This window comes from Saccostrea cucullata, unplaced genomic scaffold, assembly GCF_032062105.1.
Source record: "Saccostrea cucullata isolate Sc308-1 unplaced genomic scaffold, CSIRO_AGI_Scuc_v1 ctg538, whole genome shotgun sequence".
NCBI classification, from domain to species: Eukaryota; Metazoa; Mollusca; class Bivalvia; order Ostreida; family Ostreidae; genus Saccostrea; species Saccostrea cuccullata.
The window spans coordinates 4,911-129,251 of record NW_026926756.1 but is presented as its reverse complement, the minus strand read 5'-3'; the positions used below and the strand labels follow the sequence as shown (position 1 = coordinate 129,251).

General features: G+C 32.7%; 4 protein-coding genes and 2 long non-coding RNA genes across 7 annotated transcripts; 3 read left to right on the top strand and 3 right to left on the bottom strand.

Annotated features, from left to right (window-relative positions):
• Positions 1-1,273: 1,273 nt before the first annotated feature.
• Positions 1,274-7,455, bottom strand: LOC134272591 (uncharacterized). Of its 2 annotated transcripts, none has more exons than XR_009993235.1 (4): positions 6,801-7,455; positions 6,227-6,296; positions 4,720-4,865; positions 1,274-1,784 (listed from the first exon to the last, which is right to left on the bottom strand). It is a non-coding gene; the product is annotated as an uncharacterized LOC134272591 (long non-coding RNA). The 2 variants fall into 2 exon arrangements; XR_009993234.1 differs by having other exon boundaries at positions 7,188-7,455.
• Positions 7,456-23,093: 15,638 nt separating this feature from the next.
• Positions 23,094-23,715, top strand: LOC134272583 (uncharacterized). The gene is made up of 3 exons (XR_009993231.1): positions 23,094-23,184; positions 23,290-23,351; positions 23,584-23,715. It is a non-coding gene; the product is annotated as an uncharacterized LOC134272583 (long non-coding RNA).
• Positions 23,716-27,024: 3,309 nt separating this feature from the next.
• Positions 27,025-31,249, bottom strand: LOC134272582 (putative nuclease HARBI1). Its single transcript, XM_062754804.1, has 5 exons — positions 31,031-31,249; positions 29,455-29,557; positions 28,206-28,440; positions 27,674-27,922; positions 27,025-27,261 (listed from the first exon to the last, which is right to left on the bottom strand). Exons 1-5 carry the CDS (start codon positions 31,247-31,249, stop codon positions 27,045-27,047), a joined length of 1,023 nt encoding a protein of 340 aa, XP_062610788.1. The 3' UTR covers positions 27,025-27,044.
• A 14,207-nt stretch (positions 31,250-45,456) lies between these two features.
• Positions 45,457-51,663, top strand: LOC134272581 (multiple epidermal growth factor-like domains protein 10). The gene is made up of 4 exons (XM_062754803.1): positions 45,457-45,632; positions 50,265-50,323; positions 50,500-50,637; positions 51,522-51,663. Exons 1-4 carry the CDS (start codon positions 45,616-45,618, stop codon positions 51,578-51,580), a joined length of 273 nt encoding a protein of 90 aa, XP_062610787.1. The 5' UTR covers positions 45,457-45,615; the 3' UTR covers positions 51,581-51,663.
• Positions 51,664-77,086: 25,423 nt separating this feature from the next.
• Positions 77,087-81,073, top strand: LOC134272580 (uncharacterized). Its single transcript, XM_062754802.1, has 4 exons — positions 77,087-77,187; positions 77,288-77,346; positions 79,509-79,646; positions 80,559-81,073. The coding sequence occupies exons 1-4, from the start codon at positions 77,087-77,089 to the stop codon at positions 80,714-80,716; spliced, it is 456 nt and encodes a 151-aa protein (XP_062610786.1). The 3' UTR covers positions 80,717-81,073.
• A 2,024-nt stretch (positions 81,074-83,097) lies between these two features.
• Positions 83,098-119,375, bottom strand: LOC134272590 (uncharacterized). Its single transcript, XM_062754809.1, has 5 exons — positions 119,167-119,375; positions 114,246-114,362; positions 100,397-100,520; positions 85,858-86,003; positions 83,098-85,682 (listed from the first exon to the last, which is right to left on the bottom strand). Exons 1-5 carry the CDS (start codon positions 119,315-119,317, stop codon positions 85,669-85,671), a joined length of 552 nt encoding a protein of 183 aa, XP_062610793.1. The 5' UTR covers positions 119,318-119,375; the 3' UTR covers positions 83,098-85,668.
• Between the last annotated feature and the right edge of the window lie 4,966 nt (positions 119,376-124,341).

The window sequence follows — 124,341 nt, the reverse complement described above, 5'->3', positions numbered from 1 at the left end:
GAATCTACCCTCCTGATTCTAACAGCAGTTTTTATGTGAGATGAAAAACTATATGTAATCTTCCTGTATTGACCAGATTCATTATAATTTAGGGTGTGAAGTTTCTATAAACTGTATTTTTCGGGTCTTGAATCTCTCAAAATTTTGATTTATTTTTACATGATTCAAAAAAGTAAAACTCTCTTATTGGCAATCGTTTGTTTAAAACTACGCCCGGACTTGTTAATTTGAATAAAAGTTATATATTTTTCAATTAATTCTAAGATTATTGAAGGCATATAAGTATAAATATTTTAACAACTTACACTTTACATATAGTAAAAACGTAGTACGTTATATGTCAACCCAAATATTTCAGTGCTTTTTCAATTTATTTAAACGTTTAGTTCTAGAATTATAGTGTTCATTATTTATTCAAAAATTGAAAACCATGTCTTCTATAATAGCACACTATCCACGAAGCATACATGTACCCAGAGTTGTCTTTTTTTCTGAACATTTAAGAAGAGAATTACATTTTGATACTTGATAAAACATTTAAAAGAAATTCAAAAAAAAAAAAAAAAGAAAACAGATACTGGAAGCAAACTTATAGACCAATCAAACTTTAAAAAAAAAAGAATTAAAAATACTATCCTTTATGCCCATCTTCCTGATACTCGCACTAGAGGTTGCTCTGTTTGATGTAATATTACACTATATGATTCAAACACAACACCGTTTGAAGTTGAAAAAGGTCATTTATTACCAAATGACAATTTTGTAAAACTATTACAAAAATGAAAATGTAGTTTGAAAGATTTACATTTATAAACCTTGCAGTGATACCAATATCACTACATGCAACTTCCAAATAGAACAAAACATTACTGTATAAAATTTTTACATCAAAGGTGGGGTAAGGTAAAAATGCCTTACCTACTGAAAAAAGAAATATGGAAAATTATTGTCAAATTATTCACATCAATTAAGAACACTATAAATATTTAACTATTAGGGAGAGGTGGGAGGGCTGTTCAAAAATAAACTTGTATTTCCATACAAATATGGCGCTGCCTCTGATTGTACTCAATCTGATACTGACGCTGTTGCAAAAAACAAGACTGCTCAAAAGTATTAGAGTTATCTCGCTTGTCCCACTTTCAATACACAAGAAATGGGCATAAAATCATTTATGAACATAAATAGCATTTATGCCCATCTTCCTGATACTCGCACTAGAGGTTGCTCTGTTTGATGTAATATTACACTATCTGATTCAAACACAACACCGTTTGAAGTTGAAAAAGGTCATTTATTACCAAATGACAATTTTGTAAAACTATTACAAAAATGAAAATGTAGTTTGATAGATTTACATTTATAAACCTTGCAGTGATACCAATATCACTACATGCAACTTCCAAATAGATCAAAACATTACTGTATAAAATTTTTACATCAAAGGTGGGGTAAGGTAAAAATGCCACTTACTGCCAATGACAGGCAGATCTGAACTGTCATCAGCAGTAATCCCCACCCAACCCTAAGTGCGAGTCTTAATCTTATTACAATAGAAGTATCCCTAAAATTCATACAAACTGGATTCAAACAATGAAAAATAACACATTACCAACATACAAAGAAACTATGTCAACTCTTGTAAATCAATACCATATTATTATGCATTGTACACAAACTTTGTTAGATACATAATTACATCAAAACTTTACTACTTCTTGATACAACCAGATGCTCCTGTCATCATGGTTGAAAATGTTTTTTCTAAGCCAATGTCCTCTTTCCTGAAACGGATAATGTGTCAAACTTGTTCACATATTTTGACAATTGTCCAAACCCTCATATTCTCTATTACTAGTTTGATATTTATTTTACAATCAGATGCTCTTGTCACCATGATTGGGAATAATTTGTGACACCAGTAATTAACACACTTGATAGACATCAACAAAATAAATTACTCACTAGTTTAATATAGGAACTCAACTCAAAACAGATTTTAAATGTCATGAATTATAATCTGACCAGATGCTCTTGTCACCATGATCGGGTATCATTTTGTGACACCAGTAATTAAAACACTTGATTGCAATCAACCAAACAAGTTAACAAATTACTCACTAGTTTATAGGAACTCAACTCAGAGTAGATTTGAAATGTCATGAATTACAATCTGACCAGATGCTCTTGTCACCATGATCAGGATTTTTGTGACACCAGTAATTAAAACACTTGATTGCAATCAACCAAACAAGTTAACAAATTACTCACTATTTTATAGGAACTCAACTCAGAGTAGATTTGAAATGTCATGAATTACAATCTGACCAGATGCTCTTGTCACCATGATCAGGTATCATTTTGTGACACCAGTAATTAAAACACTTGATTGCAATCAACCAAACAAGTTAACAAATTACTCACTATTTTATAGGAACTCAACTCAGAGTAGATTTGAAATGTCATGAATTACAATCTGACCAGATGCTCTTGTCACCATGATCGGGTATCATTTTGTGACACCAGTAATTAAAACACTTGATTGCAATCAACCAAACAAGTTAACAAATTACTCACTATTTTATAGGAACTCAACTCAGAGTAGATTTGAAATGTCATGAATTACAATCTGACCAGATGCTCTTGTCACCATGGTCATAACTCATTACCTCAACCTCACATCGTGAGCAGTCAAAGGTTTACAAAGGGGATTCGAATGTACTTTTTGAAAGCGTCTGATGACCACCGCCCCATTGCTTTAATTTTTTGCTCTAGAACTCCATAGGAAAAAGCCGTTGTGGCTGCTCTGATTCTAAAGCTGTGACCTTTATATCATTTACAATCTACCCCACACAAATTTAATGACAAACATAACTGATCTGTACAATATTTCCGTGACACCGGTGACCCATCTATGAAAGTAAAAAGAGGACCAGAAGTTGGTTTTTATAATTGAAAATATGTCCATAGGGCCTGAACAGGACATATTGTGTTATCTTTGCTGTCATTTTTCACATGCAAAGTGTAAGATTGACCTTTACCATGTTGAAAGTTTTCATAGTCAACTCCAACCCTATTGGGCAGTCTGAAGTATTTTCTTAAAAAAAATGTACAGATTGTACTGTCCATAAATGACAATTTCTGTCTTTTGAAAATGTAAATTTACAGTGAAAATGCCACTAAATACACACAAGTACCTGTACAAAATATAAACTTGTAGTACATTGTAAAGAAGCTATCAGCTGTTTAAGAATGATTGGTGTTATAGGTAACCTAAGGTCCACTAAGCTTGTCTTTTTCTTGTAACCTTGTAATCATTTTTTCACTAAAAGTTGGGCCTTTCATATTCCTTATCTTATGTTGAATACTTAATGCTGAAACATAGGTTGCCAGTAACAATAAGCTATAAACAAAATGATATCTTAAGCTTCTGCTTTTGCTGGTACACCTTTAGTTGGCAAAGCAAAATGATGACACCAAACAATAATAATATTCAATTGCCCTTTTATAAGTATTATGAGTTGATGATGCTAATTCCTGATTTTAAAAAAAAAATTAATAATAATACATCGATTTTCTAACTGATCTGCCCAAAGTTGAACTGCAAGTACACTGGGAAATAACTCCTTTTATTGTAAAATGATAGGTTTTCCAGGTTTTAGGCCATATACCACTAAAATACTGATTTCGTAAATAACCACTGAAACCAATGTTACAATGTACTTGCATCCATATACAACTGTAATGAGTCAGAATTGTCCCATTGCTCTGACAAAAAGAGTGACTTGCCATTGAAATGCTCTAAAAACAAATCCCAAGCATTTAAATCCGCTAGAGCTTCCTTATTCAATTTCCTATGATGAAAAGGTTGAACTGAACAGGCGAAGTTTAACACACCTACATGTATTACAGACTGTAACTCTAGTAATATTATAGATTTTTTAGACTTGTGAATTTGTGAAGGTGTCTAGCTTTAGTTAACTTGTCTTGTGGTAAACATGACTCCATCAAAATAGAATCCAACTCAATACCCAAAAATATAAGCGAAGTGTATGGAAGGACAGTTTTTAACTCGTTAATTGGAATACCAATATCCTTGAACAAAAACATGAACTAGTCTCCCATGTAAGCCTAACTTGTTTTCGCAAACCCAATGTACTGCAGTACCGAATTCTTCAAATAACTGACAAGAAAAACTAAGTCACATAGGGAGAGTTTTGTAAAAATAGTATTTTATGTCTAAAGTAAAACCCAAAAATTCCCAATCTGAACAATGTATTGGAATGATTTTATATGCATTCTGAATATCCAATTTAAACAACCCACAATCTTTTCCATATATGCCTATTAAACCTACTGCATCTTCTACCTCCTGATATTGAACAGATTTTAATTTATTATAAATACCAGAAACCCAGAATTTAGACCTACTTTGGATTTACCCAAACTGATAGCCGATGCCTCACTATGGATTTCTGAATTTATTGTTTGCTTTTTGGGCTTGATTTCACACTCCCCTTCCAAGTTTTCTCTGATTTCAAAGACTTTATAATTATTCTATTTTTGATTCCTAACAAATTTCCAAATCAACTAATTCATTTCCCCAGATTTTGCTTTTTTATCTTAGAATCTCACAGAGACCCAATGGCCCAATGATACTGGGATTCTTAACCCCTACGTTAGGTGATAACTCCTTAGATGCTGTTTGTTAATTAGAACCTGAATTACTTGGTAAAATTGCCATCTTCTAATTGGCTTGAATGATTGTTGCTTGTTGGAGTGTCACTTGTGACTTCCTCTTGTTGTAAATTAACTGGCTTTGTAACCACCCCCATAGTCTGTAGGCCTATTACCGGTACTCATCTCTGTAAAAGGATGTTAGCATGTATGCCTAATTTATACAAATCATGTCAAGAATTCAACCTATCTATGACTGATAAAATTATCAGCTTTTGATAAATGTTGCAAAAATATTGTTGATTTACTAATCTAAATATTAGCCCATATCAGGCAATAGGATAAAATTACCCATTAGACCTGACTCTAGGGTAGTTCTTTATACAAATTATTGTTTATATCTTAAGGCGATTCCACCCTCACAATTTTATAGGTTCAAAGTATAAAAACTGCATTTATTTTCATTTAAGATGCAAAACATAAATACACAGAAGTGTATGTCAACATAACAAAAATTGCACATTTCTTACAAACAGTATTATGAAAAATAAGTAAAACTGGCTAAAATGCATAATTCTGATGCTGAGTGTTGCTAAATACTTCCTACTTAAAAGATACTTTTGAATTGTGAATATCAGATAAACTATTTTACAATATAGCAAATGCCAGACTGAAGAGACCCTAGAAGGAGTTCTTGCCCTTGTTAACAATTTAAAAAAAAAAAAAAAAAAAAAAAAAAAAAAAAAATTTTAAAAGGTATAATTGTTTAAATTTAGAAAATATGCATTTTTTAAAATTCTTTAACTTTACAATATTTATCATTACACTTATTGTAAAGCATTGTTCCAAGAGATATTGTTCTATTTAGGTATGAATTTAAATTAATTACAGTTTTTGCAAAAACCTATGGCATCATAAGAGGGTGGAATTACTTTTAAACAATCTGTATAATTAAAGTGCACTAGTGAAATAGAGCTACACAATGTATCAAGAAACCATTGCAATATCACTAATTAATTCACTATCCCTGGTGAAGCATTGCGATAGAATTATCGCATTTATAACTTGATAGAATTATCAAGATTCAGCACTGATCAAGACGTGATAAAATTATCACTAACTGCGATAGAATTATCGCATTTATAACTTGATAGAATTATCAAGATTCAGCACTGATCAAGACGTGATAAAATTATCACTAACTGCGATAGAATTATCGCATTTATGACTTGATAGAATTATCAAGATTCAGTACTATTGAAGACGTGATAAAATTATCACTAACTGCGATAGAATTATCCCATTTATAACTTGATAGAATTATCAAGATTCAGCACTGATCAAGACGTGATAAAATTATCACTTATTGTAAAGCATAGCAATAGAATTATCGCATTTGTAACTTGATAAAGTTATCAAGAATCAGTAGTACATTGAAATACCACTAATTGTTCAGTAATGTGCAAAATTACCACTCATACTTGAACATGTGGCAAATTATCACAGGCTCTTCTGCAACTCCTGCAGAAGAAAAAGTTTCCAGACTTACTGTTCTAAGTAAAAATAAATGCTTGATCACAAGGGTCCCTTGCTGTATTTCCCACTCTTGGACTGGCTCTCTACAATGCATCTAATATGTGATTAAATAAAAATCTGCTGAAAGTAAAACATTGTGTCATATATGCATAATAAGCTATATATACATGTATTGCCTGTTTCTGAATTTAAATTGCAAATTAACCATAATTGTTATATGGCTAAATGACATACAAACTATTTATCTAGCTATCGCTTGTACTATGTATCACAGCACCCCTGATTGCCCTGTAATATTTACATTGCCAAGATGGTTCATGTGTACACCGTCACATAAGTTATTCACTACAGAGTTCTTCAAGCCCTTTAACTTCCAGTACACAACCTGCCTTCTGTTTTTAACGTCTTCTTTTAAAAGTTGATTTGCAAAGACTATTTACTTATTATATAAAACAACTCGGCAATGTCAGGTGGAATATCTTGGTAACAACTGACACACATATATCTATAGTGTATTTAAATGATACCGGTTTAAAAACAAGTCACATCACACATGTCGCCATTATTTTTGACACAATTTCCCTTACCGAGTCCTCATCAGCCTGCGGCTGATCGATATCGTTTCCCGAAATATGTAAAATTAGCTTCTCTTTGAATCTCCTCTTCTAGCACTCTAATGTCCATACCATGCATACTACGGCCTATTCTGTCCCCACTAATCCCAATGACCGAAATCGCTACATTTTGTACATTAGATATAATTGTTAGCATGTTGTCTCTATTTCCTCGCATAATGATATAAGCGTCGAATGTGTGAGTCAAATATTAATATAGACATCTTGATGAAGGAAGAACGCAGTACAAAACAAAAATCGTTGGGACAACAAAGGTCACGAATGATGGAAAATCTGAACGCACGTAGGCCTTCCACGTGTGCCAGGACCGAATTTCAAGTCTCGTCTTTTAACACTTACAAATGTGCTGAATTCCTTGGAAATCCAAAAGATCACACCACCAGAAGTCCATTAAATGTATTAATTGTGCACTGGACACGCTGTAAGCCAACTTGCTTGTTCAAAAATAAACTTGTATTTCCATACAAATATGGCGCTGCCTCTGATTGTACTCAATCTGATACTGACGCTGTTGCAAAAAACAAGACTGCTCAAAAGTATTAGAGTTATCTCGCTTGTCCCACTTTCAATACACAAGAAATGGGCATAAAATCATTTATGAACATAAATAGCATTTAAGCATTAGAAAAAAACCTGAAAATAAAATCATATAGAAAAAATAAACCTTCTAATATGCAAACGTTAAAAATGGTTATAGATCTACATTTTTTAACACGACATGACAATTTTAATAAAAGGAATCACTATAAATGAGTTTTCTATCTATATATGAAATGGTTCTTACGGTTTGAAAACTTACTCTAGAGAGGGAGACATAGAGAGCGTCTGTATTTTAGTAGTGAACACGCACTGTGCATTTGGCAAAAAACAAGCTCAATGTTGTCAGACAGGTGTTTAATTCAAGGAATGAAAGCTGAACGTAAATGATATTTTATGCTAGTAAAATTATTTTAAGTTAAGTTTCATGTATTATATGTTAATTTGTAATTCCCCACTTTGTGCCTCATTATCTGTAAACCCGTGGGGACCCCCCGGTAATTTTATCCTTTTGAGATAAGAGAACTAGCATCATTATATCTACTGCTATTGTAAAGACAAGACGGCCAAACATCTGCTGTAATATTTTTTGGATTACCCAAACAGACTTTAACTGTACATTAGGCCACTTCAAACTCATATGTCTATGTTTTCATCGTAATTAATTTTTTGTGTATATTATATTGTTAGTCATATCATATGTAGGTCAAATAATGGAATTTTGAGCCAATTCATATGTATAAGGCCATATATCTTTCTAGAGACTTAATTCATGTTCATTTTAACCGAAAAAAACAAGCAATTATTCACTTATGAGTGTACATGACAAGAAAATGTTGAGATACTAAACTTTTGAAAATAAACTGGAAGCAGATCTTCCATGAAAACAGAACTATTATAATAAAAGAATTGATTAAAACAAATCGTATACTATCAGATATCTCCACCAATGTGCACTACATTAAAATGTTTTTTTTCACAAGTCATGTACTATCTTTGATTTTTTGACTCTCTCCTTTATTATGAAAATAATATTCTGTCCAAAAAACGACTATATCAATTCTTTTGGAACATATCTATGATTCCAAATGTTGTCCGAGGTATTATACTTTACGTACCAAACAATTCTGAAAAAAGAAATACATGTATCTACTTTTAATTTCCTCTATGTTTCGCGAATATGTAATATTTCTGAAAAACAAACAAACAAGCCAGATCTACATTTTTGGCCAATTATATGTTTATATTGGCCTCAATGACATCAGGATATAACTCTCATTTCCGTATTTGTTAAAGTAATGACATTTTGTTTTAACTAGATAACAAGACCCTGAAATTATAAAATGTACCTGCTACACAAAGGTCCATGAAATGTCATTAGAATTTTTGAATTAATGATTTTTATTCCCTTAAGACTGATAAAGCCCTGCAATATCAATCTATATATAAATATTCCACAGAATTAATTTTCATGCTAAGTATGCATGATAACATAATGAAGTCGCACATCAACAAAACTCTGTTGCTTCTAATACATATGTTTTCAATTACTGAATGAGTAAATTATCCATATTAAAATAATGTTTTCTACTAAGATCGTTAACTTGCATGTTAGCATATAGGATAGGATTAAAATAAATCATAATAAATTAAAATTTTTAAATACAAATCATTTGGATTTATTATTAAAATATTTCTACCAAATTTGGTAAGCATACGACGTGAAATAAAAAAAGATATGAGAGGAGTCCACAAACTTTTCGAACAACCCTCGTATATCTCGAAAGAGCTATTCAGGGAACAAGAACTTGCATGTGCAGCCAGACTTGAAGCTGAAGATACCTGTTCACAGTCATGTACTTTACATAAAATATAATTATTGTACGTTAAATTCTCCCCCTTATAACTACAAGTTATAAATTATAATTCAGTATAAACATACACATTTTTGAGGTATCAGTTTGCATTGCTATGCTATAATTCATTATCAACTACATACGTTCAAACAATCTTCATCTTCAACGTCTGGTCACATGCTGATTCACCGTCTGCTGCTACAGATATTTTACATCCTGTCGCTCCGATTTCTCGGTGACAAAAGAGACCCTTACAACTTTACTGCCGCCTAATGATTAAATATCTACAGCCAATATTTATAAGAAACAGACGCAGAGATACAAAATGAATATTTTTTATAAATAATTCAAGAAGCTTGTTTTAGTTTATAAAAAAGTACACTCTTAATTGTAAATAGCATCAATGAAGGATATGGAGAAAAGGAAAAGTTTTCAATATCAAAGTCCATTAAACAATACAAAATAGGAACAGAGCAAACAAATACCTCCAAAATTTCAGAGTAGGGATCAAATGCCATGGAGGAATGAGTATCCCCTGCCAACCAGTACACCTGCAGTGTGCTCTTTGACATGATCGTGAAATAACGGAAGAATCCGTCGTCAACACCCATTGATGAATTGTATTTACTGACAAGGACAATGTATCGACCATAGAAATTACGAAATGATGACTTTAAATGAGACTGCTGATATTCTAATTTGTTATTATTAATATGCAGGCAATGAAGGTATATTACTTTATAAGTAAGGAAAGTTGACGATAGAACAGTCATCACGTTAATCATAGTTCATGGAGGTTAGATTACCCTTAACGTCTTTTTCATGTAAAATATCCAAGTATGTTAGAGATGTGTCAGGATATAGAAATGGAAATTACCATTGTTAATTGACAATACTTCGTCGATATATGTAAATGTCGAGCTGAAGGCCACAACAAGTATTTTTTTTTCTTTTCACGCATAAGATGTAGCATAAATTCTGCTTCATGTAAACACAAAAATAAGTCTGCTAATAACGAAGCGTATTTGGTACCCATGGGAACCCCAAGAGTTTTTGGAAGACCTGGTTTCCAAAAACCAGAAAGATATTGCCAAAAATCTATTGGAATTCCCATGGGTACAAATTGCGCTCCGTTATTAGCAGACTTATTTTTATATTCATATGAAGCAGAATTTATGCAAACTCTTGTGCTTGAAAAGAAGAAAACACTTGCTGTGGCCTTCAACTCGACATTTAGATATATCGACGACGTATTGTCAATTAATAATGATATTCTCAATTCCAACGTCGATACGATATATCATGGTGAGCTTGAGATAAAAGATACCACAGAGTCCGACACTTCTACTTCACATTTGGATATTTTACTTGAAAAAGACACTAATTGTGATCTAACAACCAAACTACATGTATATGATAAACGTGATGACTTTAACTTTTCTATCGTCAACTTCCCTTACTTATGCAGCAATATACCTTCAACACTTGCATACGGAGTATATATATCTCAGTTGATTCGATACGCAAGAGCATGCTCTAAGTTTGAACAATTTCTTAAACGAGGTAAATTATTGACAAGCAAGTTGATGAAACAAGAATATCAGCAGTCTCGTTTAAAGTCATCATTTCGTAAGTTCTATGGTCGATACAATGACCTTGTCAGCAAATACAGTTTATCATTGAGTCAAATGCTGACTGACGTTGTTCATACCAATTGTTAGTCCATTATTTATACATTGAATTGACGACGGATTTTTTCCGTTACATGTATTTCCTGATCATGACAACGAGCACATGGCGGGTATGACTGGTCGGCAGGGGATGCTCACTCCTCCATGGCACCTGATCCCACCTCTGATGTTTCGGAGGTCCGTGTTTGCTCTGCTCTGATTTTGTATATCGTTTAATGGACTTTGAGATTGAATACTGTTCGTTATCTCCATAATATCCTTCTGTCAATCAGAACCTCAATCATTTTTTATATCATTTTAGAGTACTAAAAATGACATTTTAGAGTACTAAAATGAAATTTTAGAGTACTTATGTGTGCAATCAGAATGTGTTTTAACAAAATAGTTTTTGCAAAATGGCAAATAAACGATGACCAGGTAAGTAAAGAGCCTAAGTCAAAAGTACAGAATTTCAAAATAGGACAGTATTGCCTCTGGATGTACCTACAGACTATATATTTTTTCAAACCAACATTTTTTCTTCAATATCTCTTAAATATATGGATGAATTTCGTATGTTTTCGGACAATTATGATGAAATTGTGAATTTTAACATTTCGGAGTACTCATTAAAAATTGGTAAATATTTATCAATTAATGAGTAATTCACATAAATATGTACATGTATATTACAATATATTACAGATAGTATTTCGATATTTTGTTAATACATGTAAAAGATAACTTTGAAATCATAACATCAGGTACAATGTATAAGCTGAGGTACATTTACAAGTGAAAATAACAGCGTGCCCCTTAAGCGTTTTCTTATTGCAGTATACGTAAATAATTAGATACACTGTAACGTCTTATTTTTCACATTGAAAATGTTTAATGATGATAATTTTATCAATATTTACACACATTTTATGCATTTGATATTTTAATCAGTCTAAATAAAGCCAAGTCCAGGCACGTAGCAACATAAGGGGGTGGGGTGGTTAAATGTAAAAAGCACTTCATGTAATGATAAAACAACTTACATCATGATACATGTTTTGTATACAATATAATGACATACGTATCTACATAATATCGTGAAAGATTTATTTTTAAAGAAATCTCTTGGTCATATATGGTACTTTCTGACTTTTGGTCTTTACGAAGTCCAATTTTATTGAAAAAGCAGCTGTCAGTGATCTAAAAAAGCCTGGACTTTACTTTATCGTGGGGATCGGTGTATAAAATTGAAAAGTCGTAAGTGTTTAAGCTGTTGATTTTAATAAAATCTTGCAATTTCAAATTGTCTAAAAGTTATTTGGAATTTTTGAGCATACACATCTAATTAACACCACTTTTTGTATATATTGCTGCACAGTACTCTTGAAGTCTTTGCTTCACTACAGTCAATATCTTAGTGAGGAGTAAAAGAGAAGCTTGGTTGGACATTTATCTTTGTTTGTAATAATCCTTATGAAGTATAATATATATATATTGGTACACACTTTATTACAAATGCAGCCGCGATTGTATTTCGTCAGCAACAGGCTGTAAGCATAGGTGAATTTACTGTTTACTTATATGTGTACCGTGTAATATTATGTAAATTGAAAATAACGAACAGTTTTAAATCTCATAATAAAATGGACCTCTAGACAAAGGGGATCAGGTACCAATTAAGAATTAGCATCCCCTGTTGTTTATGAGAATGCATTTAATCTTAATTTTTGTTTCACATCCTATTCCTATAAAGTAAAAATCCAAACATGGTAGATAAGATATTTACAGTTTAGCATTTGAATAGAAATGTTCTATTATATTTCTAAAACATTTACCCGGTAAATGCAATTCTGACAATACGGTCCTTCTTTTCATATTTTGCCCAATGTCTGCCTTATTACACATGTAATCTACAACAAATTTCATAACAGAAATGAAGTTCTATTGCAGTTGAAAGATTTTGGCTCCTTGTATTAAGGACATGTTAAAATGATTTCCTTATGTCTTTATTTTCAATAGCATCAACATTAAGATTTTGCTTTAGATGTATAAGAACTACAGGACGCTTTTATGTAAACAGAGGTATTGTTTGTGTAAAAAATTAACCCGCCACCATCCCCATCTTATCCTCCTCATTACACTTAGTCTTATTTCATAGTTGTGTTTTATAATTGTGTTATATCTGCATGTACAAGTGGCAGCATGAGTCCATTTTGAGTTGAACATTCAATTACATTTGAATTATATAGGTCAGCATAATCTTGTTGTTTTTATACCTCAAATTTGATAAAATCCTTTGTGTAAATACCACCTTAAATTTGACATTGTTTTTGAAGAACTTTTCTATATGCCATGGCAAAATGTTTGTATATACCACCTTAATTTTTACATTGTTTTGATTTTTCATATCACAGGGAGATCCCCCTGCCTTTGTTGTATATATGTTACCTGGTGATTTCCCGTCTTCTAAATGTACATTCAGCAATGATAATCATGTCTTACTTAGACTTTATGGAGATCCCGCTGCCATTGTTATATTAGGTGCTCAATAAGTCTCTGTACGTTTGTCTAGGACCTCCCTAGTAGTTAAGGTAGTTTATTTGTAATTAGTTGTTATTTTCGTCATTAGTAAATGACAATATTCATCAAACAATGTCTAATAGTGTTTTAAGGAAGTAAAAATTAACAAAGCTGCAGGACCAAATGGGAACTGGTTTTCACGCATTCTTTATAATACAGGCATTTGTCTAGCATAAGATAAATGGAGGGCATAAACTAATTTATCAATATCTTATTCTGAGCGAAATGAATATTCTTGGGCATTTTTAAACTCCTGTTTTTCATATACAGTCCGGTGTCGAATTTCCTCTAACTTGGCGTAGTGTACACGCCTGCTAATCGATCAATTGCACAACCAGCAGTTGTGTATAACAATCAAAAGAGATCGATTTCCGGTTGTGCATTAGATGCGAATAATTCCAGTACACAGGTAGTAAATGGACCCGATTCAGGCAATAATTGATATTTTTATTAAAATATAAGAATGTGATTCCATGAGCAATTCATTTTTCTTTAATTTTACACTCTCATAAAATGCAGTGATTGTCGATTAGCGACGATTTTTGTTTTGAAGCAAAGGCTGGTAGAGCGAAAACGCTGATTGAAAATAGTATTCGCCGACTAAAATTCGTTTTAATCTCAACTAACCTTGAAAATTCAATGTCCACCATGAGTATGCTACAAGTGCATCCTATCCACCAAAATTGGGACTTCGATATGTGTATAATTTGACAAATATTTGTAGAAAATAACATTGCTGATGCATGCGATCATTCAGTTGTGAAAGAGATCTCGGGTTATGCATTAGATGAAGGATAAAAAGTTACGATAGTATTAAACAATCTCCATAATTCACCTCTTATACTATTTTATTTTTGGAAATTATAAAATTTTAAATATTGGTTCTAATATGAAGACGTTGCAGTGGCAGATCCAGCAATTTTTGAAAAAAAAAGGGGGGGGGGTTCCAGGTGTCCAACACTCATGCATATAGGCACTTCAAACCTGGCAACACTGAGTTTTCAACAGTTGTATGGGGGACTTTGACAAGCCAAAAACAAACAAACAAACAAACAAATAAAACAAAAACACAAACAAGCAAGCAGTAGATATACATGTAGCTATAATTCGCTGGGATCTTCCACTGGTTGCAAAGTGAAACCTTGCATAGGACGTGTTGGTTGTCCACCCAGGGCTGGGATTGTGACGGTACTCGGAGGAGCATATTAAACGAGGGAACTCTATTTATAGCGATCAGAAAGGACAGAGACATTGAACAACATGTACAGTGTATTTATTTTATTCGAAATATTTTTTTAATTCAAAGTACATGTATTTATTTTATTCAAAATATTAGACGTAATAAAAATAAATATATCCATGTTACATAACTCTCTCTCTCTCTGCAAAAATTAAGGGGGGAGTCCAACCCCAGGAACCACCTTCTAGATCCGCCAATGATATTCAGTCATTTTTGCAAGCACATTTAGACTTTTTCAGCAGCAGCGGCCGATCTCTTTTATAAGGAATGAAACGTTATTTTTCAATAATTCTGTAAACTAATCGATCTTAATTTTAAAAACTTGCTTTAAACTGAGCGTTTATTGTTGTTGTTTCAATTTCTTTGTCATTTCTAATTGGATAATTAATAATACATGGTTATTAGTACATGTATATAGAAAAAGTTTGTACAATAGGTACTCCCCACCCACGGAGTGTTCAAGATATGAAAGGAAATCGTCATGATTTTAATTTCCGGATAATAATGAAGTGGTAAAAGTTGCAAGGTAAATAAAAAGTTTTTCAACAACACTGTAGTAAAAATTGTTTTGAATGTGCTACAGATGTGACAACAAATATTTTTCTTACATTTTTTCCATCATACTACGCGCCTTGAGTAGCCTATTCTGCAGAAACCATGGGTATAATCACGTGTCAGTCAAAGATCCATGCTGGGTTTCAGCATGTGGTTCATCTTGAGAGGTCTACATCTTCATTCATACATTCTTATCATTCATCATATATTTTTTATTGATTCATTGATGACTCATTGATGCTTTTGAAATTAAGAAAGTACTAGTAATTTTTGAAATTATAAACTTTGCGGCCGATTTGATGCTTTGCATCAATTTTATTTGGAATGTTAATTAGTGGTATTTTTTATTGAACGATTATTTTGGTTTTTGACGATTTTTCCCCTATGGTATACATGATGAATAAATGTAATAAATATAATTTGTGAGAAAAAAGTGTCCAAAGTTCGGGGGTTGAATATCGGAGGGGGTGTGTCCTGTCCACAAGCACCTGCCATAATGTGGTGTTGTCATCTTGATCCTTTCCATCTCGATAACAAAATTCAGGATACCGAGATTCAAAACACCAGGAAATACTTACCCCAAGGCAAACACATATCATCGAGAGCCTGCCTCTTATTTTCTCACAGAAGCACTTTTTACTATAAAATATATGAAATGAAAGTATGAAAAATTCGGTCTTTCCCTCCACTTTTGTTGCAGTACTGTCAAATAAAGGTAAGGTATGTTTGAGTTAAACAATTTCGTACTGAAAGAAGTCGATATATATGCAGCCAATCAGCAATGTTATTTTCTACGAATATTTGTCAAATTATACACATATCGAAGTCCCAATTTTGGTGGATAGGATGCACTTGTAGCATATCATGGTGGACATTGAATTTTCAAGGTTAGTTGAGATTAAAACGAATTTTAGTCGGCGAATACTATTTTCAATCAGCGTTTTCGCTCTACCAGCCTTTGCTTCAAAACAAAAATCGTCGCTAATCGACAATCACTGCATTTTATGAGAGTGTAAAATTAAAGAAAAATGAATTGCTCATGGAATCACATTCTTATATTTTAATAAAAATATCAATTATTGCCTGAATTGGGTCCATTTACTACCTGTGTACTGGAATTATTCGCATCTAATGCACAACCGGAAATCGATCTCTTTTGATTGTTATACACAACTGCTGGTTGTGCAATTGATCGATTAGCAGTCGTGGTGTAGTAATCCTTGGCCTTCCGGTCAAGGAACTGTCATTCATGCTTTTGAAACGCATGTTCCTGAAACGTTGTTATGTAGTTCTTTTTGCATTTGAAGCTCTCCGTCTTAAAATCATTCAGACGTTAATTAACTGATTTGTCAAAGTTAAAGATGCCCTAAATGGTTTGGTACATACTTGTAACACCTGTTTACTCCCCCCTAAAATTTGAGAGTTGTATTTCTTTTGCGTGTCAGTATATATTTAGTGTCTTATATGATCGATATCCATGACTTTGTCCACGTATGTACGTATTGTCAAAAATTCTCAGCACAGAAAATAGGCGCATGGAGGAATGATTTCCGAAATTATGTATATGATTGTTGCCACCGTATATATATGGAAGGCGATGCCTACTTTTATTACCCTGTATTCTTACTTTTGTTTCCGGAATGAAGTACTTAGAGTGTACTTAAGACGACTCACAGTCGTCGTATAATAGGAGTAAGATTAAGAGGTCTCCTAAAATAGGGAAGTTTTGATTGCTCCGTTAAAGGCTTATATATGTCGTAATTTATTTTCATAAGATATGTCTTAGTCCTGAGACAGAGTCTTTGGAGCCAGTAATGCCTTTGTTATTTATTTTTTTTCCATGTACATGCGTGAAGATGTATTCCGTTTTTTTTTTTTTTCAAAACGTTTAGAATTTACGAGGTTGCTAAAGGAATTTGCAAATTTATTTTTTCTTTAAATTTCATTAACTATTATTTACTTTTATATCGGCATGCATTATCATTAATTTTTGGTTATATCAAAAAGAAATTTTACCTTGATATCTCTATCACATGTAATGATTTCTTCTATACATCAAAGAATCTGGGGGGATTAGGCGAGTCATATGTCCACACGGGTTTTGTAACTCTTTAAGTTCATACTCGTACGATTTACCTTAACATTTTTTGTGCAGCACTGTCCAAATGACAATATCTATATTTTTAAACCTTGCTGTTATGTTACAGTATTTTTAACTTGTGATGCTTTTCATACTGCGTGTTAATTGTTCTATCGAATATGTTTTCAGGGGTTGGGAGATGGTACTCCTTACCTTTCTCTTTTACTTTTTTTGCACACGGAACAGCCATACCGTGCTGGTATATCTATGCTTGTTTACATTTCAATTGTGCAATATAGTGTTGAATTGAATCCATTAAAATTTTATTTATCTTGATATCTTGTTTATTATAGGAAATATATTAATAGACCAAAATATTATTATTATATTATTTTTTCACTTTGTTTTAGTGAAAAAATATATTTATAAAATAGCCTAAACTTTGAAAAATCGTGATTCGAACTCTCGAGACAAATAACTGAGTGCTTCAACACCGCCGCTATGACCACTGATCCACGAAGTCGCATATACATTACCCTTTAAATAACAAACAGTTCTATATGTAAAGCAAACACACAATTGGACTGGAGTTTTTGAGAATATGTTCCGAAATTTAAGTAGGAATTTAAGTAGGAAAACTAACTTTTTTATATAGAGTGGGTCTTCGTACCATTTTTTAAAAATGGTGAGATATACATCATTCCACACCCTTTCAATATTTGTTTACCAAAAAATGGTACGAAGACCCACTCAATATAAAAAACACAGTTTTAACATTTAATTTCTATCATTTTCACGGTTACAAAAGCGTGTTACCATTTTGATGTGTTAATTACAATCAATGTCAAAGTCATTTGATTCAGGTTTTATCGAAACTGTATGCAGAGGATTATAAATAACCCTCAAACTTAACAAAAAGTATAATTTGTAAGAATTTTTAAATTCAATATTTTACTTGCCCTAGAGTAGGCATTTTACTCGTGTAATCCACTCAGATTCTTTTACGAAACAGCTGTTGGTGAAACAACGAGAACTTAAAACATAATTTACATGTATAAAATTTTTATTTTTGTTCAGAAATCATAATATGTCTACACTTCCTTTTTTTCCAGGTTAAATGAAATTTAAATTTAATAAGCAATCGAAGTACGAACACGATACTTTGAGTGAGATAATGTGGCACTGGTCTGAGAACGGTAAAGACAACAGACCAAAATTTTTACTCTCTACGGATCTCGCTGATATTATTAATTCTTAGAATTTATTATTTTTCTATTTTTGGGAAGTTGTCTCTTAATTGATCAAAATATATAAACACTGTTACAAATATTAATGTAACACTGTTTTGAGGAACAATTTTTCAAAAATTAATTTAATAATTTAAAGATTTTTTTAAAATTTTAATTTGTACGTATCTATATTTTTTTGGAGAGAGAGAGTTGAAGAGTAAATCTATAAAGAGTAACTTTCTTTGTGACTCTTTCCATTGAGAATGACATGTTTCTGTGGACACGTACACGTAACATGTATCTCTGTTTGATTTGGAGAGAGTCTTTTTATACAATGATACTAATAGCAACTTGTGATACATCTCAATCTGCAATTTCAGGTATTTCAACCCGAGAAGTAAAGGAGTGAAGGTCAACAGATAATATCGTATAAATATTATCTTATTAATGTAAAACCTCTAGATATTCTGGATTCTTCTGGATACATCCTTGACCTTATCATGCTATCGAGGAAATGTCATTATATCATCTGCACTACTCCTAAAAATTGTTTGTTAGATGTACTAAAAATCCATTGCAATGTTTGTAGGCCACATGTAACACAAAGAAAATCTATATACGAGGGTTGTCCCGTAAAATCGTGGACAAAACGTTTTTCTCGAAAAGTAATGGGCGCACTAAGCTGAAATTTTCAGTAAATATTTATTTGTCATATTTAAGTGTATCATAATGTTTTTGAAAATATATATACAAAAATAAAGATTTTATTCTGCTTGAAGGTGCACAGGGTACGGTCCTACGGCGCACGGTAAAAATAACAAGGTTGTATTAGAGAATATACAAGTATTACAATGTAATTCGTAATAAAAGTTTTCAATACATAAGATAAGGATGAAAATTATCCTAATTCGATTCCTTAATCAATTCTATCGTCTTTTTGAAAATTTCAAGGCATTTGGTTAAATTTTAGCTGTTTCCCGAGCATTCGAAATAGAAAAGTTGTATACACAATATACGAAAAATGGTGACGATTGATGACGTTACGGCGCACCGGAGAGCAGTTTGCTTTGATGTAATAATGGTGTAATGATGTAATAACGCTGTAAGGAACTTTAAATGAATACAGAAGAACGAAAATATGAAAAATATTACCAGATTTTAGTATACAAATAAAATGGACGTTTTCTTAGCGAAGTCTTCTTGATTGAGTCCCCAGATAGTACAAAACATGCGGACAGACTGCCATTGTAATAGTAAAAGACGCTGTTACTGTCGACCGTCGATATGAGATTCTCATTTAGTTGACTGATGGTGAGAATACTGTCCGTAACTTGATCATAAATATTCAGAAGATCGCATGAGTGTTCCACATTGGTTCCTTAACTGGTAATAAACACTCATGTATGTAAATCAATAAAATTTCTAAATTTAAGTGGGGCTAATCCAACTTTATTTTAGCAAACATGGAGCGTGACGCCGTTTTAGACACGTCGACGTTATCATCCGTGCGACGTAGGGCGCTACAGTACATAACATAAAATATCACAATTTTTTTTATTTGTGCATATATCTATTTGAAACTTGCTATGTATATTTATAAGTACTAAAAAGTAGTGAAACTTTCAGAACGCAGTGATGATTATTTTTCAAACTAGACAACTTGTCTACGATTTAACGGGACAACCCTCGTATTATGTTAAAACCAAACAATGAAATAAAAGAAAAAAAAATGAAAATAATTAGATGTATAGGATGAATATTTGTGTTCTGGCATTTGAAAGAAAAATATATTCAAAGGATAGTTATGAAAACTGCTTTGTTGGGAAATTCCCTGACAAAAAAATATTCATTTTGTACTTTAAACCAAATTCCATTTATTTCCTAAGATACAGCTCAACAAACTTTTTAATCTCACATCGTTTTTCGCACAAATTAAGGTCACGTTGTTATAATGTAATATTGTGTATTGAGATATCAAAATACATTTTAAATGTATTTGTTTTCATTATTTGAGTTTCATTTCATTTACCAAAACATAATTTATACAAATCAATTGCTAGAACTTTGATATATTCTTGGCTGAAAAATAACAACTATTTCCATTTGATTTTTTGTAGTTTCTTGCCAATTGCAGCTGACTTTTTGTCCGTTCTTTTGAAAGCAGTAGCTCTTTGCAGAAACATAGATACGGGCACAGTACAGCTACTGTAACTTGTGTTTTCTGTACATTCTGACTCTTTAGCACAGGGTGATAATAGTATTTTTCATCTGTTTTACTGCTTTGTATATTAATAAGGTTCGCATTTTTCAGAGTCATCTTCGAAAATCTAGAATCATGAAAAATTCACCCCACACCAAAATTTTAACGTTTCAAACGGTAAAAGCATAAGACTTTTCCTTTTCATAGAAAAAAAAAATACTATTAAATAAAAACAATACTTCATAATCCTACCCTGTAGTATGGTTTCTTTCTGCAATGTTATCTCTTTTCGGTACTACATTTCGACAAAACCCAGATGAGTATGGTAAATGAGCAAAGAATTTTAAAAAATACTCACCTTTAAGAAGAAATTTTGAAAATTTTCAACTGCATTGTATCAAAGAAAGCACGTTTTATATTATTTGTAAATAACCTATGGTAGAGGCCTATAGTAGAAAATTGTACCATTTATTGATAAATTCCCCTCTGAAACATCCACTTTGGAAACTTAAGATAATAATTTTAAAGGACATTTATACTTGACATTATATATGTACATGTAATATAACGTAGGGCCATGTCATCGTTCTGAGGTTCAAAAATAGTAATTTATATTATAAAAATGTGACCTTAATTTGTGCGAAAAACCATGTGAACTTTAAAAGTATTTGAAGACTATGTTATCAGAGGTATATAAATCGACGCAAAAATGCCATTTTCACCAGTTCGGTAGAGGGGAGGATGAACGCAATGTTCATAATTTCCGAAAAACAGTTTATGACAAATAGCTGAGTGGTAGAAGTAGTCACTATTTTTTTTTAGACCAATTGTAGTTATCCTTTATAAAAACTCCCCCCAAGAATATAAGTATTTATATAAAAAAAACCAAGAATATAAGTATATGAGCTATTAAATAGATTGTATTATTCTTTGCTATAGAAAAGTAAAACGCAGTAAACATGTACAGCATTTATACATTACAAAAATACCTTCACCGACGGGGCATCCCACTATGAAATCACATAAAGACTCGTGTCGTCCGTGTGGCGCAGTGGTAAGAGCGTCTGCTCTAGAGTCGCGAAGTAAGCAGTCAATCCTTACGTCGCGGGTTCGAATCCCACTGTGGGACGTGGAGATCGGATGAGACCGTATAAACCGTTGTTATTGTAAAAAAAAATGGCGGCTAAGAAACGGTTTACGTAGGTAGTTTAGTTAAATTTCTTGTTACCGTAACGATATTTCATGTTGATTGTTATTGGATTTAAACTTAATATTTTCATAATATGCACAAATAAATTTGTTTATATTGAAAAAGTCTTCAGCGGAATAAATTCGTTACACAGTCAGTTAGTGACCTACACTGTAGTACGGATTCATACAGGGTGTGAAATGGAAATCTGTATTGGGACTCGGCTTCGCCTTGCCCAATACGGATTTCCATTTCACACCCTGTATGAATCTGTATTAGGTCACTAACTGACATTGTAACTAATAATTCATGTATTTGTAGATGTGTTAAGCAGGTATATAACAAAAATGCAGACAATTCTGTATTTTATTTATATTATTAACACATTACTATTCTTTTGTTAGATATATTTTTAGAAATGTCTCTAAGAAGTAATGGTAATGTAAATGCATTGCTTCACTAAAGTAATGGTAATGTAACGCATACCGTAAGGAACTGGAGTCATGGTAATTGTAATTTTATGCCAAAGAAATCTTGAATGAATGGCAATGCACTGCATTACTCCACGATATTAGTCGGCCTAAGCCGGAATAAAAGAACAATATAACTTATAATATGATAAAATAAACTCTCTCTTATCCCTAGTCAAGTTTCAAAATTTTTTATTCAATACAGTATATATGTGTAATGGTATCCATGAACGATGCTGCTTATTTAGTCTTTTCGGACAAAAAATAATTTGCCATTTCATGAATTTTGTAGTACAAATCCAAACGCCTAACACTGAATATAATAGAGATGACCTATGCATTAAAGATATCTGTAATCATTTAAAATGAATACATTTTCTGTTTCTATAATTTTCGAATTATAACATCGTGTTGGTAAATGAAGAGTAAGAACGTTGTCTAGTGATGGCATATTTTATTTTCAATCTCATAACCTTGTTGATAATACATGTTTTCTAAATCTTACAGAGTAATTCAATGTCAAATAATTGTATATTAAATTAACATGTGAATTTCCTGAAAGCGGAAATGTGATCTGTATATCGGGAAAACCTAGTCATCACAACAGTTTGAAGCATTTGTATGCTGTTATTTATAAAAAAAAAATGCTTGGCTATGTTTGTACGAGCTTTCTTAATGTTTTGTTATTCCTTTCCATCGGGAACGTTGCTCAACGTCACTTTAAATGCAGGTACATGAGATGTGAATATACAGATATTTCTAAATACGTAAGTTCTTGAAATATTGAATAGTTTACATTGTAGTTTTCTGCTAACATTATTTTTCTTACAACCAGATTCTCCTATGGCCTTGATTGCTGTGATGGATATTACAGAACGTATAATAACTCCTGTACAGGTTGCAAATTAAATGTTTTTAGTCTTAGAAAAAAAAAACTTGGCTTCTTTTCAGGATACAAATGTTTTCATAAGCAGCGGAAAAATTGATAAGTTAATCTATTTTTTGCAAAGTTGCCATACTACAAAAATAACTATGCACTGTTTTTTTTCTATAAATGCACTACAGATTTCCCTATCTATTAATACTATTTATCCAAATGATATAATTGTCAAGCTAAAAATCGTAACAGCTTGTCCAAGTGGATTTCATGGGAAAAACTGCAGTACCATGTGTGTATTCCCTGCCTATGGAATGGCCTGTTTAGAAGAATGCAGATGTAACGAGTCTTTGTGTGATTTTATTTTTGGATGCCCCATTCGTGAAGGTAGCTTGATATTATTTGTTTTGAGGAATATTGTACCTCTTACAACGCATTTTCCAAGAACATTTGAACATATGCTCCACTCAAGAGTCAGTAGTAGAACGGGTATTATTCCTTATATATATGTTTACCTTTTCATTAATTTTAGAATAACACAAATAAAAAAGGATTGACACTGGTTATCATGCTAAATTTGTAAAATTTATTTGAACCAATTATTTTATTCATTTTAAAATCTACTAAATAAAAATTTATGTCATAACTGGCTACCTTATTCTCTATTATATTATGGAACACAAATACACTCGACAATGACTTTTTCAAGAGTACACAATCTTGCGTAATTACGCGAAAATTGACAAAAATTTCGTTGTAAAGTAGTTCACAGTTTAACTTTAGTCATACTGCTAAATTCATTCAGAATTTTTTCAGTACAATTTCGAGTTTTGAATTCAATACAACACTTGACCTTGTCCCTCGCTTAACTGCAAAAAATGTTACCGAAATCAGTAACAACCTTTCACTCTGGCACTTTTAAACCCCAGTCACATTTCCAAAAACGACCAACGGCCGACGGGTTTTGAAGCAAAAATGGGATCCTTCGGGTGACAGTCGTCAGTTCATCGGCCGTTGTCTTGCCCGATTTTGACCTCTTTTTTGTCGGACGACCAATTTTGTATCTAATGAATTTGTCCAAGTTATAATTTTTTATGCGTCGGTGGCCGATTCCTTCAATTGAAGTTATCCGTCGACCAACCTTCGATCATCGTCCGACTATCGGTGGTCAGTTTATTAAGTCGGTCGTCCGTGTTGGACAATAAGTGTGTTTAAAATTTCGGCCGACGCTTAAAATCAAACTGTAGCTCAGGAGCCCGTTTCACTAAAAGGCGTAAGATACGACCAAACTTCAGTTAGGCCTCGGGGCGTACGCCAAAATTTAGTCCGGCGTAAGTTGCGTTTCACTAAGAGGCGTACGCCTGGCCGTAAATACTAGTATCGGACTAAGTTAAGGCCAGACTTACGTCCTTGACAACGAGCTTATGCACATGCGCATACATATCATAAAGAGAGAGAGGAGAGAGAGAGAGAAAAATTTGTTCATTGAAAAGATATATGGAAAAGATCGCATATTCTTCTTTATTATTTATTGCAATATTTGTTTTGAGGTCTATAATAAAAACTTAAAAGCTTTGAAACATATTTAGATTGAAAATAAATCGTAGATTGAATTATGTTGAAAGGAATACACTCGCAACTGTGTTTTGTAGTGAAATAAAGAATTTAAGAAACCTCTCTCTCTCTCTCTCTCTCTCTCTCTCTCTCTCTCTCTCTCTCTCTCTCTGATCTGTCATGTTGATTTCCGTAGCGTTTTCTTGAATAATGTGAATTTCGTAACAAACAAACATGTAAATATCGATATTGTCGTCTGCAATATTCGCTATTGACTCTGCACAATCAAAATGTCTTCGGAGAGTAAAAAACGTAAGCCAAACTGGACTGATGATGAAATGAAAATTCTAACATCTTGTGTAATTGATAACAAAGATGTATTATTTGCAAAACTGTCGGCTTCAGTGACAAACGAGAAAAAGAAAGCTGTATGGGAAGACATCACAAAGCAGTAAGCATTTAGGTTTTTAAAATAACGATCAACAAAAATATAATATCATCTCCGATTTGATTACATACAATTTGTTCATGTCTACATGTTACATATAATGTATATTTATGATCAAAAACCTAACTAAATTGGCAAAAATAGGAATGTTATTTAGGTTTTGTGTATTTTTGTATATTTTTTTAATTTAACAAAAAATATACAAATGAAGGTAGACTGGGGATTCAAAAATATATTAAGTGTTAAAATTTTACTGCAGAATAAATTCTTCTTCTGCCTTGTGCAAGAGGGAAACAGAAGAAATAAAAAAAGAAATGGAAAGATGCAAGATCCATTGTGAAGAAGAAAGAAGCCAGTAGAAAATACCAGACGAAGAGAACGGGCGGAGGGCCTCCCCCGGAATCTGTATTCAAGGCATGGGAACTTGACGTATGTGTTTTCTAATATTTACCTAAAATTGATATAATACTATGTACTATGTATTTAAAAAAACCTTTCGATCGTTGCTAAGATGAGTTTCCGATACTGACATAATTATTTTTTCATTAATGTTTCGCACCGTTTATTATTTTGAAAAATTGGAAAATTAGGCAACAACTTTTTTTTGTTTTTATTGCTATATTTTGTCAATTATACCGGATGAACTTATCTCTGGGATTGACGGAGGGGTTGATACTGCCTTTGCCAGTAATTCTGAAACAAGTATGTATAAATAAATGGTACATGCAAGTACATTGTAAACATACGTTCACTACACCTCATAATGTTGCCTTCCCGACTTTTGCTTCATATACTACTATAGTATTTGATTTTCCGTGCTTTGTATATTTAGTGTTATTGTAGTATACAGTAGTTATAGTATAAAAAAATAGAAATATATGATATCTAAATACTAGTATTTCTTTGTAACAGATAACTCAGCCTCATCATGCACTGCAGTCCCATCGGAAATTTACGCTGGAATTCCATCCTTGATTGGTTTGTATAATTATACATATCATATAATATACTTATAAAATTTTATTCATAAAAATTATTATAATAGATAGTCAAAAATTTGATATGCATGTTCTTCACACGCGGAACACATAAGTGTGTAGATTTGAAATATTGATTTTTTTTTTCAAATTAAAAATTGTATGTTTGTACGCATGTGTATAGTAGAAGAAGTTGACGTTCCAGAAGAAGCTCCAAGTGTACATGTGCCCAGGCCTTCCACCGACAAATTCGTTGCTTCAACTCTGTATGGATCTAAACGTAAAGGTAAAAAAAAAACAATGCCAACGCTATGAAAATTAATGAAAAATGTATTAAACATTCCTTCAGTTTTAATTTTCGCGTAATTTTACGTTTGTTAAGAAAAAAAACCGTAGTGAACTGTTTCAACTTCATTCATGCACTTTTAACTATTCATTTTACACATATGATTTTATTTGATTTTCTTCTGTTTCAATTGACATTGTTCTGATTATAAAACTTTTCATTAAAAATAAAGACACGGCCAGCGACCCCGACGCTGAGTTTATGCTGAATTTGATAGGAGTGAAGGAGAGAAGAGCCATCGCAGAGGAGAGAAAAGCAGATGCCCTAGAGAGAATAGCGGCGGCATTTGAAAACAAATTTGGCTTTTAATAAATTTGAACACAAAATGATAAAGTAGTCATGTTCTTTATTACAAAGTAAGTGTGTGATTTAATGAATAGATGAATTGTTAAAATAAATTTGCAACTTGAATGCGCACATCCTGTGCTCTCCTTGGTGCGTTTGCGTTAAACACGGCATTGTCATTGATGTTCTGTACAACCCCACCCTCAAGTAAGGGGACTTTCTCTGAAACAGCTAAATTATGAAGGCGGATACAGCATTGAATAATTTGAGAACATCTACTTGGTGAAAAGGGGAGTACTCCTCCAGTTCGATGTAAACACCTGCAAAGTTTACTTCAATGTAAATACTGTGGAATCATTAGATTTCGTGGTGGCTCAATTTTCGTGATATTCGTTGGTAGCCCCCTCCCCCCCCCAAACCACCACGAATTTACATCTTCATAGAAAATTTAGAAAGAGATATCTTTGTTACTGAATCTGAAAACCCATTCACGAAATTACATCTCCACAAATAACCAAAAAACCCACAATCTAAGAAAATTGGCCCACAGAATTTTAAATGAATTCACAATAAAATTGTAAAAAAGGTTTATTTATGGTTGCAATAGATATACATTTTTTTCTCAAATAAAAAATGTAAGGTCGTGTTTATCGTAATGAACGTTTGAAATAAAATATTTGCTTGCAAATATGACATATAAAGATATTTAACGAAAAATTGCGTTTAAATTACCTAAATCTGGATTTTAATACCCCAAACGATTCTTCTATGACAACACGAGTCTTTCCATGGGCATCGTTGTAATTCACTTCGTGTTGATTGGCTGGGGATGAGAATGGCGTTAAGAGCCATTCCTTGAGAGGGTCCCCAAGTAACCACCCACCCCCTTCGAGATGTTCCATAACACCTGACAATCCCGAGTTGCTCAAAACGAAAGAGTCGTGAGTTGCCCCGGGAAAACAGGTATTGATTTGAAGAAATCTGAAATAATATCAAATAATTTTTTTTTATCCTTTATGCATATGTAAGCAAACAATTAGCATTCTTATATTTGTTATATTTGTTTGGTTATATTTGGTGCAATAAGTTATTTTAAAATTGACAACATTTACATTTTCAAAGGTTGTTATTTCATAAAACCCTTTTGACGATATATTAAATATTTTAATTTTCTCCTGTTGAAGTTTTGGCGTATACAAGGGTATAATTTATATTACAAAAAAATGAGTGCTAGTATTTATGTTTTAATCAATACCGTTTATACCTCATATTGGAATCTGTTACGGCCTGAATATTTAAGGCATGAAAGTTTTTTCTGCATACAAAAGCAGGCTCCTGTGGACCACTCATGCCCTTAATTGGTATTAGAGTACCATCGATTGCACCAACGCAATTTGGAAATTTGGCAATGTCATAGAACTCAGATTTTACATGGCGTAATTCATTGGTAGTAACTGGAAACTTAATGTTGTCCACTGTTGTATTTATTGCACTGCACACTGTATAACAATATGATGAATCTGCGTTAAAAGCCTTAATGATATATATAAAGAATATTTGAAAAGGAAATGTACAACTGATTAAACGTATTACAGGCATGTAGAAACATGAAAGATAGTATATGCAAACATGTACATATTATTACTATTATAACATTGGCGTCGGAAGCAAATTGAAAGTGGGGGGGCTACGTGTAAAAAAAAAAAAATTTTGTACCTCCAAAAAAACCTGACAAGCAAAAAAAAAAAAAAGAAAGAAAGAAATGTCTTTTTCCCAAACACGAACATCCTATTTCGTGGGGGGGGGGGGGGGGGGGTTCGAACTCCAGTACCAAAAATTTTCTTCCAAACAACATCATTTTCCCAATTTTTAACCTATGCTAAGACGTATCTGTGGAAAGTGGTGGGGGGGGCTAAACTTACGAAAATATGTTCATTTTCTATACTAAGTATATCTTTGGAAAAAAAAGCCCCCCCCTAGCCCCCCGGTTCCGACGCCTATGTATAATTATTATTATCAGTATACCCCATAGTACTTGCAATTGTCACTTTTCTGAAACTGCTTAACCTAATTTCGTGAAACTTTGCAGTTATTGAGAACACATTGTGTAGGCGCATATTACAAAGAAAATCCGCTTCCTTTTTTTCTGGGAATTCCGGTACTTTTTATTATATTCATTTTATCTGAACAAAATAAAGACTCAATAATTGCACGGAGTTTTAGTACATGTAACGATTACTTTGGAATTATGCCTCATTTTGAATTACTTGTGTGTATGTGATGTGTAACATGCCATTTATTTTGCATGATATTGTCAAATATTAAGAGGGGAGGGGCGTGGGATGTGTTAACTTGCTCACTTTTCTTTTATATCATTTGTGAATGCAGGGGACAAAATGTTAAAACATTCAAGGGGTCAAATCTCCACATCAACGATGCTACGTGCCTGCAATAATTTTTAATAAAAATAGAGTTAACATCATTTTAAAGTTAAAATAATGAAGTATAACAACCTGTATGTACTACTCGGGATACGGATGATCTGGAAACGCCATGAAGGTCGCCTACTTCCGAAAAGAAGTCTGCCTTTGACAGATATCTTAAGGTGATAATTACCTGTAAGATGTTTATGTGTATCTTTATATATATGTTACAGTAAATATGTGTAACCAGGAATTTCACGTATTTCCTGAATTTTAGGAAATACATGAAATCCCTATTCTGCTTAGGGAATACACGTATTTACTAATTTCATTTAGGAAATACACGTAATTACTGAACTTTTCAATACTTTTTACACATATTTACTGACTGCGTTTTCAAGGGATAATTTAAAACTTGAATCATACAATATAAATAGATGCACAGTATAATCAATTTTCATATCAGTGAGCATACCATATCTGAATAAAAAATATTTGAAATAAACTTTTATTTATGTATAAATTTTGAAAATGTATTATTTGTAAATATTAACTTAAAATATAATGATACTCTGCTTTCATTTTTACTGGAATGTGTTTTCTATATCACAACATAGTCTAACTAACTTTCAATCACTTTTATATATTTTTATCTAAAAAACTAAAATCGCTTACTGGCATTTCTTATTTTATTAGATATTCATACAATGCTACAATTTTTGACAGTAAATTTAAAACCCTGAAACATCTTATTTACAAATATTAAAACAATTTTTATGCTGTCTCCTCAAAAATGCAACACACCAACTCCCTCCCCTTGTAAAATACACAAAATGTAACGAAATTAAAGTCAGGAATTCAAGATAAAAGTTTACTTTGAGAAATTTTCCACCCTATCAATTTTAATACTTTAAAATAAAAAAAATGAGTTTGAATTAACTGAAAATTTCAAAATATATCTATTTTACCATAATTTTAAAGATGTGAGACTCGAATAAACAGAAGTACCCTTTATATCATCATTTTAAATTTGTACATTTTTTTATAAATGTTATAATAAAAATTATGTAAAAACTATTTCAAATACACAATTCTGATGCTAAAGGATCTAAATTCATAGCTTCTTTAGAAATATTTTTGAAATGTGAGTATTAGAAACTTCATTTTACATAAGATCGAAGTACAATAAAGGAAATCAAAATTAATGCATAACGTCAGCTTTGAAGAAACAATTCTTATCAAATGCTACTTTAAAAAAATGAATTTTAGCATTTGTATTTTTACTGAATGTTTTCAAGGATATGCAAATATTAATTATTCTGCTTTGTTCAGTAAAAACGTGTAAAATTGGCTAAAATTTTCAGTAAATACATGAATTTCCCAGCTATTCAGTAATTACACGCATGTATTTCCTAAAACGGCCAGTAAATACATGTATTTACTGTATGGTTTAGGAAATACATGAAATTCCTGATTTCACATATTTACTGTAACATATACATGTATAAATAAGTATGCAAATGTAGTTTATTTATATTAATAGGTACATTGTAAAACAAATTATATTTGTCATATCATGTGATTCCATGTATCAGTATTTGGTTATTTATGTGTGGATATTTAAGAAGTATACAATGCTACAGTAAGCATTCACATATACATGTACCTGAATGTGGGTGGGAATGGCATGACTTTTGTATGTAGGTCGCCTCACAATAGGGTCAACATCATTTATCAGTTTTCGAATGACTCTTCCGGGGAACCTATACCTACTTACGAGATCTATATCATCAAGATACTCGAGAGGGTTGGTTTGGTCCCGAAAAACGCGTTCTCGCCGAGGTGTTTCCTTTTTTCTTCTGCGAAGCAGCCAGAAAGTCGCCATTATCCAATGTTTACGTCTATAGTTACGCCTGCCTTAGACCAGCCGTAAATTTTTGTCTTAACTTAAGACGGGCGCAAAGTTACGCCCTTTAGTGAAATGGACCTTAGTCCAAATGTTAGACGTAAGTCCGGACTTACGCCGGGCGTAGAGTTAAGACAGGCGTACGCCTTTTAGTGAAACGGGCCCGAGAGCTCGATGATCGGACGACGAATGGCCAACTTGTGAATATTTAACCTAGTAAGGATACATACTGTAACACAAACAAAATTTTGATGCATGGATTGATATAAATTTTTTGAACGGAAATAACATGAACTAGAGCCGAGCTCGTTGCAAAGCAACGAATAGGTCTTCCGTTCGAGCTACGGAAGGGAAGACGTAACCTTGAGTCTAGGTCAAACCATTCTAAAATTATTTAAGTAAGCAACCCAAAGGCTTGTTGAGGAAGCAACTTACAATGTTTCGCCAGGAAAAAGACTGTAAAAGAATGTTATGTGCATGACCTTGAACTTTCTAAATGACCTTGCAACAAGCAAAGACAAACTCTTATAAAAATACATACTCTGCGTGTTACCGAGTGGAAAAGTTCACGTATGTTTTTTAGATATTCTTTTAGTTCATATCCAACCAAAACATCTTATCTTAAGTGACCTAGAACTTGAGACAAGGTCATGCCCCACCCTGCATTATATGAGCAATGTTTCACTGGTACAAATACGGTTGAGAATTTAAAGTTTCTCTGTCAGTAACAGTGACTCGTCCAAAAGACTGGATATGTTCAGTCAAATTTTTATTGAGCATATATCGAATCGAAAGAATTTATTAGGTTCAAAACTAGGATTTACATGATGATTTATTTAGAAATATGAGTGTATGACGTTTGTTGAGAATATCTTGAATAGTTTCTTAAAAATTGAAATCTTAAAAATGGAAATTCCGTTCAGATAATGCATATAGGCATAAGCTTACAATAAAATATCTCAAATGGTTTCTTTAATACTATGCAAATTGCAAATTTAAGACAAGTGAGGTCAAGGTCACAGGAAAGTGCAAGATCAAACTGTATCAGGGTACTAAAGTTTGATAAAAATGTCTTGAATGGATTCTTCAAAACTGAAGGTCGCCCGTTTGGCACAGTGGTTAGAGCATCTGTTATACACTAAGGTTTGGATAGCTCTCATAAGTGTATACAGTGTATCAGCATATGAAGTTGAGTAAAAATATAAATGCTTTCTTCAAAACTGAGCTTAATACTCAATGAATTAGGTTAGGTAAGATCAAGGTGAAAGGAGAGGTCAAAGTAAAAAAAAAATGCATGTATCACCATAAGAAGTAAAAGAATAATTATAGTCTTGAATGGTATGTTTCTGAGTTAAACACTAACCTGAGAAAAGTTAGGTTAAGGTCAAAGGAAAGGTAAAACAAAATGTTGATGCAGTTACAAACGTGTAGCTAGCCTATAGTATGTATCAGCACATATCAGTACATATCGGCACATGAAGTTTGATGATACTATCTTGAATGGTCTCTTTAGACAGAATTCATAAAAGGTGAGATTAAGTTCAAAGGAAAGGTCAAAGTTAAAATATGTTGATGCAGGAAAATAGCTCTCATCAATGTTTATCAGCATAGGACGTTTAATATAAAAAAAAAATGAATAGTTTCTTTGAAATTGAGCTTTGAACTGAGGTAAACGCAAAGCGGGGAAGAGGGACAGACGGAAAATGGAAGACGTACATGACAAACAATATATGCCCGGCCATTTTCATGTGGAAGCATCAAAGTTTCAATGAGAATGTTTTATTTGAAATTTGGAGACTTGTGAAATGATGCGTGGCGACCGATCTTATGGATGAGACCGGATAAATCAAGGTCTTGTGTCGGGGAAGGTGGCAATAACTAGGTGCTGGCATGAAAAGGATCAAAGCACCTGATTTCATCAGGCATAAAACTTGAAATTAATTAATGCACAAGCAAATACGATTGATTAAAACAAATATGAGATAGAGTGAAATAAAATACCATATAACAGGTAATTTTTACTGCTGTATAATTTTACGAATTTGGGTCAAAAAAGGTGATTTAAATTTTTATAGGTTGATCTTTTACGAATTGAATATGTCCGTAAAAATTCAAAACATCAGACGTAAAATTCCAGATCACATTGAATACATTTACGTGTACAAATAACGTGTCCAAAAACCCTATGTAACTTGTAAGAGAGAGAAAGAAAGAGAGAGTGAGAGAGTTATTAAACACACGTAAATTTGATATAACAATATAAACAATGCAAACAAATTACATAATGAATTGTATACAGGCGCAGATCCAGAGTTTTTTTCCAGGGGGGGGGGGGTCCACCTCAGTCAAAAAAAAAATCCTATCCCGGAAATTTCTTGACAAGCAAATAAAAAAAAACGTAAAGTAACACCCCCCCCTCCTAACGTCAAAAACCTATTTCGTAAGGGGGGGGGGGTAGTGGTGACTTCTTTTCTTCTTTTGCCTCAAATCTTTAACTTTTCATACCCATTTTACACACATAGTCCAGGGGGGTCTGCGTTTTCCAAGGGGGGGTCCATGGTAATTTTTTCCTTGTTTTAGTATGTACATTTTTAACCTGGTAAATTCCAGGGGGGTCCTGATCGACCCCCCGACCCCCATCTAAATCCGCGCATGGTATAATTTTTTAAAAATAACCTTTATATACATGAGCAATGTGCCCTTCCTTTATTCATGTTTTTTTATATAAACATAGCTAGGCACACGTGCATGTCTGGTATATTTACCGAAAACAAAGAGAGACAACTCAAACTAACATAATTGAAGTGAAAGTATTTAATTAAGTACAGCGTATTAAGAGGTCGAAGTTTTATTCAAAGCATATGAAGCAGAAGAAAGTGTCCAAGATTGAAAACACGGGTATACATTTAATTGGAAGAGCTGTAAGTATTAAGTCATTATCAGAAGTTATGCGTCTCTAAGAAATACCAAAAAAGAGTAACCATGTAGGTCTAACTTATAATACAGGCACGTAGCATCGTTTTTGAAAGTGGGGGGGCCAACCTGAGAAAATTTTTTTACTTCAAGCAAAAAAAAAAAAAAAAAAAAAAAAGAAAATTGAAACTTACCCAGACTCGAAAATCCTATTTCGTGGGGAGGGGGGGGGGGGGGGGGGTAGTGGCCAACTTTTTTCAAGGCAAACTTCCTTTCACTTCCAATTTTTTCCTATATTTTCTTGCTATGTGTATACTGTGGTAACAAGTGGGGGGGCCAACTAACTTTTCAATAGACATTCTCTATAGTAAAGGTAATGTTGGGGAAAAAAGTGGGGGGGCCAGGCCCCCCCTGGCCCCCCCGGATACTACGTGCCTGTAATATTAATTGACAATGTTTGTATAATTTATATACAAGTTAATTGAGATTTACCTGTATGATCCCAATTGATGATTGGCGTAAAAGTGTTCAAAATACTAACAGTATACTAATTATATAGCCTCTATGGAGTGAGCTTAGTAGCAATAAGCATTACTTTTACACATACCATGTTAAAAATTTATACGAGCCGTTTTATAAATTATGTGAAATTTTACGCGTTTAAATTTTACTGATTTATAAACCTAAAAAAGAAATACCCGTCATTCAGTAATATGAAAAAGGCGACATGATTTCAAAGCCAATTTCCACTGTTGGAGTACACGATGTTTTAAACATTCGACATGTCTGCGGCTCTCTGTGGCCACGCACGTTAAAAAAATAATGGAGAAACAAAAGAGTGATGGTAAAAATAAAACGTACATATAGTACATTACCTATCTCAAGACTTCCATCACTAATTATAATTATTTGCCGAAGCCCCTTTTCAATTACAATTTTGATAAAATACATTAACACGGAATAGAGAAATAATTTTGCGTGAACAGGCCAAAGAAAGTTATCAAAATTCAAAATGATTTTATGCACCAGTGTTAGGAATTACGATTTAATGTAAGATCGGTGACGTATTCTTATTGATTCGATTAATCAAAAACACAATTTTCTATTAATTGATAGGTCTTTGTACACAATGGATTTGAAACACGATCACAGACACTTGCTTTGTTTACGACAACAGGTTATGGCACGCCGATTGGTTCAAAAGTATTTTCTGCACAACGATAAAGATTTTATACACGAGCTAGATGAAAAAATTACACGAGTAAAATAAAATTGCACGTACAGGTTAAAATTGCACATAGTTTGAAAGATTTTAACACAAGCAAAATGAAAAATACACTAACCCGACATTTTTTGCACGATTTAGGGGTATAATATGCACAAACAAAAATCAAGAATTGCACGAGCAGAGGAAACTAAAAATTACACAAACAATTTTACTGCGCATACAGCTGCGCATATCATTATAATGCGCGTAGAATATTCATTGTGTTCTTGGTTTTCTGTACTCTTTATCGCTTCATGTATACTGAGCTGGATGTAATCGAGAATGGAAATTAAATGGCGTTGACGATGACATGTGCTTTATTTTGCTTCTTTTTTTCTTTGCTAAAACTCGATCCAATTTCTAGCTAATGTCAATCGAACAAATAAAGTGTTTCCATGTGATCTATATATATACAATGTATGTGAGAAAACGTTTTTCGAAAATATTATGTTTTTCTTATATTGACCGAGATCCTAACCAATGTACGGAGGTATAATTTGATGCCGGACAAAAATTGTGTTTAAAAGGATTCGTATAATGCGGGTAAAAAAAAAATGAATATGATGCATACTCGACTCTGAACTAAAAGTACCTAACGATATACAGTGCGTTTGACTTGGATCTTGATTTTCTTAAAAAAAAAATGTTTGAATTATTTTATTATGTTTTTTATTTAAATAAACTCTCTATAGCTTTTGAAAATTTCTAATTTGAAGATACATCTTAAACGGAAATTACTTGTATAAATATAAAATTAACCCTCGCATAATCAAACGATTAATAAAGTTGATTCTTCATGAAATTGGCAGAATGATTTCTAATTATAATCATTAAGCTGTAGAATTAATTTTGGTACTTTTCATTTGTACCTATTTTATTTTCTTTACCACTCGGAATATGAAATTATAAATACCTATATTCGATTCATTTGGCTGGATAATTATTTTTTTTTAAACTTAAGAACGTTGGGATTACCTTAGATGTAAACAGCATGTATTTAGATCTCATGCGCGGATCTAGAATTGAGGGTCAGGACCCCCTGGATTTTAAATAATGTATATACTAAAGCAAGAAACAAAATTATGGAAAACGCTGACCTCCCCCCCCCCCCAAGTAAACGCGAATATGTGTGTGAAATGGATGTGAAAAGTGAAAGATTTGAGGCAATAGAAGTCATAGACTACCCCCCCCCCTCCCCCCCCCACGAAATAGATTTTTGACGTTTTGGCGAGTTTCATTTTTTCTTTCTTTCTTTGCTTGTCAAGAAATTTCTGGGATTGGATTTTTTTCTGGGGTGGACCCCCCCCCCCCTGGAAAAAATATCTGGACCCACGCCTGCATCTAACACCAAACATGAAAAATATTTTATTCTAATAACACATGTATTCATACTTATAGAATATCAGTATAACAGTTTTGGTTGGAGATCTTTAGTCTACTTTGTTATGAATTCTTTTCATGTAATCTCATATTTTCAGTTATAAACTACTCAATAAAAAACAAGACATTTCTTGTGAGCGTTACTCTCATTCGCAATGACGATTACATGATAAATGTTTTCATTTTAATAAAAAGGACCAGATAAAGGAGAATATATATACCCTATGTGTTTTATATGTACATGCGCTTTTGTGTTTTGTTATTTTTAAAACATTGTGCTTTACTAAGTACATTTATATTACATAAAATGTTACAAATAGGATGCAATAAGAAAAATTAGAATGGATACAGCAGTGTCATAGAACGCGTTTTATCACTCTTAAAAATGCAAATAAGTCATGTTCTTTATTCTGTTTACATTTTCAAATACGACTTCATGATTTTTTAAATTATTTTACAAACACTATAAGTTTCTTATTAGATTATTTTTTTTTTACCCAAATACATGTATATGGCCATTATAAAAAAAAAAAAGAACATGATTATGTAATTATGAAACGAAATTAATCGTCAATCACGCCTGTAGACCCCCCCCCCCCCCTTGTTTTTTTGGGGTTGTTGTTGTTTTTTTTTTCAAACAAAATCTACTTCCATTGTAAAATGTCCACTGAAAAGCCCCCTTTTTGTTGCTGGATTGGAATTGAAGGTGCCCCACTACCTCAACGAAATAGGATTTTCGAGATTGGGCGCTTTACCTTTTTTTTTGCTTGTTAATTAGGTTTTTTAGGTTATTTGACACCCCCTTTAAAAAGCAATACTACATATGTATGTGCATATTATAATTTTAAATTATAATTTTTTGTTAAATTGTCTTACTCTTTTACAAATATGCATTTTACTTATTCAAAATAATCTACACTAGAAAAACAGAAATTAAGTTGAAATTTACATAAGTAAAACGACTGTATAATTTTACATTTTCATGTATACATGTATTTATATAATCACCACCCTTGTTCAAAATTTAAGACTATATGTACTACTTTTTCACATTGGGCAAATTCCACAACCCAGATGACAGCAACATTGCTTCAAAATCTCTGTACGAATTTGCTAGTAACCCCCAATCAAAAGGTATCATTGATGTGTCAATTAACTATAAATCGATTAGCGTACAAGTGTCTTTCATTCCATCCCAGCAGGGAGGACTCTTTCGATATGAAAAGGTCACGCATCCACATCCTTAATTATTACCAAAGTACACACAGTGGGTGGTGGAGGAGAAAAGTTTGATTTGTTGTTAACTCTCCTGTATTTCCTCACGCTGTTTTTATTTATTACCTTTACTATGATAATAACATTGTTTTAAACTTTCAAAAGATATTGCTATATAGAGGAATGAAACAAAAAATCTAACAATTAAACACGCAACTGATAATACGTTTATAGGGTATATACACCCCCTTTTAACGTTATCTATATTTTAATCGGGGGTGTTAATTTATATGCATATTGTGTGCCTGTCATTTTTTACAAGTATAAAACACGTTGAGCATATTCTAGAGAGTCTAGCGTAATTCTGAAAGACTGAATCTTTTTTAAAAGATTAATATTGGTAACACATTACTTATCCTCTTGTTTTATAACGTTTCAAGCATCCAAGCCACACTGAGCTGTTCTCTAATGAATATTAATGAAATGTGCGCAATGAGGATGCGTCGTATATTATGTCAGTGTTGTATTCTCACTTGTGCAGTTTTCGTTTTAACGTTTGTGTAATTTTCTCGTTATATCGTGTAAATATTTTGTTGATTGTGTAGTTTTTGTATAGTTTGTGTAAATTTCAATAACTTTGTGTGTATTTTCCGCACTTTGTGTAAGTTTTGACTTACTCGTGTAATTTTTGTTTAAGGTCGTGCAGAAAATACTTTTGAACCAATCGGCGTGCCATAACAGGTGGCTGGTACACAAGTGACCCCGTTCGGCAGCGTGGGATTGGCGCGTTTGATTACACAACTGTTACAAACATCTGGAGGCTGGCGAACGTGGAGATCAACTAAATGATCGTGAATTATTCGATTAATAAAGCTTAAAATTACTTATAATTATATTTAACGTAGAAAGATAGATTTAATATATTCCGATGAAGACGTGTTCACTATAAAACTAATTAATAATACATAAAAAAGAAAAACTAATTGTTATATAAATAATTTAATAATGAATCGTAAAGCATGTATAAAGACCTTTTAGTAGAAATTTAACATTAAATACCATAGGGTATATTATTGATAGGAAGTTTGTGTAAATTATACACATGAAGAGGTCTGATTTTCTTTCCGATTGAAAAACGCTACACTGTACCTGTTTACCTGGCCTGCTTTCTACTTCGTGTTACGCAATATCCCCGGTATATTGGAACAAATAAACATTCTCATCAGATCAAAAAGGTGTCAAAGAACAATTTTGTTTGTATAATCCAGATCGAAATATTTACCGTTTTTGAGTTATAAAGCAAAAACTTTCAAGCTCCCTAAATCCCTAATCATAGGAGCCAGCCCCTTTTGAATAGTATTATATGAAAGCCCTTGCAATTATGCACAACTTTTGTTCAACATGTCTTAACAAAATATTTTTAGTTTTCAAGATAAAAAGGAAAATATGTGTAAATTTTCGCTCTTTAAGGCGTTCTATTTTTGACCCCTATATAGCGCCATTTTAAATACAGAAATCGAAAAACAAAAACCGATGTGCACAACTTCAATCCTTCTGTTATCTAAAACCAGTAAAATTTCTGCTCCAGCTCTAGTGGTCTCTGAGCCTTTGTCTGGAAATGAAAGCCTGTAATTTCGTTTAAAGGGAAATAACTCAAAACCGGAAGTGAATTTTTGAAATTTTAGACAGCATTCTAAAAGAATTTATTACCATCTATAATGTCTGAAAATTTGAGCAAAATCCATTGAGAAATGAGTGAGATAGGAGACCTCAAATTTGGCGTCTAGGAAGAAAACAAAAAAAAAGAATAATAAGAATAATCTTAATCTTCAGAATCAGTAGCATGTCTTCCGTTTGAAACGGAAGACCTTAATAAATAATCCGTAAGATATAAAGAAATCTCGAGTATTCTTTGCTGCTTAGATATGTACCATTTGTCGTTTTTATGCAATTCCAAACAAAATTTTGCACACATTTTTAACATTGAGTCACAATTTTATAAGATTCTTCCACTTTGCCTAGCAAACATTACTCACGTTACCTATTTGAATATAGATCGATGAAAATATATTGAAGAAATCTTAAGAAAAAAAGATTTTTTGTCCTATTTATCGGTGTCTCTTGGAATTAACATGACTGCTCAGTGTCGCCCGGTACTGTATCGGCCGATCAAGTTCTTTCAGCTGACAAGACCAGAAAATTTTAATCGTCCGACCATCGGCTTAAATGTAACCTAGGCATTAGTCTACAACAATGATTCAAGTGGCCGATGATAATGACATTAATAAAAATACTTCGACATAATAAATTCTTAATTCTTCATACATTAGCAAAAAAAAAAAGTTTATTACGGAGAAGTACATGAGGGTTTTGTATGAGAACTAGGACAACTACATATAGAAGAAAAATGCCGAATACATGTAGTAACATCATAACGACGTAGGTAATATTCTTGCTATAGGACGATAGATTTTATCTAATGTTTATGCTTATGTATCACACAACACTATACAGTTGTATATACAAATAAATGAAAGTTATTAAAACAAATAAAATATATAAGGGTATAAGTATGCCAAATTTGTTGATAACATTGGATCATTAGAGATTGCATGAGGATTGTGGCAATTGTTTTGGTTCAATCCTTTTATATTTTAATTGTTAATATCCTTTCCTCTCTTGGTATTACTTCCTAAGTTATATTTTAAATTTATTTGCTTCCGCATTCATATTTTTTTCCCATGTAGATCCTCCTGCTAGAGTTTTAGAGAATGATGCTACAAACAAACACATGAAACGAATTATGTTATTCATTATTCAATTTTGACATTTGCATTACTTTGTGGGATACTTATATTTATTCATATTTCCATTTATTTTCGTTCAAAATATACTACTATAAAGGGTAGGCAGATGGATAATACATACAGCTTATATTATAAGTAGGAACTAAGAAGCATCTTCATAATGTAAAAAAAGTATCGATCCATTGATGTTATGTTTTTCCAAGCTTGCCAGAAAGGTTATTTCATCCCATATCAAATAATCTATGTTCAAATATAACTAAAACAAATTCCCGATATTAACGTGTTGGGTTGTTGTTTACTTGATAAAACTGTTTCCTTATGATGTGTGAATACTTACTGAAAGGCCGTTGCATCGAGAAAGTGTTCAATACACTTTACATTATCTGATCTTGTCATGCAGCTTATTATGTCCTTTACATGTTTTCTTATCTTTTTTTGAGTTTGGGAAATCGCGCACCGGGAGGTTGTCAGAAATTGACCTTTTCCTGGGTTCAGTACAGACAGCAATATGGATATGTCATTTGTTGGGATTAACGAAAGAACTCAGTTTTACTGGCCACTGAAAGCTTCCGTATAACTTTATACTTCTGTAGTAAGTTGATGTACAAACGACGCTTTCGGATCAAAAGAGAAGACCTAAAGGGTCCGCCCCCCAATTTTGTGTCCAAAATATACATAATGTTTTTTTCGTGTGGCTTTGAGCCCCTATCCCAACCTGAAACTGGTCGAGCCCCACTTTCTGGATCCGCCACTGACAATGTACATGCGTGGGTTCACCTTGAAATGTTATGAATATAAATGAAGAAAGAAACCAAAGGAATAAGAGTTCAATTTCTGCCAATTTTGTGATTGGCTTTGGTCGATCAAAATTGATTCTGACTCTATGAGGTACATGTACAGTTTATATATTATGTATCTGGCAAATGGGACTATTTGCATGCACGTTACCCGACGAGCTACAGCGTCGGTGATGACTATAATTACTTCTTGAAGGGCCCCTTTCATTTTCAAATATTTTTGCATTTAAAATTTTCGATATCCGAAAGAATTTTTTTCGAAACATTTTTCTGTGATAAATATATGTACTTCCATTTGGTACGAAACAATTTTATGTGACTAAGAATTTGATTTTTCTGATAAATGATGGTGAAACGAAATTGAATTTCTTATCGGCAAAGAAACGGATGCATGGTGAATAAAAATTGAAAAGTTGTTCAACAAGTAAAATTTGTTTTCAAAATACTATAGCAACTTTTGCACCCCTGTACGAAAATTTACACCCTTACTCTAGGCGGAATTCAGAAGACGTAGTCCGCCTATCATCTATAAGGAACTTAATAAGACTATTAGACGGAGTTCAGGTGGAGTCAGGGCAGAATAGGGCTCGAAATATTTAAGTAAGTTAAGGCGTATTCCGCCTTTCCTAATATGAATTACCTGCAAGGCGTATTCCGCCTTACTAACAATAGTCGTATACCGCCTAACCTGTAAGGCGTATTCCGCCTAACTTCGTTACTAGCAAGGGGCATTCCGCCTAATGGTTAGAGGGATTTTGCATTAATGTTTACATAATTTACATGTACTTATCACAGTGTATCAGCTATTTGCTGTTTCAGACTTTTACAAACTTAACAATTAAAAACAATGAAATTATACAAATTATATGCATGTATCCTATATTTTTAAGTTCTTTATTAAAATTCAATGATTACAAAAAATGTTAACATTTGGAAATTTTATGCCTTGCCTTTACATGAAATTAAAAGAGAAAAAATATTGTACCAAAACTTGATTTTTTTTCATGCATCTATACATAAAAATTTGTCACAGTTGAATTAACAAATAAAAAAAAGATAGACAAAACGATTGTTTAAAAGTCAATTAAACAAAACAATTAGCTGTTAATTTACCTTTGATTGAATATTTTCACAAAATTCTTTATGTAATACTGGTGATCTGACAAAGTTTATATCCTACCTCTTTCTGTCTGTAAGGAAATAGTGTGTCATTTTTATTGTTCTCCTTCCTAAGTTATCTGGTATAACCTAGAGTGTATATGTTGTACACCACCTTCGGCGGCACCTATTTTAGCGCCATATTTACAGGGACCGGTAAACTAGAAGTGTTCCGATTGCATGTGTCAGATAGTTTTACAGGGGGTACCGGTTGGGTTGGACATCTAGTCAATCAAGTAGTTATCTTTTTCATCAGATTTCAATTTTGAGAAGGAAATGAATAATGTTATTCCACTTATTTATTTTAAAAAATTCAATTTCCATTATATCTTTTTACAAACATAACTAAAACCTTGCGTAATTGAGTGTAAGGAAACACCTTATATCAATAGCAAAAGGATATTTTTAACAAAATCTTAGTTCCTTACAAATACATGTAAGGGGAAAATTACAATGAAGGGAAAAAATCTCTAAATGCATGCAAATATCTTTATTTTAAACTTATTTCCCCCTCCAGTCCAATAAATTGCGAAAAAGCAATGGAAAAGGACAACACAGACAGGAGTCCACTGAAAACGAACGATTATAATGAGTTATTATACCGGTTATTGTAATCTATACATTCATGTAAGTGAAACTGCTCCAAAAAGTGTACCAGGGTATGAAAGGGAATTTTTGTTTGTCAATTGACTGAGATAGTGTTACATCATAGAAAAATTCAATAATATTGCATTTTTTTAGAACTTGTTAACGTGGCATATTTCTGTCCCCTACATGCAAGATAAAGTATGATTGTTAACATGCATGAAAATTATGTCAACATGCAAGCAAATTATGTCTACATCCATGATACTAAGAAGTTATGTTGAAATGCAAGTTACAAATCATTTAAGAGAATCTGATTTTAATATGTGTAAAATCTTGTACTTAAGCCCGTATCTGACATCATAGATGCACAATGCGAAATAATTATGACGAGATGCGGTTAATATGCGAGATAATTATATATGTAGACATGCGAGATATTTCAGTCAAAATGAGAGTGACCTGTAATTATACTGAAAGGAAAAAGAAACGCAGGGTAGCATAATGTTCGTAAAAAATTTGACCACATGACCGAAAATTACGAAAATTGGTCAGAAGAGAAATTTAGTTACTGTGCACTAAAATCAGTATTCAGAATTACTCAACCGTAAAATTTATGACGTCACGTATGGAAAACGCTAAAAAGCCCAAAACACGTGCAATTTGATGACGACGAGTTTGTCAACTAATCTTGTTGCATTATTTGATGCATATGAGATATGCACATCGTTTTTCAATATTAAGAGACATTATAAATTTCTTGCAATCTTAGCACAGTTTACGGAAGTTCAATGGGGTCTTGTTTTCGAATTGCCTAATTAATGAAAAAGGCAACAATGGTTTACTAAGCAGTTTCTTGTAAATTTTCCCCCATAAAACCTGTTACCCGTTGTCAGAGAGGGTCTAGAATGGTTTTCAATCAACCGTGACGATGACATTTACGCGAAACAGAGCCATGTTACGAGCGGGTTATTCGTCCTGCCATCTCTTAAATCGCCTCCTTACTAACATAAAAACAACCATTTATACAGAGGACGATTATAATCATTACATTGATAGAAAAATTTGAAAGAAATCAATTCCGCAATTTGGTTTTTTGAGCCAGTCAACTTACTGTTGTATTCCTCTCACTGGCGCCTGCGCGCACCGTTTGACTTATTTTTTTGCGTGGTTACCCATGCCAAATATAGCCAGGGTTTAAGTGATAAACCTCCTGACGAAATTCCATGTAAAGGAGAAATAAGGCTCTGACAGATGCATGGGAGAGACATTGAAGATAATGAGAGTTTTCGATTTTCACTTTTGGGGGGTAACATCATTTGAGCTTCAATAACTAATGAGTTATTAGACAAAATCAAATAGGAATTTGGTTTTATCTTTTTGAAATATGATTTTAAAAGTTAGATAGGAAAACTAAAACATATTTTAAGAAAACAAATTTGATTCACCTCAAAAGTTTACCCTGCGTTTCTTTTTCCTTTCAGTATATGTAGACATGCAACTTATTAATGTGAACATGCAAGTAAATGATGTTAACATGCACGATACTTATGTTAACATGCGAGATAATTATGTAGACATGCAAGATATTTAAGTTCACATGCAAGATAATTATATTAACATGCTACTTATTTATGTCAACATGCGAGTTGTAAGTTGCATATCTTTCATGTAAACGTAACTATCTTCCATGTTGACATTGACGTGTCCAACTTGATATTTAAAAAAAATTAATCCAAACTTTCAGAGGAATGCTTCTGTTTTGATATGACTAATCACGATTCTGCTATTCTTGAGGAGTTTTAAGATATGCATATATATTTTTTTCAAAATTCTAAAAAATTAATGTTAGTTTTTCTTGAAATAATTGTGTCGGGATGATAAAATTCCAGAATGTATTTTTTAAAAGCTCTGCTCGACGACCAGAAAAAAAATTCACGCATAGAGGATAAAGTGTCATCTATATTTTGTTTGTAATAGTAGAAAATAGGATTTAAAATCAAACTTACAATTTGGAATGCACATCACATTTACAAAAATATAATTCAGCATAAGGAGGAAATAGTCATCGAGAAACACGGAAATAATTTATTAGTATTCAAACTTATCTCCTGAATAGCACTTAAAATATTGAAGAAATGAGTCTGAAAGATGTTTTCTGATCTACATGCTATTTAAATTTTCTTTTGGATCTTGATAGACTGTCTTTCGAGTGTTCTGAACATGAACAACTGTCATGGGTAAGGCATTAGAAACCCTCATTTATGCACATACTAGCTACCTGTAGATTTATCAATTAAGAATCGTATAATAACTCAATACATGTATACCGGTATTTTATAAATCTAAAAATGAATCTATCAATGTATAGTTTCTTTCTGGTTAAATCTTCTAAGCTTCAATGAGGGGAATGTTCGTGAACATCGTTAGCCTCTGCATACGTAAGCGTATACATGTATATGTATATTTATATGCAGTGTATTTAATATGAATTAACGTTCCTTCGACATATACAGGGGCTAATTTATATTAAATGTTTAATACCAATCAAGGCCTAATGAATGTAGCAAATCAATATATAAAGCTTAATTAACTCGTACATGATGTATATGGAGATAACGAAAAGTACTCAATATCAAAGTCCATAAAACAATACAAAACAGGAGCAGAGCAAATATGGACCTCCGAAACACGAGAGGTGAGATCAGGTGCCATGGAGGAGTGAGCATACCCCGCCGATCGACCACGCCCACCTTGCAACCCATCATGATCGAAAAATATCGGAAAATCCGTCGTAAATTCAGTGTTTAAACGATGGACGTACAATTAGTATGTAAAACGTCAGTCAGCATATACATGTGACTCAATGATCAATTGTATTTGCTGACAAGGTCATTGTATCGACCATAGAACTTACGAAATGATGACTTTAAACGAGACTGCTGATATTTTTCTTTCATCAACTTCCTTGTCAATAATTTACCTCGTTTTAGAAAAAATGTTCTTACGCAGGGAATTTTCTTGTATATCGAATCAACTGAGATACATGAATATGTACTCCGTATGAAGGTTATGAAGGTATATTTCAGAAATGAAGTTTGCGTTTCGTGAATGTTGCAGAATAACCAACGAGGTCGCGAAATAATGTTTGAAAGATAAAAGCCAAGGCGTTAGCCGAGGATTTTTAATTTTTACAACATTTCGAGACCGAGGAGGCTATTCTGCAACATTCAAAACAACAAGGATTTTATTTCTATTCTACTACATGTACTTGCAGCACTAGAATACGAATGATCGTTTCTCTATAAAAAAACGGATTAGGTCACCATGCTGCGATTACGCTGTTCCATTTAGCACCAGAGTGTAAGTGTATTTGTTTACCTGTGAATAGAATGAAGACGATTTGTGCTTTCGCTGCATTAAAATTAGCCTTTTATTATTCACTTTTAAGTTGGTTGTGGAAAAGGACTGGAATCCTTATACCTACATTTCGTCACAGTGGTATTATAAGTGTGGTGTAGCCATATCGTCACCTTCAAGTTGGTTGTGAAATATGATGTTGACTGTTGTTACGTTATGTTGATTTGAAAATATTTTCATATATAAATAATTTAAAGTAAAGAGATGTATATTTAATTAAATCTTGATCTGTAGGTAGCATGATTGAACCCAAACCCAGCATGCTGCTTGCCGTTTCGGACGACACATAAAATTTTGTTGCTGGGGGTGAGCCCTGTTGTCTTGCGCCCCCAAAGTCGATGTTGATTGTTGAAATACATTTACCTGACCAATGTGGTCAAAATTTGCCATACAATAAACAATAAACTTTGTGGTTATAATTTTGTCAAGATTCACAAGCAATGTTGCAAATACCAGCATAGGGATTATTTATATAGGGTATATTATGGATGTCTGGGTAGGTTATCCCATAAGGCATTGCTGTCTTTGATAGATCTGTTTAGAGCTTATTTATATTAATCTTTTTGAATTAAGAAATAAATATTTTGTCGAAATCGTCAATGAAAAGTGTATTAAGCATGAACTGAAAATATACACATGTATATATGCAAGATAAATTTTACAACATCAAGAGTGGGAAAGCATACATGTATATTTACCTGTAGAAACATCTATACAACAAGTTTTATGGAGACATTCTGTTTCATTGCATTGGCATTCATATTGACACCCCTCTCTGTAGCTTAGTACCTACTTTGTTCTGAGCAGTTTGTGGCTCTATACCCTATTGGGCATTCTATAGATATGTATAAAATTAATGTTACTTACTGGCTGCTTTCTATTGACAAAAAAGTGTCTAAACTTTTTAAAACCAGTTTTCAATATTATGACATATATTGCTAAACGCAAATAAGTAATGGTAAATTCATGATTCTATTACCTATAACTCACCGACACAGGCGTTTTTCTCCCAAAGGTATCCGTCACAACAACCAAGGGCGTTCCTAAATTGTGTACATGTAAGTATATATTTTGATACCCTGATTAGATGTTTTAAGCATTTGAAAATGGAGTGCTTTCGAGAGGTATACGTAATTCCTCAAATATATAATACTTGAAACTGAACAAAAATATACAATTCTTTAAACTATTTAGCGGAATTATTTTAAACATCTTATTACGAAAGAACAATAGACGAATGATATTGAAACATTTTTTTTAAACTCATTCGGAAAAAAGGCGAGCGTGTACTCAATAATAAGTTTAACCCAAACACGAGTTACATGTATTAACTTTTCTATAGTCAACTACCTACATGTATACTTATGCAGCATTCTACTTCCTTTGCATTTACGGTTTGAAAGGTCAGAATCTTGCAGTGGAATGAATCTCTGATGAATCCAAATTTTAGAAGTTGACTCTGAAAAATCCCACCTTTTGTACATACAAAGCAGTCAAACAGATGAAAAAATACTATTATCACCCGGAGCTTAAGAGTCAAGATGTACAGAAAATACAAGTTACAATAGCTTAATTGTGCCAATGTCTACAATTCTGCAAAGAGCTATTGCTTTCAAAAGACGGTTAAAAAGACAGTTGTGATGTTCAAGAAACCACAAAAATTCAAATCGGAGTAGTTGTTATTTTTTCTGCCATGAAAATATGAAAGTCTTACTAATTTATATATGTGAATTATGTTCCATTAAATGAAATACCCCACCTAAAACTCAAATAATGTAAACAAATACTTTTAAAATGTACACTGTATTTGATGCCTCGATACACAATATTACATCATAATAATGTTCGAAAAACCATGTGAACCTTAAAAGTACGTTAAACTGTATTAATATAGATTATTAAAGAAAAATAAGAAAATCATATCCAGAGTATGTTTTGTTTCGAAGATACCATATAGTCTGACACAAGCATCTGTATCATATTTGGATAATTTACTTGAAAAGATATCAATGGAAATCTAACAACCAAATTCTATGATAAATTGATGACATTAATTCCCATCAGTTTACTTCATTACTTAAGCAGCAACTATCTACGTTTATAACCGCAAGCTGTACGTATGAAAAACTCCTAAAACGAGGTAAATTATTGACTAACAAGTTGATGAAATAAGAATATCAGCAGTCTCGTTTAAGGTCATTATTTCATAAGTTTTATTGTCCAAAGAATGACCTTAATAAGCTTGTCAGCAAATACAATTTAACATTGAGTCAAAAGCCCACTTGCGTATTTTATACTTATTTTTAGTCCACTTTGTCCACTCTGTTTGAGGATGGATTTTTCCATTAAATCCCGATTATGACAAGGAGCACACGGCGAGTATGAACAGTCGGCAGAGGATGGCACCTGATCCCACCTCTGGAGTTTCGCTGCTCCTATTTTGTATTGTACTGTGGACATTTGATCTTGAAAACAATCCGTTATCTACATATGTTTCATTCCATCAATTTGTAATTCAAGGGCACACCCAATACTTTTGTCAAATTCAAAATTCTTTAAAGTAATGTCATTTTGTATCTAATCATAAGTTATAAAATACATCAAAACATAAAGTTTTGAATGCACATCACATTACTTTACAAATATTTTTTCTTCATGACGAAAAGGAGGAAATGGTCCTCACGAAACACGGAAATTATTCATTAGAAATAAAACATCTCTCGCACTACATTTTATAATATTAAATAAGTGGCTTTTGAAGATGTTATCTGATGTACATGCTTATGCTGTTTTCATTTTTCTTTGGATCATAATAGATCGTCATCCGAGTGTTATAAACATGGAAATCTGTCATGGGTAATGTTAAATTAAAAAAAAACTTCCCGAAATTTCTATCTATTTGTAATTCCTTACAAGCTAGAATTTAACTTTTATCAATTTATTGATGTAGAGTTCCCCTTTTTAATGAACCCTCTAATTATTTAGAAAGGGAAGAATAATGTTTTTCAACTTTATTTAGTAATTATTTAACGTCCTACTTGAGATTTGTTTGTTTTATATTTTCATTGAGACACCATCACCTGTTAGTAGAGTGCTGCAAATTTAGACAAATTCTCGGCATCCAGGGTGATTTATCTTTTTGGTGCCAGGATGCACCTTCTGCAATTTCTAATTATACCATCTCATCTGAAAGACCAGTGTCTATGTACCACTGTGTGATTCGATCCCACGAATTGATATATTAAACACCATTCCCACTGTGCAATCCTGGCTATTATCCACACTGCAAAGCGTTGAAAAATGAATTCTTAAAGTGTTTATGAATACTCCACTAACAATAAAATGAAAGTGAAAACTTGCGACCATACATGAGAATTCACTAGTTACATGCAGTCCAATTATCAATGCTTTAAACCCTTAATTATAGGTTTTAAAACGTCTATACTTTTTAGGAATACCCATGGTTGCTGTGATGGATATTTCCGGGATAGAAACGTGGGGGCTTGTGTCAGTGAGTATAAATGCCATTCTCAATAATTTCCCACAAGGCATTGCTGTAAAAACGGTTTTTGGAAAATACAAGTCAAAGTACAATAAATTGGGTACATGTATGTGTGTGTGTTTTTTAATCCAAATACTACACTTTTTATCAAATATAAGTATAATTTATTTCATACATATCTGTAGAATGCCCAAAAGGATATACAGCCACAAACTGCTCTGAAAAATGTAGGTACCCAAGCTACGGAGTGGAGTGTCAACTCGAATGTCAATGTAATGAGACGGAATGTCACTACAGTACTGGCTGCATGAATATTTCTACAGGTAATTTATGACGCTCATAAGTATGTGCATTTTGTTCTCTCACTTTCAATTTTATTTAGTGACAGGTTTCGACCAATAATGGGTATTGAATAATAAGAATGTTCGATCGTTTGTCTTTCATACAAAGTTTGGAGTTCAGTGAACGAAAAAAAAAACTTTTCGCTAAGCGAATTAGTAAAGTTGAAATTTGTTCATTGTAATCATTTTAAAATAAAGAGACGGAAGAGATGTCTCGATAATGTTTCGAACCTACATACAGAAATTCGAAATGATACCAATACAAAAGAATTCAAGATGATCTAATACTTAGAATTCTCAGGAAAAATAAAACCAAAAAATTAAACATACCTCGTGTGTATATATTAAAAATGGCCTAAATACAAATACATTCGTATTTTAAAAGGCAAATTGAAGTCTTACGTGTGTGTCTTAAAGATATTACATTTATATGTATAGGAGGTAGCATGCAAAATTAATCTTTCACTTTAGAATATTGTTACCGTTCATTGGTTTTGTGTTTCTAAAATTTGAATGTAAAATATCCAAATAAACATGTTACTATTACTAACAATGTTGATCTTAATTCACAGTGCATGCAAACATATAAAATTTGAATTTTTAAAGTGCATTATTTCCTGACTTTCAGCTTTTTAAACAATTTTTTTAAAGGTGACTTGTCAATATTTTTATTCTTATCTGTACATGAATGCAATGTGACCGTACGTTTACAATTCTATTTTGATTTTTATGATTTTGTCATTTTTTTCTTTGGCATAAAATATATTAAGTTTGATTCAATTACTGTCTGAGTTTGAAAGGGAAACAACTGCTTCGTGCTTTCAGTTACTGCAACAACATTTTAATTTTTAATGTTTCAATTGTAGAAAATTTAAGAATGTTGTATCATTACTATGCAGCAACAACATTTCTTCGAAATAACTAGGATTGTCTAAACTTCAATGTCTACTTATTGGCCTTTTATAGTATTTGAGGTTCTCTTATATGAAAAATATACCGGGCTGACATAAATTTAATATAAGGCTATTTCATAAAGTTTGATATCACAAAAAGATACAAAGTACAAAATCACGACTCATTTTGTCACTTTTGGTGGAAAACAAATTATAACAGAACTTTCTTGACTTAGAGGAAAAAGTACCCCATTCATTTGATAATATAATTATACATTGTCGGAGTGAATTAGAGATAGCAAATGATCACGAAAATGCAAAATCACATTTATGACCATGCTGAGGAGGATTATTTAACACTTCAAGAGATGCATTTAGGTGGAATGCCACACAAACTTTCTATTTAATAGATATTTGAGTCTTCCTTTTTGAACAATGGTTCCAGCATTGAAACACCGATATTAGCTCTCAATTATATTATAAGAATTTTCAAAGAAAATTAAAAAAGTTGTTTCCGAGTTAAAAGTTTGCTGTAAATGAATGCATCATATGAATATTTAATAAAATATGAAAAGAGATACTTTTTAATTTTTTTTTTCATAAAAAATCATTTATGAAAATAAAACATATTACCTGTGAATACTTTTAAAACCTACTGTATGATTAAAAACACCACAAAACTAGTCACCATTGAGGACAACATGTATGCAAATCATATTTTAAGAAATTGAAACGAAATTTAGAAATTTTATAGAAATTAATTTAAAACAAAATTAATACAAAATTAATAAAATGCTAATATAATTTATTGCCTCTTCATGTACTTACAATGAAGAAATCTATTTTATTGGCAGGTACAATAATGTTTTAACCCTTATTACACCTAATCAGACTAGTGTTCTTGGGGAAATGGTATTTATTTCCAATAATTTTGCAATTATGGTTTGGATTGGTTTAATTAAGATCGGGATCGGCAAAAATAAAAAAAAAATCCCTAAAATTTTGTTTTTTCGTTTCAATTCCTTTAATAAATATGATTAACAAACATGTTCTCCGCCAGTTAACGTTGTGACTGGTTTTAAGAAAATTTTAACCACAAGTTAAAAAAATATTAACAAATTATGTGTTTATTTCCATATATATTTTTTTATTTAAATTTCTTTAATATCCAACCGCCTTTCTTGACATATTTTAGGTATTCATGTGATGCATTCATTTACAGCAAAATTTGTACAAAAATTAAAGCATCTACTTTGGACGTAAATATTTTTTCCTCATTTTAAAATCATATAAAATAATTAAAAGCCAATGTCGACCTTTCAATGCTGAAACCATTGTTTAAAAAATGGTAGACTCAGAGATCTATAAAAAAAAGTTGGTGTGGCATTCCTCCTTAAATGTGTCTTATGTTTCTGTAAAATCAAACGGTACCGTGAAATAATTTATTTTTCCTAGGGGTTTAATTTTTCTTTGTTTTCAGGAGAAAAGAGACCTACGAATTCTATTCAATCACGAAAAGTAAAACATCTTGTACATTACTACGTAACAATCTTCGTTTACGAATCATATTCCTACTTAGTCACAGTTTTCCTCGAAACATTTTTGCTCACATGACTAACTTGCTGGGTATTCGCAAAGTAAGTTCAGTATTTAATATCAATTCTCTGTAATTATCAAAATAGGTTGGCCACGCATAGAAAAGCATTTTGATTTTTTTTTTATAATAATTTTTAAACAGCTATGTCATTAATTGTAAAATCCAAAGTGGGTTTATGAAATAGACCCTTGGTTGCCATAGTAACAGGGTGCAAAATTCCTCAATTTCGTTAATTTTGAAAAACGTGTACTTATCAGGAAAAACTGTGTCCTAAAATGAAAAGAGATAACTTAATATGTTTTCATTATTTAAATTTAATACTACAGATTAAAGTAATTATATCTGTAGTTATAATTTAATCTGTCAATAGTAAATGGCCATTTTACATATTATAACATATCAGATGTGTGATTGGTTTAGTGGAGTTTTTGGAGGCTTAAAACAAAAAAGACACACTGATTACAAATTTAGTAATAATTAATTATGAAAGGCTGATATTTGATTATATTAAAATATGTAAAATATTGGTGGGAGATTCAAAGATGTAAAATAAATTCAAAAGTAAAGATTACTTTTTTCTACATTTTGAGGCATTTTTTGCTTCCTAATTACTTCCCTTGAACTACTCTCTAACGTTTGGAGGTACAATGTGTATTTAGCAAACATTGCATGAACATTCTCTGGCGAAAGATCTCATCAAAGTTTTACTGTCTGGAAGAAAAAAAAGAAGGCTAGACATCTTAAACAATGAAGACAGAAGGTAAATTTTTGTATATCCTGAGCATTACAAAAATATCAAGATTAACCAATGTATATTTTCTTAATTTTATTTGCCTTACAATACACTGTTGTTTTACGAGTAGTGGTCAGTGGTGATTCCTATTCAAATCAAGCGAACTATACCTTTCGACAGTTTGACTTTCTGACCAATGAATTAATTATTTTTATTAATAAAAATGAATTTGAAGCATATAAACATTACTTGCTGATAAAACTGACCCCCCCCCCCCAATATAAATGTCTACACTTTATATAGAGATTGTGTAAAATCTGTGCCATTCAGAAGGTTTACTTTTTATAATGTGCTGAGAGAGACTTTTAAGTGAACATTATTTATATTTCTAATATAAATTTCCACTTCTGTCAGTTTTCATTCATTGTTTATCCTATTACTGTAAAATCACATATTTCGTTGGGTCAAATTTTCGTGGTTTGAGGAAAATCTCTTGGTTCTTGGGGATTTGATTTCGTGGATCAAGAATAAACGAGTACTTGTGTATATAGCACGCTAAATTCACAAAAATGAGATAAACTTAGTTTCACAATTGATAATTATAAACTAGGTTTATCGACTGTAAACTATAGTTTACAAACCGAAAACTATAGTTAACGATTCGTATAGTTTTCATCTGTAAAACTATAATTAACGGTCGCTAACTAAAGTTTACGAATGCTCCTCTAAGTTTATCTGTCTGAATAAAGTGCTAACAATAGATTTTGTTGATAAAGATAGATTCACGTTTGTAAACTATAGTTTACAATTGTAAACTATAGTTAAAAGTTGTTAATCATAGTTTCACAAATCGTGAAACTATATCTATTCGATCGTTAACTATAGTTAACGGTTTGTAAACTATAGTTAACAATTCGTGAAACTGTATTTATCAGATAATCTATGTTTTGCAATCGCAAATGATTGTTTTCGATGTTAAGTATAGTTTACGGTTGTGAAACATAGATTTTTGCTTTAACTATTAATTGGTTTACAGATGTAAAATATAGATTAACGTTGTTAACTATAGTTTACAGTCCGTAAACTATAGTTTACAACCGATAAACCTAGTTTATCGACTGTGAAACTATGCTTTGCTCCTTTTTGTGGATTTGGCGTGCCATATATGTATGTATCATTTTACATTTCATGGTGGTTATAAATTTGTGGGTCTCGTCGTACCTCGAAATCAACGAAAATTAAACTCCCAAGAAAAATTTGTGATTTCACAGTATTTCAATTCTTAATTGGCATTAGGCACATATTTTACAGAATTGTGTTGTTAAAATATTAAACTAGAGCAAGTTTGTTTTTATAAAAAAAAAGTGCATCAAACGTTTATAATGTGTGAGCACAAGCACAAAGTAGCTAAGTTTTTTAAAATAGTATTCTATATATCAGCAAAATATGGTCATGTGATGTTCATAAGCAGAAAATAGGAAAACAGCATGTTTGCTTTGATGTCATTGTTTTATTTAATAGCTTCTATCATTTAAACTTAAAATTTATCATATATATAGTCAAAACTGTAGAATATGTATATTGACAGAATAGATCTGGGTTAAGAATGCACTGGAAATATTTATCGAGTTATTTTTGTTTACATAGACTCTTTCATTCGTCTGTGAAGTACCGGTACTGTATACATGTATAAATTTTAACTTTATCATTAATCCTTAGAAAAAGTTGCAATCTTGTTGTGTATTATTGAGAAATTTTAAAACTTTTATCTAGAAAAATAATTTTATTCAAAGAAGAAATGTTAGAAAGCAAAACTCCGTCACAAGTATCGTCATTCCGAACTAAGAGTCGCGTACAGAGATTAGCAAATCGAGCACACTCGTGTTATGTACACAGTTTTTGTAAACAGGGCACGAGTTCTGTTAATGTTGATGTTTACAATTCACCGGGTGCGTTCAATCGTCAATGTCTGCTTACCATAACTGCACGGACTGACAATATATTGTTTGTTTGTTTTGCTTTCGACAATATCTACTCTGAATTTTCTGGATTATAGTAAAAATATTTTTCATTTGTACACAAAGAGATTGCTACTTTCCCTAAGGATTAAGAATAGAATTAATTTGTGAAAGAGCAAGGATGTGTAAATCAAACCCGCCAAAAAATTGATATTTTAATATCTTTTATATGAAATAAGATTATTAATTAATTTTTGTGTGAAATGCTATTAAAATATATTAGTCGTAATATTATAGAGAAAATAATAACTTCAAATCTGTGTCTAAGTACCTTGAATATGATATGGTTTGGTTATTAAAATACATTGTAGTTGATAATTTTCATAGAGATTTGGGGTAAATAAAATGGGAGAAAGCAAATGAAAAATCTGGACCGTGGCCTAGGACGATGGACTTCTAAATCTTGAATAATAAAGTCTTTCGTAATGCAATAATTAAATAATATCTCGGATACAATACAAATTAAAAATTAATGAATACAAAGAACAAAGAACTCGACACACAAAAATAAAATTTTATACAATGCAAATCAGTGGCGGATCAAGGTACTGAAAACCAACTTTTATTCGCGACGACCTTACATGTATTTCACGATTTACTAGAGATAAGATAGCTCGCGACGATTTATTTTCGCGATCAAGCCTTTTTGAATCTATTCTTAATAGACACATATAGTTTAAGGACCGATTCGCGGTGAGAAATATTCGCGATGACGAGGCTCTCGCGAACCTCGCAAACAATTCTTGCACTCTAATAAAATTTGGAAAATAAAAAATCTAGTATTTCTTCGATATGTGGTAACCCATTGATAAATATTCATTTTACAACGACCATCAATGCGTCCATGGACGAGTCTGACGGGTGACACCTTTCTTTAACATTCTCTACATTGATGTGATAGTTCCTTCATAGTTTCGTTTAACATCTACTTGCCTTTCTTTTCTTGAGAAAAGAAATGTATCATATTTCATTTAGAATTTCTTTTCACATTTAGGGTTTATCATGCATCCATTTGGCATCCATGATTCAAAGAAACTTTAAATCTGCAATTCCTGAATATGCTAATTTGTTAATATAACTGAATGATATAACTTTGCTATTTCCCATAAAATACTAGTGCCCAAGTTAGCCTTTATTTGTCGTATTACAAAATATTATGTATTCTAATATTTTTGCCTGATCATGACCTACGTTGATTGATTGATTATATACTACTTAAGGTCCGATTCGAAAATGTTCTACTTATAAAGAAACGTCACCGTATACCGTAAAAGGGCTTCAGATTTCGATCAATATTTGGCACTAACGGTCATCGAGCAGTGAGGAATCTGTATAGTGCAAACGCCCGCCATGACACGGGAACTCAATTTGTAAGATTTCATCCGAAGGACCCGCAACCCCCACCTTAAGGTGCTGAGAGCATGGCGAGGGAACAGTTGCAACCCATTTTTTATCGACATAGGTCAGTCGCGGCAAAGGTTCGAACTCATGACCTCCCGATCACGGAGCGAAGGCTCTACCAACTTAGCTACCGCGAACGATGATCCTTCTTTGAGATACCAGACCTAGATCTGAAGAAATTTAATTCTACACAACATGATTATCCTTACAATTTAATTGGTGCCATCTTGGTCCTGCTGTTCTTAAATTATAAACGTACATACATGTAAGATATGTTTTTCTCTTATTTATCTCAAGGAAAAAGGACTTTATTCAGTAGTGACCAATATCTATCCCCAAAATCAAATATTGACGGAGAAATATACACTTAACAAAACTTCTAAGTTTCCACTCTAATAAATAATGTATTTCTCTGAAATCACTCAATAGAATCTATATTTTCAAATTATTAAAACAAATGATCGAATCTTCTCAAGAATTGGTGAAAGAAAATCAAATATTGGCATCTTTTTGTAATCATTATTAAATTTAAAAAACTGGTTTCCGAAAACAAAATAAAAAATAAAGTTTAAAGCGGTTCTTTTCACATGCTTAACGCCCAAGGATATTGAACAAAGGCATCTGTGTGATGATGCATTACCAAATCCCCATATTTAAATCCCAATGAACACACTTGGAATCATGTCAATTAAAAGCCCCCCTCCTCCACACAATATCAATGATTTTGAAAGATCTAGGCATTAAATATGGCAGCAGATGGGTCAGATTCCTATTCAGGGGTACATGGTATCCAACAGTAAAGGATGTCCTGCAGTAATTAGGTCGTACTCCCTAGAGATTATTTCATGTGAATTTTCATTTTGAGGGTACACAATTTTTTTGTTTTGACACTTTCCTTAAAATTCTGAGCAGATTCTAACATGAAATTTACGCAACGTTGAACTGAGATATGCATAATTGACTGTGAATTAAAGGAATAATTTATTGCATGCAATTTTTTCTTAAAAACTTAAAAAAATATATTAGGTGAACGCTTAGAAGTTTGGTTCAGTGTATAATTGTGTCCTAAAACAAAGGGATATGTCTGAAGACTTCAAAGCTGAATATTTTCATAAGCAATGAGGTCATGTGTTTGAAACGACTTTAGGAAAATGACGTAAATCTAAAATTTCCATGATTTTACTGGAAAAAGTTTTAATATATTGCGTCGATATTTTGAGTGAAAGTCACCGAGGGCAGGTTTGCTCAAGCTCAAAATTTTGAAATTATTTGTAGAATGATAATATCGATGAAATATATGAATACTTTTCTTGAACAGGCTTGCGCTCTACGAATTATATAGCTAAAATTGTAAAAATTTTGTCCATTTTTCCTCTTTCTGAAAAATATTACAAAATCCGACTAGTTTGTGAGGGCAGCAAAACAAAAATCGTCAATAACTTACTTTGAAACTATTATATGCTTTGTAAGTTTATATTTCTCATAAATTTATACTATTCAACACATTTCAAGAAATTTTCAAAATATGACCGTTATGGGGGCAAAAATATGCATCAAACCGCATATACAAATCTAGTTCTTTGAACCAGTAAATTAGCCTCACCATAGATTGAACCATGAAAAAAATGTTTATGGACCCCAGTCAATAGTTTCCCTTTCTAGATGATGTTCCTTTTCAGAAACCAATAAATGTTAAGGTTCACAAACATGAATCATTTTTACACAAGATTTGGTGAAGTCTGCTGTTCTTGAGAAGTTAACAGATTGCACGAATATTCGTTAAACAGAAAATAGACGACTGAAACATTCCATTATCAAACCAACTTGACCAAAATGGCACAAAAATCTTTTTTCGAGACTGTAATGAATTCTTCAAGAAATCATAGGAATGAATATTTCAAATTGCTTAACATGTATGATTTTGATAGTTTTCAATACTCAAAGAAATTCTATGTTAAGCATTATGAAAGTTTAATTACAAAGCACATACATGTACACAAATATGAAATTATAAGTAATTATAAGTATATTATATAAAAGAAAATGAAATTAATATTAAAAAAAGACGATAAGATTAAATTAAATGCCGGGGGTCTACTTGCATGGGAAAACGAACTTAAGAGTGATAGCAGCAAAATATGAACAATTTACATGTACCTTTATAAAAACAGGAAAACTCCAACAAAACATTTTTGGTTTGATCGCAATCACTATGAAAGCAAAGAATTACATGTTCATTTACTTGACAATTATAAACATTTATCCATTAAGATACAAAATCACAGTATCTATTTACTGAAATGCTAAACATGTAGGAATAAGCAAAACAGATTTAAAACTTCCAAATATTTACACTGACAGAAAATATAGTAGAAATAAGCTAAATTAATAAAGATTTATTCATTTACAGATTCACAGTACTGTATCAATATTTATTCACAGAAAAGCTAAATTCAAACACACACAAACACACACACACACACACACACACCCACACACACACCCTCACACACACACACACACACACACACACACACACACACACACCCACACACACACACACACACACACACACACACACACACACACTCACACACAGAAACCTTAAAAGTTTCTTCATGTTTTTTTCATATCGTGAATTATGAAGAAAATACAATTGGACAAAGTCAGAGCAGTCATACTTTTAACCAAAGCACGGGAAAAGCAAAGTGATACAATTCACCGTGACTTTAAAGCAATATGAGATTCATTTTCTAGTATTTCATTTTGTTTGTAAAATATTTTATTATAATTTGTATGTAGTTAAAATCCTTATGATCAATAAACAAAAATAAAGTTTTAGAATGTTTGCGAAGAAATATTTCTATGTAATCGAGAATAATTGATATATAAGAAATCAATATTGTATAGTACAATTATGAAAATTAAAAATCTATCATCGCAAATATGAACAACAGAAGTTTAAAAATGTTCCATTTTTTCTGTCTTTGATATAGTTAAAAACAAAATTTAAGTAAAATTTTCCGATGTCAAATACTAGTATGCAAGTTATATTGCTTTAAATCGTATTATCCATATATTGTATACAACGAATTTCACTTGCAACGAAACAAAATTGTTCGTCTCTTGCACTAGAGTGTTATACTGTAAGATGAATGAAGTCATTGTTCATTTCGAAAAAAAGATCGAATCTTACATGTTCATTCATTGTTAATTAAAAAAATGAAGATAAATCAATATATTTACATTTTCTTATAAGCAATAATGCTTTCATTAGATACATGCTAATACTAAAAATTTAAAAGTCATGTGTATTTAGAATTCAAAATTTTAATACAATCTATTTATATATTATATATAAAAAGTAACAAAATGTTGTCCATTTTCATAATTCCTCGCTTTTACAAGGCATGATAAAAAATTTCGCAAAGCATCAACATATTTTGAAAACCACGATCGAGATCAGAATGAAATTTGACTCACCTATAGTCATACACATGTTCTTTAGATAGCACATTAAACGTAATTATTTTCTCCATCAGTGTGACATCACAATGTGAAAATGACGTCAATAGGTAGGTTATTATCTCAGTTTTATTCGAGCAACGAACGGCTGTAACGTTTAAGGTATAACATGAAAATTCCGTTGAAGTACCTTATAATAATTTGTACAAAGAAAGTGAAGACAAGAAACTTTCCAGACCTTCAATCATGAATTGGATTGATTGTTACAGTAAAGGGAGGGATATGGTTAAAAATGATGTTTGTTCAGTACCGCACCGAAAGCAAGCCTGGGAAGAGATGTGTCCTTTGTTAGTCAATTTGTTATGAAAGATTAATTGCGCGAAGTTACCTAGAAAAAGGGTTGAATATGTTAACAATAACATTACTACCAAATCCCTAAATTATATATGTTACTGCTGTAAGCATATTAAATATGACAAAAAGAAGGTCCCTACAGCTATATCCATAATTGACGTTCCTAAGACAGAGATCTTGGTTTGTTATGGACAAAATGTTCTTTCTGGGTAAAGACATCTTTATTCAACAACCCTTTCTCCGACATTTGGTAAATTCTGACAAATAGATCGTTCTTATGATAAAAATCAATTGCATAGTAAGAAATACATGTATATAATACGAAAAATATCTAAGCTTCTTATGAACAGAATGCTTAAGGGCATGTTTATTGACAACCTTGATCACGTGATTCGATGTGTAAGAATCGGAAAGAGTTACTCTAAAGAATGATGAACACTGAAACCTAGTTTTATTTGTTTTATGGAAATTATTCAATTTGTTCGCGAACTTTTTGATCCTTTTACCATATATAAGCAACAAAGACATTTCAAAATCATAAGTAACTCGTCTGTCAAAAAAAAAAAAAAGAAAAAAAAATTCAAACACCTTAGTCATTCTTTTGAATTAGAGAATACGGGTTGGCTCCTGTGCATAAAAAAAGATTTCAGACATTTTTTTTCAAATATATTTTTACATTTAGCTTGTCAAATAATCGAAATAAAACAAGTCATGTGGGTCAGTGCGCTTTTTTCGCACAACGGTGCAATTAATATGCCCTTGTTGCACTATAATAAGGTTAATCATATAAATCATTTTTCAAAGTTTGTCTTTAATATTTTTTATCCAAGTGAATTAGTGGATCAATCCAGACTTTTTTTCATCTTATATAGTCACATTATAAAAATTGTGGCATAAAAATAATTACAAATTACTCTGCATAGTCAATTACTTGAATAAAAAATAAAAGATCAATTTTGCAGGTTTTTAAAATTAAAAAGAAAAAAAAATTCTGAATGTATGCATAGTTGTAAAAACTGTCTTATCTATTCAGGTAATGAAATAAAAAGTGGTGGTTTGTGATGTTAATTTTAGACATAACTAAAATATTTAAATTTTTAAAACGACTTTTACGAAATACTTGGTATATTGATCAAATATGATGAAAGAATTCATGAAACTTAATTGAATAAATAATTTATGAACAACATTGAAATTTCATTACACAAAATTACTGAAATTTGTACAAGCTGAGTAGAAATGAAAAATAAACAAATGAATACTGAATACTTCATAAGAGGAAAAATGGATTTTTTTTCTTCTGGGGAAAAAACTCAGCCGCAGAATATATAGTTCTTCACTAAATATGTTCAGCATTGAATTTCAGTATTGGGTTTTAAATGAATATAGTTTACTTACCATTATAGAATTCAAATTTTTTGTAAGAACGTAAACATTATTAATAATTTCATAAATAAAGATAAAGAAAAAAATGCCAAAAGCTCAGGATCGAACCTTGCTAAATTTCAATTGAATGTACAATTCTTATTAAAAGACCTTTTCAATTTTCGACATCATGTACTTGTCTTTAACATATGACCTTCTAAAATAATCCCCGAAACCGGGACACAGCAGATCTCTGAATATGCGCAATGATTTGATTGTTCCTCTAATTTGTAAAGTTTAAACTGAAGAATCGCCAACAAAATAATCCTGTTACCACAAATAATGAGAAAGACAAAGCATTTGCAGCCGAAACCTCATTGTCAACCTCGTAAAAACAGGGTGTTTCCTCGACATTAATAACGAAAGCGTGAATGGACATGCCATCTACGTAAATGTTTTCCACCTTAAGTTCACTCGTTGCTATATCCATGAATGTAGATGCTTGAACTTCGATTATCTGCTTAATCTGACTGCTTTTATTTGATCTATTGAAATCAGAGGGGAGTGCAAAGACATCAAATTGAAATTCTTTACCATGAAATGTTTTGTGTTTTAATTGGGACTGAGTGAAACAAGTAGCTGATTCACTTGATTTCTTCTGAATGACAATAAATTCCAGATATGGAAAAATTTCCTTTAAATTTAAAAGTGTTTCATTTGCTGACCCTCCTACCACCACGTCATTAACTAAATTATCAAGTTTGCTCTGAAATGTGTTCGAACAAGCAATTTTGGAACAACTTTCATAAAAGGCTTTCATGTAGACTGAACTTTCAGAGAGACCATTGTTACATTCTTCGAGGTAAGTTTTTGATGAATTACCATGTTTGTATTTTTCAGCCAGGACAAAAGCAGAACAACCTTCAACATAAAATCTAGAAATGTACAAAATTATTTCCGAAATAGTCGTGCCATTACAAAATCCGTCCTTTTCCTTAAAATAATTTCCTAATGCAGCGTCTCCAATAGCCTTTTCGCCTGTTAAAATGTTGCGAATCTTACGTAATGGGGTAATTATAACATTGCAGCGGCTCCAAAAATTTTCACGTATACCTTTATCATTAATATTTTCTTGAAGGTAGTTGTATTCCTCAAGGCAGCTCTTTATGTCTTGGATATCCCTGTTGAGACCATGAAAAAATATTTGTTCTTGCAGAAGATACTTTATATAGGCAAATTTAACCTCAAAGTGAGACATGATCTCTTGTATTTGTTTTTTAATTTCCTCCATTTTTTCACTGAGATCACTATTTTCATTATTAAAGTGGGATCCTAGATCGAAACTTGAAATTTTCAAGTCTTTTGAAATGCTGAAAATCTCGAAAACTGTCTTTGCTTTGTTACTCATTCCATACCCGAGAAAGAATAGCTAAAAGCATAAATATTAGTTATTGTAATCTAAAGTGCTTTAAAACACAAGAAAATTTACATTGATGTATGCTAAGGCCTTAAAAAAGAAATTAACTTACCAAAAAGACTATTTTGAGACAGCTAGTTATTTTAAAGGAATACAAATTCCTACAGTCATTCAGTTCATTACTGTCCTTTATCTTTGTAACTGCTAATACCTATCTCTTTTGTAAATATCTGAAAAAAATTATAGATTTTAAAAAAGGAAATGTTATATTTCTATTAATTGTTTAACCATTCTTTTATACGTTATCGTATAAGAAATTATCATGCATACTTCCCCTTTCTAATTAAGGAAGAACTTCTTCAAAATCATATGTCAGTTTTAAATATATTTTTAATATTCCATCGAACCAAAATGAATTTGAAAGGCCCTAAATATTTTGGATTTCAAAACTTCATAAAAATCAGTACAAAGATACATTGCGGGGTTCAGTAAATGTTCAACCCAGCCTCTTTCTTTAATCCTCACTAAGATATTGATAGTAGTGAAGGAAAAATTTCAGGAGTACTAACCAAAATTATATTCAAGATGAACTTTTGGACAATTTAAATCACAAGATTTTACCAAATCGACAGATCCGTTATTAGCAGACCTATTTTTGTATTCATATGAAGCGGAATTTGTGCAAAATCTTATGGGTGAAAAGACGAAAATACTTGCTGTGGCCTTCAACTCGACATTTAGATATATCGACGACGTATTGTCAATCGACAATGGTAATTTCCATTCATATGTCGATACGATATCGTATCGAGAGCTTGAGATAAAAGATACCACAGAGTCTAACACAACTGTTTCATGATGGTTATTTTACTTAAAAAAAAGACGTGAAAGGTAATCTAAAAAACAAGCTCTATGATAAACGTGATGACATAAACTTTTCTATCGTCAACTTCCTTTAAGCAGCAATATACTTTCATCACTGTCTACATAGTGCATATATTTCAGTTGATTCGACGCGATGCGCAAGAACATGCTCTACGTATGAACAATTTCTAAAACGAGATAAATTTTGACAAGCAAGTTTATGAAAAAAGAATATCAGCAGTCTCGTTTAAAATCAGCATTTTTTTAAGTTCTATGGTTGATGCAGTGACCTTGTCAGCAAATACTTTATCATTGAGTCAAATGCTGACTGTCGTTTTTCATACTTATTGTTAGTCCAATATTTATACACTGAATCGACGACGACTTTTTCCGTTGTTTCCCGATCATGACAAGGAACATACGGCGGGCGTGACCGGTCAGCAGGGGATGCTCACTCCTCCGTGGTACCTGATCCCACCTCTGATGTTTTGGAGGTCTGTGTTTGCTCTGTTCCTATTTTGTATTGTTAAATAGACTTTGAGATTGAATACTGTTCGTTATCTCCATATATATCCTTCTTAATAAAGTAAATTACACTAATCTGAATGTTTATAATAATGAAAGTCTGAATGTTTTAGTTTTCGTTAACCATGAACAATGATAAACACTTTCGAGCCAATACAATTAGTATTGGCTCGAAAGTATTAGTATCAGATTCACTTCCAAATATATACATTTGTGGTATCTCTCCATTATATAAACATACAATGAGAAAATATCTTCAATTCTGTATGAAGTTTGTCAGAGGTCAATACGTGACCTAATCACACGGCGCATTAATATCTACCGGTAACTTAATTATAAAATAACTTAATTATAAAATGACCTGCTCTACTTGCTTTTCATGTACAAAAATGAACAAATAAGAAAGTAAAATGATAATTATTTCATTTAAAATGTAAACAAGTATTTCATACAGTTTATGGGCTATCGATTCAACCTTTGTACATAGAGAAAACTAGGAGCCTGACGTTAGCATTTGTTTACATTTTTCTTCACTTTTGTCAGCTGCACAGTCTCTAAACGTTCATCCTTATTTTTTGGGTAGACCTTTGGGTAAATTTTCATGGTAAACTTTTATTTTATCTTTAAATTTTACTCACGATAAATGTGTAAATCTGTTGAAAAATATCATTGGAATCATGCCATGAACAGCTGCCAAACACCTCGTCGTTTTCGAAGTTCAGTGTAGGCCTAAAGTCTTTAAGCTGTCGCCAGTTTCTCCGTGTTTATCAGTGTTTTACGATAAGTATGCCTTTAGTTACTGCTACCGTAGAATTTTTTTAAAAATCAAATTGCAAATTATCTGGCTCGGACAAGTGTCTCAATCCATCTGATCCATCCATCCCTTTCCGGCGACCGAAATTCCTCCAACTTTTTATCATCAAACTTCGGACGTGTTTCTTGTGTCTTTTCAGCATCGATTTTCAATTTTCACGAATAAAAATATTCCCAGACAACAATCTGTTCACTATTCTGATCACAAGTAGCCTTTCACAAAATATTCCCTGCGAAATAGATTCCTAAGCCTAATGAATTCGAAGCGTAACCGCCATGCAAGCCGATTTACACCTTGCGTCATTCTTCAAAATCTACGACGGACGGTTAGTGCAATAATTTAAATTCGAAAATATCCAATTGTCTGTCTCAAATGTATATATAAGAAATAAATAACAAGTTTATATTTAAATTCAATTGGAATTGAATTGGGTTGATCAGTACGTGCACGTGATCAAATCTTCTGAGAAGGTCTTTGGCCTTCACATTATTTGATCAGGTTACAGACCCACTTCAATTCCCATTGAAGTTTATAAACTTGTTATTTATTTCTTAAATAAAGAATTAAGAGAGTGCTTTGGTCTATGAATTCTATGATTGATACGCTCAGATTTTTAATATGTAATTATTAAGATTATAATAGAAAATCGATTTAAAATTAATTTTTTTTTATCGATAGGCTAATTAGAATTAAAGATATTTAATTTTATTTATCGGTGTTCTTATAAATGGTATATATATGTATAGAATTTAAGAAAATATTCAAGCTTAAAAGAAATACATAATAGGAGCAGACTCGATCGATCATTCCCGCGTGTGCCCCTCGTCATGATTGGGAATAAACGGAAAATACGCGTTTTATTCAGTGTTTTTATAATGGCTTAGCAAGTTAATGTAGTATGAAAAACGTCAGTCAGCATACATTTTGACTTTATGATAAACTGTACTTGCTGTCAAAGTTATTGTATCGACTATAGAACTTACGAAATGATAACTTAAAAAAAGCGGATATTCTTGTTGAACCATCTTGTTTGTCAATAATTTACCTCGTTTTAGAAATTGTACACACGTGGAGAATATTCTTGCGTATCGAATCAACTGAAAGATATAAACCCAGTACGCATTAAATAAAGGTTTATTGCTGCATAAGTAAGGGAAGTTGACAATTACAAAAGTTAAAGTCCTCACGTTTATCATAAAGTATGGTTGTTAGATTACCATCAACGTCTTTTTCAAGTAAAATATCCAAGTATGAAATAAATGTGCCAGATTCCGAGGTATCATATCGACATAAAAATCTACAAAACTACAATTCAGATTAGGATGAAATTTAGCAACATATAGTCATACACATATTCTATAAATAACATATGTTGAGTAAATAATGTTTTGTTCCTTGATTGTGGAAATGACTTGTGACAAAAAAAATGGTTAACGCAGTCGTACTGGAGCAACAAACGACTGTAAAAAGTAATTTAGCTATATCTTATTGAGATTAAGCACTTCGTTACTAAAGATTTCCAATTTACAGTTTTAAAACTAGTTTAACAATAATAAAGTTATAAAATACGTAAGATATTGTTTACGTTACTTTTGAAACATATTAGATGTGATTTAAAATAGAGCTAATACTTTATTCACAATGAATAAACAACTTTCCCGAGACAAAAACCTTCGGTTTTGATTGTTGCCATGATCATTCTTGGAAAGGTAAATATATTTTTATCCACACATTCTACAGGTCCAGCACAATACCCCGATAAAGGTATATAGCTTGATTAAGCTATATAGCTTTATCAAGGTATTTAAAATACCTTGATCAAGGTATTTTATGTAATGAAAATTCAAAAAAATTCTTAAAAATTAATTACTGAAAGTCGAGTTCTGAGTTGTTGTCAGTAAATTCACCCATGCATGTTAAGTACTCAAACACAAACAAATCAGTATAAAAACGTGTCGTGTGAGGAAAAGTTATCTTATGCTTTCTTTTTGATACCAGAGTGTTTTTCATGCACGAGTAGACGCACTGACAAAAAAAATCAATTTTCATTACATAAAATACCTTGTTCAAGGTATTTTAAATACCTTGATAAAGCTATATAGCTTTATCAAGCTATATACGTTTGTCAAGGTATTGTGCTGGACCTGTTCTATTGCCAAAATTTGGTCATTTCTAATAAATAGATTACTTTTATAAAAATTAACGTGTCTGGAAAAAAATATGAGAATCGGAAAAAATATCTCACAATTTTTGTGACAGAACGGAATACACTGTAAGTCATATGACCGGCTACCAAGGTATATTGATTTTTGAAGTCTCCAAGAATTGTGGTACGATAAATTAGAACTTTGCATGTGTTATCTACTATCTTATCTACCTATTGAGCTTTCATATTACTCACTGTCTTGCATTCAAGTAATGTTAATGTAATTTTAAAAAATCAGACTTTATCGCATTGAAAATCAAACGTTGAAAAGAAGTAAAATTGAAACTTTTCAAGTAGCAACAAAATAATATAATAAATAAAATATTTTACTAAAAAAATAATATTTATGGAATGTTTATTTTTAATGCTATATTTACTTATTTAATATTTATACACTGTTCGCACAAGAAAGGTACCTTAAGGGAATTTGAAGATATTACCAATATTTTTTTTTCCTTTTGGGGAAACTTAATATCATGTCAAATGTTAAGAAAATTGGATTATTCATCGAATTTTTTTCTCCCTGGACTGGGGAAATGAAATAGACTTGGAAAATATTAGTAAAATATCATTAAAATTACAAATTTGGACAAATCACACACTCAGTAGATGTTTATAGATGAAAACAAATTTCAGAATATTAAGCTTCATGATAAAAGTGTAATATAAACTTTTAAAAGATATACCAATCCGGGTACATTTTATGAAGAAAAGCAAAATGTTAAAAAAAGGTCCATGTGATTTTTCTGATTTTCACCATTTTGCGTTTCCTCATAAAATTTACATGGCTTGGTATATTTTTGTAAAGTTTATATTACACTTTTAGCACCAAGGAGAGGATTGTCCCCAAACCCCAATTGCCTCTTTCGGTTTTGCAGTGCAAGTAACTGGTTTTGTTAGTTTCAGGCACTTTGAAAGTTTTGTTCTGATCTCAGTAAAACAAAGCAAAATAAATAAATAAACAAACAAATAATTAATGAACAATTAATCAATAACTTTGAGATATTTCATAACAAATTGCGCACAAAGGACTCATCTCTTACACAAGCTAGTATCGGAGGGCTGCAAAACATGTGTCATTTTTAACTATCTCCATCCCTTCACATTAACAGATAATTAAATTAATGATTAAACCTCTGGAAAGTATATTGTCTTCGTAAATTTTGCACAAATTATTATGCGATCCCTCGAAGGAATTTTTAAATTATACGTGAAACTTTACAGCCGTTCGTTGGCCGAGAAAGTCTGTTACAACCATTTTTCGTCACAAGTTACATACATGTCGACGTCATTTTTACATTGTGACGTCACAATGATGGAATAAAAATTATTACTTTTCATATGCTATTTTTAGAAACTGTGCACGACTATTAGTGTGCCAAATTTCATTTTTATCTGAACTGTGGTTTTGTACATATAGGGATATTTCGCGAACTTTTTGATCACCACTCATATTGTGAGCATTTTGAATTACTTAACTCCTGATTTTTAAGACCCGAGGGTCGAACTACCTTAGGAAATGTACAAAAATAAAATGATTGCCAAAGTTATCTGAACTTCTGAATTAATGTCTCCCTCTGATAATTCCATGACCATAAAAAATAATTTTGACATTAAGAGTAATTATTATCTAATTAAAGCAAATAAGTTTTTAATGCTTTACATGTATTTTAATATAAGTAAAAATCTCACTATAATATTCGTTTTTCATTTTACAATGAAATTATAAAATTCTATCAACATTGGAATAAATGAATCTCAATTCATCATTCCCATACTTATTTAGATAGTATTAATAAAAGAAATTAATAATCATGAATACATTGTACTTGCATTTGCTGTAAAATTAACTTATTTGGACCGCGATGTGTAAAGTGAGAGTGCCTCGATATTGCGATTGAACTTGGTTTTGTTCCAATTATCATAAGATTTCCTTCAGAAAATTTTCATAACTTATTTTTTGTCCAATATCAATTTTCAGATGAAACATACTGAAACCGAAAATGAAATGCCCCCGATTCCCCAAAACGCATTTAAGTCATTCGACGTTACAAGATAAGATGTTTTTTAAGACTTCCATAGGATAAGAGTGTAACTGAACTAGATCTTGCGGGTGTTGATTTAGTTCATAACTGTATCCTATAAACACTCTTGATTAAACCTATCGTAAAACAGTTACTGTATCAGATGAAATAGAAAGTCAAATTCCTCTCCGAACTATTTCGTATAATGTAAATTGTAGCATTCCTACTAATACTAAACTATGATGAGACGACTGTAACAATCAGTAGTTTAACCCTTTTGGTACCTCTATGTTAGCACCCAAAAAATTCTGTGCGCCCGGTTACAATAGTTTAAAGGGCATTCCCGGCAGAGCTGTCCAGTGTGTAAGACACATTGTAATGTGCCAGGACAAGCAGATGAGGTTAATTGTTTGCACAGGCATCTGCCGTAAACGTACAGCAAGGTTACTGTAACACACTGTGCACCATGCTGAGATGTTCATGGTAACTTAATGTGACGATGACAACGCTGATGGCGATGATGTGATGATAACAATGATGATGTAGATGATGTCAATGATGATAATGATGACGAAGATGATGATGTTTATGACATAGACGCGGGAATCGCTTGTATTTGTGAACAACACTAGTCCCAACCACAGTTTTAGACTACAGCCCCAGAGGTTTGAAAGACAGTGTTTGGCTAAATTGAGACTCTCATATGGATGTGCACTATACCACCTTAGTAATATCTAGTTTTGTTTGAATTGAACACGTGTTGATACAGTTATTTAAAATATTTTGATACTTTTTTTCATCGTAAATAAAATTTTGTGCTATCATTTGAGTGAGTGTGCGTGTGTGTGATTGTGTGATTTCTTAATTTAGTTGTTTTTTTCTCTTTATTTTTGTTTTTGTAAATGAATTCTTTTTTCTTTTTAAACAATTCTTTGTTTTGATTCACAGACGAAGCCTTACTCATCCCACCTTACCAAGACGAAAAAGTAAAACGCATAATATTCCTTCATGTAGGATCTTTATCTCGTCTATAGAATATGAAATGAAACAAAGGCAAATTTTACCTGTATTACTTTGAAGAAAAAATGATAAACATAAACATGCATGCAGCTCTTTCACAGTGTTTTCTTTTCCAAGTGCATTTTTTTATTTGGTCTACTAGGACGCGATTAGCACCAAAAGCAGAATGTCTTGGGGAGAAGAGAAATCAGGGCAGCTCAGTCATTAAATTGTTTGTTCCAACGAAACTTTCCAAGGTACTCTCAAACACCACAGTGAAGAACACAAGAATCACTGATGGAGTCGGCAATACTGACAGAAGCCTCCGCCGTTTCTTAATAACCTTTTGGCGAATGTTGATGAAGGGAAATTTTAAAAGTGCCAAATTTAAGGAATTTTAAAGTCCTTTAATACTTGACCAAACGGTACTCAAGCTCAAAGGTCCATCAAACTGTACAAAATTGTAAAGGAGCAAAGCCGAACGTCCAAAAATCAGAGGTGGGATCAAGCGCCATGAAGGAGTGAGCATCTCCTGTCGATTGGTCACTCCAATTCTGTGCTCCTTGTTATAATCATGACAACGGAAACGACGAAAAAAATTCGTCGACAATTCCGTTTGCATATAATGACCTAACAAAAATCAGTCAGAATTGAACTTAATGATAAATTTATTGTCTGTAAAGGTCATTGCTCGCCCATAGAACTTACAAAATATTGACTTTATTCTTTTAAATCAAATTGTTTGTCAATACGAGGGTCGTTCAAAAATTACGCGGACTCTGCTATTATTTAATCTTACAGACGTCATATAGTTATGAAATTTCACAGAAATATGTTTCTTAAAGTTTCCAATAAATTTTGGGCAAAATCGCTGTATTTTAAAAGAATTCTACTAAAATTATTGGTATGGTAAAATCGCTGCTGGAGAGGTACAGCGTACGACAAAAAAAAAATTGAAAGAAAAATGAGGAATCCAAAACTCATTCGTTTTCTGTAATTCGCGATATTTTTCGACAATTTTCTCAAATTTATCTTTCAATTGTTTTATAATTATGTATTTAGATTTCTGACCTGATATTTGAAGTACTAACAGAAATATTGTGGTTTTTCTCCAATGCGATTCCCGTGAAAACGACTGTGAAAATGACGTCGCCTAAATTGATGGCCCACCACACTTTTGTTGAGTAATGTGATATGCTCGAGATATCGCCAACATAGATCCAAAATATGCATAATCAAACAAGTAGTAAACGAGGGTATTCGTGATATTCGACCAAAAATGCCAAATTGAAATTTTAGACCGTTACAACTCTATATAAAGGCTATACAAGAGGACGGGAAGAAGATTATCGACGAAAACTTTGTCCATAAACTTTGATATAAAATTTTGAAGACCATATAAGTAAAGATTCTTTTATATTATGTGTGAAATTTTGCCCGTTTATGACGTCAAATATTTTTTCCATGCAACAATTCCGCGTAATATTTGAACGGTCCTCGTAATTTACCCCGTTTAAGCAATTGATCATACGTAGAGCATGCTATTGCACATCGAATCATCTGAGTTATACAAACTCCGTATGCTGTTGCTGAGTGTTGTATTAGTAAGGTAAGTTGACGATTGAAAAGTAAAAGTCAAAACGTTTATCAAAAAATATAATTGTATTTTTCCACTAGTTAACGTCTTCTTCAAGTAAAATATCTACATGTACATATGAGACAGATGTGTCAGAATATGTGGAATCTTGAATTTAAAGCTCATTGGAATGTATCGCGAAAGATAAGAATGCGAAAAAATGTTAATTGAAAATACGTCATAGAAATATTGAAATTTCGAGTTGATTGTCACAGCAAGTATTTTCTTCTTTTCACGTACAACACTTTGGACAGATTATGCTTTATATGAATGGAGAAATAGGTCTGCCAATAATGGGGCTCAATCGCTACTTTTTGGAATTCATTCCAACAGATTATTGGAAGACCTGTTCTCCAAAAACCATAAAAATATTTTCTCTCAGAAATCAACTCAAGAATCTTTCAATATCATCTTCAGAGTGTCACTGCGTATAAGCAGATAAACCACTCAATCAAACTGTGTTTCAAGTTTATTGAAGAACGTGGTGAAAGGCTAAAACATACAAAGATAAATTTGTACAAACAATGTAATCAAATGACAGACAATCATACATGCAACTGACTAGATTAGCAATAAATTGCCATTAATCTGATTTACATACATTTTGAAAATTACAGGAATAGATTAAGACTAGATTCCACTTAAATTCATAGTAATAATATCTCATAATATCTCGCAATATCTCACAATATCTCATTGAGCAAACTATGCAAATATATCAATGCAAAATTGTATACTATAAATTTGGCGGTATCTGCTATTTTTAGAAATGACAAGAGAATACACAAATTCAATGTTGGACACCTATGCCGACATTTAAGCAAAATCAAATACTATAATCATATTACACATTTGCAAACATATAAACATCCAATGTGCTCTTGGCCGGATGGACAATTAATACGAAATATTTAAGTTGCTGCTGCAAACATGCGCTGCATCAGACGCCAGCATGGATAACAATCGGCAATCCTCGGCTGACTCCGCTACGCTCCATTCAAACCTCGGATGTGATAGGTGGAGGAATACGCAACAGATCGCTACATTTCTCCGCCGGAAACTGCCTTGTCACTCATTTCATATTTCACTCTGCCTAAAGATCTTAGAAAAGGTTTCTTTATCAGTGTAATTCCTCGTGTTAATTACAACCAAATGTTAGTATTATTTGAAAGAAACAACACAGTGTTGGGCGTGCATCAAAGTAACTCGGAGTTAAAAAGTTTGATATTTGAATGAAATTCAAATAAGATCACATGACTGATTCAGCAAGATGGAAGATCACCTTTGACGTCCGAGGTTATGTGTGAGGTACTAGTCATCCGAGGAACTCCGATTGCATGGAGAACTTAAATCTAATACACAAAACAAAACCGCAAACCCGGAAATATCCAGTAGACTAAAAAAACAAGTCATACGTAAACTGGTTCGCTAACAATTCACAGAGTACATGTGTGTAAAATCCGTCTGAGAGTGTTTTTAGCAAAATAATTTTGAAAATGACCAATTACATGGAAAGTAAATTTTCGAATTCTATTCTTATTGAAAAAGCTGCCGTAAACGACATAAAAAAGCATAGAATTTAAATTTGATTTATCGTGTGAAAGGATGTTTATAAAGTTTAAAAGTCCTTAGTTTTTAAGTTGATTTTGTTTATTTTTAGGGTTTATTTGTGACTTTTTGTGGAAATATCAGAGAATTATTTTTTTGAGAATACATTCTGACAAGGATGGACGATAAGGACTTTGAGATAAGAAAATTGTAATGTGGTTCAAATTTACATGTCGAGGACATTTTTATGGGACTTTTCACGTGATATTGGAGACCAAATGACACGATTCGTGTGATTTATTTCCATTATTGAGGTCACCTAACATTTCGATATTGCAAGTGTATAAAAAAGTTAATAATCAAAGCTTGATTTATAATTTCTTAAACATTATGTACTCTGTTAAAAGTTCTGCGAACCTATACATATCAAGATTCAACTGATAATTAATTGTTTAAATGACTTTTGTTAAATCGAAAATACGGGGGGGGGGTTCAACTCGAGTTTCTTGATCCTCCGAATTTCTATATTTGATACAGAACCCGTCTTGTTCTTTAAATGATACTAACAAAAATATTTTCTGACATTTTACGGATTAAAATATCAGTTAGTACGGCAATTCTTCCCTAGCTCGACCATTTTGTACATATAAAAAAATTATTACAATCTAGCACTTCCTTAAAAATTCACTTGGAACCTATCGTAACGGAAAGATATAGCTCACTTGTTCGTAATTTTTCCTAATGATTGAAAGTTCCCGGTAGATTGAGCTTTTTAGCATTCTTTATAATCAAACTTTCTTTAAGGAATTCTGTATGCAATGCCCTTACTGGAATCAGTTATATCACTTTATCAATGACTTAGTAAAACTAGATCTAAATTTCGATCGCGAAGTTTTATTACATTTCTTTGTTGACACTAAGTTTAAGATTTAATTCCTTCCTATTTTCGATCAACCAATTTTCACAACACTTAATATGTCTTGTGAGTATTTAAAAAAGGAAACCTTACCTCTTACGCATCTATTTGGTTGTATGGTTTTCATGCTTGCATGGATGTTTCCAAATCTTAAACAGTCAATGATATATTACGAGGGGCGATCAATAAATAATGTCATTGGGGCTCAGAAAGAAGCAAACGACGCTTTTCAATCATTTAGTCTTCATGATTTTACTTATTAATCTCTTTTAATTCAAACACACGTCCCTAACATTTTTTATCCAATTTCTGATTGTTTTTAGAACTCATTTTTGGGTATGACCCTAAGTATACTGGAAAATTGCACATCCTATGATTTCCTGAACTTGTTTTTTCCTTCTGAAAGGTGTTTTTTTTCAAATTTGGAAATAGAAACAAGTCAAAAGGTCAAAGATCTTTCAACCATTATTAATGTGAAAAAAAATTAACTTTCTGATTATCCCGAAAACCTCTTTACTCTTTAGGGCATGCGGGTTTGAACGCTGTCATGAAGAAATTCAATGTAGTGGATTCCTTATTCTGGGTCCCTTCTCTGAAAAACCTTTCGATTTCTTTGCAAAAAAACTGCTTTCTAGACACCTCCAGATATTAAAATGTCTCCCCGAATACGAATTTGAACAACAATACCACTAATATTTAAAAAAATTGCATATAAATCTGTCTTTGTGCTCTTTCAAACCTTTGCTCTTGACATGCAGACCTTCGCCGTTTTTATCAAGTACATCTTATGTTAAATTTTGTTTTAATGGTTTTAAGCAATAGATTCATGTTCCAATATCTGTTTGAATATAAAACAAACGTGGATTACTACAATTACTGATATTTTAAAATAATTGTTAAGACTTTTGTACACGCGGTCGTTTTCACTCATTTTTCAAAATACAGGGTGACCTTAGAGTACCAAGCTTAATTACTGTCAAACGGTTCTTAAAAACAGTGTAAACTATTCCCGATATGATGTCTATCAACTTTGCTATGTGTCTTAAAGTCAATCATACAACATCAAATATTATTTGTTGAAATTTGGCATACAGTACATAAGTTGTTATAATTTTTGTTGGCAAGGAGGGTACCCATTTTTGATGCCTATTATATAATTTTTATCATTGAAATCCACCTGTTCATTTGTCTATAAAACAGGCATCGGTTGCTGTAAATGTCACATATTTCAGTGAATATTTTTTGGGGATTTTTAACAAGTTTTACAGCAGCTTTAATGTAGCTTTTATTTTCACTCTTGTTTAATGATTCTTTACCATTCATTCATAATCAGTGTCTCAATAGCCCTTGTTTCCCAGCTTCTCACGATAAAACTATGTGAGGAAAAGTGGTGACATAAACTGTTATAAATTCATTAAAGATTCAATAATGAGAGAAAGTCAAGCTTTATGTCATATGACTTCTTTGTTGTATGTCATCGAGCTAATGATATTATTTATTGAACGTCCCTCGTAATTGTTACATAATGCTCTTTATTAGCTTTATTATCGATTCAAAACGATTTAAACTGGAATGTAATTTTTGATGCCATCATAATCTGGGTTTCCGCCTCATGTTTTTAATTGAATTTCCTTATTTACATTTTAATGTGACATGATGAATGGAAAGGTACTACAGCAAACTCTGCTCCTAATTATCATCTTTAAATGTAGAATACATTTTATTTGTGGCAAAAAGGGTGTCTGTGATGCTTATGGGTAGGTGGAATATTAAAAAAATAATTCTTTATCATGAATTAGTATCATAAAACTTTATTTTCCTATTAAGCGTAAAATTTTTCACATCTATATTGAACAGTGGGACAGTTGTCTGTTGTGATGGATATCGACTTGAAACTATTAGTTCGGAATGCATTGGTAAGTTCTTGATCCAGTCTACCTGAACATGTTTATGAATTAACTGAATAATTTACCTGATACATCTTATTAGAAGTCATGATACTTTTAATAGTTTAACTATTAAAAAAAAGGTAAATTTAAAGAATAATAATAAAATAAAAATGCATTTAAATCTTCAACAAAAAGCTAAATACTTTTTTTCACTTTCAATTTTAAAGGTTTAATTATGACTTTTGTGGAGAAACTTTGAACATACCGGTAGTTTGTAATCTTGATGGCGACCAAGACAAAAAAAAAACCTACCGTTTAACCATATTATATACTCATAAAAATTGACTACATTAACAGGAGGCAAATAAACTTTGCATGAAGAAATAAAACTAACATAGTTAAGAATTGAAAGAATGCACACAGATGGGATCAGATGCCATGGAAAAGTTATAAACCTCTACTGATGCCTTCAAAATCGTTATTTTGATTTTGAATCTTTTTTTCACCAATACAATATCAAACCGCCGATACACATTGGTGTCATAATAACATACAGTCAAAAACAGTTTACTAATATTCAAAACGATGTTATTAACAAATAAAAATCGCCGCACAGTGTCGGGTCCTCTAAGTTTAGAATTCCGTCGCTGATTGGTGTTGCCTATCTTCATTTTCACAAAATCTAGATTTGGTACATGGAAAGTCTCAGGGAGATTAACTGTCTTTTTTGTATTTATATGAAGCAAAATGCAATCTATAAACTTTTACATGATAAGGAAAACTTCTTGCTCTGGCTTTCAATTCAACATTTACTGTTTGTAGATATTGCAACGTTTTATATATTAAAAATATTCTTTTTTATGAATACGTGGATAGGATATATCTCCCTGAACTCTAAATATAAAATAAACTCTCGATACACAAGGTCAGTTACAAGCTCTAATTAAGAACAGTTACTTAATGAAAGCAAGCATATGATTTGATAAAATAAGGATATAAACAATCTCGTTTAAATTAATTATTTTTCAGATTCTTTGGGGGATAAAATGAATCTGTCAAAAAATATATTTTATCGATACGTGGGATGTGGTTTGACATTTTCAAACAAATTGAATGGCAATAATTTTAACACTCTCTGATTATGACAGGGAACTCATGGCCGCTAGGTCATAAGAGAATCCTTACTCCATCTTGAATTGGTACCTTAACAAACTCTGATATTTGCTCTGCTCCAGATCTGTATTGTTGTTTTATTTTAAACGTATTTTATTAACAACATGTCAGCGGGATTGGACAAAAGTTCCACAAACTTAGATAGTTCTCTCCCATACATAATTATATCAAAAGCCAAACAATATTACAAAGATTTACAATTTTACAGAATATACATGAACGTAGTAGAACAAAAGCAATAGCTATCATTGCCTAAAATATCAATTCATATTCTGTTGATTACAAATGTAAATGACGACAATAACCATTGTATTTTTACAAATGACTTTTAAGCTTGATAACTCTTTGTTATATTTATATCTCATCTAAATTAGCGGCTGTCATCTTAATTAACAGCAGTATCTGAACCCTGTCAAATATAGTTTTTTTTGAAAGATTTGTCTCTTTTTTTCGGGATAATTGTTTCTCTGATAAGAGAGATAGTCCTTAATGACATAAAAATCAATCATTCTTATAATATTATAGTTCAGGGGCGTAGCAACCGGGGGGGGGGGGGGGGGGGGGGGGCCTGGCCCCCCCACTTTTTTCCCAACTTTACCTATACTAGAGCAAATGTTAATTGAAAACCTGGTTGGCCCCCCCCCCCCAGTTTTAGTGATGTACCGAGAAAGAAGTATTAGAATTGGTACTGAAAGTAGTTGACACTGAAAAAAAGTTAGCCAGTTTTAGTGATGTACCGAGAATGAAGTATTAGAATTGGTACTGATAGTAGTTGACACTGAAAAAAAGTTAGCCTCTACCCCCCCCCCCCCTCTAAGTTCTCACTAGGCTAGATAATCAATATAGAGAACACATGTCGAAATCATTGCAATCATCGGCTATGTTAGTCACCTAATGCCTGTCTTTTTGCTATTGCCTCCTTTTATTGCAAATCTGTGAGATATTCTTAAAATTGTTTCGGAAATGAACAAAATTTGATGTATTTCTGATCCAAACGTCTTTATTTTATTTGACAGAATGCAGTCCGGGATTTTACGCATTTAACTGCTCTGAGAAATGTGAGTATCCATTGTATGGTTTCCAGTGCGAAAAGCTATGCCAATGTTCTGCGATGTTTTGTGATTTTAGGTCAGGATGTACATCAAATAGTTCAGGTATATTTAGAATTTTGTTTTCATTAATTGATAATAGTAATAAGGATTCTTACCTTTGGAAATACACATGAGATATATATAGGGTGTTTTCTTAACAACAAAATGAGAATGTGAACACTTCTTAAAGAAAGAAGATTCAAAAAATTTTTCTCTTTGGATTATACTTAATATCATCTAACAGGCGTAGAAAAGTGGATGATTCTTTGGTTGTTTCCTATTTAGCCTTCGAAAATGAAATAGATTTGGATAATAATAGTAAATACTTCTATAAAATAACAAATATTGAAAAATCAAACTTAGTAATTGTTTACAGATAAAAACAAATTTCAGAATATGTTAGCTAAGTGCTATAAATGTAACATTATCTTTACAAAAAATATACCAAGCTAGGTGAAATTCATGAAAAAATGCAAAATGGGGAACAATCAGAAAAATCACAAAGGGTGATTTTTACTATTTTTTTGCTTTTTCCTTATAAAATTTAACAGGCTTTGCATAGTTTTTTTTTTAAAGATGATATTACACTTTTAGAATAATTCAAACATATTTTGAAATTTATTGTCATCTTTAAAACTTTATTAAGTATGTTTCGTCAATATTTGTAATTTTTAAAAAATATTCACTAATATTTTCAAAGTTCTTTTTTATTGTCCAAGACTAAGAAGGAAACATTCAAGGAATTATAGAATTTTCTATGGCTCTGAGATGATAAAAAGTCTCCTCCAAAGAAAAAAAAAATCTATATCATCTGTCCTTAAATCTATTTACATATAAATGTATGAAAAAAATTAAAGTATTTCGAAAAATATAAATGAAAATAGATATAAATTTACAGAAAGCAAGCGCATATCATAATAATGTTGGCTTTTAATTATCTCCACTTCAATTCTATTTTTAACCTTTCGATTTCAGATATGACAAGATTTGACGCTCTGTTGACAAATGAAATCTCAACACTTAATGACAGAAATAACGGATGTAGCATCAATCAAATTCGGATGTTTACAACTAATTATAATCCATTGACAAATGCATTTTTATTGCATCGCTGTCTTTTAACTTTGTATTAATTATAATCCTTGTTCTTTGTCTATTAATGATAAAAATTGGATGCCATCAAAAAAGACTCTCTGATCAGTTCCGAGAGAATGGTGAGAGATACACAAATTTTTCTGATGTAAGTCCAAATGACCATCACTATAACACAATGAATTTAACAACCACTACTTCCATTATTAATTCTCCTTCTACAATTACAACATCGGCGCTAAACTCTGAATATGATGACATTACTGTGAACAACACAGACTTAGTTATAGAAAACAGTTTAGAATTAGATGAGTGTCTTGAATTGAATGAATGTGATAAAACGGAAATTTGTGAATTAAGATCTACTTCTCAGGAAGACTTGGACGACCTCTATCTAACAGTTGTTTAAAATACATTTACTACAGTGTTCCAGTTTATTTGCAAAGAAACGAAAAAATCATGAATTCACAGGTTTCCATAAGTCGAGTGGTTACCATACAACGGATCTAACATTATAGGTCTTGAGAATTGCCATCGATGAGATAATTCAAGAGATTGGAAATTGAAAGGATCTTGTAATATTACATATAAATTGATATGCTTTACATATTGTTGTCCACTTTCTGTTACCTGTAACAAATCGTGCCAAGACAAAACTTATTCAATAAGGAAAAACGACGACAAAATATACAATTACATATAGGGCCATGTCGCCGAAAAAAATGCTTGTCGTGAAGATTGGCCCACCTTGTAATCAGACTTGAGTATACCTTTTTGGGAAATATCCACTGGGATCTCCAGAGAGAGAGAGAGAGAGAGAGTAAAATGATGCAAAAGTAAGATATGGAAGCAAGAACTGTTAAAAGAAAAATATTTTAAAACAATTGTTTTGTCCAGTATTAGGTTACTCTAGTACGATATACAAAAAAAGAAATAGGATTTAAGGTTTATTTGATAAATCTTCCTTTCCCTTTTTATGTCAATATACGTATGTTTTGTGATGTTAACTTTTGTGTTCATTTGTAGTAATTTACAAGATTATATATATTTTTGTTTCTTTCTTATACAATTACCGATATAATTTGGTGCATGAAATGTTTTCAATGTTCTCAAATTAAATTAGCTCTTCCTGAAGTGTTTCAAAATTTTTTTCATGCATTTTTATTCACAAATTGTAATACTGGCTCATACTTTTAGCACTGGTTATCTGTAAAACAAATTTTGTAAATATTATAAAGAGCGTATGTTTGATTGATTGATTGATTGATTGTACGTTGTTTAACGTCCCTCTCGAGAATTTTTCACTCATATGGAAACGCCACCACTAGCCGGTGGAGGGCTAAAAGTTTTTCCTATGCTCGGCACTCAGGGCCTTTGAGCAGTGAGGAATCTTTTTCGTGCCAGTATCTACTGCGACACAGGGCCTCGGTTTCTACCAGGCACGTAGCATCGTTTTTGAAAGTGGGGGGCCAACCTGAGAAATTTTTTTTTTTGCTTACCTAAAAAACGTTCACAAGCAAAAAAAAAAAAAAAAAAAAAAAAAAAAAAAAAGGAAAGTTAAAAATTCTCCAAACTTGAAAATCCTATTTCGTGGATGGTGTGGGGAGGGGGGGGGTTGGGGTTGGGGGGGCTGGGGTGGCTGGGTGGGGGTAGGAGGGGGGTTGGCCAATTTTTTTTAAGGCCAACCTCTTTTCACTTGCAATTTTCCCTATATTTCCTTGCCATAAATATACTGCGGTAAAAAGTGGGGGGGGGGGGCAACCAACCGTTCAATGGTCATTTTCTATAGAAAAGGTATTGTTGGGAAAAAAAGTGGGGGGGGGGCAGATTGATTTTATATTGTTTTACGCCACTCTCGAGAATTTTTCACTGATATGGAGACGTCAGACGGAAGTTGATTTTTAACCTATTAACAGAAATAAAAAATTTGCAATTTTAATAAAATTCTTGACAGTATTTTTGTTGATTTCAAGCTATTGTAGCTTTAACAATTAGTAAAATCCCGGAAAAAAATCCTTCTTTTTTCCGGATGTGATGCCTATATGTCCTGAATATGACTGAAAGCACGCATTTTCATTGCTCATGCTGGAATTTTTCAAAATAAAGAAAAGGGAGAGCTGCAGATGCAATTTTATACTACATAACGACTTTTCGTGTGTTTCAAAAGCATGGCGGACAGTTCCTTGACCTGAAGTCCAAGGGTTACTACATTACGCCAAGTTAGAGTAATCATATATATAGTCTTGAGAAAAGTCATGTCAAAAGTGAGTGATGCAGTACTTCAAGTATGTATGATTTCCTCGATACATTTGTGCTAAAATGGGGCCAATTTCATGCGGGGAAATTTATGTTAAAAAAATGAAGTAAAATAAAAAAAAAAAAAAATAACCATTTAATAAAATAACAAGAACTACACAACCAATCAATTTTACTTGAAATTCAAACAGTAAATCACAAAAGTAAAACAATATAACCCATTTCAAAACCTTACAGACCAAATTGTTTCAAATGGTAAGTAACCCCCATAATGCCTGCGTAAGTGTTCTAAATAAATAATGGAATTTTAATAACGAAAAAATAACAAAATACAAACAAACATCGATTATATGTACACAACAACTGTCTACATTTAATTAACTGTTTTTCGCAAAAACATTCTTTTTTGTAATGGTTGATAAATCTATAGTACTTGATTCGTAAAACCTTTAAACCAGGAGATAATCTATATTTAAGCATTGAATTCATATTTTGGGATGTCTTCGGTCCTATAACACACCTTGTCGTACCGACAAATTATAATACCGCGCTCACGCGCTTTCTAACGGTATGATAATTTGTCGGCACGGCCAGGTATGTTATAGGACCGAAGACATCCAAGATTATGAATTCAATGCTTATATTTACTTTCTCTAATTTTTGCTTTTTCTAATTTTTCTATTTCGCTTATTTTTAGTGTGAATTTAGTGTCCTTCAAAACTGTTGTGTTTAAAATACGTTATCCGTTTGAGACGTTCTAACGTTATATAACGCTAACGAACATTGCGTGGAAAAAAGTGAAAAATAATTTTAAAAAGGAAATTTTGTAGAACACCAATTTAACAGAGCTATAGATTATAATTCTTTATTAAATCGAGTTAAAACATTGTGCAATTTGGTATTCCTAGAGTATTGAAAAAATATATAGTTCCTATTATGTATTCCAACGCTCGGTGACACGGTTTCACGTGTGTTATAGAGATTTGAACGTCGTATATTTCTAATGGATAACATAAAGAAAATTACTCTGAATGTAAATATTTTGATTTTCATTTGAACTAGCATTACCTTATCAACAGATAATTTCGAGGGTTGTTCGAAAAGTTCTTGGACTAGCGGCATAAAATCAAAACTGTTTAAGATACAATAATGAAATATTAAACGTTTAATTAGCATCATCTTTTTAATTTATATAATGAACTTTACATCATTACTTTCTTTTTATAATAAATTGTTGATGTTTTTAAAGCAATGGTATGCCCAGGCGGCGCAACCACGAAGATAACGTTTTTTCTACCTAATTGTAACTGAGAAACAAAGAGCATACGTCATTCAAAAATGCTGTTAATTCACTCATGCGTTATTACAATATTATACAGTAAAATTTGCAATGTTTGCCTCATTTTGTATAAGATCTATGGAATTTCTTAGTAAATTTTATATGAAATGTGCAAACAATTTATGAGTTGTAATGACGTCAGAAAGGGTAGATGGGGTTCATTCTATGAAATGTCAACCCTTAGAAAAATTGGCATAGACCTACGAAATATTCAAGTCGGCCCTTGTAAAATTAAATGCATTCAAAGAACTTGAATTTTAATTTTGAAAAAGATTAGAGAGACGAGAAATGTAAAAAAAATAATGTCGTTTTGTAGTAAGGGTGTTCAAGGTTTGTCACGTAGAAAAGTGACGTTGATCATGTTTGTTAGATGTGGAACATAGGCAAGCAAATATGCTGTTATAAATAAATTAGAATCTTTCACAATGTATACATCTAATTACAATATCATATGCATTGAAATCAGCTGTTCATGACACTTAAAAATTATACAAACAAAGCGAGTATGAATCTTTACGTAAATTCTAGGAGTCTCATCAAGATAAGTGTATGAGGCAGATAATGTGGACTTTGAGAAACAATGTCTCATGTAACTAAATGGCGACTCTGCCGGGTGAACAAATAATGTCTTTTTATTAAATGATAATTCGTATAATAATTATAGTACATGTATCAAGCGAAAATTTTCAACATTTTTCTAATTTTTGTTGTTTTATGTTCTTTCAAAATTTTGTAAGCATAAACTTCACTTTTCGAACAGCCCTCGTAATTATACAAATAAACTAAAATTATCAGATGACAATATTACATATATGCGTCACTCAGTAAAAAATAAACCTTCAGAGACTTTAAAACATCAACCAATATGCATATATTAACGGAATGAATATGCTAAAAATAAAAATGAAAGACCATGGTTGTTTAATGCATATATATGTAAATCAAACATTGTATTGTATATTTAACTCAAGGTAACTAAACAAAAAGATAAAATGAGCAAAGCAAAGGGGGGGGGGAAGAGAAAAAAATGAAAAAAAGACAACAATCAAAGAAAAATATGTTAAATGAAATTTCTTAGTAAGAAACAAAATAATAAATATATGTGAAAATCAACTTGGAATGAATGTTTGACTATGCCATAAATACGTCACGTGTGCATGTTTGTATACAATTAATCAAGAAGGAACAATATAATACAGATGACCTAAAACAAATGCTAAGAATGATCAAATTTGCAATAAACCTGGCATTGATACATATGTACAGAATTAATTGTATATTTTAAGCATGCTTTTTCTGTCGAAATATTACGGAAGAAAACGCAACACTCGAAGTCTCTCAAGTTGGATAAAAAGACCATGTCGACCATTTACTGCGTATTACAGCAATTATGTAGCTTTAAAAGTACGTATCTGAATTGAAAAAAAATACATTGCAATATGTTATGTTTAATAAGAAATAATATTCATCTCTTTTCCATTTTTAACTTGTTTCTTCATTGAAAATATTCTATAAATAGTGGATTAGAATTCAACAAATGTGACATAAGTAGAAGCATAAATGAAATATTTGATGTAAATAAATTACCATCAAATGCATTTGGATATCTGTTACGAACTTCGATACCAGTTATTGCCATTATAACCACTGTTATATAAACGCTACCCATAATTGTTAAAAACTTCGAAAAATGATGATTGCCTTCTTCAATATCCTGATATATTGGATCTAAGCTGTAATGGAAAACAAGTCAAAATATATAATTTATCTATATATGATAATCGATATACATGAAGAATAGATAAAATACATGTATCTTCATATGCTTTTACCAAAGAAGTGGCTTATATTGGTGAAACCAAATGACCGCTCAAGAAAAGAATATCAGGTCAAGATTTCAAGTAAACTAGAGATGTTGTGAGCAATGAGCTCACTAAATGACACCCCCGCCTCCCATATGATTATAATGGCAAAGTCCATGTTTTGCTGTGGCCGAGAAACCCAAAATATGTGTCGGATCAAAAAGTAAAATAGGTGGTGCACAATGGCAAAACATGTATGTTATAAAGATTCTGTGAAAGTTTCATTAAATTTCACTCAGTGGTATAAGAGGAGTTGCGGATAATAGATGGGTACCCCAAAGCGTAACAGACAGACTGACGGGCAGACGGACGGACATACCGATTACAGTATACCCTCCCACTCCTCAAGCGGGGAGTATAAAAATGGGGGTCAACAAATTTTATAGAAACATGCCAATTTACCTGATCATTCCATTTTGTCAATGAAAGAATTCTAGAAAAGATTTATCATTACACAATCAGATCATTACTGTTTACACCTTTCCTTAGACAACGAGGAGAGTTTATGATGAGAAAACTAGGGACAGCTTTTCCTTATTGATGTACTGACAATGTCGAATTGGAAATCTTTCCAGTCCACAGTGTAACAATGTAAATGTGATGGGACTTTTTAACCATATACGGACACGTAAGTGTAGTCATGAGAATCGGTCCTACAAAAAAAATCTTAAATACGAGATGTTTCTTTTGATTTATACTACCATGTGTAAATCAATAATCTGTACTACATCATATTTGTTCTGTCTTCTTTTAACTTTTAAATAGTCTTTTTTTAATTTCAAGGAAAGCCCATTTATTTAAATTTCTCGACACTATGATATAGCTCAGATCTGTGAATATGGATATTGCAAATCATAAGCTTTTTAATCCCCAACGTTTAACTGAAGCAAATGCAGATAAAACAATTCGTCATTTCCTTGAACTTAGATACGCCGTTTAAGGAATTGACGCGGTTAGTATAAGTTACATTCTGAAAAAAGGTCCAGTCTTGTATTCCGCCACATTTCAAGTTTAAGACTTCACATTGTATTTCCTGCAAATGCACATCGACTATTGCTTCCAAACTTCTTATTTAAAAGAAAACTTTACGAGGCCTGGATATCGAATATCTGAATCATAAGCCTCATTCTCTTCTTCGCACTATAACTATAGTCCTTCTGGACACTTTATTACAAGGAACATTAATATAGTTAAATAAATAATGAGGACCCAAGATCACTTATTTCTAAAACTTTTTAAAAGAAGTGATCTAATCAAGGAATACTCTTAAACAAAAAAAGGGTCTAGTCTTGTATCCAACCATATTTTAAGTTAAATAGTACACGAGTTTAACGAGTTAACAAGAGTTAAAGAGTAAAAGTTAAAGAGTTAAAGTTAAGAGGATTTATATCTATTGCTTTAGCCGACTTGCTTTTAATCATGACGAAATATGCCAACGCATTTTCTCAAGATTGGATTATTTATCTTTTCCAGAAAATATTACCCCTTTCGAGTAAATCAGAGAATACTGTGAATAAATTCTCCGTATCATTTAATATTTCGAAACGCTCTGGTAATAACAACATCATAAATTACGTTAAATGTAGACTATATATAGCTAAAGAAAATCCATAGATGGACTTTCCATCAGATTTCGTTCTACTCAAAAAACAAACAAACAAACAACAAAAACAGCCAATCTAAATTCAATTTTTTGTAAATTTATTTATGATTTCATGATCGTATATATTCACTTTTAAATGGTTTTGTTCTAGAAAAAAACTTCAAAAAGTATCACTATCTGATTTCTGAATATTGACTTGGATACAGATGGGAATGGTTTAAAAAAATGAGACAGAGAGGAAAGTAGGTAGGACTTGAAGGAAGTGAATTTAACCGAAATAAGAACATGTAAATATAAGAATATAACGGATGATCAAGCAATTTACTTGCGTGATAATTTTATGCTTTTGCATAAAAATCACACACACACACACACACACCCTCACACAACAGGGTGTGTGCGTGTAGGGTATCAAACGGGGATATTTGTTTGTTTACACATCTTCCAACCGGGGACGACCTTCCAACCGTGGACGTCCCCGGTTGTCTCCGATTAAAAACAGCGCCAAATTCGAAATCAGGGATGTCTAATTACCCTAAAAATCCGAAAAAATCCATTTTTAACATGTTGAAAAAATGTCCCCGGTAAGTTAGGGTTAAAAGATGTGTGTTAATGTGAACTTTTCATAATGAGCGAAGGTTCGTACTTGGGGGTTACACACGTGTCCCCGATAGTATAGTGAAAAACGTGTCACGTGACCTTTCATGAAACAAACATTACCTTGACATATATCCTCTTTCTTATTTCTAAGTCCGTATTTTTTTTAAATGTTAAAGTTACATATATTATGTTACAATACTAGGGTACATGTATGATCATCAGCCAGTCGGACAAACATTCGTGTCTATGGACCATCTGGATTATAGATGTACGATTGACTTAGTACTTACGCATGTAAATTAAGTTTCTTTATCGAGCCTATAATTTTTAAAGGAATGAAGGTTATTTAAACTTATGTTATTCGAATAATGCGATAATTCTAACATAACTTGGGACAGTTTGCACGTTATAAACCACGCAGTATTGCAGTTTGATGATAAGCAGTCGCGATACATTCAGCATAATTCATAGGCGTCTAACGCAAATTAAACACGGGGGGGGGGGCTAATATTGAAATGGGGCTAATCCCCAATAAAACCGTAAACCCTATTTTCAATGTCTACATAATGTATAACTTAGCAAAAACTGGAGGACTCAAGCCGATAATTCGAAATAATATTGTTTATATTATGTTTGAATCCTGCAGTAGGGTTGATTTTCTTGAGCTTTAACATAATTCTTAATTTAGTGACAAAATAATTCTCATTTAGATAAATATGCTTAAGTATAATTCGCATAGTTAAATAAAGAATTTCCTGTAAATGTACATTGCACCAGAATTGAAAGTTGTCATGCATTTTTTTGTGTATGTGTGTGTGTGGGGGGAGGGGGGGGGTAAGAGTGGGGTTGGGGTTGGAAAGTTATAGCTTACAGTGTTTTTACCCTTTTATTTCTAAGCTGTTATTTGCATAGCTAAGGATGGTAGACATATCCATATGCATGCAAGAGATTCTTACAATGTGCCTTGTAATAGTAGTGTGGCAAATTCTAGCTCCAGAACGGTAGTTCTCCGAAAAAATATTTTGACAGACTGGGGAGCTACAGTCCCATCCATTGTGAAAACTGTATATTTATTGCCTGGACAAAAAGCAGTGCTTAGTCCTGAATTTATTCTGAATATATTCCTCCAATTCTTTTTACCTCAACTGCAAAAAAAGATATATCTTTAAAAACTCTCGGTCAAATGTAGGTGACATCTGCACAAAGTGCGTTGGACCAAATTATCTTGCAAACCACATTGAAAGTATAAATAGTCGAAATTTTGATGATCACAGGAGGACTGTTAACAATAATAAAATTAAAAAGTAAGCTTCGACAATCTGAGATTTCTGAAGGGGAGAGATACTGGAAGGAATCTAAAAAATATCAATAAATGCCTCGCTTTATGAAAACGAAATGTTTAACGTGGTGTTGAAGAGAAGGAAGGGGGGGGGGGGTTAGCTGTAATATTTCCGTTTCTAATTTTTCTCTCTGTGATAACCCTTTGAAACTTAGCGGAGTTAATTCCTTGGTAATTATACCGGAATGTAAGTTAGGCAGGTCAATAGGTCTGGAGCTAAGGAGGCTTAATATGCATGCAAATCATGTGCGCATCTGCCTTCGAGTCTAACGATAAGGAGGCAAAATTTGCATGGAAATCTCGTGAGGCTGCTGTTGTGTTTGACTTCAGTGGTCGATGGCTATTGAAAATGGGATGGAAATCATCGTGTAATTTAAATCTATGTCTGCATTTTATTTAAGTCTATATCTACAATTTTATTTTCACAATGAAACGGAAATACAAAGAATCACTGTCTAGTTAGTATAGTATGCCAGGGACATCAACAATAGTGGGAAACATGGGATAATTTATGCATATTGGGCTTCGCCCGTTATGCAAATTATCCCATGTTTCCCACTATTGTTAATACCCTGGCATACTATACTACTGTGTAACTAGACAGGACTTCCTTAATTTATGCTGTCTATATGCCACAGCGATCTGATCATATCCCTTAGAATTCGAAGTACGTGAAGACGAGATATGGAGAGAACGATCATAGGCATTTATGCCTGCTGTTCAATCCGTTTCAATAAATGAATATATTTTAAACTAAGACGAGATATTGAATATATATTAAACCTGTGCGATTCATAAAGTTAGCTTATATAGAGTATTTACAATAAATCTGATTAATTAAAAGGATCCTTTATCTATAATTAACCAGTAACAATTGTAAATATTCGTACAGCCATTACATCTCCTACTAGTATTTTCAAATTAAAAATATAAAAAAAATCATGTTTTCATAATACATAGAATAAGTACAGTCGTTTGGCCAGTTCCGAATAAGAAACCGATTCGGCTGAGCTATAAATATACTAGACATTATTTCAAAATTTAAGTGTTTTGTCAAGGTAGTTCGATGACTTGTGAAATTAAATATTGTTTCATAAAAGTTCACCCTGCCTTCAAAAAAAATATTTCGCAAGTTACCATAGGTGTCATTTTTACCAGTTTCGAATAGGCCGACCAGTTCCGGATAGCCCAGAGATTCTTATTCAATTCAACCCTAAATTAAAAAATATACGCCCCAGATGTTATCCATTGGCATGCCTAAGAAAAGTTAAATTAATTGCTTACCAATAAATTATTTGTATTTCCAAAGGTTGAAGAGAAACTAGAGGTACTGTGGGCACTGAGCTCATTTTAATGATACCCCACACCTTCTTTATGATTATTTAAGACAAAGTCCATGTTTTGCTCTGTGAGACCCAAAATTAGTGTCAGATCAAAAAGTAAAATAAAAGGTCATAATGTCACAATGTAATCAAGAATCTGTGAAAGTATCATTAAATATTATTCAGTGGTATAGGAGGTATTGCGGATTAGAGATGGATTTACCTTTCAATATTACAAAGAGTAGCAGTGTCTACCGGTATATGTTTTTTTCTCAGGGAGCCCGAATTATGTGCGTGGTCCAAAAATAAAATAGTTTTACTTTGGCACTGATAAACAAAGATTCTGTGAAAGACTCATTAAATTCTGTGAAGCTTCATTAAACTTCATTCAGTGGTAGAAGAGGGGTTGCGGATAAGAAATGGATACCCTAGAGCATATCAGACGGACGGACGGACGGACATCAAGACGGATGGAAGAACGAACATCCCTTTACTATATACCCCTTCTTCCTGTTTTTCAAGCGGGGGTATAATAAATCAGGTTTACAATGAAGAAAACAACGAAGAGTGAATTTATAATTGTGTTTAAAATGGGTATTCGGAACTGGTAAAATAAGAAGACGAAAATATTTCGATATCTTCCAGTGTTCTAAAAATTTATTATTGACAAGTTTTTAGTATATGTTAGAGTACATATCAAACTTACTTTTGATACCTGGAACGTGGTTTTATGTGAAAAATTTATAAATCTGCAGAGGTTTTTCTGCAGACTTACGCGTCGCGGTGATTCACTTTTGTTGCGTTGAAAAAGTATGTCGACTGTTTCGAGTACGATAACGAAACCAAACCGAGGGCAAAAAAATCAAAACTTCGCATAATTCAAACACTAATAAATAAGCCTTCTTACCATAGAAAACAAATTATTTTTACACCGTTAAATTTATTAATTATCAGTCCTTACATTACTAATCATTCGGAACTGGCCCAAACCCCGTACCTGTAAAACGACTGTAGCAGTCAATTCCCGGTACGTCGGTACGTGGAAATTCTTATGCATGGACATATACATGTAGTACAATGCTTACGTTTGATCACAGTCGAAAGAGAGATGAAGAATAATGAAGAAAAAATATTTAATCATTTGAATGCTTTTATGAAAAAAGGTCCTTAAGGACATACGCAAGGTACCTTACCTGCTGATAATTTTTCAAGATATTTATAGACAAAAAATCAGCTTGCATTACCAGGGTTTTAGAAAGAAAACAAATTACGAAAATTTTTGCATTATTCAAAGAAAAGTATACAAAAATTACAAAACACAATTTACAGATTTATTCTTCAAAATTTGTTATAGAAGGGGTGTGCAAATCAATAATTATATAAACATTTAAAGTATTGCACACAGGTCCATCATCTAGTAGAATTAAACTTCAGGGAAGAGCTCAATAAAGTTCAAAGTATGTTGCATATGACCTTAAGGTCAAAGTTTCAAATCGGTATCGTCGTTATTCAGTAAGAACGTATAATGACGTCGCGTGCAACGAATTAAGTTTCTAAACATTCAAATAACTTTTATAACATATATAAACTCTTAAAAGATGTTTTTTATAATTGTCTTCTTTCAAGATCTTAAATTTTCAATATATACCATGAAGATGAATTTGTTCTCTTCCATAGGCAGATCTAGTCATTTCGACGGGGGGGGGGGGGGGGGTATACGGATTCTGAAAAAAGATTTTGTTAATTTGGAATATGTGTACCGTACAATTTAACACTAAGATATTTGATATTCTAGCTCCATTAAAAGATACAAAGCACTTGTACATTAAAACATAAAAACTACTGATGACTAATACTTTTTCTAAATGTCGGATGATCATTTAAAGGAAGTAAATAATTTCTTGACATCTTAATATATTGTTTCTTTTCAAATTGTTGCATATCATGCATATATTTTTAAGAATAATTACACTACTGTCGATGTCATTATTACTTCACTTTAAAAGCGATTTATGCACTTGGAGGTTTGATGAGGTGTGGATGGGAGTTCCACATTAACTGTGTTTAATTCCTTAACAAAATGCAAACTCAATGTCAAGCTTTCATCCGAACAAAACAAAATAGAGTCAAAAATAATTTTTATCAGAGAAGATCTTTTCGGCATCTTAAATTTTATAAATTTCTACCTTTAAAAATATACTCCGTATTTTTACTGAATTCTCCTCCATTGAGGTTTTAGAATAATTCATAAACATGTTCCTTCTTGTATTTTGATAAGCCTTAGGTACATGTATATACATACGTCATGCACATTTTTTTTTTGTATTTGCATGTTATATACAGGAATGTCCACTTTTGTATTGTGATCATTTATACCCACAATGTCCCCTATTGTAATGTGAATTTTTATACACAAATGTCCCCTACTGTATTTTGTATTTTTATACACAAATGTCCCTTATTGTAATGTGAATTTTTATACACAAATGTCCCCTATTGTATTGTGAATTTTAACACACAAATTATGTCCCCTATTGTGTTGTAGTTTTTATACACAAATGTCCCCTATTGTGTTGTGAATTTTTACACACAAATTATGTCCCCCATTGTGTTGTACTTTTTTATACACAAATGTCCCCTATTGTATTGTGAATTTTTACACACAAATTATGTCCCCCATTGTGTTGTAGTTTTTTTGATACACAAATGTCCCCTATTGTAATGTGATTTTTATACACAAAACATGTCCCCTATTGTGTTGTAGTTTTTTTTATACACAAATGTCCCCTATTGTAATGTGATTTTTATACACAAAACATGTCCCCTATTGTGTTGTAGTTTTTTTATACACAAATATCCTCCATTGTTTTGTGATAATTTATACGTACACAGTTGCCCTATTTGATTAAGATGTTTTTTTTTTACTTATTCCCAACATTTACTAGTATTAACAAATTCTTTCTGTTGTTGTGCTGCTTTTTTTAGCGGTCTTTTCTGTACGGAATCGCGAATGTCCATATAGCTTACTAATATTCTTTAATATCCATTCATGCGTCCTCCAGTTTTCGGTTATAACCAAGTGTAATATATAAAGATATCGGTCTTTCCGCCTTAGAATCTCACCAATCGGAAAACTGGCTCTATAGTAAAATTTCGCTCAAGGAGAACTGGTTTATTCAAATGAGCTAGTCTCTGCCCCCGAAAGCTTAATCTCAGTTATCCATAACACCACAATCCTCATTATTATATATATATATATATATATATATATATATATATATATATATATATATATATATATATATATATATATATTAATTTATTTTTGTGTGGGTATAATTGTATATATAAAATGTTTATATTTGATGGAGTAAACAAGGTTCCAGTTCCCCTCAACCAGGTCCTGACCCTGGGGAACTAGCTAACCCCCTTAACGACACACTTTAACTGCATAATAATTACCTCTTTTATCTCGAAATAATTTTCCTCAGAGTTGATAACTCTTATAGTAAAGAATAACAAAACTAGAAATAAACGGAGTTATTAAAAAGTGTGTTTAATATGTATAATGAAGAGATAATGGAATTGAAGAATAGTTTTGCAACTGATTAATTAGTGTTCTTTTCATATGTCAAAAAAGTATCTCCTTGTTCATGATTTTTTTTCTGCAGTGATCAAGTTTTTCCTTAAGATTATTGGCAGCAGAACAGCTTATGAATTTTTCATAACTTAACCCCTACGCTTAATAAAATTTTAGCCATTTATCAAATATTTAGAAAGATAATTATTAATGGGATTTTAGGTGACAAAAAGTGTGTAGAAAATTAATGATAGTTACAGAAAGATGGAAATTTGAACATCTAATATGTAAATTAAAATTTCTTAGTACATGTATTTTTTAAATCATTTACAACCAAATAAGATCCAAGAACAGATTCCCATCTATTCGATCAGTTTTTGTTTGTATCATCTGTCCTCAACATGATTACAACCCGTGTGTAGAAGTTCCAACTCCCCGTCGAGTTTCATTCAGAAGTAACCTGGAATTACTTGTTAGTATTTGGAAGCATTTGGAATTCCAAGTACTTCCATGTCATTCGAAAAAAAAATTATTTGGAAAAATCTTAACTCAATTTGGAATCTACATGGAACCATTTGGTAGTTCAGAAATTTAACTTAGTCTGTATATTTAATGAGCAGATGTTATTATTATGAACTGATCGGGCTCGAGATCTTGTCTCGGGCTCGACCTCATAGATTTTGAAATTAAGCGGTTCAAACCTAAACCTTGTTGCATCCGAGTTGCATCATGATCACGTGGAATGGATGATGAATCTTTTGTGTAGTAACTCAAAGGATATATTTTACATTTTTATGAGTGTGACTCCTCCAGTGGTACATGTATCTTTTTCATTTTCACTTGGAAAAACAATAACATCAGTGGACAGTTTCAAATTGAATTTACTTAAACTGAGTGAAAAGTGCATAAAATTACAAAATTTTTGGAATTATTTATTGCCTTGATACATGGTCTCGAAGATAATAAAACGTGTCAGACTTTTATAATCTCTGTAAGTTCAGGAACCAAGTAAAAACCTTGATTTACCTGTATGGACTTTTAATTTTGATTTGAATTTGCATACAGGGTGTCACAATATATGTCACACATCTAAAGACAGATAGATAAATGACAAGTAAAGCTACATATACATTTTATATATCATTTTAATCAGCATATATTCAAAATTATTTTTTTGAGTCAGAAGTATCCAAAATTCTCTACTTCAGTTGCTATGGCAACAAATCCTCAAATGTTATTCTCCAAGTGTTTTCCAAACATTTTCCTAAATAACTTAAGAGACTAATGCTTATAAATTTCTGTTCACTGTTTTGTAAGTTTCCTAAGATTCCCAAGATTTTTGAGACTTTTCTTGTTTTATATCTGACTTTTTAGAACCCCCAAAGTGCAAATCTATTTTCATTTAAAGTTGCATTTAAATAAATCTGTCGTTTCAGAACTACCGGTATGTGTTAATTCGTGTCCACTTCTTTCACTCTTCCTTTCAGTCAATCTTGCAAACTTTAACCCCGGCTCTGAATGTCATTTGACTTTAAACGTTGAAAACGTGTATGCAGACACACCTAACAAATATTTTAAGATTTCGAAATACTCTTGATACACTTACTGGAATTGTTACAAACCATTTCCTTAAACTCAGATCTGACTTCCATAAGTTTTCTCAATGAATGACTTCCCTATGATATTGTTCTCATCTCTTCTTGATTTTGGGGGTCGGGTAGGGTGCGGTGAAGAGGAGGCAGGGTTTAACTCTCCTTCATCTTTACATTTTAATTTAATTTAAACCCTCTACTTATTATAAATATAAGAAAAATAGACAGCAATTGCTGTTCTAGTTATTTTTTATATCATCACCCCAGTTAAATATTTAAAATATCGTAAACGGTTCTTAAAATAAAAGTTTACAACAAATTTTTGCTGCAAGTTTTGCGCAATTTTGGGGATAACTGAAATTATGACATCACTGATTATATCATCGGTTACTTCATGGTTTATTATTATTTTCCCGATACTTTGCAATATAATAATTTTAGATCAATATGCTTAACTATCGTGTTTTGGTATTTTTGGTATTATGCTCGATATTCAGATTATGCCCATTTAGATGTGTGACATATATTGTGAAACACCCTGTATATGATCAGTTGATATTTTACTTCATAAAACAGTTTTACAGGATAGTAATTTACCAGAGAGGTTTGCTTTCTTCTAATTAATATATCATTAAATGATGCCAGGAGAATAATGTTTTTGTCATGAATATATTTTCAAATCACTGGTTGTTTGTTATTTAAATACATGTAACATGATTGTTTAAATAGACCAATGAAAACCTTGCATTAATTTGTTGGATAAATAAAATTAGTCATTTGGAAGCAACTTGGAATTCATTTGGAAATTTCTAGAAATTTCTAGAAGAAATAATATGAGTTTTAGTCATTCAGAAACAACATGGAAATCATTTGGAACCATTTGGAAAGTTGTTCCAATACTCCGAATGGTGATTCGGAAATTCAAAATGAAGAATTGCAAGTGATTTACTTGGAAATTCTAAATGCAGCTTGGAACTTCTATACACGGGCATTCTGTTATTATATACTGCATGAAATGCATGAAATTGATTGATTGATTCCTCTGGAGAACTTTTCGCTCATATGTAGACGTACGCCACCGCTTTCCGGTGGAGAACTTCAAACTTTGCCTACACTGGGCATCTAGGTTCATTGAGCAGTGAGGGATCTTTTTTTGTGTCAGCACCTACTGCGACACGGGGCTTCGGTTTATACGGTCTCAAACCCGCGGCTAAAGGATCATTTTCACTCAAAGATGATTGATTGATACTGTTTAATGTCCCTCTTCAGAATATTTCACTGATATGGAGACGTCACCATTGCCGGAGAAGGGCTGCAAATTAAGGCCAATGCTCGGCACTTACGGCCTTTGAGCAGGGGGGATCTTTATCGTGCCACACCTGCTGTGACACGGGGCCTCGGTTTATACGGTCTCATCCAAAGGACCGCCCCGTTTATTCGCCTTTCACGACAAGCAAGGGGGTACTGAGGACCTATTCTAACACGGATCCCCACGGGGCTTCACTCAAAGAAAACCATTGTCAACTAAGGCGCAGCCAAGGTTGCGAAAGATTTCGAAGGGTGAAAATTCCAAAGTAGCATTTAACTACATGCTTAATGCATTATAATATTCTTTATATTCTATTAAAAAAAATTACAACTAGGGGTACTGTGAGCAATGAGCTCACTTAATAATAGCCCCGCCTCCCATATGAATATAATGGCAGTATCCATCCTTTGCTGTGGAAAATCCAAAATATATGTCAGATGAAAAAGTAAAATAGGAGGTGCACAATGGCAATATGTAATAAAGATTCTGTGAAAGTTTCATTAAATTTTCTTCAGTGGTATGAGAGGAGTTGCAGATAAGAGATGGGTACCTCAAACCGTAACAGACGGACCTACAGACGGACAGACAGACATATCATTTTTTTTTATCTATACCCTCCCACTTTTCAAGCGGGGGAATAATGAACCTTGCGTGCATGAATTCTGCACAATCAATATTTTTTTATTATATCACCGTCATCAAGCAGTGTTGATTGAGCTTGAGGGCGTGGTTTCGTTAGTCAGCGGATAATATTGGCTGTGTCTCGGGAAATAGTCCTGGTCAAGGGGAACTAGAATCTTGCTAACTCACCAATAATATATTTTTTGACTATGTTATTATACCGATATAAAAGTAATTGAAAAAATAAAGGATTACGAATGACCGGGGATTAGCTTCCGGAGTAACACACGAGGATTAGTCCTTTGACATATTAGAACCGAAACAATAGTAAAATCTAGAGATTACATATAACCGGGGAATTAACTTCCGAAGCAGAGATTAGATCATTTGACTATCTCACGGGGAGTAGTCCATTCGCAGAGATTTCGAGGGAATTATTCACATTTTACTGCGTAACTGGATCAAGTGGAGTTAACGGATATGTAGTTCCTTATTACGGCGGATATTCTTTCATAGAGTTGTGATTTGGTTATATTTTACTGCTAGAAATTAAAACAGGTCGACAGGTCGGCAGGTAAACATTTGCTAATATACAGGTCGGCAGGTCCGTCACAAGTCGGCAGGTAGACAGGTCGGCAGGTAGAGAAGTCGACAGGTCGGCAAGTAAACATTTGCTAATATACAGGTCGGCAGGTCCGTCACATGTCGGCAGATAGACAGGTCGGCAGGTAGAGATGTCGGCAGGTCGACAGCTAAGCAGTTTCTGGTTAGTCCTCGCACATTATTCGACAGATTAGGGTTAGTCTAGCATCCATCTGAGAGATTAGGGTTACTCCTCGCGCATTATATTCCTGATTTGGGTTAGTCTTGCATCCATCCGAGGGATTATGGTTAATCCTCGCACATTTTTCTACTGATTAGGGTTAGTCTCGCATCCATCCGAGAGATTATGGTCAGTCCTCTCACATTATTCGACTGATTAGGGTTAGTCTCGCATCCATCTGAGAGATTAAGGTTAGTCCTCGCACATAATTATACCGATTAGGGTTAGTCTCGCATCCATCCGAGAGAGTAGGGTTAGTCCTGGTACATTATTCTACTGATTAGGGTTAGTCTCGCATCCATCCGAGAGATTAGGGTTAATCCTCGCACATTATTCTACTCTCCATTTGGTCCCTGATGGCCGACCTGTCTACCAGTCGATCCGCATACCTGCCGACCTGTCTACCAGCCGACCCGTCTACCTGACGACCTATCTACCTGCCAAACCGTCTACCTGCCGACCTGTCTACCTGCCTAACCGTCTACCTGCTGATCCCGACCCATCTACCTGCCGACCTGTCGACCCGTCTGCCTGCCGACCTATCTACCTGCCAACCCGTCTACCTGCCGACCTGTCTACCTGCCGAACCGCCTACCTGCTGATCCCGACCCATCTACCTGCCGACCCGCCGACCTGTCTACCTGCCGACCCGTCTACCTGACGACCTGTCTACCTGCCCACCTAGCCGTCTACCTGCTGATTCCGACCCATACACCTGCCGACCCGCCGACCTGTCTACCTGCCGACCCGTCTACCTGACGACCTGTCTACCTGCCGACCCGTCTACCTGTCTGCCTGCCGTCAACCAGCTGTATACCTCTCTACCTTTTTTGTACACATATACTTTCCGACTGAAATATGCGTATGAATATACAAATAAAAATTATTGCGCCGAACTACTTTGTCCGTACTCTCCACTTGAACCGCGTAACTTTTATGGAGGAAAAAATCAGTAGACGTATAAAATAAAAGGAGATAACTAACTATTTATGAAATAATTAATTCGTTTTCAAATGATACAAACTCAAACAATTCTTCCGTTCATTGGATTCAAGCAAAATATAACTCATAAAAAGTATGCATAAATAAAGGGTTTTGTATGAAAAAAATCTTTTAACAGCCTTGTCAAAAAGAACATTAAAAATACATCTACCGCTAAAGCCATTAGAGGTGTTAATACATCTTATCTGGGGAGATTTGCGTTTCTTTTAAAAGCTAAACATTTTGGTTGATGATTTGAAATATATACTTCCTAAATGTACATAAGTTGAAAAACACTCATTTACCATTCAAAAATCTATTTGTCGTTTATTTATGCAATCACTGTCTAGTTTTGAGAGTGTGCCAGGGCATCAACAATAGTGGGAAACATGGGATAATTTGCATTTAATAAATGTAAATAAAAATTTTTCAGCAATAATTATCATTGTAACTTTTGAAACAAATTCTATAAATCTTATATTAAATTCAAGTACCTAACTGCTGTTGATAATGAATTTTCAATTGTATTCTTTTCCACCGAAGAATCAATAGAAGGAATTCCTGTTGCATATATTTCCCCTTCAGCTTCCCTTTGATACGTGTAGCAATCAGGAAACTCTGAAAAAAGTGAATAAACTTATCATCCTTGTTGTCCTTGTTTAAAAAGTATCGGATAGAATGCACTTTACCGGTACGGCCGCCATTTTGATTCTAGATCCCCGCGTGAGAGTGCGCGGCGTAAAAACTTAGCAACGTATCAACTATGATGGGCGACGCCATTTTGTTGTGTAAGAAACTCTCGAAGCGAGAAAAAAAGATATCTAAATGGGTTTTCGCTTTTTTAAGCGGGGGTGTGGGGGCGGCAGCCCCCAATACGTAAAAATAAATAAAACAAACTTACCTTAGTCGTTAGATAAATCTGCGTTAAGACTCGGGGCCACACCTACGTGTCACTATACATGTAGAACCATTGTGTCTTTTTTTTGATGAGTTGTAAATACGTTTTTATGGGTGATGAAGGAGATAAACGTCAATTTTAAATTATAGCTACTATCCTAGTGCATTCTTGTTTTAGTAGAGATTTCCTATATAACTGCATTCCATGTGGTCTCAATGATTGTAAAGTATCCAGTGTTTTGCAAATTGAAATAGATAAATTTTAGTTCGTAAATCCAGGATTTACTGCAGCTCTGTTTCCAGAAATCTAAGATGTGACTCTTACGTTTCATTTTTCTTATACTGCCGATTGCTGTTTCTCGAAACAAGACCGTCCTCACTGCATGTTTACAAGTTTTGCCCCTCCACTTATTCAACATTTCCATAAACTAAGGATCACATTTATCGCTAAAATTTCCAAAAATTCTAGTATGTTGCAGTCAGTCAATTAAAAATATCCATTCATAGAAAACACAACACAAATCATCTTAAATAAGGTGCATGATGAATCACTGTTTACAATCAAATAGAGTGGAAGTCAAACTTTCTATTTCACGTCACCTACCCTGACCAATCACAGCACTGAAATAAGTCACGTGCTTAACAACGTCACGACTTTGGAATGTGGCCGACAAAATGAAAGCCAAAGGTTTGTTTTGAAAGTGCTTTAAGTTTTAATTAATAACTTCGTTAATTAAACGAAGTTTATTAACATGAAAAATGACGAGGAATTCAAAAAATAGGTTATTTTTGCATTTTATTGCCTTTTTAGCGAAATCGTCACGCTGACGCGTGACTCTCTTATAGAGAAGGAACACGTGCTATTTCCATGTTATTTGGACGTACCGGTAAAGTGCAGTTGTCCCAAAGTATCAAAGGGTGAGCATTTCTTAGTCCTTAACCAATTATTTGATCAAGAAAAAAAAAGTTTGCATCAGAGGTGGTTTAAGACTTGAAATTATTTGACAAGCACAATAAAAAACTAGTGCTAATTGTAACGGGGACCGTTACAGATGTTCCCCAAACGCTCCCCAACTCCCTTTTGGTGTCACATTCCCTGTAAGCTCCATTAAATAAGACAAACTCTATGCATCTGAGATTTTAACATTTACAAAGAAGTATACAAAAATCATTTAAACTTTAGCATTACACGCGTGCACATGTGAATGCATTTGCGTCATGACCATATCATCTTGTCTACACAATCTATATTTTTAATACAAAGAATATTAATGTATTTAATCCAAAATTATTTTAAAAATACGCTCATTCAAGTGTTTGTTTGATTTTACTAATTTCACATGCACGCACGTGCATACATGAGCATGCTGACCATACATTCTTGTAGAAGTCCATTACATCTATCTAAATTCTAAATTCCACCCCGTTTGGGTGAAAACTAAGGGAGTAATAGCTGTTTAAAGTTTCAGCCAATCAGATTGCAGCACATGTACACGCACGAGTATGCATGTGCATGGTGACCATACCTCCTTGTAGAAGTCCATTATATCTATCTATATTCCAAATCCCATCCTGTTTGGTTGAAAACCAAGGGAGTTATAGCTGTTTAAAGTTTCAGCCAATCAGATTGCAGCGCACGTGCATGCACGTGTTTTCATGATAATTGCTTTATTTCATGTTGTAGGATATCTTAATGCATGGCTATGTTCAAAATTTCAAAGGATTTCGTCAAAAAACAAGAAAGATATTGAGACTTTAATTGCAGCCAATCAGAGCGAAGTGCACGTGCATGCGCGTGAGATCTTGCTATTTTCACCATTTCGTAATGTCTATATACTACTAATATATCCTCACATTATCGGTTTCAAAGCAATTCATCTAAAAAAAGAAAAGTTGTGGCTATATCTATTATATTGGTCATTCCACGTGTTGCACGTGCACGCTCTTGCAAGCACGTGCGGGCAAAATGACCTTGATTCCGCAAATCTACATAACATGTCTACTAACCCTAAAAAGGTTTTACCTACATCGGACGAACAGTTTACAAGATCATTCCCGGACAAAAAAGTTCCAGGAAGAAGAAGAAGAAGAAGAACTAGAAAGTCTGCTATTGCAAGCAATAGCATATGTCGCCCCGTATTAGATAAGACTTTCATTTTTTCATCACTAAAACAAAAGTCCATTAGCTAAGTTTGAACAACCATTGAGTTGTATCAGTCCTTTCCATTGGAAACGGAAGACCTTAATTCGGTACATCCCACTCATTATTTTTAGAATCGGTAGGAGAAGAAAGTAGTGCAGGAAAATTACAAGTTCCTCAATTTGCAGACTTGCATAAAAGAAATCTGGCAATTGTACTGAACTGAGCCTCATACTTGTTAATTGGCAGTATCTTTCCTATCATAAAAGCTTGGGAAATGTAATTTATGAAGAAGATCAGCCGAATTATTTTGTGTATTGTAACGCCAGTGAGAACACTGAAATTTCCCTCTTTCACTTTCATTTTAGAGGTTCTACCGAAAAACGAATCCATTGGCGGATCCAGAGGGGGGGTTCCGGGGGTTGGAACCCCCCCTTTATTTTTTGTCAAGTGGAGAAAGAGAGAGAAAGAAGGGGGATAAAACGTTTCCCGAGAAAAAGTATTTGTACGTCTAACTTATATATGTATTGAATAGATAGATTGTCACAACTTTAGTTTTTCCACTCACCTTCACTATTACTTTTTATGAGTGAATGGTAGAAAATATTCTACTTATTTTTATATATCTTATATATGATATGGAACATGCGAGTTTAAATTTGATATTAGATTCCCGCAATCTTAATATGACTGTGTTGCCTATATACAAGAAGGTGCCATTTTTATAACCAAATCTTATGAAGGAACTAAAATTTAATTCATTGTTTTATACCCAACCCAAAAAGGATCTTCAAATTCTTTAAGAAAATTCATTCTATTCTTCGGAAATTCTGCATATCCATTCAATTATAAGGCTTCAGAAGTTTTTTTAAATGTGTTGATTTTATTTTATACAGACTGGGGGTACTTTTTCAAAGAAAAAAGGACGTACAACAAAGATATAATTTTCCACAATCTTATATTTTTCCGTACATGTGTGAGTGTGAATCTTTGCCTGAGAGTGTGTAAAGGGGGGGGGGTTAAAGTGACACAACCCTGGAACCCCCCCTTTCAAAAATTGCTGGATCCGCCCCTGGAATCTGACATGCCACCATCAATTCGAGCATTTCTGCATTGCAGAGAGCTGATGTGTGTTATGAGATGATAAATCATGTGTAAACTTTCTCAGTTTAGCGGAATCATGAACATTTTCGGCGAGATGAATGTTTTGTATACAGTGGTGATCAAGGCTTTGCGAACCATCAGGAGCGGATCAAAGGATTTTTGAATGAATAAAAACTATGGAAATGACGTACCAATTTTTTAATTTATACTTGCACTATCTAATGAAATGAATAATATATAAGTGATAGATATACAAGAAAACGCGAAATGATAATAAATGCAGCTGACAATCGTTATTTTTTTTTATATAGATAAAATAAAATATTTATAAATTCAAGAGACAAAACAGAAGGAGAATGAATGATGGCAAAATATCACATGACGGGAACTGAATTTTATGAATGAAAATTTTAAAAAGTTACTTGTAAATTGTATATGTTATATCTGTGTATTCTACTTGGCTGTGTGCTTCAAAAAAAAAAAAAAAGGGGGGGGGGGGGTCGTCTTGAACATAGTAAATAGCCATAACGTTTGAACGGTAAGTACTAGGGCTTTCGTATTTCAAATATGTAATCCTTGTGAAAAGAACTTTTATTGGATACGACGAACTTTGACCCTTTGACCTAGACCTTGGAGAACACATGTGTACATCTGAATCTTTGTTTCTGTTTCGTTTCTATGGCAACCGTGAGCGACTCATTACAATTATTTTGAAAGTAGAAATCACTTTGACACATTGCAAGGAATAAACATTGACAGTTTCAAAACAATTGTCTGAGTAGTTATTGAGGAAATCGAAATAAAAGAATTTGAACTTTCACCTGGTTTCCATGGCAATAATCGATTATATGAAAATTTTAAATACGAGTTGCAGAACTACAGATACTAATCATTAAAATAAGAAAAGTTTTATGACGAACGTTTAAGGGACCAGAGAGAACACTCTCGGACAAAATTTGTCGCTTCTTACAGGTTTCCATGGCAACGGTAGACATATTGGAACTGAACGACCTCACTGCACAACTACAACCAGTGATCGTCCTTTGAGGAAAGTTTCAGGAAGAATGTCCCAGCCATCTCCGAGAAACAGCCTGGATAAAAAAAACATGCGTACAATATCAATATGTCGTCCCCGACTTCGTTCGGGGCGACATAAAAATAATAATAACTAGTGCTAATTGTAACGGGAACCGTTACAGATGTTCCCCAAACGCTCCCCAACTTCATTTTTGTGCCTCATTTCCTCTAAGCTTCATCAAATAAACTAAACTCTATGCCTCTTAAACTTAAACAACGTTTTTCCTAAAGTATACCAAGTATATAGCAAATTTTTGCACACTTGCATGCATATGCGGAATGACCATATCATTGTATCTACACTATTAATTTATTTTAATGTACTTAATATCAAGGCATTTAATCAAAAAGTATTCGAAAATACGCTAAATCAAGTGCGTTTGTAATTATACGTATTGCACGTGCACGCACGTGCATGCATGTGCATGATGACCATATCCTCTTGTAAGGGTCCATTTAGACTATCTATGTTCTAAATTCCATCCTGTTTGGCTGAAAACCAAGGGAGTTATAGCCATTTAAAGTTTAAGCCAATCATATTGCAGCGCGTCCATGCGCGTGATTTCATGAAAATTATTTTAAACCATATCGTAGGATATCTTAATCCATGACTATGTTTTGAATTTCAAAGTATTTCGTCAAAAAACGAATAAGATATTGAGATTTTTGTTTCAGCCAATCAGAGCGAAGCGCACGTGCATGCGCGTGAGTTGATGATAATTTGACCATGTCCTCTTGTCTATAATACTAATATATTCTTATATTCTGAGTTTCAACACATTTTATCAGAAAATAGAAAAAGTTACGGCTATATCAATTATATTGGTCATTTAACGTGTTGCACGTGCGTGCTCTTGCAAGCACGTGCGCTCAAAATGACCTTGATTCCGCAAATCTACATAACATGTGTACTTACCCTAAAAAGATTTTACCTACATCAGATGAACAGTTTACAAGATCATTCGCGGACAAATAAGTGCCCAGGAAGAAGAAAAATAATAACTAGTGCTAATTGTAACGGGAACCGTTACAGATGTTCCCCAAACGCTCCCCAACTCCCTTCTCGTGCCATATTCCCTGTAAGTTTCATTAAAGAAGGCAAAATCTATGCATTTAAGACGTAAACAACGTTTTCCCAAAAGTATACCAAGTATTTCAAATTTAAGCAATGCAGGCGTGCGCATGTGATTGCATGAGCGTAATGACGATATCATCTTGTCTACACTATTTCACTCATTTGCACGTGCACGCACGTGCATGATGACCATACCTTCCTGTAGGAGTCCATTATGTCTGTCTATGTTCTTAATCCCATCCTGTTTGGTTGCAAAACAAGGGAGTTATAGCCATTTAAAGTTTAAGATAATCAGATTGCAGCGCACGTGCATGCGCGTACTTTCATGATAATTATTATATATCATATTGTAGGACATCTTAAAGTATGCTTATGTTTTAAATTTCAAAGCATTTTGTAAATAAACAGAAAAGATATTGAGATTTTTGTTTCAGCCAATCAGAGCAAAGCGCACATGCACACACGTGCATGCATGTAAATGGTGACCATACCATCCTGTAGGAGTCCTTTATGTCTATCTATGTTTTAAATCCCATGCTGTTTGGTTGAAAACCAAGGGAGTTATACTCATTTAAAGTTTCAGCCATTCAGATTGCAACGCACGCGCATGCGCGTGATATCATGAAAAAATTTTTATATCATATTGTAGTACATCCTAATGCATGTCTATGTTATAAATTTCAAAGCATTTCATCATAAAACAAAAAAGATATTGAGATTTCTGTTTCAGCCAATCAGAGCAAAGCGCACGTGCATGCGCGTGAGATCATGAAAATTTGATCATGTCATCTTATCTACACAACTTATATATCTTTATATAATGAGTTTCAAATCTTTTTATCAAAAAATATAAAAGTTACAACCATATTAAATATATCAGTCATTTTACTCATTGCACGCGCCCGCATGTGCATGCGAATGCGCGCAAAATGACCTTCGTTCGGCACATCTACACAACATGCCTACTAACCCTAAAAAGGTTTTAACTTAGTCTGGTGAACAGTTTCTGAGAACACTTCCGGACAAAAAAGTACCGGAGAAGAAATAAGAAGAAAAAAGAATAATAATAATAACTAGATGAGATCTCGTTGCGAGCAACGAGTGGGTCTTCCGTTCGATTCTTGATGAAATGAGATGAGATTTTGATTGAGATTTTCATTCTTAAGTAATGATCTTCCATATTCTGTAAAATGACATTGAACAAAAAAGACTTCTAAAATCGACTTTTGGCCCCTCACGGCCCCTAACATTAGGGATCAGTCCTTTTATCTTCATAACATTTAAAAGCTCTCAGGATTTTGAACACTTTTCGTTCAACAACTATTCAGAGATTCTTTTTCGTTTTCGAGTTATTCGGAAAAGAAAATATTTAGGGGCCAACCCTTCAACTCCCTAATGGGGACGTTTAGCGAAAAATGAAAGGTTGCATATTGTTCAGAACATCATTTTGAACATCTTTTGTTCAATATTACTTATCAAAATATTTCTCACTTTTGAGATACAAAGCGTCAAAGATTTTGTCTTCTGGCCCCTTGTGGCCCCTAATTATGTAATATACGACTTTAAAATCATAATATACTGTTGTAGATTGTTGAGATAAACATTTTTACTTCAGTAATGTATTACAAATTATTAGGGATGTCAAAATATATATTTTCCTTAGTCGAACATTCGATTACATTATTCGAACGATAGTCGACTATTCGGAACATTTTTTTCATAATAAAATCTTGATTTCCGTTTTACTTTTGTTTGCATATTTATCCTTCTTTGGTGTATGCATTACGTATGCTTTTAACAGATATTCACAGGCACTTGACTTGTAGCTATTATGTTTACATGAAATTATATTTATTTAGTTTTTAATATGCATCAAAAACTACCAGCAAATATTTTTTAAACTCATATAAACACAGCATCTACACCTCAGGTGCCCGTATGACATTGTTAATACCGCGATTACCGTAACTTTAAAACAGTTAAATGCCCTAGCTTACAACACTACAAAGTATGCGTGTTTTTATCAAAGTAATTATCAAATTATCAAAACGTGTCTCGGCTACCGTATGTGAACCTTTGAACATTACTAAAATAACAATATTTTGGATTCATGGAGTGTAATGTCTACATAACTGTGTTTTCATTATAATTTTAGAAACAAAACCCAACACAGTGATTCATAATTTATCAGAAAAACAATAGTTATTGACAATTATCAGATTATAGAAGAGCATTAAATTAATATGCATTTATACATTGATAATGAAAAATCAACAGTTTTTGTTCAGAAAAATAATTTTGTCAACAATTTTTTCATAAACAGATAAATTTGTAATCAAGAGTTATCGCTCTTTTTTATCGTATTTTATTTAGTCGATAGTCGGTCGCATTATTCGATAGTCGGTCCTTTCGACTGACAGTCGAATAGTCGACTATTCGTTGACATCCCTACAAATTATTGACTGTTAAAGAGTTATCGAAAAAAGACTTTTAGCCCCTCTTGGCCCCTAATTTGTGTGTCAAGCCCCTTTTTCTGGATTTCGTCTTAAAGCTCTTAGGATTTTGAGCACTTTTTGTTCAACAACTATTCAGAGATTCTTTTTCGTTTTCGAGTTATTCGCAAAAGAAATATTTAGGGGCCAACCCTTCAACTCCCTAATGGGGACGTTTAGCGAAAAATGAAAGGTTGCATATTGTTCAGAACATCATTTTGAACATCTTTTGTTCAATATCACTTATCAAAATATTTCTCACTTTTGAGATACAAAGCGTCAAAGATTTTGCCTTCTGGCCCCTTGTGGCCCCTAATTATATAATGTACGACTTTAAAATCATTATATACTGTTGTAGATTGTTGAGATAAACATTTTTACTTCAGTAATGTATTACAAATTATTGACTGTTAAAGAGTTATCGAAAAAAGACTTTTAGCCCCTCTTGGCCCCTAATTTGTGTGTCCAGCCCCTTTTTCTGGATTTCATCTTAAAGCTCTTAGGATTTTGAGCACTTTTTGTTCAACAACTATTCAGAGATCCTTTTTCGTTTTCGAGTTATTCGCAAAAGAAATATTTAGGGGCCAACCCTTCAACTCCCTAATGGGGACGTTTAGCGAAAAATGAAAGGTTGCATATTGTTCAGAACATCATTTTGAACATCTTTTGTTCAATATTACTTATCAAAATATTTCTCACTTTTGAGATACAAAGCGTCAAAGATTTAGCCTTCTGGCCCCTTATGGCCCCTAATTATGTAATGTACGACTTTAAAATCATTATATACTGTTGTAGATTGTTGAGATAAACATTTTTACTTCAGTAATGTATTACAAATTATTGACTGTTAAAGAGTTATCGAAAAAAGACTTTTAGCCCCTCTTGGCCCCTAATTTGTGTGTCCAGCCCCTTTTTCTGGATTTCGTCTTAAAGCTCTTAGGATTTTGAGCACTTTTTGTTCAACAACTATTCAGAGATTCTTTTTCGTTTTCGAGTTATACGCAAAAGAAATATTTAGGGGCCAACCCTTCAACTCCCTAATGGGGACGTTTAGCGAAAAATGAAAGGTTGCATATTGTTCAGAACATCATTTTGAACATCTTTTGTTCAATATTACTTATCAAAATATTTCTCACTTTTGAGATACAAAGCGTCAAAGATTTAGCCTTCTGGCCCCTTGTGGCCCCTAATTATGTAATATACGACACAAAAATCATAATATACAGTTGTAGATTGTTGAGATAAACATTTTTACTTCAGTAATGTATTACAAATTATTGACTGTTAAAGAGTTATCGAAAAAAGACTTTTAGCCCCTCTTGGCCCCTTATTTGTGTGTCCAGCCCCTTTTTCTGGATTTCATCTTAAAGCTCTTAGGATTTTGAGCACTTTTTGTTCAACAACTATTCAGAGATTCTTTTTCATTTCGAGTTATACGCAAAAGAAATATTTAGGGGCCAACCCTTCAACTCCCTAATGGGGACGTTTAGCGAAAAATGAAAGGTTGCATATTGTTCAGAACATCATTTTGAACATCTTTTGTTCAATATTACTTATCAAAATATTTCTCACTCTTGAGATATAAAGCGTCAAAGATTTAGCCTTCTGGCCCCTTGTGGCCCCTAATTATGTACCATACGTCATAAAAATTATAATATATAGCTGTAGATTGTTGAGATAAACATTTTTGCTTCAGTATTATATTACAAAATATTAACTGATAAAGAGTTATTGATTAAAGACTTTTGGCCCCTTTCTGCCCCTAATGTGATGAGTCAGCGTTTTTTTCTTGATATCATTTGAAAGATCTCGTTGTTCTGCACAAATGATGTTCAGTATGTTCTTACAAAATATTTATACTTTAAAAGATATGATGCAAAATGTCTCCAAAAATCACTCGTGATTCGTGTCCTAAATTTTGACCCCTACCGAGCTTCCATACTAGATACTTCCGGAAACTATCCAAACTCCCAGTAACATGGGGACATGTCCTCTATCATCACTGAAAATTTCAGCGCTCTAGCTCAAGCCGTTTTCGAGAAAATGAACGGACAAGGAGGTCCTCTGAATTTTGATAAAAGGGCGATAACTCTAGACCGGAAGTGATTTTCACAAAATCCTTCAGCCGGTATAAACTTCAGATTATCCTACAACATCTCTGAAAATTTGAAGCAAATCCATCCAACCATCTCTGAGAAATCTTCTGCACAAAATTTGTGCAGAAAAAAAGAATAATAATAATAACTAGATACGATCTCGTTGCGAGCAACGAGTGGGTCTTCCGTCCGATTCTTGACAAGATGAGATAAGACTTTGATCGAGAATTTCATTCTAAAATAATGATAAAGATTGTGAAGAAGAACAATTTTGCCTTCATTCTCTGTAGAAAGACATTGAACATAAAGACTTTAAAATTCGACTTTTGGCCCCTCACGGCCCCTAATATTAGGGATCAACCCCTTTTTCTTCATATCATCTTAAAGCTCTCGGGATTTTGAACACTTTTCTCAACAACTATTCAGAGATTCTCTTTCGTTTTCGAGTTATTTGAAAAAGAAATATTAAGGGGCCAACCCTTCAACTCCTTAAAGGGGACGTATAGCGAAAAATTGAAGGTTGCATATTGTTTAGAAGATTATTTTAAACATCTTTTGTTCAATATTTCTTATCAAAATACTTCCCACTTTTGAGATATAAAACGTCAAAGATTTAGTATTCTGGCCCCTTATGGCCCCTTATTGTGCACCATATGACATTCAAATAATAATATATAGCTGTATATTGTTGAGATAAACATTTTTGCTTCAGTAATGTATAACAAAATATTGACTGTTAAAGAGTTATCGAAAAAAGACTTTTGGCCCCTCTCTGCCCTTAATCTGAGTGCCCAGCCCCTTTTTCTTGATCTCAACTTAAAGCTCTCAGGATTTTGAACACTTTTTGTTCAACAACTATTCAGAGATTCTCTTTCGTTTTCGAGTTATTTGCAAAAGAAATATTTAGGGGCCAACCCTTCAACTCCTTAAAGGGGACGTATAGCGAAAAATTAAAGGTTGCATATTGTTCAGATCATTATTTTGAACATCTTTTGCTCAATATTACTTAACAAAATATTTCCCTCTTTTGTGATATAAAGGGTCAAAGATTTAGCATTCTGGCCCCTTATGGCCCCTTATTAAGCACCATACGACATTCAAATCATAATATACAGCTGTGGATTGTTGAGATAAACATTTTTGCTTCAGTAATGTATAACAAAATATTGACTGTTAAAGGGTTATCGAAAAAAGACTTTTGGCCCCTCTCTGCCCTTAATTTGAGTGCCCAGCCCCTTTTTCTTGATCTCATCTTAAAGCTCTCAGGATTTTGAACACTTTTTGTTCAACAACTATTCAGAGATTCTCTTTAGTTTTCGAGTTATTTGCAAAAGAAATATTTAGGGGCCAACCCTTCAACTCCTTAAAGGGGACGTATAGCGAAAAATTAAAGGTTGCATATTGTTCAGATCATTATTTTGAACATCTTTTGCTCAATATTACTTAACAAAATATTTCCCTCTTTTGTGATATAAAGGGTCAAAGATTTAGCATTCTGGCCCCTTATGGCCCCTTATTAAGCACCATACGACATTCAAATCATAATATACAGCTGTAGATTGTTCAGATAAACATTTTTGCTTCAGTAATGTATAACAAAATATTGACTGTTAAAGAGTTACCGAAAAAAGACTTTTGGCCCCTCTCTGCCCTTAATTTGAGTGCCCAGCCCCTTTTTCTTGATCTCATCTTAAAGCTCTTAGGATTTTGAACACTTTTTGTTCAACAACTATTCAGAGATTCTCTTTCGTTTTCGAGTTATTTGCAAAAGAAATATTTAGGGGCCAAACCTTCAACTCCTTAAAGGGGACGTATAACGAAAAATTGAAGGTTGCATATTGTTCAGATCATTATTTTGAACATCTTTTGTTCAATAATACTTAATAAAATATTTCCCTCTTTTGTGATATAAAGCGTCAAAGATTTAGCATTCTGGCCCCTTATGGCCCCTTATTATGCACCATACGACATTCAAATCATAATATATAGTTGTAGATTGTTAAGATAAACATTTTTGCTTCAGCAATGTATAACAAAATATTGACTGCTAAAGAGTTATCGAAAAAAGACTTTCGGCCCCTCTCGGCCCTTAATGTGATGAGTCAGCACTTTCTTCTTGATATCATATTAAAGATCTTGTCATTCCGCACAAATTCTGTTCAATATGTTTTGACAAAATAATGATACTTTAAAAGATATAATGCAAAACGTCTCAAAAAATCACTCATGATTCGTGTCCTAAATTTTGACCCCTACCGAGCTTCCATACTAGGCACTTCCGGAAAATTTCCTGAGTATGTTGCAATATGGCAACATGTCCTCTATCATCCCTGAAAAAATCAGCTTTCTAGCTTGAGTCGTTATTGAGTTCCATCACAGACATGGAGGTCATCAATATTTCGATCAAAGGGCGATAACTTCCGACCGGAAGTGAATTTCAAAAAAATGAAAAAAACGTATAAGGTTTAGATAAAGATACATCTTCTCCGAAAATTTCAAGAAAATCGGTCGAGCCACCTCCGAGAAATCTTTTGCACAAAAATTGTAAAGAAAAAAAAAAGAATAATAATAATAAAAGTGAAAAAGAAACAATAGAATAATAGAAGGGTCTTCCGTTGGAGACGGAAGACCCTAATAAGAAAAGTGAAAAAGAAACATAAGAATAATAGAAGGGTCTTCCGCTGAAGACGGAAGACCCTAATAAGAAACAGAGTAAAAACAATATGTTCCCAAACTCCGTTTGGGGAACATAATAAGAAACAGAGTAAAAACAATATGTTCCCCAACTTCGTTTGGGGAACATAATAAGAAACAGAGTAAAAACAATATGTTCCCCAACTTCGTTTGGGGAACATAATAAACAATATCAAAGACTTATAATCAATTAACAATTGTTGCTTCCATTTATACAGTATGTCGAGTTGATATATCCCAGTGAGCATGAAATAAATTAAACAAAAGAGTATGACCCACCTATAACATATTTGAATACTAGTAATACTAGTAATCTCTTAGAGAAAGATAAACTTAAGATGACTTTTATTTTTCAATCATCAACTTTCCTTACTTATACTGCAATATACCCTTATCACGTTCAAAGAGTCTATATGTCTATCTGTTGATTTGATACGCAAAAGCATGCGCTCTACGTTTTAAAAAAATAGGTCAAAACAATAATCGATCTATCTTTAAGTCAAATGATGATTGGCCTTTTTCGAAACTTATTTGTATGACATCATTTACACTGTATAGTCTCAGAATTTTTATCCCTTTTACATGTATCCCGATCAGGAAAAGTTTGAAGGGTCAGTAGAAATGTTAACTCTTTTATGCAATTTTGTAGAAACGTGTACGAACCATTTGTAGTGCGAAGACATGAAGGAGTATACAAGTTTTTCTCGACTTTTGTGAGTTGGACTAAAAATGGTTAGAAGAAAATTGTCAAAATATCAATTTACTTACCAAGAGACATATTAGATGAATGATACGGCTTTAGGCAAGGTTTTGATAAATTCCTGCAACTAGCGCTTCTTTGCCTTTGTACTACAGCACCCTTCACATTAAATTCTGCACAGAATTCTGTATTAAGAAAACAAAATCTTTGATTTTATTTCACATAAGCTAAGCAGTCCTTACATTGTGGTCGTATTGATTACATTGTATTATCATAGTAAAATCTAAGCCCCACTACGACAATCGAATGAAAAAAAAAAACATAAAAATTTTGATTAAAAGTGAAATGAAAGTGAAAAAAGTGGAAAAATTAAATTAAAAAGATGCAGTTTACTTTCATTCATATCTGTTACATTTATGGTAGAAGCCTTTCCACGAGGTTACATCATAAGGGAGGAAATGTACATAGGTCGCTCATTATTACAATAATTAGTTTTTTAATTGTTTAATACAAGAAAAAAAATTCCCTGAATTATGTTTATTGTTAATCATTGCAGTTCAAACGTTATAATGCACGCGCGTCTGAAGCAATACCTAATGGGGGGGGGGGGGGGCAAGCATTTTTTTAGGAGGAAGGGGGGGGGGGGGGCAAGTCACATGCCACATTTCTGCAAAATTATTTTTGCCGCGTCCCCCGTGCCCCCTATAAGGTATGTTTTGAGCAAAGATAATATGTTTTGAAAAGTAGGACAAATTTCAAACTAAAAGTAAATGTGAACAAATATAGTATTTTTAATTAAAAAGACATGGTCACGGATAATATTTTTCCCTTTCTTAAGTTATGACCATTTGAAATTAATGTTAAAATGTATTTTTAAGTAGGATGAGGAGGTCAAAAATCACAGAATATGTGGAAAAGGTCTCCTGAACAGTAATTATGTAATTGTGAAAGAAAAGCCATATATCTTCTCTTTCAAAAGCTGTGCCAAAGACTGTCAGACGAATGATATTTAATGTCCACTTGCCTTTGCGAAGGCGGAGAACAAAATATCAAACTTTAAAATATACTATTTGTAGTGGTGTAAGACGATTTAATGTCTGTCATTTATTCAAGGAGTTTCAGTGAATGGAGAACTAAAAGGATACAATTAATACTATGCTGTCAGAGCTAGCTTACAAAAAATCATTTATAGGAAATCCAAAACAAGATAAAATCAAGGAAAGTTGCAAGTATTATATTGGTTTGTTGATAATTTATGAAATAGTTGTCATAGTTACAAATGAAATAACATTATAATAATCATAGGGTGCTGTCTCCGTTGAATTTCATGGCGTCCAACATTTCTTTGAAGATATGCACCATTCTTCGTCCAAACAACATTACTATTTTTTAAAACCAGGGGTGGATAAGATTTTGAAACAATTTATACATTTTCACTAACAATCAATACAGCCCCGTTATAACATCAGAACCCCTTTTATACGGCCGAGAAATTCACAATTTTCAAAGAGGAATTCTTCTTATCGTTACTATATATACATGTAGTTAGTTTATCTCATACTCGGGAACAGAGCAGAAGATTTTCAAAGCGTAAATGCATTTAACTATATAATCAATAGTGTCCCGCCCTAACATCTGGACACCTGACCCTGGGCCCAAGATTTTCATAATTTTAAGGAGACACTCATCCTTATCATAACTTTGAATGTAATTAGTTTGTTTGATGCCCAGAAATAAAGAAGATTTTCAAAAAAAGAATCAAAGCATTTTCACGATATACATCCAACACTACACCCCTGGCCCTGGGGCGTGAATTTCGCACATTTCATCAAGGCAACCGTCTTTATCATAAATATAGTTAGTTTGTTAAATACCCAGACACAGACAAGAAGATTTTCAAAGAATTAACGCATTTTGACTAAGATATAATCACAAGAGTCCCGCCCTAACACTAGAATGCCTGACCCTAGGACGGTGAAATTCACAATGTTTGAATTGGCACATTTTCTAATCATGACTTTGTATGTTGTTAGTGAATTTAATATCCAGGAACAGGGAAGAACATTTTCAAAGAATAAATGAAATATATGGAGATAAGGAACAGTATTAGAGCTCAAAAATCCATTAAAAAAATACAAAAAAGGAGCAGGGCTAGCCAACTGAGATATTATATAAACTCCGCATTTTGAGGTTAAATGCTATGATTTCAAAAGTTCCTTGGATTTTTAGGTTATTTTAAATAAAAGCATTTTCACAATATATCAATAGAGCCAAGCACTAACACCAGAACACCTGATCCTTTGGTCATTAATTTCGCAATTTTTGAGGCACTTTTCGCTCATTATACATGTAACTATATATAGTTTGTTTTATATCAATGATTTCACAATTTCCAATGACTTTCACTTCCTCTTCATAAAAAGACATGGATGTATTTAGTTTGTTTAAATAATACCCAGAAGTAGAGAAGATCTTCAAAGAATTAATAGATTTTCATTACATAATTATTAGAGCCCCACCCTAACACCTGAACCTCTAGATCTGAGCCTGGGGCCGCGAATTTCACAATTTTCGAAGGGGCACTCTTGCTCATCAGAATTATGTTTGTAGTTAGTTTGTTTTATAATAAGTAGCATAGAAATACTTCGAAGAAATAATGGATTTTTACTATACGAGGGTAGTTCGAAAAGTTCGTAAACGATGTCAACCTTCGTTATACTACTTTCAATAAATTTAAAATAAGCTCAATATCCTATTTAAAAACAAATGTTTTGTTGATGCGTGAAGTTTAATTTCATTAAATTGAATAGAAATCAATTTACTCCCTTTTAGAATAAACATGTCTTGTACCCGCGGGGCATACTCAATGGCGATGTAACGTCAAAACATAGCATCAAGAATTTCTTACAAATACTATCTTATACAATTCAACTGTTAAGTTCAATACTCACTCATTAAAAACCTTTTTATGACACTTGAAATTCATTTTTCTAACAATTACTCTCATTGAATAATTTTCTTTGTCAATGTTTTAATAAAATTATTTCTATTCCACTTAGCTGCGTTTTTACAGGATCAGCAACTCGGAAGCGCTATGTCATTCCATGACGTTCCAAGTTTTTAAAGTTTTTGATCAGATTTTTATTAAATAAACCGTTTCTTCACAGAATGTCCTCATCCGATACAGAGACTCTAGATCTGTTACTCAAATGCCGCCTGCAGCATTTATGAATACACGCACGACTAAATTGTGACATGATTTTGAATAAACATTTCAGAGTTTAATCAGGATTTTTCTCGAGTATAACACAAAATTGCATCCTTATCTGCTGCTTTGTTACGTTCAACACCGTCTTCATTATACCCCCCGCTTGAAAAGCGGGAGGGTATATAGTAATCGTTAATTCCGTCCGTCTGTACGTCTGTCCGTCTAGCTGTCCGTCCGTCTGTCCGTCTGTTACGCTTTGGGGTACCCATCTCTTATCCGCAACTCCTCTCATACCACTGAATGAAATTTGATGCAACTATCACAGAATCTTTATTACATATTGCCATTGTGCACCTCCTATTTTACTTTTTGATCCGACACATATTTTGGGTTTCCCGGCCACAGGAAAACATGGACTTTTTCACCAGTTGTAACCATATGAGAGGGGGGGGGGGGGGGGGTATCATTTAGTGAGCTCATCGCTCACAGTACGTCATCATTTTTGTAGCTTTCAATGAGGACTACCTATCTTCCCAAATCGATTTCTTTTCAACTAATCAAAATAATAAGCTAAGATTTGAAATATGAATCAATGTAATAGTCCTTAATTTCGGAGTTTAGGATTTTTTCCCGTTTTTGCTTCATTTTACAAAGAATATGACTACAGACATTGTCATATTTATTTCGTATGTTGTTTGTCAATTACTAAATTTGACTTGCTCCGCGAACCAATGTTTACAGTTTTAAATTCTGGATAGATTGAAAATGATGATAATTTACATATTTTTTTTACAAATCATTCGGATTTATTGTTAAAATATTTCTACCAAATTAAGTTAGCATATGCCGTTAAATAAAGAAAAGATATGACAGGAGTCCACGATCGTTGCGAACAACCCTCGTTTAATCTATAAAGGCCCGGGTAGCACTAGAGCTTCTAATCTTGGGGCCGCAAATTTCACAATTTTGGTATAGAACTCAATGCTTGTTACATTGATGTTAACAGTTTGCTTGCTTAATTTCCAGGGAAAAGAAAAAGACTTTTGAAGATTGAACTAATTGAAGTGTTTTCCCTACCCCTACGGCCCAAGCTGCAGGGGGACAGGGACTATGCAATTCACAAATTTGGTTTCCCTTTTTTCATAGACGTTTTTGAAATTTGGTTGATATTCCGCCGTTGTAGAGGAGATGTAAAAACAATCACTTTTTAACGCAGGACATACAACGAAAAGGGATAGCAATAGGTCACCTGAGATTACTCAGGTGAACTGAAAACTCACGATTCATAGTTTATATTTTTGGACAGTAATGGTATATTAATAAATTTAATGATGTAGTTTAAGCAGTGTTTATTTGGTGACGTTAGTCCACAAATGTTTTGTTTAAACATGCGAGTTCAAGCGTTAAAACTAAGATTTGTTTCAATTGCCAGCTTCTTTTGTATACATGGAAAAGGACAGTAGTTTAAAATCTTATGTAAAGTGAAAAAAAAAACTAAAAGAAATTCATAATGATAATAAAATGTATAAGTTTATTTCAATTACATGTAGTTTAAGCAATACTTTTGTAAACATGTCATTTAGGAAATAATGCTCAGGTAAATGCAGGCCCTATTTTGTTAACTGCATCAAATTGTATCATTAACACACTTTCAAGAATGAATAATGTCAGGCGTAGAGACGTAAAAAATACAAATTAGAAAAAAATTTCAAACAGATTATTTTTAACGTGAAAATTAATTGTTTCGTCATTTTCAGAAGCTATGATTAGATAAAAAGTACCTGAAATTAGTTTGTCAGGCGCACAGTCCTCTACAAAATGTGTAAGATTTGTGCTAAGGAGGCAGTGGTACACCAGCTTCTTTTCACAGTCATGTTTTTTACGGTGACATGCTTTTACGTCTATTCTCAATTGAAATTCAATTTCGTTCATCGGACATGCTGAAACGACACTAACTGTATCCAACGATGCCGGACAGTAACTTCTTGCAGAGACCTGAAGTATAAATATATATTTTTGGCAAACATTATTAAGGAAAGTGCATACATTCCACATGTTCATTCAATTACAAAATCACAGCAATCATTATACCCACTAGCCCATTTCTAAACAAACAATTAAAGCTGAGCACGACTCGTAAATAGGCATGAGTCATTTTTGATATCATAATATACGATACATCATCTTTCTCCAGATTCTTCACACCCGATTGCTTTATTGTCACGGGTATCGGCGTGGAATGGCGACCAGTATTCGTGCTGTTTATCTTGCATTATTTTTGTTTACATTTGATTGCAGTTACGCATATCTGTGTTTGTTTCTATACTGCACTGACATGTACAACTATAATGTACATGTAACTTTCTTTGGTATCTTACTTTCCTGCTTAGACAAGGTATTACGTTATTATTGTCGCTACCGATTGCTGTTCAGCATACGCCCGTGTCGACTGATTACACTGAATAGAGAATAGGTCCTGCCCTTTAAAAAGGGGTCTGCAGGTATTGCGACTCTTCGAACGAAAATGGCGGACGCATTACTTTTACTAATCGTCTTCACCTTTAAGACACCACTGTGGGGCTACAGTCCTAGTATCAGCCATTATGATTATTCTTATCTTTTTTGTGTACAATGTTTTTGGCCACTCTTTACCATTGAAAATTAGGATTTGAACTAAATAAAATGCATCTAAATATGAAATCGTAGCACTGCTGTTTCATACGTTCTTGAGAAGTAAATTTCAATAGCTTGTCTTATGTATTTGCCTGTGTTAGGCTTTGATTATTCATTTTTACGTCGTCTTTTTCTACTACTTTTTGTTTTATTTTTCTTATATAAATATACCACAAGGAGACATAGGAAATGTACGCACAGATTGATTGATTGATTATATGTTGTTTAACTTCCCTTTAGAAAATTTTTCAATCAGGTGCAGATGCCACCAATTGCCGATGGAGAACTACAGATTTTGACCTATATTCGGCACTAAGGGACATTGAGAAGTAATGAATCTTTTTCGTTACAGTACCTACTGCGACACTGAACCTAGGTTTATATGGTCTCATCCGAAGGACCGGAGCCACGTCTGACAGTGGGATTCAAGCCAGAGACGTAAGGTTTGACTTATTTAATTACTTCGCGACTCTAGAGCATACTCTCTAACCACAGCGCTATGGAACGCCGTCACTGCCTTATAGCAGAACACTGCGATTGCATTGCGTCAACCTTCCATTACATTATGTTAACTCTTTATGACATTTACTCACACTGGTATTGCATTGTGTCAACTTTCCATTATATTATATCAACTCTTTATGACATTAACCCACACTACTATTGCATTGTGTCAACCTTCCATTACATTATGTCAACTCTTTATGACATTAACCCACACTACTATTGCATTGTCTAAACCTTCCATTACATTATGTCATCTCTTTGTGACGTTTATTAGCACTACTATTGCATTATCTCAACTTTCCTTTACATTAGGTCAACTCTTTATGACATTTACACACACTACTATTACATTGCGACAACTTTCTTTTTCATTATGTTAACTCCTCTATGACATTTACTAACACTTCAATTATATTGCGTCAAACTTTCACTGCATTATATCAGCTCTTTGTGACATTATGTCAAAAGATTTTTACGTGGTGTTAAGATACATTTATATAATTTCAACTCAGTATTACATTGCGTGCACTCTCTACTATTTGGTCTGAGTAGTTCATTACCTGATGTGAATTTATCTTAATTTGATATCAAGTCGCTATAATACGATGTCAGAATTTCATTACATGATGTCAAAAAATTGTCACATGTGGTCAATTCTTTTACTACATTATGTCATCAATATGCTACATGAGGACGTGAATCAATTCCATGATGTGAATTTGCCCTTACTGTTTAACAAATCGTTATTACGTTATGTCATTGTGTCTTTACATTGTGTCAAAAATGCTCAGCCTCTTGTCAGCATACGTGTATCTTAGGCTAATTCATATTGATCTGCTGTGGAAAGCTCATGTTATACTGTGCGCACTCTTCTACATTATGTCGATTCACTATTACGTTATGCGAACACGGGTATCCTCGGCCTTTATATGCGCATAACGTATTTTCCGCGTTCCGCAGGCACTAAAAATGGCGGGAAAGAAAACAGTCGTTGAAGAAATTCTCGGCGATTTGGAAATGGCATATTTAATTAAATGAAAACGTAAAGCGACAAATGATTGACAATCTTGAAAAGTGCAGCGCAAGGCCTTCACACTGCGACTGTGAATTAATTTCAATGGCGTTTACTTTAATCTGATAATTAAATAAATCAAATATTAAGAGTCGAGCAGCATTTTTTTTTTGTTTTCTTATTGAATTGTTTTTTTTTTTTTGTTGTTTTTTTTTTTTTTTTGTTTGTTTGTTTTTTATCAAATAGAAGTCTTAAACTTCTTATCTTATTAAGAACATTGTCATATGCTTTTTATCAGTCTCTGCCTCTCCTTTCTATTTTTAAAAGTGTTAACACACAGTATAACAAACTTGCAACGGTGGGTTTGGGGTTGGGGGCAGGAATCCCGTCCTTCCATCTTGAGTGACCAAACTATACATAAGATTAATAAATTTATTGGTTTACTTTGTAGGACATTGCTTAAGATTAGCTGAATTAAGTTGAAAACTTTTTTTTTATAAAGCCTAGGAGCTCCCCCTCCCCTTGGTCTCCAACCATATACCGTCCCCCTTCCTTGTTCAAGATTCCCATATCCGCCACTGATATGTGCCCATGCATGCTTGCTAAGGCATATTCAACTGATTTAGACTGATATATAGATTTTTGTAATAGAATTCTGGCACTGGAATTGTTGAAAAAATTACTAATTCCAGTGACGTAGCATCTTCTTTGAAAGGGGATCCGAGGTCAGCCAGAAAAAAAAATTCTACTCGAAACAAAAAAGGTTTTTTTTCCAAGTAAACTACATTAACCGTAGTGGACTATACTTCAAGAAAAAGTGGGGATGGGGCTATGCTTTCCATGAACATTACATTTTCTATAGTAAAGTTATGTATGGGAAAAAGGGGGGGCTGATATTATGTGCCTGAAATTCGTCCTAATCAATGAAGAGCCCCTCCCTTCTCTTACCAGTCATTAAAGCACGGTCGTCAACATTCATTATATACCAGATATACAGCTTTGAGATAATGAAAATGTATTTTTACATCAGGTAATGAACTTTTGTAATCAACATGATGAAGAGTTAACACAATATAAAGATGTTTTTAAATCACATTAGAAAAGGTTGACATAACGTAATTATATATCCACATCACGGAATGGAGTTTTGACACAATGTAATAAAGTGTTGATATAATATAGAGATATGTTCACATAATGTTATAAACTTTATACTCGTACACCGCGTAATAAAGCACTGACATGAAGGTATGATGTGTTCACCTCACATAATGATGCTCCTCGGCGTATAATAAAGATAAATCCATATCACGTAATAATGATTTGATATAATAGAAATATACAATATCAAAAAGGAATGGATTTTTGACTTCATGTAATGATGTTTAATCATAAAACACAATTTGCTTGACGTAATGCAATTTTGACCTCACATATTAAAGAAATGAAATAATATAAAGAAATATTCATTTCAAGTAATAAAGTTTTAACACAATGTAAACATATTTTCACTTAACAAAATGGATTTTTTACTTCAAGTTATAAAGTGCCGACATAATAAAAGAATGTGTTTACTTCATGTAATGCAGCATTGACATGATGTTATGATATTTTCACATCATATCATAAAAAATTGACATAACCTAAAGATATGTTCACATCACGTAATGATAAATTGACATAATAAATGCATAGTTTTATGCTATAAGGCAGTGATGGCGTTCCATAGTTTATCATCGAACTTAATTTTATGGACACATTTAGTATTTTTATTTGCAAGGCTAATTAAGGAAACAAATGTAAAATATTAAAAAGCGATAACATGTTTTAAATTTTCATCACATAATCTAAAGATCAAAATATGAAGTTATTTTACTTTATTTTAAAGGGTAAACAAATACGATTAATGTGATCTCAATAAAATCGATGATTTGATTTTTATAATTGAACGATTAAAGTAGTAGGAAGAAAAATAAAGTCTTATATCACTTTGAAAATGTTTAAATCATTTTAAGAAATACAAGAAAAATGTATATGTAAAACAGCAATATAATTTTATATTAAGTTTGAACTTGTATTATATTTATAATATAATATTTGTATAATGGTGAATTAAAAAATTCCTTGTTTAGCATAATGAATTATTTTTTTCAGTTTAAACTGAATTAATTTATAAAAAACTAGATATGCCTTTACCATACAACTTGATTAAATTATTGTTTTTATTTTTTTTTCAATTGATAATATTATTTCTTTGGTGAATTAAAGCCAAGAACTGAAACAATGTTAACATCTTTAATTGTAATTTTACTTGTTGCAAACGTAAATATGCTGATTTTGCTCGATTTTTTTATGGATTATAATATTATAACTTTTTAAAGACTATATAACATACAAGCGCACATTCTGTAATTAGACAGTTATGACCACTCATTACATAATATTATCGTCCTTCCCATCTATACCTTGTATCAATTTATTTCTCAAAAAAATTGACACAGGAAAGGACTAATGAAATAATTGTCTAGTTTCACGTTGTCAGTAAAACCACAAAAATGCACTGAAAATCTTGCGGAAAACTAAGGGGGGGGGGAATTTCTTATTGAATCATGGCGCTTACAAGTGTCGGTACACTAGGGATTTATCGGTTTTTAACAAATAAAGTCCTGCCACAAAACAAATCGTATAGGTAGTGAGCATCTGTGAACATCAGGTAAAGCGTAAAGCTGTTTTGCAATAAAATATGACTAATTATGATTCAGAA

What these genes read in the sequence shown, in the direction of transcription:
- LOC134272582 (XM_062754804.1), bottom strand. Translation starts at nt 31,249, where the DNA reads ATGGCGACTTTCTGGCTGCTTCGCAGAAGAAAAAAGGAAACACCTCGG. An exon ending in ATCCCGAGTAGTACATACAG is followed by an intron (nt 28,441 to 29,454) that starts GTTGTTATACTT and finishes ATTGTTATACAG; the next exon opens with TGTGCAGTGCAATAAATACA. An exon ending in GTAACAGATTCCAATATGAG is followed by an intron (nt 27,923 to 28,205) that starts GTATAAACGGTA and finishes ATATTATTTCAG; the next exon opens with ATTTCTTCAAATCAATACCT.
- LOC134272581 (XM_062754803.1), top strand. An exon ending in AAACGTGGGGGCTTGTGTCA is followed by an intron (nt 50,324 to 50,499) that starts GTGAGTATAAAT and finishes ACATATCTGTAG; the next exon opens with AATGCCCAAAAGGATATACA. An exon ending in CTGCATGAATATTTCTACAG is followed by an intron (nt 50,638 to 51,521) that starts GTAATTTATGAC and finishes TTTCAATTGTAG; the next exon opens with AAAATTTAAGAATGTTGTAT.
- LOC134272580 (XM_062754802.1), top strand. Translation starts at nt 77,087, where the DNA reads ATGAATGGAAAGGTACTACAGCAAACTCTGCTCCTAATTATCATCTTT. An exon ending in TATTAGTTCGGAATGCATTG is followed by an intron (nt 77,347 to 79,508) that starts GTAAGTTCTTGA and finishes TTTATTTGACAG; the next exon opens with AATGCAGTCCGGGATTTTAC. An exon ending in ATGTACATCAAATAGTTCAG is followed by an intron (nt 79,647 to 80,558) that starts GTATATTTAGAA and finishes TTTCGATTTCAG; the next exon opens with ATATGACAAGATTTGACGCT.
- LOC134272590 (XM_062754809.1), bottom strand. Translation starts at nt 119,317, where the DNA reads ATGAACGAAATTGAATTTCAATTGAGAATAGACGTAAAAGCATGTCAC. An exon ending in GCCTGACAAACTAATTTCAG is followed by an intron (nt 114,363 to 119,166) that starts GTACTTTTTATC and finishes TTCTTAATACAG; the next exon opens with AATTCTGTGCAGAATTTAAT. An exon ending in TCATTATCAACAGCAGTTAG is followed by an intron (nt 86,004 to 100,396) that starts GTACTTGAATTT and finishes TTTCCATTACAG; the next exon opens with CTTAGATCCAATATATCAGG.